General features: G+C 43.8%; 2 protein-coding genes across 7 annotated transcripts; one reads left to right on the top strand and one right to left on the bottom strand.

The window, feature by feature from the left end:
• Positions 1–22297: 22297 nt before the first annotated feature.
• On the top strand, positions 22298–74471 carry LOC132566504 (glutathione S-transferase Mu 1-like). Of its 6 annotated transcripts, none has more exons than XM_060231610.1 (8): positions 22298–22512; positions 33094–33169; positions 34501–34565; positions 35236–35317; positions 35427–35527; positions 35800–35895; positions 36005–36115; positions 43788–44033. In XM_060231610.1, exons 1-8 carry the CDS (start codon positions 22477–22479, stop codon positions 43881–43883), a joined length of 663 nt encoding a protein of 220 aa, XP_060087593.1. In that variant the 5' UTR covers positions 22298–22476; the 3' UTR covers positions 43884–44033. The 6 variants fall into 6 exon arrangements, with proteins under 6 accessions (XP_060087593.1, XP_060087589.1, XP_060087590.1 ...); XM_060231606.1 differs by having other exon boundaries at positions 22314–22512; positions 33094–33220; XM_060231609.1 differs by lacking the exons at positions 33094–33169; positions 34501–34565; positions 35236–35317; ... (2 more) ...; positions 36005–36115; positions 43788–44033 and adding exons at positions 55764–55839; positions 68732–68796; positions 72022–72103; ... (2 more) ...; positions 72988–73098; positions 73907–74471 and having other exon boundaries at positions 22442–22512.
• A 4404-nt stretch (positions 74472–78875) lies between these two features.
• Positions 78876–103542, bottom strand: EPS8L3 (EPS8 like 3). The gene is made up of 15 exons (XM_060233293.1): positions 103388–103542; positions 102489–102638; positions 101900–101976; positions 100346–100524; positions 98465–98547; positions 97282–97396; positions 95901–95965; positions 94676–94750; positions 93426–93574; positions 92363–92471; positions 91237–91271; positions 90248–90341; positions 88385–88507; positions 87378–87463; positions 78876–79302 (listed from the first exon to the last, which is right to left on the bottom strand). Exons 1-15 carry the CDS (start codon positions 103526–103528, stop codon positions 79143–79145), a joined length of 1641 nt encoding a protein of 546 aa, XP_060089276.1. The 5' UTR covers positions 103529–103542; the 3' UTR covers positions 78876–79142.
• Between the last annotated feature and the right edge of the window lie 40637 nt (positions 103543–144179).

Consider the following 144179-nt stretch of genomic DNA (forward strand, 5'->3'; position numbering starts at 1 on the left):
TGAAGTTGCAAAGCACCCGGAACCGGGCCTTCTCCTCTATAGCTCCGAGCCTATGGAACCAACTTCCAGAGGAAATGCGGGCCCTGCGGGACCTTGAACAGTTCTGCAGGGCCTGCAAAATCATCCTCTTCCGATCGGCTTTCGCTGAAGAAGAAGGAAACTGTTAAGAAAAACCGCCATCATAAAAGCAAACATAGCATTAGCACTTTTACTAATTTAATTTTAAAACTTAATCAGAATTTTAATTAAATTGTTTAAATGTAATTTTATTCATCTTTGTATAATTAAGGTTTGAATTATGCTGTTAGCTGCCCTGAGCCTGCTCCGGCGGGGAGGGCGGGATACAAATAAAATTTTGTTGTATTACAGTAGTCTAACATCAAGGTAACCATAGCATGGATTCACATTGCCAAATTAGCCAAATCAAGGTAAGGGGCCATCTTCAAAGTTATAGCTGATAGAATGCCATTTTTGCATTAGCTTGCTTCTTCAGCAATAATTCTAGACCCTGTATCACAATTAAGCTCTTAACTAAGTCACTGGGTGTCAACTACATGGTATATCCCTTTACAAATGTACGGCTGCCAATCCCCAGATAGGGGTAGGGGATCCCCTAGTTTGGATGCCCTCCCCCACTTCAGAGTCATCAGAAAATGGGGGGGGGAGGGAAATTTCCTGCTGGACACTCCATTAATCCCTATGGAGACCGATTCTCATAGGGCACAATGGAGAATTGATTTGCAGAAATCTGGGGCTCTGGGGAGGCTGTTTTTTTGAGGTAGAAGCACCACATTTGCAGCATAGCAAAAAACATCCTCCACATTTCAAAGGGATTGGATCAGGGGGTCCAATTCTATGAGCCCCCAAAGAAGGTGCCCCTATCCTTCATTATTTCCAATAGAGGGAAGGTATTTAAAAGTTGTGTGGTCCCTTTAAATGTGGTGGCCAGAACTGCCTTCGGAGTTCAATTGTGCTTGTCACATCTTTGCTCCTGGCTCCAGCCCCAAAGTCTCCTGGCTGCATCTCCAAAGTCCCCAGATATTTCTTGAATTGGACTTGGCAACCCTACACAAGTGGGAAGCACAATGTCTTTCATTCTTTCCACCCAGTATTGCCCCCATCTTGTCAAAATTCAGGTTCGCCTTCTTCATCCTTAGCCATTTAGCCACAGGAGTCAGGCATTGAGTTTAGGATTTCTACAGCGTTACTAGGTGATTTAGATAAAGAAATGTAAAGTTGAGTGATGACAATCTATTCATAAATGATTTCTGTCCTAAAGGCTACACATGTGGATTGAATAGAATGGGAGACTGAACCTGTGAAAACCCCCTTCCCCAGGCAGGTCCCACACCAAAGACAACTAGTCCCCAGCAGCAACCATATGAGTTCTGGCAATAAGGAATGACTGAAACCAGTAATATTCTTTCGCTTATGGAGAGCCATATTTACAATTACCATCAAACAAAAAAACCACACAACTACTGTGTGCCATCCTGCCAAACACACACATACAATAATTTAAGATACATCAATTAATATTCAATTTATTGTTGTTTACATTTCCAGCATGTAAAACTGTCTCTCCCCACCTTGTGTATCTGGACTGAGGAGAAGGACTTCACTCTTGGCCTTCTCAGGTGAGATATAGCACCTCAGAAAAGAAACTTAGATTGCCAAAGTGCCCAAAGGAAAGCCAAGTGGATGAGGAGAAGGGAGGAGTATCTGTAGCCAACTTGTATTTTTCTCAGGTGGTTGTCATAATGGTGGTTTTACTCTCTCTTCTCTGTGACCAGCTTGTTTCTCCTAATAGCTGTCCAGATGCTGGGATGGCTGGGATGAGAGTGTGGAGGCTGCAGAGAATGAGGATGATGGAGATAATGGCCTCTTCCATCTCTGGCACAAGTCACACAGTTTGGGGAGGCTTGCAGTTTACCCATCATTCAGTCCCTCCAATATTTCAAGGTGGCAACCACTTACCAGCCACAAGCCCTACTGGGAAATTGCTTTGTCCACTTTTCTGGATCATGGGGCAGGTGCTACATTTTAAACAGTTTTTAAATGGCATTTTAGATGCATGCCATCATTCTAGTTTAGCCCTGAGCACCGCTGATTTAAACCAATTTAAAACACATTCTGCAATCTCTAGTTCTACCTACTTAGATCTTTAGTCACATGCCCTAATCATTCTTAAGAGTTAAATTCGTAAGATCCTGGGCACTGTTTTCCTGGAAATTATTGATCCATACTTTCATATATCAAGGATAGAAACTGTTAAAATTGTTGATTTAAATAGATCTGATCTACAGTAGCAATGAAGGGTCTGGGATTATAAATTGTGTCTATTCCCATAACATAGCAGTTTAGTGATGAATGGAAATAATTATCCCCTGCACCTCATAAATGTTTTTCACACTACATATTTGTAGTATGGGAAAATGGAGAGCACCAGCAAGAGCAAATCCTCAGCTGATGATAGCAATGCACTGTTCTTGGTCATGCCACCAGTGATGATTAACTCCTGATGAGTAAACATTTTTGAGGCCCAGTATTAGCTAATAAATTACTATTGCTAACAACTACCTTGGTCTTGCAAGTAGGTTAATACTTTACTTTACTTTTGTTTTGTTTGGTTTTTTACATTTACACATTGAAATATTATCCCAATCAAGTAAATTGCAAAATATTTTTGTTTGCTTCTGAGATTCCATGAATTTATAAACTGCATCCATGTATAACTGAAAACCCCTTCGCAAAAGGAGCTGGATGTCAGAGGAAGAAGGAACAAATCTATATTGCCTAGGCAACCAGGTTGATGTTCCCTTTCCCTGATCAAATTGTGCATTGCATAGATAACTTGTTGGGACAGGATTTGAAAGCAGGATTCAAAAGCACATACTAGTCAACTGCCCACAACATAAGTGGGGCAACTTTGAAAATTATGCTGGGTAGTAGTAGCAGGCAATGAAGCAACTTTGGTACAATGGGAAGATAATGTTGGTCCATTTGCCTGAGTCACAGGGATGTTTTCCTATTTTTATAACTACCCTCCCCCCCATTCAGAGTGAAAACATTGTGAACAAACGTTGTTGTTCTCAGTGATACAGTCCCACAGCCAAATCTGATTGGTTGACTGGTGCCATGTTGTCATCATATTCACCACGTGATCTCAGTAACCAGTGAATAAGCCACTTCAGATATGCTTAAAAGGTCACACCAAGGCAACAGCAGGGAAATGATGGATTCAAATTCAAAAAGGTTTTCCATTGATAACTTTTTGTATTCCTTTGATAACTTTTTGCATTCCCTGTAGGTAAAAAGACAGACTCATCTGTCTTTTTACCTACAGGAGTTATAGCAGCCTCGAGGTGTGGGATAATTATATTGGGAAAACAATGTGGGGGAAAGGGTCAACTGCCTCCCTGTGCCACGGTTTTGATCCAAATCCCTCCCTTACAGCTTTTTAACATGAAAAAAAATACACTGGAAAATCCAGGCCTAGATCTCCCATGTATAGTTTGTTCTTCAGTGGAGAAAAATGCTGAAGATTACAACAGGTGACCTAATAACACATGGAACAAGTTAGCTGGGATCAGGGGCCATTTCAAAGAAAAAGAGATGCGAGAGCTCATTAGCACAACTCATTTGCACATGCCACACACCCTTGGCATCTCCGGAAGGTGTACTAAATTATATCAGCTCAGCCTCTACCTTAAAATGCTTCTTGAATTATAATTGTCAATAAAACCTGATTATCCATATCTGCTGAAAGCCTTTTATCCACCAAAAGGAAAGATGCTCATCGTGAAAAGATTCTCTGCCAGGGATGTAGGAATGATCACTCGAAACGTGTACCGGGAGAAAAAGCTTGCCCTTTGAGCAAGGTTCCTTTATTTTATACATGCTGAAATTAAACCGAAGTTACCCAAATTTAAGAACATAAGAACATAAGAGAAGCCATGTTGGATCAGGCCAACGGCCCATCCAGTCCAACACTCTGTGTCACACAGTGGCAAAAATTTTTATATATACACACACACTGTGGCTAATAGCCACTGATGGACCTGTGCTCCATATTTTTATCTAAACCCCTCTTGAAGGTGGCTATACTTGTGGCCGCCACCACCTCCTGTGGCAGTGAATTCCACATGTTAATCACCCTTTGGGTGAAGAAGTACTTCCTTTTATCCGTTTTAACCTGTCTGCTCAGCAATTTCATCGAATGCCCACGATTTCATCGAATGCCCACGATTTCATCGAATGCATAACAGGAAACAACTGCTCAGTTCAATGAAGCCACGTTTGCAAAGTCTACAAGAATTAAAACAAGCTAGCATTCCCCAGAGATATATTTGTCCAGGGAACAGGGATGTGGTTAAACACGAGTGTGAGAAGCCTGTGCTCTTTTGTGTCATCAGAATTTGTAGAATATGGGGAATCAGGTCGGTGTGCCGAGCGCATGATCCTCCCACACAGGGAAAAAAAAAGTCCTGGGCATTGTATTCTTTTAAAAGTTGTATTGAAATACTGCAATTAAGATGACAGGCATGGGAAATGCTTAAAGGAAGTCCAAGTTCTCTTAACATCAGTTTTTGTTTTCTCCTTTTTTTAGGAAAAGCAAATAATTTCAAATAACATGGCAACATTGCTTTGACTCAAATTGCTTAGATTCTATCCTGCCCAATGTTTTGGAGTTTTTTAAAATTGATTTTGTATGTAGTTTAGCTCTGGCTTTAATGTTTCTTGTTGGTGTGATTTTATTATGTACATGCTGATCTGTTAGCTGCCTTGGTGGTCTTTATGAGGGCAGAATGGCGAGGTATAAATTTTGTAAAATAAAATAACTTCTTCCACTGAAGAATACAGTTCCTGTTAGTAGACTTTGATTTTAGGGCAGAGCCAGCCCTTGTCTTGTATGTCATTCAATATCCTAGTTTCTGCCACAAAGATTATACTTTGACCTGAAATGTATTTTGGATGACTGTACCAAGAAAATCAATCAAAGTTCACAACAGAAAAATCTAGTTGTGGCCTATCCATCACAACATGCAAAACAGCAATCAGGGGTAACAGAAAGTTGTGGGTAGAACTCTGTATAAAAAAGAACAGCTAGATTCAAGTCCAGTAGCCTCTTAGAAACAAAAAAAAGATTTTGGGATATGAGCTTTTAAAAGCCAAAGCTCCCTTTATCACATTCCTAAAATATCTTATTGGTTTCTAAAGTACCACTGGACTCTTAATCTAGCTGTTCTATGGCAGAACAACACAGGTATCCTATGAAATGATATAGAGCAGAATTACAAAGGTTAGGGTGAGAGACAATAATGTGAAGAAATATGAGAGAAGCGTATCAAATGATGACCAGCCCATACATGCATCTTCTAAAATTCCCTCACTGCAGATCTTGCAATTGCCCTGTTAAACAGAACACTTCACACAAACAATACTCTTTTTATTCAGTAGAGGACTTTATTATGATGAAAGCAGTATTTGATGGAAAGTTTCTTCACCTGTTTTTCCAGGCATCAGCTCACATATAGTAGTTTCTTAATGCATGGCACCCTATATATCAGCTGTGCATTTGAACTTCCTGAATTGACACTAAATGATTTTCACAGATTATGTAAATGGGACTTTGCTATGCTGCTCCTTCATGACCATTTGGTTTGATTCCAAGATTGTCCTGAAAGTTGCAATGCAGCTTTTCTGATTGCAGTTCCTGAGGATGGCTACCTCTCGACATTGCACTTCTAAAATCACTGAGGGAAAACAAAATTTAGGTCTTACTTTTACCACTGAGAACCTGCTGTGTAGTGTACTGGACTCAGAGGCATTTTTTGAATGTTTAAATGTATTCCACACACATACCACCTTGAAGCAGTTCTTACAACAACCCTGTAAAGTATATCTTCACCTATATATTACAGAAGTGGCTGTAATATGTGGTAGTGCTGCCGCTATGAGAACAAAGGCATGCCTTAAACCTCATGGCAGAGACAAGATTTGATCCAAGGCTTTCCCAGTTTGTACTACCTGTCTCCCTCATCTACAGAGCTTAACTGCAACTTAGATATTAGGGTGCATGGGGGTAAGTTGTTGCAACTTGGGTGTGTGGGGTATGTATGGGGGATAAATTGTTGATTAAGCATGGATGCAAGTGTTCAAAAGTCCTTCTCCCAGTGACCCCAGCTGTATGGAGCTGCTAATTAGCCAGTTTAAAGAAATGCAGAAGATTGTAATCCCAGGTCACTCAAATCATTTCTGATTTGGCCCTAGGAGGTTCATGAAATATTCTTGCTCATCCTAACAGGAATTCTACAGAACAGTCATTCTTATTCAGGCTTTTACTGAGGACAGGATCTGAGCTACAGATGATATCTCCAAGGAACATCTCAAGCATTCAACCAACTCTTCAAAACCCAGATTGCAACACTCTTGTCTGTCTCTGACTGTATCCTGTCACTTGAAGTATCTTCCATCTTGATTTATTGGGTGAAGCAGTTTCCTGGAAATTTCTGAAGACTGAAGTAATAGAGATGCCCTGAAGTAGGTGAGGCAGAGTTGACAGAATCCATCTACATATACAAACTCTTCTACACACTCTGAATTTTAAGGTTTAGGTTTTATTAAATTTATACCCACCCTCCCCTCAAGGCAGGCTCAGGGAGGTTTATAGGGATGGGCACAGACTAGAAAATGCTGGTTCAGTTCACGAACAGAACTGGACTGGTTCCCGGACCAGTTCGCAAACCAAACCACGGCCTGGTTTGTGAACCAGGCTAAATGCCCCGAACTGGTCCATTTTTTAAAAAGCCCCCCACAGGATTTAGGAGCTCTAAAATGGCAGGTTGTCTCCAGATCACTTTTGTCAATGTATCCACCAAATTTGGTCCACATTGGTCTTTGGGGGGGTTGAGTTACAGACCCCTTAAAAATGGTCATTCAGTGCAATGCTTTTCAATGGGATGTCACCTCTGTTGGTTCAGGAGTGACAAAAACTGACCTGGGTGAGCTAGAGGCCTTCAACACACACAGTTCCTCCCTGGGGTGACCCTCCACATGCCCCACATGTTATATGCATGTCAGATTTGGGGGAATCCAAGTAGCAGACCACCAAGCAAGGTGCCTCCAGGAAACTGTTTTTTTTTGGGGGGGGGGGGGAGTTGTTCAGTGCCAGTTTGAGACACTACAGTGTGGACCTAGTTAAGCTACAGGCATCAGACTCCCAGAGTACTTCTCCAGGGACCACCCACATGGCTTCAGGTGGCTGTATCTTCCTGGGACCAGCCACCCAGCCCTGGTGACATGATGACTGATTGGGGCCAAGCCTTCCATCCTACCTGGGAAGGTGACAGGGACAACCAAGCCTGGCAACTGGGACTCACTACACAGCTGTGGGAGGGCACACTGGTGGACTAGTTAAGGGAATGTTTGGGAATATGTGGCAAAGGAGAAAGGATGCTTTTTTGGAGGAGCAGAAAGGGTACCCCTCTGCTGGAGAAGAGGGCAGTTAGCCAAGCCCCCCAGAAATCTGTAGGTGGTTTGGGTGCTTGAGCAGGAGAGGAGAGAGGAAACCTCGCAGTCAGAGACTCAGGCAACATAGGAAGAAATAGAGTGCTTTTTGGAGGAGCAGAAAGGGAACCCTACAGCCAAGGAAGAGGGCATTTAGCCAGGCCCCTGGAAATCTGTAGGTAGTTTGGATGCCTGAGTTGGAGAGGAGAGAGGATACCCCTCAGGCAAAGACTCAAGAAATGCAGGAAAAAAGGGGGTGGGTGGGTTTGGAGGAGCAGAAAGGGGACCCCACAGCCAGCATGCAGACAAAAGGGCAGTTTTCAGAACCCACAAAAGTGATCAATCCTCCCCCAAATCAAATCAAAAACATGTTTTGAATGAAAAAAATCTATCCATGTTTCCCACTCCTCACAGCAAAGAAAAAGACAGGGGGGGGGGGGGGGAGAAATGTAGCTCTGAATGCAAGGAAAGGAGAAAAGAGAGAGAGGTGATGCTTTTACTCTGGCAGTTTGTATAAAGGCCAGGAGTACGACAGGTTTCTCCACCCACCCCAGTAATTCCCACCCCCCTCAGTCCACCAAAAGATATTCTTTCACGTGCAAGAAGAACAAGACTTGCAAAAAACAGATGCAAAAAGAGGACAGGAATGCCCCTCCAGTGATTATATACATCCCTCCCCCCCCCCCCCCCCCGGAAAAGGGTAAAAGTCAGATCTCCACAGATCTTCATGAATTCATATGATTTTTAAATTGAAATGAAATCAAACCACTGTAATTCCATAGGTTCTGTCTTAGACTATAGGCAGGACCATAAAAATCATGCTTCCACAGATTAATGGCGCTTCACCAGTGCAAAAACAGAGTTCCAAAGCACGAATCCTCATGAATTCATATGATTTTTATGGTGAAATGAAATAAAACCAATATCTTGTTGTAGATCCTCTCTTAGACTATAAGCAGCACCAGAGAAATCATGCCTCCACTAATTTGTGGCACCACGGCACTGAAAAAACATGTTTCCAAACCACGGATCCTCATGGATCCTCATGATTTTTGCTTTGGGCCAACCCAAGATCACCAGCCAATCACATATCATGTCCATGGGCAGATTTTGCACCACATAAATCATGGATCCATGGCATCGTGACAGTGCCAGGGACCAAAAACTTGGTTTTGGACCATGGATCCTCATGGATCCACATGATTTTTGCTTTGGATCCCCCCAGCCTCACCATCTATTCTTATATCATGTCCATGGGCAGAGTTTGCACCACAGAAATTGTGGATCCACAGCATTGCGGAAGCGCCAGGGACCAAAAACTTGGTTTTGGACCACGGATCCTCTTGGCTCCACATGATTTTTGCCTTGGATTCCCCCAAGATCACCATCCAGTCACATATCATGTCCATGGGCAGAGTTTGCACCACAGAAATCGTGGATCCACGGCTTTGTGGCAGTACCAAGGACCAAAAACATTTTTGGACCATGGATCCTGCTGGTTCCTCATGATTTCTGCTTTAGGTCCAGCCAAATTCACAATCAGATCAGATATAATGTCCATGGGCAGAGCTCACACAACAGAAATCATGGATTCATGTGGCAAAACCACAGAGCAAAAACAAGGCTCTGAACCATGGATCCTCATGATATTTGCTTTGAGTCACCCAAGCATCACCATCAAATCACAGATCCTGTTTATGGGCAGAGTTTGTACCACAGAGATCATGGATCCACAACTTCATGGCAGCACCATGACCCAAAAAAATGGTTTCAGACCATGGATCCTAATGATTTTTGCTTTGGACCACCGCACAGCTTGCACCATAGAAATCATGGATGGATGGACACCAGTGAGCCAAACCATGGTTTTGAAGCATGTTTTCTCATGGATCCTCATGAGTTTTGCTTTGCATCACCCCAAACTCACCATCCTGTCACATATTATTTCCATGGGCAGGGTTTGCACCATAGAATTCATGGATCCACAACTTCTTGTCAACATCATGGAGCCAAAATATGGTTTTGAAACATGGATCCCCATGGATCCTCTGGGGTTTTACTTGGAGTCACCACAACATCACCATCAAATATAGTATCATATCCATGGCACAACTTGCGCCACAGAAATCATACATCCACACTTTCTTTGAGAAGCCATGCTGTAAAAACATGTTTTACCATGGATTCTCATTGATCTTCGGAGTTTTTGTGTTGGATGACCCCAATGCCCCCATCATATCACATATGACGATGGTCATGGTTTACATCAGAAATGTCTTGGATCCATGAGTTCATGATGACACCATTCTGCCAAAAGATCGTACTGAAGCACAGATCCTCTTGGGTCCTCAAAGTCTTTGCATTCAGTCACCCAAACATACCATAAAACACACCATAAGATATGATGTCCATGGGCATAGCTTGCTCTACGGCTTAGCGACAACACCATGGAACACATGCATGGTTCCAGACTATGAATCCTCATGGATCCTTATGATGTTTGCACTGGTTCAGAAGAAATACACCATTAAATCACATAGTGGCCCCCCAAATTGTATTTTAATTCTGTATAGGAGATAGTGAATTAATTAATTAAATACCTCTTGATTACATTGTGGATTTGGATTGATTGATTGGATTACCTTTATATTATTCTTTTATTAATTAAATTGGGTTATTAGAATAATAGAATCATAGAGCTGAAAGGGACCTCCAGGGTCATCTATCGGGAGATGGTTTGCATGTTACAACGGTAGGGAAAAGGGTGTTTGGTAACAGCCTTGCTAACCTAATAAGGAGGGCTTTAAACTAAATTGTATGGGGAAGTGAGACAATAATTCAAAGCCTCATATGATGCCAGAAACTGGGGATAAGAACATTAAAGATTTTCAGAGAGTGGCGCATACGCTAGATGATGCAGGTTTATATGGAAAATAAACCCTCGGGATGCATAAAACATGGATTCCGATGTCTCTACACTAATGCACAGAGTATGGGAAACAAACAGGATGAACTGGAAGACCTAATACAGGAAGGAGACTTTGACATAATAGGCCTTACTGAATCTTGGTGGGATGACACTCACAACTGGAATATTAGGATTCAGGGGTACAACTTATTTAAAAGGGACAGACAAATGAGAAAGGGCAGAGGCGTAGCGTTATATGTGAAGGAGGTATATACTTGTGAGGAAATATGTGAATCTGAACATGGCAGCTCAGTTGAGAGTCTCTGCGTAAAAATAAAAGGAGTAAGAAAAAAACAGTGATATTATGGTGGGGGTCTGCTATAGACCACCAAGCCAGGCAGAGGACTTGAATGAGATACTCCTACAACAGATTGCAAAGTTCTCCAAGAGAAGGGACATAGTGATCATGGGAGATTTCAGTTACCCAGACATCTGTTGGAAGTCCAACTCTGCTAAAAATGAAAAGTCAAATAGATTCCTGACTTGTAGTGCTGACAACTTCCTTTTCTGGAAAGTGAAGAAAGAAACAAGGGGATCTGCTATCTTGGACTTGATTCTCACCAACAAGGAAGAATGGATTGAAGAAGTGGAAATAGTGGACATCCTGGGCAGTAGTGACCATGTGATTTTGGAATTTACAGTCTTAAAGAAGGGAAAAGCTATACGTAGTCAGACTTACAGGTTGGACTTCAGAAAGGCAAACTTATTTTATCAAATTTATATCCAGGCCTTCCCCTAGCCTACTTCCCAAGAAAGCCTGTTCCACTGAGGAATCGCTCTAACGGTCAGGAAGTTCTTCCTAATGTTGAGCCAGAATTCTTTTAATTTCAACCCATTGGTTCTGGTCCTACCTTCCGGGGCCATAGAAAACAATTCGAACACAGGGGGCAGGTGGCTTTGCTCATCCATGAGGTTTTTTCCTTCCAACCACTCCCCATCCTGAAAATCACTGGAACTGAATGTGCTGGCCTGGTGTGGGAGTCAGAGGTGATTCTGGTCATCTGTGTGGTGTACCAATTGCCTAGCTCACCACCACCAGTTCTGAGCCTGCTGGAGACGGTGGCCGGGTGGGCCTTGGAGTTCCCACGGCTATTGATCTTGGGAGACTTCAATGTCCATGCAGACAAGCCTGCCATTTCTGTTCAGGCTACAGAACTAATGTCTTCCATGGCAGCACTGGGACTCAAAAAAATCATCTTGGGCCACACACGTCAGGCATGCCACACATTGGATGTGATCTTTAGTACGGGGTTGAAGATGTGCCATGGTCAGACTATTTGGTTTTGAAGGCCTGGCTGGACGTTTCCGTTCTTCCCTGTCTGGGTAACAAGCTGGTTTTTGCTTGCCTGCGGAGACTTATGGACCCTATTGGTTCCAGAACACTCTGCAGGATCCACAGCCTCCTGTAGCTGGTAGGGGACTGGAATTCCCATCTTACTGAAGCCATCAAAGAGATTGCATCCCGATGTTCTCTGTGCTCCTGTGCAAAATCATCCTCCTGGTATACAGAGGAAATCCAGGGATGAAACAGGAGCACCGACAACTACAGCGTACTTGTGACGAGATGGCTTGAACAACTCAGGATGTTGGTGAAGTCCTATTAGATGGCAGTTAAGGCTGTGAAGAGGAGTTCTATTCAGCCTCCATCGCATCTACTCCGCCACTGGCAGTGACATCATTGCGCCGGGGGCGTTGCTCTGGGGCCGCTCTAGGAGTTGTGGTAAAACTCTATGGTACGATAGAGCAAGTTGAAAGAGTCACAGCCAGAAACCAGAAGAGTCACACTGGAAACGCTCTAGAATTTGCAGTAAAATACTATGCTACTATAGTTTTTGCTGCGACTCCTAAAGCGTTCCTAGCGCAATGTCTTCGGCGTGATGACATAACTTCTGGGTGATGATATCATGCCAGGGACAGCACATGATGACAGGGCTCTTTGGGTGCAGGATCCCTCCAGCAACCTGCTTCCTGTGGCCGAGTAGGGCCTTCCAGGCTGGGGGATCTCCCACTCCCCATGGGAGCTTGGCAGGCCTACTCACACCAAGCTCAAATGTTTAAAATAATTTGGTCACTAAGATCCCTCACAACTAGAGGCTCAAACAGAGGAAATAATTTGGCTATTAGTTCTGAGGCGTTCATCAGCTTTTTCACGGATAAAGTCTTGTTGCTCCGCAATGATCTACCTGCCAATTTCGATACAGTGAATGAACTGGAGGCCCCTTGGCCATCTTTGGGTTCAGTATGTGACTCTTTCAACTTGCTCTCTTCTGCCAATGTTGACAGGGTCCTGGGAGCTGTTAGACCTACCACTTGCTTACTAGACCCATGTCCCTTGTGGCTGGTTAGGGCTGGTGATATGAGGATCCAGGGCCATGAAGGAAATTATCAACCTGTCTCTAGAAACTGGGATGTTTCCAGAGGGCCTAAAGGAAGCAGTGGTTATGCCACTCTTAAAGAAGCCATCGTTAGATCCTGTGGATCTGGCCAGTTACCGCTCAGTATCAAATCTATCATTTCTGGGAAAGGTAATTGAGAGAGCAGTAGCTGAGCAGCTCCAGGGCTTCCTAGCATCGGTGCTAGATCCATTCCAGTTGGGTTTCCGCCCTGGTCACAGGACTGAGATGGTTCTGGTTGCTCTAATCAGATGACCTCTGAATGCAGCTGGATCAAGGCGGGTTGGCACTGCTGTTATTATTGGATCTCACAGCAGCGTTTGATACAGCCGACTATGATCTGTTGACTCACCGCCTTGATGACATGGGAATATGTGGCTTGGCCTTACAATGGCTCTCCTCTTTTCTCCACAGACGAGGACAAAGAGTGGCGCAAGGAGAGGATGTGTCCTCATGACACCCCCTGGTTTGTTGGGTTCCTCAAGGGGCACTCCTCTCCCCTTGCCCAGCTGGTATGGAGTTTTGGGCTAGGGTGTCATCACTATGCAGATGACACTCAGCTGTATTTGCTCTTCGGTGACCAATCGGCCTCAATCCTGTCATCCTTGGCTGTGGGTTTGGAGGCCATGGTGGGCTCACTGAAGCAGAGTAGGTTGAAACTGAACCACTCAAAGATAGAGGTTCTGTGGCTGGGGGGACCGGGGTTGGAGCTGGAGTGTAGGTTTCCTGCTCTTGATGGGGCACCCTCAACACCGGCACCAACAGTCAAGAATTTGGGAGTGACCTTGGATGCCTCTCTTCCAGTGGAGGCCCAGGTCACACATATTGCTAAAATTGTATTCTTCCACCTACGCCAAGTCAGGCAACTAGCTCGCCTCCTGCCTCGTTCAGACCTAGCCACGGTAATCCATGCAGTGGTCACCTCCAGGCTAGATTACTGTAATCCACTCTACGCTGGCCTACCCTTTAACCTGGAAACTAGGGTAGCCAATCCTGAGGTAGGGGCAGAGGATCCCCCTGTTTGGAGGTCCTTCCCCCACTTCAGGGTCATCAGAAAGCGGGGGGGGGGGGGGAGGGTAGTGTCTGCTAGACACTCCATTATTCCTTAAGGAGACCGATTCCCATAGGGTAAAATGGAAAATTCATCCACGGCTATCTGGGGCTCCGCGGGGGCTGTGTTTTGGGGTAGAGACATCCAGTGCCTCTCCCCAAAATACCCACCAAGTTTCAAAAGGATTAGACTAGGGGTTCCAATTCTATGAGCCTCAAAAGAAGGTGCCCCAATCCTTTTCTATTTCTAATGAATGGAGGGCATTTGAAACACGTGCAGTCCCTTTAAATGTGATGGCCAGAACTCCCTTTGAAGTTCAATCATGCTTGTCACACCCTTGGTCCTGGCTCCACCCCCAATGTCTTCTGACTCTACCCCCAAAGTCCCCAGATATTTCTTGAATTCGACTTGGCAACCTTAATAAATGCTGTTATAAGGCGACTAAGGAAAACCTGTATTCTAGCATCGCAAAAGAAAGGGTGAAAGAAGACCGTGAAACACAAGATTGCTGCAGAGATTTTCAGCAGAATGGGAGCTGTGGGCTCCGTGCTGAGAAATCACCATAGGGGCCAACTTTGGATTGGAAACACCATGAAAAGGGAGAATGAGCTTCATCCTTCTCCCTTACCCCTTTTTTGAGCCCAAAGAGCCAGAGCCAGCAGAACTCGCAGAACTGGGTGGGTTGAGCATTCACTGACATGCTACATGATGATCCATGTTTCTACCAAAGTTTCTTTATAAAGTTGGGTGTCACAAAATGGTGTTTTTTTGTGCCATAGTTTGTGGACCCTGCTGTGAAATGTGATTCGATGTTGCGTTTCAGAGGGTCCAATCATAAGTATGAATCTATGAGAGATCTGTACTTTAGATATCCGATTTCGTAACATTGTGGTGTGGAAATGATTGAGTAAATTTCTGTGCCATAAACAGTGGCCAGCAATGTGATAAGCGAGTAGATGTTGAGTTTGTGGTGCTCACACACAAAGTTTCGAAAATTCATTCTTTGACATTCTGAGGATCCATAAGGATCTATGGTCTGGAACTCTGATCTTGCTCCATGGGGTTGCCACGAAACCATGGACCCACAACTTCTGTGGTGCAGACTCTACCCATGGACATGATATGTGGTTTGATGTTGATGTTCAGGTGACCCTGAGCAAAAACCATGGGGATCCATGTGGTTCCATGGTGCAGGGCCAGTTTTATCTCCATGGTGTCACCACAAAACTGTGGGTCCATGGTAATGGGATATAAGTTGTGGTATTTGACATGATCTATTACTTGAGGGGGAGCTTGGGATGATATGAAGCAAGAACAGAAAAATCTGTTAGGATCCATGGTGCAGGACGAGTTTTTGCTCCAAGGTGTCACAAAAAACTGTGGATCCATGGTTTTAGGATATAAGTTGTGGTCATTGACATAATATATGACTCTAGGGGGAGCTTGGGGTGATCTGAAGCAAGAACAGAAATATCGATTAAGATCCGTGGTCTGAAACCAGGTTTTTGGTCCCTGGCACTGCCACGAAGCCGTGGATCCATGATTTCTGTGGTGCAAACTCTGCCCATGGACATGATATAAGAATAGATGGTGAGGCTGGGGGGGATCAAATGCAAAAATCATGTGGATTCATGAGGATCTGTGGTCCAAAACCAAGTTTTTGGTCCCTGGCGCTGCCACGAAGCCGTGGATCCATGATTTCTGTGGTGCAAACTCTGCCCATGGACATGATATGTGACTGGATGGAGGGCTTGGGGGGATCCAAAGCAAAAATCATGTGGATCCATGGTCCAAACCCAAGTTTTTGGTCCCTGGCGCTGCCGCGAAGCTGTGGAGCCATGATTTCTGTGGTGCAAACTCTGCCTGTGGACATGATATAAGAAAAGATGATGAGTCTGGGGGGATCCAATGCAAAAATCATGTGGATCCTTGAGGATCCGTGGTTCAAAACCAAGTTTTTGGTTTCTAGCACTGCCACGAAGCCGTGGAGGCACGATTTCTATGGTGCAAACTCTGCCCATGGATATGATATGTGACTAGATGGAGGGCTTGGGGGGGTTCAAAGCAAAAATCATGAGAATCCATGAGAATTTGTGGTTTGGAAACATGTTTTTTCAGTGCTGTGGCGTCACAAATTAGTGGAGGCATGATTTTTCTGGTGCTGCCTATAGTCTAAGAGAGGATCTACAACAATATGTTGGTTTTATTTCATTTCACCATAAAAATCATATGAATTCATGAGGATCCGTGCTTTGGAACCCTGTTTTTGCACTGCTGAGGCGCCACGAATTCGTGGAGGCATGATTTTTGTAGTCCTGCCTATAGTCTAAGATAGGATCTACTGAATAATACTGGTTTTATTTCATTTCAATGTAAAAATCATATGAATTCATGAAGATCCGTGTAGATCCGACTTTTACCCAGACTCACATCCCTCCCCCCATCCTGAGGAAGTCAGGTCCATGCCTGTAATTGGAAATCAGTCTTGCCTGTCAGTTTCAGACTGTCACTATTGGTCCCTCGATAGCTGGAAATATCCCACCCATACTCACTTTTCAGCGTGAAACTCCATGGATGGAGTTTCTTTGCCGAAAGTGCACAAGAGGTTCCGAACTGGGCAGAAAGTTCGGAGGCTTCCTGGTCTGAACATGTGACTTTTGAAGGGAGCTTTCCGAGCCTCGAACAAGGTAAAGTCCAGGCCAGATATTAGTTCGGGTTTGGGTCTGTGCCCATCCCTAGCGGCTTACAACAATCATCATAAGACAATAGGAGACTAACACATTAGTACATCATATTAATAAAATCACTTAAATTTAAAACAATTTAAGAACATAAGAGAAGCCATGTTAGATCAGGCCAATGGCCCATCCAGTCCAACATTCTGTGTCACACAGCGGCCAAATATATATATATATATACACACACATACACACTGTGGCTAATAGCCACTGATGGACCTCTGCTCCATATTTTTATCTAACCCCCTCTTGAAGGTGGCCATGCTTGTGGCCACCACCACCTCCTGTGGCAGTGAATTCCACATGTTAATCACCCTTTGGGTGAAGAAGTACTTCCTTTTATCCGTTTTAACCTGTCTGCTCAGCAATTTCATCGAATGCCCATGAGTTCTCGTATTGTGAGAAAGGGAGAAAAGTACTTCTTTCTCTACTTTCTCCATCCCATGCATTATCTTGTAAACCTCTATCATGTCACCCCTCAGTCGACGTTTCTCCAAGCTAAAGAGCCCTAAGCGTTTCAACCTTTCTTCATAAGGAAGGTGTTTCAGCCCTTTAATCATTCTAGTTGCCCTTTTCTGAACTTTCTCCAATGCTATAATATCCTTTTTGAGGTGCGGCGACCAGAACGGCACACAGTACTCCAAATGAGACCGCACCATCGATTTATACAGGGGCATTATGATACTGGCTGATTTGTTTTCAATTCCCTTCCTAATAGTTCCCAGCATGGCGTTGGCCTTTTTTATTGCAAACGCACACTGCCTTGACATTTTCAGTGAATTATCTACCACGACCCCAAGATCTCTCTCTTGGTCAGTCTCTGCCAGTTCACACCCCATCAACTTGTATTTGTAGCTGGGATTCTTGGCCCCAATGTGCATTACTTTGCACTTGGCCACATTGAACCGCATCTGCCACGTTGACGCCCACTCACCCAGCCTCAACAGATCCCTTTGGAGTTCCTCACAATCCTCTCTGGTTCTCACCACCCTGAACAATTTAGTGTCATCCGCAAACTTGGCCACTTCACTGCTCACTCCCAACTCTAAATCATTTATGAACAAGTTAAAGAGCATGGGACCCAGTACCGAGCCCTGCGGCACCCCACTGCTTACTGTCCTCCACTGCGAAGACTGCCCATTTATACTCACTCTCTGCTTCCTATTACTCAGCCAGTTTTTGATCCACAAGAGGACCTGTCCTTTTACTCCATGACTCTCAAGCTTTCTAAGGAGCCTTTGATGAGGAACTTTATCAAAAGCTTTCTGGAAGTCAAGGTAAACAACATCTATCGGGTCTCCTTAAAACTGTTGGTGCTAATAACATTGTGATGTTATTCAAGTTCGATTAGGGTTGCAAATCCCCAGATGGGGGCAGGGGATCCCCTGGTTTGGAGGCCCTTCCCCCGCTTCAGGGTTGTCAGAAAGCAGGGGGAGGGGAGGGAAATGTCTGCTGGGAACTCTATTGTTCCCTATGGAGATTTATTCCCATAGAAAATAATGGAGAATTTATCCGTGGGTATCTAGGGCTCTGGGGGGGCTGTTTTTTAAGGTAGAGGCACCAAATTTTCAGCACAGCATCTACTACCTCTCCCCAAAATATCCCCCAAGTTTCAAAACGATTGGACCAGGGGGTCCAATTCTATGAGCCCCAAAAGAAGGTGCTCCTATCCATTATTTCCTATGGAAGGCAGGCATTGAAAAGGTGTGCGGTCCCTTTAAATGTGATGGCCAGAACTCCCTTTGGAGTTCAATTATGCTTGTCACAGCCTTGATCTTGGCTCCACCCCTAATGTCTCCTGGCTCCACCCCCAAAGTCCCCAGATATTTCTTAAATTGGAATTGGCAACCCTAAGTTCGATTCTGTTGTTATTCAAGTTTGATGTCAGTATTAAGAATTCTATGCCTCCAGGGCTGCTGCCGCTCAGTGGGGGGTGGCGGTTGTATTGAGGGCTCCTCACGAGCAGTCCTCAGTGCAAACAGGGCCGTCTGACTCCACTGGCCTTTCCCGCATTGCAGGAAAGGCCAGTGGGATGGCATTTGCACTGAGGGCTCCTCAAGAGCAGCCTTCAGTGCAAACGGGACCGTCTGGCTCTGCTGGCCTTTCCTGCACTTTCCCGCACTGCAGGAAAGCCCAGGGGGGTGGCGTTTGCACTGAAGGCTCCTCACAAGCAACCCTCAGTGCAAATGGGGCCATCTGGCCCACGGCCCCCCACCAAATTTCTAACCTCGGGGGCCCCTCTACCCAGAATTTTCTGGCTACGGGTCTGTGCTTAAGGGAAGTACCAGCACTAGGTAGAATTTCCCACCTTGTGCAATTTAGATTGCAACCCCTTTCTGTCCTTGTGTAATAATCACTTTTACCAGGTTTGACTTCCTCCCTTTCCTGTAACTTAGGCTAAGCTATGTTTCAACTCAGAGATCTTATCTCTGGCCTCATTACTTCCAGTCTTCACAAAGAAAATCGTCCACCCAGATTTCTGGAGCGACTTCCTCTTCACTTTCAAGATTTCTCTGTTGCCTATTTAAATCATTAGGGATTTTCCAAAATAATTTAGAGTGTTTTGATTGGGCAAAGTTATCCAGTTTTAGTCACATCAATCTTGTGTGTCTTTACTTTTTCACACTCAATAGCCTCCTATAGATTCACCTCTGAGAAATATAACCTGCAATATGATTGTGTGCACAGCAAGTTTTCATTCTTTGATAGTTCCTCTTGAGTTTTGATTTAACCTTCTGATATTCACTATCAAACCATTCCATCTTTCCCACCCTTCTGATAGCTGCAATGTTTCAAAAGGAAGGTTTGAAATGCATCCAATAATTTCGCCAGTAACTCACCTAAGTTTTGCCCTGTTGCATGATTGATAATTTCTCTTTTGATGCTATTTGTGCTTTCCTGATTCATCAGCTTCCTATCATATCAGCAATCCTATCAATTTCCTATCATATTAACAATATAGGGGTTCTGCTTGTTACACCTGCAATATAATGGCCTACCACTTTGATAAGAATTGGAACACACTTTTAATTCAAATGTTATGAGAAGATGATTACTATAAAAGATTTCCATCAAGGTGAATTTAGCTATTCTTGGAAGTAATTAACCTGCTACAAGAATATAGTCTAAAACTGGCTTCTTGGGTGGAGATATACGTAAGTAAAGTTAGCTATCTGATCAGATGACATTAATTCCATTTAAAATTTCCAGATTAAATTTGATGTAACCTGCCCTGAGCCTGCTTGTGTGAAGGGCGGGAAACAAATCTAATAAAATAAATAATACATTTTGCTGTTAAATTCAACAAATAGGTGCCAGCATTGTTGATGCTCCTGTGCATCAAGCCCTCTCCAAACCAAGCTAGGTTTCAGAAAATGTGCATTGTTAGCACCATGTCTTGCATTTATATCACCAAGCCTTGCATAGTCATCACCCATGAGAATAATCTGTGCTATGGGATATCTGATAACCAAATTTTCAACATTTATCAAAACCTAACCAGAATTTTGTAATAAGAACTAAGGCTTTAAAACAATGAACATTAATTATCAAAAAAGTTTTGCCTAATATCTTAACTAAGAGAATTATTACATTATCATTTAAAGAATCTGAATTATTTTTCATATTATTTCATTTATTCAATTTATACCCCATCCTACCCCATATATGGGCTCAGGGTGACTTACATCATAAAACAAATTATTCTAAAGAATGTTTTTTAACGTTTGAATTGTTTTAATGTTTGCCACCTTGGGGACTCTGAGCTGGGTGCAAAAGCAGCATAGAAACATCTTTTAAAGGAAGCAAGTAAAAACTGGAGCTACATGGATCCTCTGGTTTTTTTCAATGAACTCCCCCAAATCCAGTATCAAATTACATTTCAAAGTCAGGACACTGGTCTGAACCTTAAAAAAACATGACTCCAATAATTTGCAGCGCATCAATGGCATAAAAACATGAATCTGAGACATGGTTCCTCATGAATTTTACACTGAAAATTAAACCACCCAAACCACTGTTACATTGTAAAATCATGTTTTATAATCTAGTCAGCACAACACACACACACACACACACAAATAAATATTTATGTTTGAATGTAAATCCTTTCTCACCCAGTTTACAAGGCTGCCCTCCTCTATGTCACACTAAAAGTGGCTTGTGGATTAAAAGTTTCAAAGCTATCTAGTATAACTGGGTTTACCTCAAGTCTTTTGTAAACAAATGATGTGGAAATCATTCAACATTTCTATCAGCTCCTAATCCCCTTGTTTACTATGCCAACTGTGAATATTTCATGACAAAAATTTAATCATATTGTTCTGTAGGGGGATGTGTCGTTGTTCCCATGCAAGTAATCTTATTTGCATCTGGATCGATAACAGCAACATTGGATCCATGAATGGTAGGTTTAGGCAAAATAACATCCCCTTCTGAAGGTGTGGGAATCAATCAATGACAACTTTCCCACATTTGGTTGCTTATGTATTATTAGAGCAGATCCCTCTGTGATCGTGATTAATTATCAGCACAGCTGCTACAGGAACAACTAGTTTGGTACTTTGCTCTTCTTGTATTGCTGTATTTTGTGAGTGATCTCTGAGAACAATCACTTCTTGAGATCCTGAGTTCAGAGCAACTGTGTTATGTTCCACAGATGTAGTAAGATCTATTCATCAGCTGAAACACGAGTAAATATTTTTTTAATGTTTCAAATCTTACAAGCATGCCTTTCTGCTCTGCACCAGGAAGAAGTCTAAAGGAGTCACATAACATTATTGGAGTGAGCTCTCTTAAATGTGCAGTTTTCTGGGCTTTAGCTGGCTTCTAAGAGTGTAATGTTACAGAAAAGTGCCTTCTGACCTTGTGAGTTTAGGCTCAGTCCAGGCTTTCAGATTCCTGAGGTTAACCTGTGGACAGCAGCCCACACTCTTTCACCCTCTTGGAAAAACAGCACAGTGTGCAAAAGGGACATTTCAACTGGAGAAGAAAGCTAATGCTGCCACAGTTCAGGCTCTATTGACTCTTTCCTCACTGCACCAACTGAAATTATCCTCCACTATCGTTAATATAAGGATCGCTATGTTCTTCCTTTGTTAAGAGACCTGTGCATTCTGTTCGGTGTCTGAGACATTTGATCGACTACTGTATTTTTTACAGGATGGCTTCCACTTTTGCTTCTTTTCCCCAGGATGCCACATCTTCCTGCAGCTAGCCATATCTTTTCAAACGTCACACACGTTGTGAGTTTTTTTATAACCCCGGGCAAAAAGTTTGGCTGCCTCTAAGATATTGCTCCCTAGCTCCTTTTTAAATGATAGCTAGAAATTCGGGCCAGCTGATAGATACCGTGCGTGAATTTAAGGCGGGGGGGGGGGTCTCCCTCCGCTTTGCATAGGGAGGCAGAGCCTGCTTTTGTAACAGGGGGTAACAGTTCTCTCCCCCCACCCTCCCCCGAAAAGGAACTTTTGGCTGGTCTCTTCCTTCTCAGAAGTCCAAAAGCACATCGCGGGGCGGGGAGTGAGGAACGACTTTTGAAAGCTAAGGTCTACATTACAGAGTCCCCTACTAATCAGGATTTTCGTCACAGGGAAATCTCTATTGGTTCGTTTTGGCTAAGGATCTTCAAAGAGGCGGAGAGTTTTGAGTGAAGCGCGGAAGAGGGGGGCGGATGACGAGTCCCAGCTGGGCGGTCTCGCAGGTTTCAGAGGGGCCAGGCTTCTTTAAAGGATTCACAAGAGAATCCTCCCCGCCACTGCCTTTTTTTCTGGGCAGCTAAACGCCTCTTCTTCAGCCAGCCAAGCGCGCCGAAGGAATATGGGAATCATTCTGGGCTACTGGGACATCCGTGGGGTAAGGCCTTGCCCTCGGGGGAGTAGGCCGGGTACCAGCTCGGGAGAGCTTTCGCTGCGGCGAGCCTTCTGTGTAAGGCTGAGAATTCACTTTTCTGTAGGAGCTGGGTCGTGGCTCGTTACTCTCATGAGCAAGTATCGACAAATGAAACTTCCTGGTACAAAAACAGGGGAGGACTTGGTCTCTTAACCTTTTAAAGCTGGACCTGGGAAATTTGATCAAGTCCATGAAAACTTGTCGACAAGAGTGTCTTCCACTAGAGGATGGGATTTTGTGGTTTTTCTTTTTCTGATGTGGCTGCAGACAGAGAATAGTAGCAAGAGAGCTTCCACAGGGCAGGTGTCCTTGTCCTAAGGTAGCCCACCTCCAGGTGGAGCCAGGAGCAATCGAGGAATGACAGCTGATTTCCAGATGACAGAGAAAATGGCTGCTTTGCAGGGCATTATACTCTTCTGAGGTCCTTTCGATTACCTTCACTAGGCTCCACCTCCAGATCTGCAGGAATTTCTCAGCCTGGAGCTGGCAACCCTATTAAAGCTGACCAATCTCCTGGAAGTGGTCAGACCCCTGACCCTGGGTTGCCAGAGCTTTTGCACCGGTCAGTACTAGATGACTGTATTGCTATAAAGATAGGTATAGCAGGTTCTCTGAATTTTTTGCTTTCATTGTTTGTTTTTTTAAAACTAAGTCTCTAGCCCCTTTGGTTGCAAAAATGAGCCTTTCCTCTTAGATCTCCCCAAGGGTAGGGGATTAAAATGACCTTTTAAATGAAAGCAGAGAATTCAGAAAGCACACCACACCTATTGTTATAACAGCAATATTTTTTTAAAAAAGGCCCAGGGATGAAGAGGGGAAATGGCTGCCATGCAGACAGGGTCAGGAGAAATGGCTGCCTTGTGAGCAGGGAAATTTGGATTTTCCCACCCACAAAGCAGCTACTCAGGTTTTGAGAAAGATCAGAGAAAAGTCTGGGGAAGGCTCCCAGGAAGTGAACAAAACAGAGTGTTTTTTACCAGCTTCAAAAAATCCTGCTTTCCAAAAAGTATTGAACTCAGGGAAGATAGACCACAGGTGAGTGGTCTACTGCAAAGTTCCCCCATTGTTTTCTGGAACAGATTACAGAAGCCTCCTGGTAGGACTGGAACCCTAGATCATGTGAATTGAACCGGCCATATATCCTACAGGCCATTTTATTGTGTACACCCATTTCTCTTTGTAAACCTCCTTGAGAATACTTGCTTGAGATAGCTTGGTGGAAATACACAGCTTGCTGTTTCAATGGCATTTTGGTGAGGTGGTTGCCACAAGTGATGACAGGGCCCCCTCAGGTGGGACATGTGCCAGGGCTTCTGGCAGGGCCCACTGCCACCAGCTCCTGCCCACACACCTCTCCTGCCTTACCCTCTTGCTTGCAAGCACTCCATCTCCTGGGCTGACCAGAGCTTGCAGTTCCTGCAGATGGTGATCATCACAGTAGTAGCACTCCCTGCTGCACACACCTCTCATATCCATTGAGGAAATGGCATACAGGTGGCTTTGGGAAGGGTGATGAACAGCCAGGAGAAAGATGCACAGACAGATGTGATACATGGGTGGGGGGCAGAAGCAGACAGGCAGATGTGAATGGGGATCTTCAAGGTGGGAATAGGAGGGAGGAGCCCCTGAACATACTCTGTCCAGGGGTCATCAAAACCTGAAACTGGGCCCAAGTGGAACAGCCAATCAAAATGCTGCAGATGGGGGGCGTGGCGTCGCACGCATAGGGAATGGACGCCTGAAAACAGAGCTCCTTACTTACCCCTGCCAAATCCACTTAAGCAAGCGCCCAGCGTTGTTGTTTGTTTTCTTTTTTTTCTTTAATTAGTATGGGAACAGTAGATGGTCAAAAATCCAGATCAAAAAGAAACTCAAGGAACTCTGTTAAAGACTATTTTCCCAAAAAGCCTAAGGCTAAGGCCTCAGGAAAAGCAAGCAGCCCTGCAAGCAAGATGGCGTCGGGAGAAGGGGAAAACACAGCAGCAGACCTAGCTTCATTTCGTTCTGAGGTAATGGAGGCTTTTCAAAAACTGGAAAAAAATATGACTGACAAAATATCTGCCATGATCCAGCCCCTTTCTGCTCAGTTGGAGGGTTTCAAAACGTCCTTAGAGAAGGTGGCAGAGACTGCAGATTCTGCTTTTAACATGGCATGTGCTGTGCAGGAGGACACTCAGTATTTTTATAAAAGAGATGAATGGGCCACTGATAAAATTATTGCACTTGAGAACCAACTGAAAATGGGGAATGTTAAAATTCGCGGGCTCCCCGAGAACTCTGCCTCTCCCTCTGACCTAAAATCTCTTATAGCCTCCTGGCTATCAAAGGCATTGGGTTTTTCTGAATCTGATCTTTGTGCCCTGGAGGCTGCATATAGAATTGGCCCTTTGCGCAGACAGAAAACTTCGTTGCCTAGGGACATTTTAGTCCGTTTCTCTTCTGCCTCAGTTAAATCCAAGCTGCTGCAAAAAGCCCGGGCTATAAATCCACTTCTGCTAGGAGATTACAACATCCAAATTCTACAGGATTTGTCTTCTGAAACCTTGCAAAGGCGGAAAATTTTGAAGCCAATTATTGAAATCCTGAACAGGGAAAACATCAGATATCGATGGGTTGCTTCGTACAAGCTGCAAGTTACTGTACAGGATCGGTCGTTTGTCGCTGGAGGCCTTGACTCAGGCCTAAGTATGCTGAGAGATTTGAATCTTCCTGTTCCCATCGGCCTTATAGAAGCAGTTTCACATGTTCACTCAATAACTTCAGACACTAGATGGCGTCGTGTGCCTATGAACCGTCCTGATCGGCCTGTTTCTCCTAGAAGCTAAACGCTGGAACTGTTGCTATGCAGAAATCTTCCCTTTTTTGTGTGGATTCTTGACGTCCCCCCCCCTTTTTTTTTTTTTTCCTGACATATAAGCTTTGCCTACTGAACTGCTGACTTATAAGCTTTGCCTACGTGTAACTCTGTCACGGCTTAGAAATATGCTGATGATTGTTTCGTGCCTATGAAGCAATGTTTATATACGAAATTGGGGGGTCCCCCCCCTTTTTTTTTGGTTATTTATATCTTTTGAACACAATGTTATGAATGTGAGGGAGTTATTAATTCAAATCAACTCATTAAAGGAAATCTTCTTGGTTGATTGGGTATGCATGATTGGAAGAATGGGGTGACTTGGAATATATGGTTTGAGTAGGAGCTGGAATGGGGAGGCTGGGTGTTGAGTGAGGGAGTGGGAGAGAGGGAGGGAGAGAGAGTGAGTGAGGGGGGGTAGATCAGAGTGAGAAACTTGAATAGTATGATTAGGGTTTTATATCAATATATTTCTTTCTACTATGAGTTAATGAATTGTCAGGACCTTTTCCCTTCCTGTGTGAATTGTTGAATGGAAATGAATCTGTGAGACAGAGGGTGGGTAGGGAATGTATGTGTGTGTCAGTTTGTGCCTTATGCTACTATGAAGGTTTGGAAACTTGTTTCCCTCACCATCATATCTCCCTACATAGGCTTATAAGTGGCTGAAGGATAGTTGGTGGGGAGTGTTTGGGGAGACCAGTATTTAATAGCGTTCATAGTTCTGTTTAAAGTTTCATTGTATTTTTATCATAGTGTCTTAAGTCTTACAATAACTTTGTGATCGAGATCTGATGCTGTTACACATGGTATATTAGTTTGCCTGTAATTATCTTTAATTCACTAACCTGAGTTGGTAAAAGGCACAGGTTTTATTATATGTGGCTTTCTAGGCATTTTAGCCTTGACTCGATCAGCTTTGTTTGGCCTTTCATTATAAACTTTCTATACATTCGGCTCTGTTATTCTGTTTATAAATTTTATTTTTGCTGGGTTGATAATGTTAAATATAAGCATTTTTGGCAGAGAGGGAGAATGGAGAACTTCAGTTTTTTTTAATTAGCTCCATTTGGTAGTTGTTGCTAGTTGTGTGGTGTCTTCAGTAACGAAGACTTCCGCTTCAAATTTATCCTTTTAAGTAAATAGTTGTTGTTTTCCCAAGTTTGGGTTAACAGAGTTGGAGGGTGAGTTAGTGGCTAGTGTCTGTTAATGCTAGACCACTGGTGTTGGTTATGGTTTTTTGTTTGTGTTACGGGCAGCATAACTGTATTGAATTATTATGGATTTAGTTGGAAGTTTTTTAAAGCCTTTGATCTGAAATCTGTCCTCATACCTTTGAAATTTGATCTACAGGATTCGCCTCTAGCTATCCTGGTGGCACCTGGGTTCAAAGCTATGAATTGCAATAATTTTGATAACCTTGGTTATTTCCTCTTTCAATTATGGCAGAGTGCCACTTGAAATTTCTATCTCTAAACTGTAATGGGCTAAATAATTTAATTAAGAAAAAACGGGTTGCCTCTGCCATCTCTCATCAGAAACCAGATATAGTTTTTTTGCAAGAAACTCACCTTAAGGGTAACCAGCCCAAGGTCTTCCAGTCAAAATTTTTTGCTCATCAATTTCAAGCTTACGGGTCCTCCAAAGCAAGAGGTGTGGCCATCTTAATAGGTAAATCAGTCCAATTCACTTTTGAAAATTCCTCAATTGACCCTAGGGGTCGGTATATTTTTATCAATGGGGTCTTTAATGGTAGCCCTTATACTCTGGCATCGGTGTATACTCCAAATGGTGGACAAATTGCATTTATTAAAGATACGTTGTCACAACTTCAAACTTTTCATAAAGGGCCCATTATTTTGGGAGGAGATCTCAACTATGTTGTCAATCCTTCTTTAGATAGATCTCAAAAAAGCCTGCTACCTCTATCTGCCAATAAATGGTCTCAATCAAAAGATTCGAATGGCCAAAATGATTTAGCTCAAATCTTTCAATCCTATAATCTGTCAGACATTTGGAGAAGCAGGCATCCAAAAGAAAGAGACTATACCTTCTTTTCTTCTCGTCATCAAACTTATTCCAGAATAGATTTTCTTTTAGTTTCGGATTCTATTTCTAACCTTTTTTTTAAAGTAGACATTGGCCCAATGATTTGGTCTGATCATGCATGGTTGGAAGGTTATATGTCAGGAATCACTGAAAGATCTTTTTCTTTTAATTGGAGATTGGATAGTAAACTTCTGTCTATGAAATCGGTTACAGATTCCATTGAAAAAGACATTAAAGAATTTTTTCAATTCAATACTGAGTGTGGAGTACCTCAGCATATAGTTTGGGACTCGTTTAAAGCTGTAATTCGTGGCAGATTTTTGGCTATTGCCTCTTCGTATAAAAAAGAAAAAGACAAAATTAGATCAGATTTGGTTGCCAACATTACCAAATTGGAAGAGAAATTTAAAAAATTTGGTAGCAAAAAAACTTATTCAAAACTTCTTATAGAAAGGAAAAAATTAGAATCTTTTGACGTCTCCAAGATTCAAAAACAAATGGCTTATATAAAACAAAAATATTGGTTTCGAACTCCTCAATCCCTTAAACTCCTATCATGGAAGGTTAAAAAGAGAATATCCTCAATGGCTATTTCTTCCATTCGTTCTAAATCCGGTACCTTGAAACATTCCACTAAGGATATTGTAGGAGTTTTTAAAAAATACTATTCATCTCTATATTCCTCCCAGCATCCAGCATCAGACCTTATTTCATCTTTTTTAGACACTCACTCAGTTATTAAGCCTGTTTCTCCTGAGGTTAAATCCCTTTTGGACAAACCTTTTACTGCACTTGAAATACAGGAGACTATCAAGTCTATGAAATCCAATAAATCTCCAGGCCGAGATGGCTTTATACCAGAATTTTATAAATTTTTTAATACTTTGTTGGCTCCCATCTTGGCGGACGCCTGTAATCAGTTTGTACAGTCTGGTTCTTTTCCAGTTACTTGGTCACAGGCAAAAATCATTCTTCTTCCAAAGAAAGACAAAGACTTGCTAGACCCTAGTTCATACAGGCCGATATCGCTCCTTAATTGCGATTACAAGATTTTTACAGCAGCCCTGGTGGCTAGGCTTAATACTTTTATAGGGAACTACATTCATCCTGACCAATCGGGCTTTATCCCACACCGTGAGTTAACGGACAATACTAGAATGGTCCTTGATGTTATTCAATACTGCCGGAAATTTAATATTGAGTCTTCCTTTATCTTGTCTATTGATTTTGAAAAAGCCTTTGATTCCGTTGAAGTTCCTTATCTTACAACCTTACTGCAGAAAATGAATTTTGGCCCGAATTTTCTGAAGATAATCCATTCTTTATATAAGTCGCCTTCTGCTATTCTTTCTATTAATAATTTGGATTCTGAAGAATTTAATCTTTTCAGAGGGACGAGGCAAGGTTGCCCCTTGTCTCCTCTGCTTTTTGCAATCGCAATTGAACCTCTTGCTAATGCTATCCGTAATACCAATATTATTGCTGGTATCCCTATTAGAAAGAAACAAATTAAGGTGTCTTTGTTTGCAGATGACCTAGTGCTTTTTGTTACAAAACCTAAGACTTCTTTACCAGCTGTCTTTGATTTATTATCTGTATTTTCTTCTATATCGGGTCTTCGAGTAAACCCATCTAAAACCATTCTTTATCCCATCACAATTTCAGATGCTCTCCAAGATTCCATCTACTCAAATTATCACTTCAAAAAAATGGATAGATATTGGACATATTTGGGGATCAATATACCTTTAAAATTGGGAGATATTTTTAAAGTCAATCATCATTTATTGATTAAGGACATTCTTACTATGCAAAAGAATAAAAATTCTTCACTCATTCCCTGGAATGAAAAAATTCAGATTATTAAATCTTTTATTTTTCCCAAATTTCTGTTTTTATTTCGAGCCATTCCTATTCTTATTCCTGAGGACTTATTTGTGGGTTGGCGTCGTTCGTTCTTAAGATACATTTGGAACAAGGGCTTATCTAGAATAGGGTATGCAACTCTTATTCGTTCTAAATCCTCAGGTGGTCTGGCTCTTCCGGATCTGCATAAATTTTATGAAGCTGCCATTTTAGGAGGCCTTGTCAGATACCATGATGCTGATTTAAATTCAGGCTGGAAGGTCCTAGAAGATACCTATCTAAATAACAAATCGTTTCAATCTACATTATGGGAATTTCCAAAGAAGAGACCTCCTAATATCTCCTCCAACCTTTTCCTTAAAGCCATTTTTCAGATTTGGGACAAACGCCGCCTCTTTTTAGCCCCTCCTATGTCTCCACTATCTCATTTTATGGATGTTTCTTGGTTTCAACCGGGGGTTTTTTACAAGTCTTTTCCAATTTGGAAAAAATATAATCTTTATAGGTTTGTGGATATTTTGTCCAATGGAAAAGTGCTCGACAAAAAATCTTTAGAAGAGAAAACTGGTGGGACAAAAATCCCATGGTTTGAATACTTGCAAATTAACAACTTGGTGACATCACTCTCAAAGAAATACAATTTCAATCGACCTCTTACTTTCTTTGAATCCTTGCTACAATCTCCTTTTTTAAAGCGGAAGGGACTGATTTCATTTATCTATAAGGGTTTGCTAGACATTGATGCTGTTGATTTGTTATCCTATCAAGAAATTTGGCAAAGGAATAGTTCAATTAATTTTCAGGAGGATGTTTGGCAACAAATCTGGTCATCTCCTTCGTTTGTTTCAAAATCATTGAATATACAATTACAAACTCAAAAAATTTTGTTCCGGTGGTATTTAACACCTCAGAGATTAAGCCATATGGCGATAAATCAATCCTCCAAATGTTGGAAAAATTGTGGAGAGGTGGGCACATTTATACACTGCTGGTGGTCTTGCCCGAGGGTGCAGTCGTTTTGGGCAGTAATTGTGGCAAAAATCAAGGATATCACGGGCTATAGTTTACCCTTAAGATTGGAACTCATTTTGCTTGACTGTTGGAAAGGTATTTCTATTACTTCTCTCAATAAATCCCTGATATCCCTTTTACTAGCTGCTGCTAAAATGGTGTTAGCCCAATTTTGGAAATCTCCCAATATTCCTCCAGTTAAAGCCTGGTATGCTAAAATCTGGGAGGTCTATGCTATGGACAAGATAGCAGATAGTTTATGCAATATAAATAATTCAGAAGGTAACGATTCTCTGATGTACAAGTGGCTTCCATTTCTTAAATTTTCTTTTAGTCCTGTAGATCAGATGCGTACATGTATTCCTGGTAGATATTATGACATTATTAATTTGATGTAATTAACATATGGACAGAGTACTTATTTTTTAATTCAGCTGCCAAGTATGTATGTATGTGTGAATGTATGTATGTGTTGTTTTGTTTGTATTTTGTGTATATATATATATTCTGTTTTCTGCTGGTATGCTATGCTTATACACAAAGAATGATTGCAGATACAGTCATTGATTGCTTTATTTGTATGTTTACTAAATTCAATAAAAAAGTTTTTGGACATTAAAAAAAAAAAAAAAAAAAATGCTGCAGATGTCTTCACTCACTGCTTTGCTATGCTACATGTGATTAGAAACTTTGAAATAAGGGCAGTTTGACAGCTTAATTAATGGGTATTAAATAGAGAGTTAAAAGCGGGAGGGAGAAGCAGCAGAAGTGTTTAGTCTGCTTGCCTTCTAAACTCACATTCCTAATCCAATTCTGAGATTTTACAGGCTTCCCACAGCATTTCCATTATTCCTCTCTGTGCAGGTGCACTGCACCTGCTCCTAGGCTAAATCCCCTGATGGTGGATCTTTACACAAGGCACAAAGTGCTCATTTTGTTGTTAAGGGCTCTTGAGTGAGAAGCTTGGAGGCAAGTGTAAGAAGTCTAGTATCCTGAAAGAAATATAGAGCTGGTGTTGTGAGAATGATCCAGGAAGTCCCTTATTCAAATCACGTCCCTGCCATAAAGGCAAATGTTATGTGTTTCTTCATATATTATTAAAGTGCTTTTAGTCTATTAGCATTAATAGTATTTATAAACTATTTTGGGAAACTGCATTATAAATATTAGTGCGGGGGGGCACTAATTTGCATTAGAACTATGGTGTCAGCCAAGTCAGATGTTACGGCCTCCTTGGCTGTTTTGACACTTGAAAAGGCACAGGGGAGAACAAGATTGTCTGGTCCTCCTGTACCCTCACAGCATTTTTAATGGACAAATTCTTCTCTAAAATGGCATTGGTGACTAGGGGTCAAACCTGTGACTACTGCAATGTCTGGTTTGGTCCAGAGAAAAGGTGCTTTGAGGGTGTGTTCACACTACACAAAATAATGAGTTTTGCAACTGGATTGACACAGTAAAAATCCAGTTGCAAAATGCATTATTTAGTGTAGTGTGAAGGCATCCTAAGTTTTCTTATTGAGGAATAAACCCTGGGTAGAACAAAAATACATGCATAATCTGGGTATCTGTTTGGTGTAGTGGTTAAGTGTGTGGATTCTTATCTGGGAGAACCAGGTTTGATTCTCCACTCCTCCACATGCAACTGGGGAATGACCTTGGGTCAGTCATAACTCTCTCAGAGCTGTTCTGTTCAAAAGCAGCTCTTGGAGAGCTCTCAGCCCTCACCTACCTCACAGGCAACGTTCACTCTAAGCTACAGAGTCTTGTGAGCAAAAATTTTATTTTGTGAGCTACTGGCATTAGCCAGTAGTTGTGAGCTACTGCATAAATTAGTGTGCTCTGGGGTCATCCTTCCCGAGCTAAGACAGAAATGTGTGAACTGGAGACTAAAAATCTGTGAGCTGCTTACACTAACTCAGTTTAGAGGAAACACTGCTCACAGGGTGTTTGTTGTGGGGAGGGGAAAGGAGATTGTAAGCCACTCTGACACTCTTTCGAGTAGTGAAGGGCAGGGTATAAATTTAGTCACCTTCTCCTCCTCCATTATCTGAGTTTAAAGCCCATCAGGGCAAAATATATGTTAAAATATATTTACAACATGAGCATAATACACTTTGTCCCTCCTCTCTCCAGTCCCCTTTGCTGTATTTCTCATTCCTTCAATTCATACTTCACTTTTTAGCAAATAAAACACTAACCTAAGTGGTAACAAGAAATAGTTTTATGATGATATATTTTCAGATATGCAGAGTAGTTCTTTTTAAGTAGTGCAAAGCAGTGTATCTTCTGTACAAATGCTCCTATTTGAAGTACCACCCTTATCTCTCTCCCTTTGTTGTTTTTTTTTTAAGTTCTTCTTTGAAGGGTGGACTGTCCCTTGTGCCAGCTGTGGGCTGCTTTTAAACAAGAACATCCAGCATATTTCTCCTGCAGCAAGGAGCCTCAAATCCCAATTATACCTATAATGTTTTTATAACACCACCAGCCCAAGGTGGAGGGGAGGACCTTGGAAAAAAAAGATAATGAATTTGAGCCATCACCAAGAGAGGCTTCCCACATCCTTCTTCCAAAGCCATGAGAGCACAGTTTGGTGTAGAATACCCCCTGTGAGCATATATTAATGGACATATTTCTCCCTCAGTCTCCATATGTATTCTGTCCTTAGCTGTTGTGTTGCAAGTCTTGGCTAGACCTGGTGTAATGTGCTGTTGGTTCTGCCACTAATGTTCTTCCACTGCCTCTTCCTCTACCCCTGCCTGCAGCTTTGCCATGCAATCCGATTGCTGTTGGAACACACAGGAACCTCCTATGAGGACAAGCAGTATGGTTGTGGAGAAGGTAAGGAATCTTACCTGTGGAGTGTAGTTTTGCCATCTCAACCTTTTAAAGGTAAGAAAGCACTAGCTGAACTTCTGCCCTTTTGTGATACAATGGGGAAGAAATGAGAGTTGCCAAGGCCCCTCTGGTCACTGGCAGGGCATGGGAGGTAGAGTTGCCAACTTGCCAGACCTAGAATGGGAAACTCTTGGAGATTTGTGGATGGAGCCTGAGGAGGACAAGGACTCAGTGGGGTATAATGCCATACCGTTCACCCTCCAGAGCATCCATTTTCTCTGTGGAACTGATCTCTCAGGAGATAAGCTGTAATTCTGGGGGATCCCTTGGTGCCACATGGAGGCTGGCATCCCTAGAAGAAGCTGAGGTATGAACCAGGAAGCCTTGTGTCTAAGACTGGTCTTTGCCTTGTATTTTCAAGAAAGCTGTAGGTTAGCTAAGTTCCCTTGACTCAGCCCTTAGATGCATTATGGGAATAATAATGCTAGTTTGCCATTACAAGACTGTTGTATGCTAAAAGCTCTGAACATTCTTCATAGTTCTATAAACAATTATTTTAACAATTTCTGTCTTCATTTTCTGCCATCAACCTCTCAAATAGTGGTATCAATTAGAACAATATGCTCCTTAAAGGATAAAAAGTGGTGAAAGAGCCATATTCATGGTGGAGGCTATTAGTTAATACTTCAAAACTGTATTGCTGTGTTAAGATATATTCCTGATATTTTGAGTTTGTAGTCAGCAGAACTCTTGTACTTAAGAGTGGTGGAAAATGCCACTGTAACTGGGGGAAAATTATTTTCTAGGGTGCAATTATAAATGTGAATAACTCCTTAAGAATGAGCCTAAGGCAGGGGTTCCCAACATTTTTGAGCCTGTGGATACCTTTGGGATTCTGACAGAAGTTGGTGGGTGCAACACAAAATGGCTGCCACTGGAGGAAGAGTAAGCCCCAAAAAGGTCACTGCAGGAGGCAGCCCCACCACACAGAGGAAGCCCAAGTGCAGAGGACAAGAGAAGTAAAACAAAAAAATAACTGGGAATGAAGAGTGTGTGAAAGAATAAACTAATATTGCAGTAGCAGCTGCTGCTGACACAATGTTTTTTTTTAAATCTGCATCCACAATAAGAAGCCCTATTGGGTAGGATTTTTCCCTGACTGCATCCACTTTTTTTAAAAAAGTGGGTGGTATGATGTCCATGGGCACCAGGTTGGGGGCCCTTGTCTTAAGGTACAGGGGAAGTTGGATGAGAAGGGGCAAGTAAGCCTCTGCAGATACAGAAGTGGGTGTGGAATGTGGATTTATATTGACTATGCAAATCTATACTTACAGCTCCTGATTTTGACAGAAGTGCATGGACAGATGTGAAGGAAAATCTGGGCTTGGACTTTCCAAATGTATGTTATCATAACTGCAGTATCTCAACACCACTGTTTCTATTGGTTGATGGGAGGGATCATTTGCTACTGCTCACTTTGGGATGGATGAGGGTAACTGGGGAAGGACCCCATACTCTTGAAAAGGCATTTATGAGCATATCCAATTGTGCTCAGCCTCAAAAAGAAATTGCCACCCCCCAAAAGAGGACCATGTGTGAGTGGAATGTAAAGCTGATGCAGCAATGAGCATGGCAACCTCAGTGCTCACTTCTAGATGGAGGGCAGGCTGGGAGAGCTGCTAGGGAACGAGAACCTTCAGGGGCATAGGTAGTGGGAGAAAGTGCTGCCAAGTGACAGTCAACTTCTGGCAATTCCTAATGGGGTTTTCAATTAGAGGTAGCTTTCCATTGCTTGCCTCTGCATAGTAACTCTCAACTTCCTTTGGGGTCTCCCATCTAAATAATAACCAAGGCTGACCCTGCTTGGTTTCCAAGATCTGACAAGATCCCACTAGCGTGGGCCATCCAAGTTCAGATCAGGTTCTGGGACAAAAATCTGTCATACTCCTGATAGTTCACAGCATTTTCCTTTGTGCCTACTACTTGCCTTAGTAAGATGGAAGATGAAAGGGTGGTGGCATCACTGAAACATTAATTGGCATTATTAATCCCCCTTCATCTTGCCCTAGCTCCCCTATCTGATTGATGGTGAGACAAAAATCACACAGAGCAATGCCATCCTTCGGTACATTGCCCGCAAACACAATATGTGTGAGTATTCTTGTTTCTTGGATGTTGGCTTAAAACATTAAAAAGGTGGATGGGGGAATGGTTGATCAGAATTAGGTTTTCACAATCTGTGTGTTTTCTGTTGTCATAGGTGGTGAGAGTGAAGAAGAAATTATCAGAATGGATATGCTTGAGAATCATGTCATGGATTTCCGCATTGCTTTTGCAAGAATGTGCTACAGCCCAGATTTTGTGAGTTGGATCAGATCTGGAATTCAACACATGAACTGGGAATCAGTCAAGCTTAATGTGAAATGAGGGTATAGAAAGGCAGCAAGTCTGTAAGAGTTAATAAAGAATCCTTTATACTGCCCTGGGATTGAGGAGGAGGAGAAGAAACATTCTGTGTTTAGATTTAGCAAAAACAGGTGGCTCAGAAATGGGGAGTTAAGTCAATTCAAAGTTGCATACAAGCTTAGCTAGAAGAAAGCCTATCCATGACTCAACAGTCTTTCTTTTTGCAGGAAAAACTGAAGCCTGAGTATTTGGAGCAGCTACCAGCAAAACTGAAGCTGTTCTCACAATTTTTGGGAGACAGGAAATGGTTTGCAGGAAAGAAGGTACATGAGCTCTATGTGAATTGAGTGACCAAGACCTCTCCAGTTTGGTGGTTCAATACCAACCCCTGCCCACCCCCCCACCCCAAATTTTTTTTGTTTTGTTTTCCAGCTCACCTATGTGGATTTTCTGACATATGATGTCTTGGATCAGCAACGAATGTTTGAACCAAAATGCTTGGATCAGTTCACAAATCTGAAGGGCTTTCTTGACCGCTTTGAGGTGAAATTTACTGTATTAATGCATGGATCTCTAGTAATGGTCACTGTGGGACTGATCAGAGAAAGAGGGGGCCACACCAATATAGATTCAAAGCAGTGAAGCAAACCCAGTGGTGCAGTGGAAAAAAATATTATATTCCATGCAGAATCCGTAAGCATTCCGCATGCTGCTTTGTTGGGGGATCTAAAATATACATATAGACATATTAATATAAATAAAGTTACAGAGAATAAAAATGAAAGACAGAGTTCAGTGCTGAGCATGTTTAAATATTTCCCAAAAGCTATACAATGTTCTGATCCATACAAAGATGAAAAAGTTGGGACTTTTCCACATAACAAGTCCACAAACAAACTAAAACATTTATATGTATTTCATAACTTTCAAATTAACATAAAGTTCCCTAGATTTAAAGAACAGAGATGGTGATCAACTTGTAAAATACCCTTTTCTTAGGATGTTCCCACCATAATAAGCTGTAAACCAGTTGGCCACTGTGCCCCAATTACAAAAAACTACAGTCTCATTTAACTCCCATGGAGCTATAGTTTGAATCCATTTTGCATCCTTTTTTAGTAATACCTTGTCATGCTCTGACAAAAGAAGCTTTGATTCTTGGAAGCATATACCCTGAAAATCTTGTTGGTCTCTTAAGGTGCTACTGGACTTGAATCTAGCTGTTCTACTGCAAACCAAGATGACAACCCTCTAAATCAACCTTATCATGATGACTCAGCACTTTTTGAATAGCCCAACAAAATATTTTGGTGGAGGCAGGACCATTTTCAACAAAGTGTTTAACCAAAGAAGCACCTGCTGCCTTAAGGAAAATACTGCTTTTGTGTTCAACTATATGTATTTACTTTCAAAATAGAACCTCCCCCCTTTTCCTGAAGAGAGAAAAACTTGACCTTGAGATCTACTGGTTGTGGGCACTGCACATACTGTAAATTCACGTGTGGTATTAAGGAATTTTAAAATGCAGTAGATGGGGAAACAATGGGTGCTTTCATGCAGCAACTGGTTGCAAGTAGATTTTGCTATTTTTGCACAGTAAAAATCCAGTTGCAAAGTGCATTCTTTAGTATGTGAATGCACCTAGTATGTACTCAAAGATATTGCCACATGTAGTTCCAAGCACTTTGTTTACATCATCAAGTGCCCTTGTAATAAGGAAAAAAATCTAAATATCTTAAAATGTGTACTGTTGCACACAAAAGCAACATTTCTCTTAGGAAAACAGGTACTCCTTTGATTCAGTCCTTTCTTGAAAATGCTTGTGCCCCCTCATGTTCAAAGGAAATGTGCCTCGGTTACACTTTCCCAATAGAGTGACTTTTCTTTCGATCACTTTGTTTCATAATCTCTAATTTATGCAAGTGGCATTCTACCACTTGGTCTTCTGAGACCACTCTCTGTGAGAATTTAGCCCCTGCTTGAGTGTCTGTATCATATGAAGTAACACTACAAATCTTCAACAACTCAAGTTCTGTTTCTATAATATCTTCTGTTTGGATGTCTGTATGTTCCACAGACATCTTCTGCCTCAAGAATGTTCACCGCCAAACTGCATGCCATAGAGTTAAGATCAGTCACTCACACCATATGACATCTCAACAGCTACCACTTAAACTTCTCACTTTAAAATGATGAGCTAAGAGGTCTCTTTACAGTTACAGTTGTCAACAACCTGAAGAAAAAAGTGTCCTGTCCCTTTAATGTGTGGAAATAGGCAGGTGAAGCTGTTTGTGGCATAGAAGTAAGTAACATTACCTGGTAAATAACATCTCTTTAAACCTCTAGTAAAGGGACAGAAGATTTCCCTTCAAGTTGTTGGCAGTCTTATATAGAGGAGATCTATTGTTTGTGCAGTAGATGTACAGCAGTTTTCTCATACATAGCCCACAGTTAACAGATTTTTTTTTAAGCCAAACCCTCTGCAATATGGAGAAGAAATGACTACTGTGGTAGAAATGGCTGCTGTGTGGGCAGGACCAGGAAAATCCAAACTTTTCCATTTACATGGCAGTCACCCAGGCTTTTCTGCAATCTTTCCAAAACTTCACAGAAAAGCTGGTTTGAGAAAGATCAGATAAAAGCTGGAAAGATTCGAGATGCACAAAAGCACCACAATGCTGTTGGGAAGCAGGAAAAAAAATCCACTTTCCAACATCTAGGTCATGGACTCAATGTTCCTGTCTAGCAGTGGTTCCCAAATATGAGACTCTCCTGTTTTTATTCTATTTCCACGGACCTTCCAAGCCTGAACTCCCTTTCAAAGCAAACATGGCACACTGAACATACCCTATGGCAGTGATGGCGAACCTTTTAGAGACCGAGTGCCCAAACTGCAACCCAAAACCCGCATTTATCGCAAAGTGACAACAGGGCAATTTAACCTGAATACTGTTTTAGTTTGAAAAAAACAACTCATAGTGAAATTAACAAACTGAAAGAACATTTGGTCTGGATAGCATTTGCTCAGGAAACCAACAAAGTAGTAACATGTCGGAACGGGAGAATGATGTTGAGAGTGTCATAAGGCAATAAATGGAGGCTGTTCGTTGCTCTGTTGCTTGCAGGTCTGGGTTAAACTGAGAACATGCCTTTCCCAGAGGTGCTCCTGTCCCCCTAATTTACTTTTGAACATGTAACATGCATTATAAACATCATTCTAGTTTGCCATTAGGAAAAAAGGATACATTAAAATATAGTGTGTTTAGTAGGAGCTGGTGGTTAGGGTGTCCAAATCTGATCTGGGAGGTCCTGGTTCATATGCCCACTCTCCCCTGGCAGCTTGCTGGGAAACCTTGGACCAATAATATACTCTGAGTTAACCCGCCTCATAGGTTTGTTGTGAGGATAAAAGAGAAGGAGAGTGTGTCAAACCACTTCAGTGTCCTTTTGGGGGAGGAAGGCAGGGGATACATGATGTTAGTTAATAAATTAAGTTGATGAAAGGAGTCAACTGATTTATATGGCTAAATCTGAGTCCAATAGCACCTTAGAGAACAAGATTTTTGAGAGGCAAAGCTCCTTTTATCTAATCGAGGGAGCTCTAATGCTGGAAAGCTTGTTCCCCCTCCCCCAACTCTTGTTAGTCTCTAAGGTGCTCCTGGGCTTGAATCTAGTTGTTCTACTATGGACCAGCACAGCTACCCTTGGAAACTTCAGGGATAGTCTGAATTGTATTAACTAGAAAGTCTGATGTGAGAAAGGAGGGCCAGTTTGGTGTAGAGGTTAAGTGCGTGGACTCTTATCTAGGAGAACCGAGTTTGATTCCCCACTCCTCCACTTTCAGCTGCTGGGATGGCCTTGGGTCAGCCATAGCTATCACAAAGCTGTCCTTGAAAGGGCAACTTCTGGGAGAGCTTCTCTCAGCCCCACCAACCTCACAGGGTGTCTGTTGTGGGGGAGGAAGATAAAGAAGATTGTGAGCTGCTCTGAGACCCTGAGATTCAGAGTGAAGGGTGGGATATAAATCCAATATCATCTTCTTTCTTTAAACTAAAACTGCAATCCTGTGCATGTGTAGAGAGAAGGTGCCACAGTGCTCACTGTAGATTACTTCTGAGAAACCATGGAGAGCAAGCCCAATGAGGAAAGGCTAAGGGACTTGGGGATATTCAGTCTGGAGAAGGAGGTTGAGGAGGGAGACATGATTGCTCTTTTGAAGTGTTAGAAGGGCTGCCACTTAGAGAAGGGCAGGGAGCTGTTCCTGCTGGCAGCAGAGGAGAGGACTGGCATAGGAAAAACTTTTTAACAGTAAGCGTTGTTCAACAGTGCAGTCGACGCCGTCACTGGCAGTCGTTAAGCAGTGGCTGGACAAACACTTCTCAGGGATGCTCTGGGAAACCAGAACAGCTTATCAACAAGCTTGAAAGAGCTCTGCTCAGATACTGCTATCAGAAGCATCATATTTGAAAACAAGGAAGCCTGCAGTTCCTCCCTTTCTACTCCTATAGCAGAGGCAATCCTGGCCACTGTTTCTGCCAGATTAGTGAGATCCAACATTTCCTGTAATAAGCCCACATCTCTTAAAAAAAACGTGCTTGATTCAAGGTCCTGATCTCTCCTCCCCCCCCTCATCCCCCGCCCTCATCCCCCTCCCCCCCATGCTCTATTCTTTGCTTCGGCTTGGACCATGCCACAACAGTTTTGAAATATGAAATACAACCACGTCTTGGCCACATGAAAACGTGAAGCTGCCTTATACCCATCTCTCTAGTGCAGGGGTGGCCAAACTGCGACTTGGGAACCACATGTGGCTCTTTCACACACATCATGTGGCTCATGAAGCCCCCACCAGAAAAGGCATTTGTCTCTTTAAACCACTTCTTCAAGTCATGCCAACCAGTGGCTTGGAGAATGCATTTAAAGTTCAAGTTGATTTCTTTCCACTTCCCTCCCTCCCCACCTATTTTCCTTCCTTCCTTCCCTCTCTCCCTCCCTCAGACATCTGATGTTCATGTCTGGTGGCTCTCACACATCTGACATTTATTCTATGTGGCTCTTATGTTAAGCAAGTTTCGCAACCCCTGCCCTAGTGGGTCCCATCTAACCTCCTCCCTAAAACTGCAGGAACACCTGCAAAGAATTTTCCTCTGTGTGTTGTGCTTGGGGGCTGCATTGTGGTTGCACCCCCCCCCCACGTCAGAATTCCAAAGGTGCCCACGAGCTCAAAAAGGTTGGAGTGCCCTGTTGTGTCTCTGAAGGAGGCCCAGTTAGGGTTGCCAGGTTTGGGTTAGGAAATACCCGGAGATTTGGAGGAAGAAGCCTGAGTTTGGGGAGAGGAGGAGCTTCAGTGAGATATAACTCCAGAGCCTTGTGCATTTGGGGGTGGGGGGAGCGCGTGTGCCCACAGAGAGGGCTCCGAGTGCTGCCTCTGTGCCATAAGTTCACCACCACTGCCCTATTGAATCCCTACATCCTTTAAAAGAATACAGTAAAGCTGTCTGTATGGGGCCTACAAGGTCAGGAGAGTGACATTCTATAGAACTAGAACCCCAAATCCCTGCCTGCTCTAGGTTATAATTAGTCTCTTTTCCTTGAGTGGATGGGACTTTGCAAGAAACTTCCTTTGGTTAATGACTTCTTGCCAGGGGACAGTTCAGGCCCGTAGCAATGAGGGGTCCTCACGGGGCACAGCCCCCTGACTTATTTGCAAGGCCCCCTAACTTTCCAGCCCTGCCTGGCCCCCCCAACTTGCCCTCTGACTTGGCACAATTCTAATCAGGCGTGGGAAGGGCGGCAGAAGCAGTCGCCCCCTTCCAGCGCCATTGAAGGGCACTGCTGATCAGCTGTTCCGTGGGCTCTTTAAATCCTGACAGAGGCTGCCTTAGCCACCCTTCCAGCACAATTTGAGTGGCGGGGGGGAAGGGAGGGAAGACACAGCACATAGGGAAGGGAACGGAAGGCAAGCCTGGATCTGGGGAAGGCAGAAGAGGCATTAAAAGACCCTACCAGCCAGCTCAGCTCCTTCCCTGGTTGGCTTGCTCCAGGCGGCTGGGCTGGCTCCCTCCCTTTGGCCTTGGGACCAGCTCGGACTCGGCTTCCCCTCCCCCTCGGCTGCTTTGCTCTGTGCGGCTTGGGATGGGGAGGAGGTGCCTGAATAAAACCTGTATGCGAGTCACTTGTCAAAGAAAACAGATGCACAAACTTCCCCCTTCCCCACCAGCAGCAGTTCCTGCTAAGAGGTTCCATACCAGTGGAGTACAAAGCAAATACACACACACACACACACACACACACATGACATTGCCACCAAGAGTTTCCCCATCTGGTTCAGAATGGAGGCTAAACATTTCAAACATCTCTAAAAGAGAGGGAAGGAGAAATCCAGTCCCAACCATTCTGTCTCTCACTGAAGACACCACTGATCATTAAAGCAGCAGGTGCTTCAGCACAGCCAGTCCCATCCTCTCAGTAAGATCCACAACTGCAGCTACTGGACACAGGAAGCAAAAAAAACCCAACCCCCCCTTTTCAAGCTGTGCTCCTTACAAACTTCCAGACCATGGCTCTTTTCATATTCGCAAGGGCAACAGTCTATTTTCTTCCCCACGGTTGTGTCATCTGAATCTCATCCTTCCCAATTATGTAAGTTTGTTTGTGACTTTTTATTCTGTAATCTTGTTTGGGGAAATTCTTCACAATAAAATCTGCTTCGGCTTGTATTGGGTGCCATACTGAGAAATGATGCATTCAGCCCATTTGTTTCTGAATGCAAAAATAAGAATATGGCCTTAATTCCCCCGCCCCCCCCCCCCCCACTTTCTCGTGCATTCAAAAGCAAGACATCTGACATCAGGGAAGAAACGCCATTTTTGTATATATTTGAGTGCACGAGAAGGGAAGGGATCTTCAAAATACTGTAATGCACAAAGAGGAAGGTAGGGCTGTTTCCTGAGATTTGTCTCTGGTAGTATTCTTGCTCTCCCCCTCTTTGGTCAGTTCTGCTGCAGGAAAAAATAGCTGGAACTTAGATGAGATCACAGCAGCTGTCCCCTTAGTGCCCCCCCCCCCCCATTTCTCTGATTTCTGTAGATCCAGCCATGACTGAAGGTTGTGATGCTGGCAGTGTGATTGTGGGCTGGAAGGCTAAGGTGGGGAGGCCACTGAGTGCCCCCTGAAAAAATGTGAGCCCCCCCAACTTCCCAAATCCTGGCTACGGGGCTGGGACAGTTGAACAGGAGGGGTGAAAGCTTGGAAAGACTTTCAGGGCTGCTCATAATAACAGAAGAGATCAGCATTGATTTTTCAAATGAAAAACTGGCATTGGCTATTATTGTCTGTGGATACCAAATAGCATCTATATATCTCTGTGCAGAAAATTATTTCCATTGGAAAATAATCCAGTTCAATGTTTTATCTGAATTAATGGTGGTGACTGTACTAAGATTGTACCTTGTTGGTGCCACTGATCCATGTAAAGGTCTTAGGGCTGAGCTGCTTGATCCCAGCTTGCTTTCTGGCTAATGCTCTGAGGTGATCTGGACACTAGAAGACTATATGAGTAGCAGCAAGCAATTCTTTGAACTCCCACCCTTTGAAAGAAGGGGAGTGTTAATTCTGTCCTCTTCCCCTGAGGTGGAGAATCCATTTCCCCATTTCTAGAAAACTGTTTTTATATTAATCAGATGGGGGAGAGGGGGATTAATCCTTTGTCCTTAAAAAGAATTAATAGTGGACTCCTTGAAGTACCCATAAGGATCCCCAGAGTCCTTTGGACTCCAGTTTGAGAAACACTGCTCTGTAGAGGTTGTCTAACCAGCAATTGCTGTGATTGCTTTCTAAAGAGACTCTTGTGGTACACAGTAGAAAACTTCCTATCCTAGGATAGAATGGTGGTAGCTAAAGACTGAATACCATGGTACTTCATAAAATCATGAAACCAAGTACCCTAAGCCCTGTGCAAACTTGTAACATACACTAGATATAATTTATAGTCACATGAGTCATGGTGACAGCTTTGTGCCCACTGGACCTTGGATCCAACCCCTCCCCCCCGGTCTTCATTTTGGTCCTCTGATCCCACATAACAGCTAGTTAAAACTTTTTCAAAGCATTCGTGATTGTTTAACTGCCACTCTGTGTTGTCCTCCACCAGTCAAGACTATTTCTGTGTTAAATAATTTGCTAATAAAGATCCTTCTGATGGTTTTCTCTGCAGGCTTTGGAGAACATTTCTGCCTACATGAAATCCAGCCGTTTCATGAAATCACCCATTTTCTGGAGAATTGCCAAGTGGTGCAATGAAAAAGAGTAGAGGTGATCATGAGCTTTCCACAACTGGCAGTGGATGATGATATCTGCTATAATAACAAAAAGGACAATTGTATTATGCAGCTCCTATAATAGCTAAAATGCATAAGATTCTAACATACCAGCTAATAAAAGCCTTTAGTTGCCAACAAAATTGTCTGGGCTTCATAGTTTCTCAGCTGTAAAACCTCCTCCTAGGGACTAAAATGGGTGTTTCAGTCTGAGTCAAGCAAAATCTTCAGCACATCTGCCTAGAAGATTACCTCATTATAAGAAGAAAAGATATTGTTTTGGCAATAGTGACCATTTAGAAATAAGATCCAGTAAAGTGAAAAACCGTCTACCTGTTTACCCGACACTCCAGGACATTTATTGTGGGAAGGCAGTCAAGTATATTGCCTACTTTGTGCCAATAAGCATTTGCCATATAGAGTGGAAGAGGGAATTTGTGGAATATGAGGAATTGCTAGCTTAGTTTGTATAGCTTGGAAGTACTGAAATTCCCCTCCTGGCCTTTCAAGTGGAAGTGGTTTTCACACTGGGACAGGGCTGTGTGGTTGCCCCATTGCTGATGTGGTACCAGTGCAATGCAGGGGCTGTGGGGCTTTCACACTGCAGGGTTCCACAGCCTTCTTCCCCAGTCCCCAGCAGCTGCCATCTGGCTCAAGCCACTGGGATGTTCACAATTTAAAAAAAAAAATCTACCTGAACATTGTTATAACAATATGTGTGCAAACACTTCTCTGAATGCCCAGCTTTCATTTAAAAAAAAGTCTCTAGTGCTTTCTGTTGCAGAGGTGTGCCTTCCCCAGGGCTGGATTAACAATTAGGTCAAGTATGCACTGGCCTGTGGGCCCCCATACCTTTAGGGGCCCCAGGTTGGCTTCCCCCCCCCATTTCCCCCCACTTGCAGCCCTCCCAAGCCTGTACACACAGCCAACAACTGAGCTGCTCTTTGCCCGACTTTCCTGGTGTGGCTGCTGCTGGTGTCACTGCCAAGTTTGCCTCTCTCTGCCTCTCCCTCACAGCTCAGTAAAAGGGGCTTTTAAGAAGGTGCCTGCAGGTGCAGCAGTAGCCATGGATGGTGGCCAGCACTCTGACTCTAAGATAAATTTGTGAGGGGGCATCCAAGATTTCGAATACCTAGGGGCCTCCACAGGGTAAACCAGGGTTGCCAAGTCTGACTCAAGAAATATCTGGGGACTTTTGGGATGGAGCCAGGAGACTTTGGGGGTGAAACCAGGAGCAAAGGTGTGTCAAGCACAATTGAACTCTGAAGGGAGTTCTGGCCATCACATTTAAAAGGACCATACTCCTTTTGAATGCCTTCCCTCCATTTGGAATAATGAAGGATACGGGCACCTTCTTTAGGGGCTCATAGAATTGGATCCCCCAGTCCAATCTTTTTTGAAATTTGGGGGATATTTTGAGGAGAGGCACCATATGCTATGCTAAAATTTGGTGTCTCTACCTCAAAAAACAGGCTCCCCCCAGCCCCAGATGCCCACAGATCAATTTTCCATTATACCCTATGGCTATGGGAACTGATCTCCATAGGGAATAATAGAGTGCCCAGCAGACATCCCCCACCTGCTTTCTGATGAAGCGGGGGGAAGGCCTCCAAACCGGGGGGATCCCCTGCCCCCACCTGAGGATTGGCAACCCTAGTTTAATCTGGCATTGGCCTTTCCCCTTATATCCATGCAACAGATGCTTGCTAGAGACTTTTTCTTTCTAAGAACAAAGAACCGCCATCTATAATACGATCATGGAACTATTTAAACTGGCAGAACCAGCGCCAGAACAGTTATTGCTGCCAGACACATTTAATGTGATTTGAACTATGTATTTTAACTTAACTAACTGGTTTTTATATGTTTAATTTTTTAATTGTTAAATTTAAAGTTTTATCCATTTATGTTAATGTAAGAATTGTTGTTAGCCGCCCTGAGCCGTCTAGGCGGGAGGGCGGGATATAAATAAAATTTATTATTATTATTATTATTATTATTATTATTATTATTATTATTATTATTATTATTAAATGAAAGCTAGTAATTGAGAGAACCTGTTACACATATTGTTATAATGTTATATCAATATAACAATGTTTAATTGCCAATTTATTTAAAAATCCAAAAGCCTCCCAGGGGCAGGGGGAGAAAGTGATTGCCATGTGAGAGGGGAATCTCAGCTTTTATATTCACATCACATGGCAATCATCCAGGCTTTACAGTGATCCTTCCCAAACGTTTGCAGCAGAGCAGGTTTGAGAAAGGTCAGAGAAAAGCTGGGCAAAACTCCAGGAGATACACAAATGCTCCACAGTTCCCTGCTGCAAATGTATCTTCTCCAGAATGCCTGAACCTGGGACAGATAAACTCATCTGAAAATGGTTAGGGTCTTTCTATACAATTGGTGAAAGTGTGCCTCAACAACTTTTTAGCTGTTCTGTGATACTCTAGCAAATCTTTTCATTGGATCTGTTTTACACTTCCCTCTCATCGTAGCGGCCCCTTGGCACAGAGTGGTAAAGCAGCAGTACTGCAGTACTGTGGTCTGAACTCTCTGCTCACAACCTAAGTTCGATTCCAGCAGAAGCTGGATTCAGGTAGCCGGCCCAAGGTTGACTTAGCCTTCCATCCTTTTGAAGTTGGTAAAATGAGTACCCAGCTTGCTGGGGGGAAAGTGTAGATGACTGGGGAAGGCAATGGCAAACCACCCCATAAAAAGTCTGCTGTGAAAATGTTGTGAAAGCAACATCACCCCAGAGTCAGAAAGCAACATCACCCCAGAGTCGGAAACGACTGGTGCTTGCACAGGGGACCTTACCTTTTCCTCATCGTAACATCTCCCCCCTTCTGTTGTGAATACATGGGCGTCTGTGTGGGTGTGTGTCTTGCTTCCCCATAGAAAACTAACTTAAAGAAAAAAAGTGTACCATGGCACTTATGTATTTCTATGTAGGAAGCAAGAGGTCTACATCAGGTGTGCCCAACATGTTACCTCTGTGAAACCGTAGTATCCATTTACACTCTTCCTGGTTCCACCCAATTTTTTTAGGAAGTGGGTGGTGCCAGGTGGAGCTATTGTCCAGAAGAGCTACCGATTGGCCATTGGAGATCTGATTGCCTGTGCAAATTAAAATAACAGTACCCCTGATCTAGAATGATCTCTGAGAAGGCAGACCACTCCTAAATTAGAGTCCTAATGAGGGAATAGCAGGCTCAGGCAGACAGACCTGGGCTCTCTGCACTGTTTTGGAAGAAGAGCCTCCTAGTCCTGAAGCTCAGATGAATATTACTTGTTCTGTTCTAATGATGTGTAGCATGTGGAAATTTTCCAAGGTACAGATACTCTGCAAAGCGATACACATTGAGTTCCATGTGCAGAGAAGTGCCTAGGCAAAACTGGAGGAAGGAGGAAAAGATTTGAAAGAGTGAGTATAATTGAGAAAGGTAAAGCTTCCTGTTAAATACTGAAGACTCATATCTAGCTTAGGGAAACTGTGGTCCCAATTGTGTTTACTGTGAAGGAAGTGTTGTCATGGCATCCAGAACAACATGAAAAGATGGTAGAAAACATGGCATATGGAGGAGAAAGAAACACACCAATAATCAGGCCTTTTTTTTTCTTTAGTAGGAACGCAGTTCCGGCTGGCTTGGTGTCAGGGAGTGTGGCCTAATATGCAAATGAGTTCCTGCTGGGCATTTTCTACCAAAAAAGCCCTGCCAATAGGTGATGTGCATCTCAGCCCTCCCAATTATTTCTGTGGATGCCTGAATATATAAGCACTGAGCTAATGGAGAACATTCACTTCAGTGTTAGTCTCTAAGGTTTCTGTCTCAGCTCTTCCCTTTCCATGGTATACCATGAAGTTACATTTGAAAGATTAATGGTGGAATTCACATCCAATGGCCCTTCCCTTTCCCCCTCACACAGAAAACCTATACCTGGAATTGGAAAGATGGATGAATTTACACCAAACATCCCTGTTTCACCCCCCCCCCCATACCCACCTTCCTCATAAAAAGAATTCCCAGTACAATCTTGCTTTCACATATCTGAAGACATGAGCTGTGACTCACAAAATCTCATGCTGAGATAAACGTTATTCCTCTTTAAGGTGGACTTCTGCTGTATTTTGTCATACACAGCTACCCCTTTGCAGTTTCAAAGTGCTACTGGTCTCCTGTTTTATTTTGCAGCTATATTTAACAGAGCTACCTAACTGGAATTGTTAAAAGAACGATATCCCTTCCATAGGACTTTTTAAATGCCTGCCTTCATTGGAAATAATGGATGATGGTGACATCTCCCCTCCATAAACCCTGCCAACCGCAAGCTCTACCCACAAATCCCCAGGAATTCCCTAACCCAGTATTGGCAACTTGAGCACTGGGAAATGGGATTTCACACCGCGGAAACTCTCAAATCAAGCCCTGCCTGATTCAGAAAAGGGCGGGGGGGGGGGGAGATCAGGGAAAAGCAGAGAAGCTGTTGCTAAGGAAGTTGTGTGAAAATGTGAAGGAAAAACAGCAACAAAAGGGAAATGACAACATTAAGACGCCTTCCTTCTCGAAAGAAAGTCTCTTTATAAAGCAATTTCCTAAACGTTGCTTCTACCCCCGCTTCTTTTAACCGAAGCTACGCCTTTAAGAATTAAATTGCGACCCACGCCCCTTTAAGAATTAAATTGAAACCCCGCCCCTTCCTTCTTGTTAGTTTGCTGCTGAAGCTGGTGCGGAAAGCGGTGCAGGAGTGCAATGGCGATGATTTTGGGCTACTGGGATATTCGAGGGGTGAGTAGTTAGTCCGGGAACTGGCTGGGCAGGCTGGTGTCTACCTTTATTACGTTATTGCAAATCGGTTCAGTCCAGCGTTTGCTAGGGCGCGAATTGTGTCTGCGGGTCCCTTTCGAAGGCAGTCTGGTCAAGATTCCTGCATCGACGGTTTTAAAAGACGGGGCAGCCTCCGGCTTTGTCGTCTGCACGGGCTGTGTGGCGAGGCTTTCGCGCTTAAGACAAGATAGATTGGAAGGTACGGTAAAAGTTCTTAAGCTGATCCATGATCACTCCCCCGATACGCTCCTAACTCCTCCCTGTGGCTGCAGCGGGTTTCTCTCTGTGGTAGGGAGGGAAGCCAGTCGCAGGGTGTATTTGGAATTTTTTTTTTTGTTTTAAGTCTGTAAGCTAACTGTTCTTGTGTGCAAAGGAGAGGAGGACAAGTCGGCCTCTAAATATATTTCCTGAGGCCTCTTGGTGAGGTTGTACGCTTGGTTTTTCTGGAAGTCCTTGTAGAGTTTGCCTAGAGAGTGGGAGATCGTGTTTATTCCCTGAGAAGTGCAGTATTTCAGTGAAGTGATGGTACATCCCAATGCATGCATGCACAGACAAGAATGAAAAAAAAAACCCATTCGATATTAATGTACTGTAAACAGTGTGTAAACAACCAGTGGCAGTATCTTCCCAAACAAAAAGCAAGATAATTCTGGCTGTAATGTAAAACTTGTCTAGCATCAGAGAGGTGCCAGTATTGATTTATCACTGTTGTAGACTTTGTAGGGACTGTCTCTCAAGGTAAGATGGGCCCTCCAAAGCCTACAACAGGGATAAATCCAATTTTCATATGGAAAATGAAGTAGCCCTGGAAGGTACAGCAGGCCAGAAGCTGGAAGTGTAGACTTTATGCCTTCCCTGACCTTCTCGTAGTCAGCTGGATTTTATAATAAAGTAAATAAACTGGATGGGCTCCTTAGTTACATAGCACATGTGCATTAATGTTAAATTTGTATGTAAAATATAAAATATTTCTCCATCTGTTGTGTGTTTTGCAGGCAACTTCATTTACATCTAAAACTGGCAAAATGTGTGCCTGAACTTTAAACTGAGAATTAATTGGTTAGGAGCTGACAAGATACACAAGTGGCAGGCCAGGTGGTTTAGGAAATCCATTTAAAGTAATAGATTGTAGAGCAGGGATGGTCAAACTGCAGCTCAGGAGCCACATGTGGCTTTTTCACACATTGCAGCCCCCACCACCCCGTTGGACAGCTTGGAAAAGGCATTTCTCTCTGTTTAAATTAGTTCTCCAAGCCAGCTGGTGGCTTGGAGAATGCAGTTAAAGTTAAAGTTGCTCTCTCTTTAATCATCATCTCCCTCCTTCCCTCTGACATTCATGTCTTGTGGCTCTCAAACATCTGCTGTTTATTCTTAGTGACTCTTATGTTATGCAAGTTTGGCCACCTCTGTTCTAGAGTGTAGATCTAGGTGGGGTAGCTGTGTTGGTCTGAAGCAATAGAACAAAGTTAGAATCCAGTCGCACCTTTAAGACCAACAAAGTTTTATTCAAGGCATGAGCTTTCGCCTGAATCTGAAGTAGCTGAAAGTGTGTGTGCACGCAAAGATCATACCTTGATTAAAACCTTTGTTAGTCTTAAAGGGTGCCCCTGGACTCTAACTAGATTCTAGAGTGTTGGGCATGTTAGTGTGTTGTAGCGGTGGTATTTTTAGATTACCACATTTCTGTGTGGCATAAGCTTTTTTAAATATACCTGGGGCATATAAATCTGTGTTAACATCTCCTGTTAAATTACAATACAAAATTCATCTTTTGCAATCAGAGACTTGTTTTGGTACAACCCATTGCTGCCTCTTGTTATGTAAGAATTTGAGAGAGAGACGTTGGCAGGATTGCTCCAGGCAAAGACATGTTGTAAACTTAGTGTGATCAAAAGGCAATTGCTGCACATCTTATAAAGATCTGTTAAGTAAACCATTTTGAGGCTGCAATCACACGCACTAAGTAATGCACTTTCAACCCACTTTCAGTGCACTTTCCAACAGTTCACAAAGTAAAATTCAGTTGCAAAGTGGATTAAAAGTACATTATTTAGTGTGTGTGATTGCAGCCTGAATTTTGTGATATTGTGGTGTATATATACATATGTAAGAATTGTTTGCTTTATTTTTGTTCCTCAAAAAGTCTTGTGAATGAAGACAGCCAAGCTTTATTTATTTCTGATGTCTTAGTGTTTTGATCTTCCACAAGGAAGGCATTTGAGGCTGTATCAGATAGATTGACGAACGCTCATGAGAGAATGTTCTCCATATGTGATCATATAGAGAAAAAAAACAATAAACATTGAGGTTAAAAGCCAATGAAATGCAAGAGGTACAGCCTGAGATTCATTTATGTCCTATACAGTTGTATATAGAATAAGGCAAAGAATTGATGATTGATTTATTTAGCACATTTTAAAAATCCTACCCTTATTCTAAGGCGCTCAGGGCAGCTTATGATGTTCTGTGCTCATCTGTTTTACCCTGAGGCTGTAAGAGAATTTCTGACTTAAAGTCATCCAACAAGCTTCATGGTAGAGTGCAGATTTGAACCTGGGTCCCCAGATCTTAGTCCAGCACTCTAACCACTATACTGCACTTGAGTTTTAAGTAGTTATGTGATAACATAACCTTATTTTGTCTTGAGGTGTGGGATTCAGTTTAATGTACAGAAAAGGGGTGCATCTAGGCATGGAGAGAGAAGTTGGGGCATGCAAAGACTACAGATAGCAACATTCGTTTTTCAGTGTACTGGGAAAATGAGGGTAAGTGTGGGAGAAGATACAGGGCAAGAAGGATAGTTTTAAAAGAATGATCGGAGGTTCAGAGTGGAAGAGGACTTTGTGCCATGCAAAAGGGTTTCTGAAGGGGTGTTACATAATCATAGCAATAGGGAGGAATTTTACTAGAATCATTTTGAATTGGTGGATGAAATGTCAGGAGGGAAAACCAGCAAAGAGGTTACTGTAATTAGGAACTGTGGAGAACAGAAGGCTTTGGCAGCAGTTAATAAAGAAACAATGGATCTTGGTGATAATGCTGGGGAAATTTACTTTACAACTGGAGACTGCTGAGAGTAAATCCAGAACTACTGTGGAATCTGTATCCAGTTAATTTGACGGGTTAGCAGTTGTTGCTGGAAAGTTGTTGTGCAGAGGTGACCTAAATTGATTGGTAGTACTAAGGGAATGAAGTCTGGGAGACACCTGAAATATGTACATTGGTTTTGAAATAAATCAAGGGATTTGGCAAATTTCCTGTGTTCATGGTTGCCCACTTAAGTTAGGATTTTAAAGGTATAAAAGTTTTGCCATGAGATTTCTGAGAGTGGAAGCAGGACCTTCTAACCAGAAAGATTTATTCTAAATTTCACCGCAGATGCTTGTGCTGGGTTTCATTGTTTCCTTCTCTTAATTCACACTGCAACTTTCTCTTCTGCAAGGGGAGCCATTTCAGGGAAGTCCTGAAAAAGGGGTCATTTGAAGGTTAGCTTTTTGTTTGTCTTTCTCCATTGTGCTTATTAGTTGATAATGTAGCCTCCTTGTTTCTCTTCACCTTTGTTGTTTCTGGTGTTAGATTATAAGCAGTAAGTAGGGCCTTGTATAGTCTTTTCCAGAATGTATAGTTCCTAGCTTAGTCACAGAAAGGAGCTGGAGCTGTTTGTCTTAAAATATTTTTACCCTTCCACTCAGTTATAGATTTCCAAGGTGGCTAACAAATATATTTCCAGAATTTTTGGTGGAGATACATACACACTCAAATCAATGTTAAATAATTGATAAAAGAATATGTTAATAGCATCCAATAAACAGCAGATTGAATAGAATAAAAGACATTAGTTCATTCAGGATCAGCAAAAAAAAAGCAAAAAAAAAGGACCCACCAAAAATTCTGGAGATACAGTAGGGAGAGAATTATGGAGTAAAGGTGTCTCTACTGAAAAGACCTTCTTCCTAGTAACAGCCTGTGTTACCTCAGAAGACAGAGTGCCCAGAGAAGGGCATCAGTAGAATATTCTGATAGACAGGCAGATTGAGATGGAAGCAAGCAGGGCCATAGCCAGGATTTCATGTTTGGTGGGGCCCACAGCAGGATTTGTTGGGGGTTTTTTTTGGGGGGGGGGGCACCCAGTTCGGCAGCCCAGGGCTCTCGGCACTGTAAGCTGCCTTGAGTTCCTCAAGTTAACCCCCCTTCACCTGGGCAGTCACAGCAGCTGCGTTCCCCCACCCCTTATGTGCCCCCCTCTCAGAGAGACAGAGACTTCTTGACTCTCCCATCCACTTTGCTATGCGAAGTGTGTTAGGGAAGGGAAGAAAAAAAAGTGAAAAGACCATCAGTAATGCTACTACTTGTTCAGAGTGGTGGTGAGCAAAGGGGGGCCCTCCAATGGAGGGGCCATATAGTTGGAAGGGGGGTTGAAAGGATGGGCCTGTCCCTCCCAGGCCGCACTGTAGCTACCGGCCTGGAAGCAAGTAGACCTTCAGGTTTCCTAGCTCTAAACTGTTAAGAGCTTATTCATAGGTTATAAACAGCACTTTGAAATGAACGCAGAGTAGCCACCTTTTAAAGCTGAAAAGATGTTCTCTACTGGTCCAGAATCTTTAATTGGTTAGGTTTCCTTTATGGGCCTAATTAATAGTATTGTTTTACGGCAATTTTAAACTGGATTAAGTATGTGAGGAAATGGGATCTAAAAAATAGTTACTATGTGTGAGACAATGTTGTGCCTGAGAGGACCAAGAATAGATCAGAATTGACCAATGTTGCAAAACAGGGGTGGGGAACCTTTTTTCTGCCAAGAGCCATTTGGATATTTATAACATCATTTGTGGGCCATACAAAACTATCAACTTAAAAAACAGTGCTCTGCCGAGGAAGAATGATTCAGGCTAGCAAAATTAATGCAAATAATTATTTTTCTATTTGAAGTCACATGGGGAGAGCCTAATTCAGCACACACACACAGAGCCCGGCCTGCTACCCTAGGCAAATGCCTAGGTCCAGACATATTAGACTACATCCCCTAATAGTAACATATTAGGTCACACTTATTAGCATATTAGGCCACACCATCTGGGATAATCAAGTGCAAATTGAACTGGAGGTAGCTGGCACCCACCCCCCACCCCTGCCACCCCTCCCTCCCTCCATGTGGAAACTGCAACTTCTCCCAGCAGACCTTTAAAAGCACCAACATACCCCAGTGGCAATCCTTCACAATGCCCACTACTCAGGTTCCATGGGGGGGGAGAAAGGAAGGGAAAGGAAAGGAAAAGAAAGAAATGGGGGGGGGGAGGAAAATGAAATGGAAGGAGGAAAGGGTAATAAAGGCTAAGACAAATAGATTTAAGGGCAGCTTCTATCCAAGTGCTGTGGTTAGGTTAAATGCAGGGTTATGAGTGGTTATTTGTTTTAGATGTAGGCTAAATGTAGGGTCATGAATGGTTATTTGTTTTAGATGTATTTAAATGGTTTATGTATATGTCCTTTTTTTAGTGTTGATGTGTTGGTATGTTTGTGGAAGAGCACCTCATTTCGTTGCTCTCATTTTCCTTTTTTGAGAACAATGACAATAAATTTATCATATTATAGCAGCGCCCACCTCATGGCCTCACTGGATCTCTATATTTTCGTCTCTTCGGGGTATTTTTACTTGTTCTGTTGATGGGACCCCAGCAGCTTTGTTTATTCTTCCCACAAAATATATAGGCTCACGAGAACTTTAACTTAAACCACAGATTTATTGTAACAAAAAGTCTTAACTAGGGATATGGGAGATATTTACACAGGCTTATTCTTTGTTCAGTTGTTTCAAGCTTACAGTCACTTTTACTTTCTTGGATCTCTCACAGTTACACAGTTCACCATTCCCTTTAACTCACTCTCCACCTCTAGCCAAGGTCTGGCCTCTTGGGATTGATGTGTCTAGTCTCACCCCTCGACTGGAGTCTCTCCTCTCAGCCCTTCTTGGTGTCTCAGACCCACATCCACTCCCTCAGCCTCCTCACTAGATCTTTAGAGTAGTTTCCCGGTGTCTGTGACCATTCTGGTCTTAACTGACTCACACACACACAGCCCTCTTGGCTGGTTTTGTCCAGCTGGCAGTCTCTGGAAGACTTCCCCGTCTCCGTCTCCAGCTTCTTCACAGGATCAACTGCCCTCTTAGCCCTTCTGGCCGGCACTAACTGACCCTCTCAGTCTCTGTCAGGTCCCCACTGACAGACTTCTCTGACAGGCCTCCACTCTGTCAGACTCCAACTGACTGAACTCCTGCCTCAGCAGTTTCTCTCACTAAACTAACTTTTTTCCCTCCCTGAGAGCTCAGAGCACTTTGCCCCCACCCTCAGGTCACCTGACGCAGCCCTGTGCGTCTTCAGCTTATGCTTAACCCATTGCTTTCCGTCACACATATCATAAAGGGAAAAAAAGAAATGGGGGGAAGAAAGGGAAATAAAGAAATGGGGAAGAAAAGTGGACGAAAAGAAAATGAAGAAATAGGGATAAAGGGAAAGAAAGAAAGAAAGAAAGAAAGAAAGATAAAGGGGAAGAGAAGGAAATAAAGAAAGGGGGAATTAAAGGAAACAGAATGGAGGGAAGAAATAGAAATAAAGAAATGAGAGGAAAACTTACCTGAACTGTGACGGTGACTTTTCCAGGCCTTGCAGTGATCCTGGCCAGCCGGCCAGGCCCCAGGGAGACTGCAGCATGGCGAACCCCGTGCTCTCTGCCTGCCAGCTGGGCCATGGGGAGGCTACTGCACAGTGCAGCTGGGCTGCATAATCCTCACTAGGCAGCTGGGCCCCAGGGAGGCCACTATGTGGCTTGGCTCAGTCCAGCAGTCCCCGAGGGCCAGACCAAGTGATCTCACCTGATGTTCCCCACCCCTGTTCTAAAATCTTTTATGGCATAATTCCTATGCATATCTACATCGAGGCAAATCTATGGAAGTGACTTCCATGTAAACTTGAGCTGCATGAGTAACTTCTGTTTATGAGGATACTGGCTTCTCATAATGTGTTGGCCTTTTTTCCTTTTATTAACAGCTTGCTCATGCCATCAGGTTACTACTGGAGTACACAGAAACACCCTATGAAGATAAATTATACAGCTGTGGAGAAGGTGAGTACTGCTGGTATATGGAACACACAAAGCCCTTTCTTGTGTTTGATGCTAATGAAGACCTGTTTCTTGTAGGGTTGCCAAATCTAGGTTGAGGATGGAGGCTGGGGAAAACAGGCACCACAGTGGGGTATATTGACATGGAGTCCACCCTCCAAAGCATCCATTTTCTCTAGGGAAACTGATCTTTAGTCTGAAGATTATCTTTAATTTCAGGGGATCCCCATGTCCCACCTGGAGGCTAGCATCCCTGGTTTCTGATGCAGTCTGCACTTCCTAGGAGGAGAGAAGCAGTTCTCCAGTGGTCCCAGTAGTGGGTCAGTCCTGACCTCTGGGAATGTAGCTCCTCCTCTCTGTAGACAGGGCCAGTAAAACAAGTTCCTTCCAGGAGGGGGTGCTATTCCCCTTAACTTTCAGTTTTGTTTGGCCCTGCTTCCAGAGCAGGTGCCAGCTGAGCTTCAGCTCAACTTTGCAAAAAAAAAAAAAAAAAGACCACAGCAGAAGCGATGAGGAAAGGGACGGAGCAGCTTAATCTCCCCCCTTCCCTCGGCATCTGAAGCTTCCTGGAGTCTGGCAGAAGCCGGGAGACCCAGGAATGTGGCTGCAGTTTCCCCACGCCTCTCTGAGTGAGGCGGCAAAGCCACGCTGGCTCCAGTCCATTTCCAGACAGCACAGCTGAGCCGCGGGTACATGAAGCACACGGGAGCAAAGAATGCGGCGGCGAGCAGTGGAGACTGCAGATGACCAGGGCGGAGACAGCACACGCATCAGCAGCCCCGCGGACATCCAGAGCCTCTGTCCGGACCCAGCAGCGCGAACAGGACGGCGACGGACTCCTCCTCCCTCCTGAGGAACAGGTAGGGTCCCAGAGGCCCACGGATGGGGGTATTAGTGGAGGAGGAAGTTTAGCAATGGGGAAAAGATACTGGTGACTCTAGTGGCAGCCTTGCATCTCAAGGGAGTATCATTGTTTCCATACCTGGACGACAACTTAATCAAGGCACCATTATTTGCGCAGACGAAGGCAGCCCTGAAGGAGACAATGGATGTTCTATCCTCCCACGGGTTTGTCATAAATTGGGAGAAGAGTTCCCTCACACCGACTCAATCCATCCTTCACCTGGGGGTACAGACCGATACCAGGCAAGACAGAGTCTTCCTCACCCAGGAAAGACAAGCGAAACTGACACAACTGATCCATTCAGTGTTACAGGCCAAAACCACGCAAGTGATGACTCTAGCCAAATTGGTGGGACTCAGTCTCGTGCCAGGACCTTGTGCAATGGGCACGTTCCCATACATGACCCATCCAGTCCTTCCTACGCCCCTTCCAGACAGCCATTGCTCAGAGGAAGCCGCTCCAGGTTGGAGTGCAAAATGGGTGAAAGTGGCCTTGCAATGGTGGTTGTCGCCATGGCAGTTCCAAGCCAGACAGGCTCTGCGAGAACCAATTCAAACAGTTGTGATGACGGATGCCAGCTTGTTTGGCTGGGGGGCACATGCGAAAGGACAGATGGTTCAAGGGTGCTGGTCCTGTCAGGAGACTTCCAACAGTATAAATATCCTGGAAGTGAGGGCGATCAGACTAGCTCTGCTCCACCTTCCGGACATAGTGAAAGGCCAACATGTTCTTGTCCAAATGGACAATATGACAGCGAAAGTCTTCGTGAACAAGCAAGGAGGGACACGATTGAAACTCTTGCAGTGAGAGGCAACTCTGCTGATGGACTGGGTGGAGACAAATCTTCTGTCCCTGAAGGTGACACACATTGCAGGGAAGGACAACGTGTTAGCGGACTGGCTGCTGAACGAGATGGTCTTCCGTCAAGTTTGCCAGAGGTTTGGGTTTCCAAAGGTGGACTTGTTCACTTCGGAACTAAACCATCAAGTTCCAAACTTCCTGTGATGAACAAGAACTCAAAAGGCCACAGGCACAGATGCGTTGGACGCAGAGTGGCCCAGGACTCTTCTTTATGCCTTTCCCCCAGTGCAGGTGCTGCAGAGGTTCTTGCTCAGGGTACAGGACTTGGGGGCGGAGGTAATAGTAATAGCACCTTTTTGGCCAAGAAGGGTCTGGTTCTAGGAGTTGATGCATCTCAGGGTAGCCGAACCCTGGATACTTCCGCTAAGGAAGGATCTCCTGCTACAGGGAGAGGTGCTGTGTCCACGACTGGAGATGCTAAGACTCACAGTGTGGAAGTTGAACGGAGGCAACTGACTGAGTTGGGGTACCAAAAAGGGGTTGTAGAGACCATGCTGGCTGCTAGACGAATGTCTACTAATAGAGTGTACAGTGCCACTTGGCAGACCTTTGTGTCCTGGTGTCAGGAGAACAGTGCAGACCCAATGTCTGCTAAGATAGCAGACATGCTAGCCTTTCTTCAGGGGGGTTTGGAGAAGGAACTTAGTACCAATACCCTCCAAAGGCAGGTAGCGGCCATTTCAGCAGTGAGAGGTGATAGGAAGGGCAAGTTATTGTCAAAACATTCACATATCAAACGCTTTTTAAGAGGGGTGTCTCTTCTTAATCCACCGCAGGGACACAAGTTCCCTTCTTGGAATTTGAATGTAGTGCTTGAGGCCTAAAGTCACAAGCCTTTTGAGCCTATGGCTTCATGCAGTTTAAAAATGCTTACTTTTACGATTTTCCTGGTGGGAATTACTTTGGCACGCAGGGTGTCTGAGATTAAGGCATTGTCTATCCACAAAGATCTTTGTGTTTTCCACCGAGATAAGGTGGTCTTGAGACCTGACCCGGCCTTTGTCCCAAAAGTTAACTCACTGTTTCATAGATCGGAAGAGCTTATTCTTCCTTCCTTTTGTCTTAATTCACAGTACGAAAAGGAGAGGCTATGGCACTGTCTGGATGTTCGCAGAGCCTTAAGCTTTGACCTGGACAGAACTAAGCCTCTACGGTCTTCTGATTCCTTATTTGTTTCTTTTAGTGCTAGAGCCCTGGGTAAAGCCATTTCTAAATCTACACTTAGTAGATGGTTGTGAGGCTGCATCATCGAGGCGTATAAGGCCAGGGGATTGGAGCCTCCATCAGGCATCACAGCTCACTCCTAAAGGGGAGCGGCCACTTCTGCAGCTTACAGAGCTTTCCCTTCTATGGAGGTGGTGTGCGAAGAGGCCACTTGGCGCTCTGTTCATTCCTTTATGAAGCAATACCATATTGATAACTCGCTTCAGCTGAGGCGGCATTCTGTAGGAGGGTGTTGCAGGCTGTTATTTGATCCAAAGGACTGAGTGGGCCCACCCTTGGGAACTGCTGTTATAAGTCCCATAGGTCAGAACTGACCCTCTACTGGGACCACTGGAGAATGGAAAATTCTGTTCACTTACTGTGAAGTCTTCCTTCTCGGTGGTCCCAGAGTGGGTCAGTCCTCCCCGCCCAGTTTGGGATTTACTCAGGTCTTTGCATCAATACACTGGGAGTCCCGGGAGTTTGGGGATTTGTCTTTTTGCTGAGTTTGCTGTGGACCATGTAATTGCACATGGGGAGTTATTGGTTAAAGGCGTTCTGGTTTGGTTGTACCAAACTGTCCAGTTCCACCATTATGAATAAAGGCAGTTGGATGATTCTGTACATGCTTCCTTGATTCCGGGTCTGGGAGGGTAAGACAGGTATTACTGTGGTGTTTCTTCCCTCGGTTGCAGTTTGTTTTCTAGTTTGTAGTCGGGAGTCGACTGGCTTGTAGACGAACTGAAAGTTAAGGGGAATAGCACCCCCTCCTGGAAGGAACTTGTTTTGCTGGCCCTGCCTATGGAGAGGAGGAGCTACATTCCCATAGGTCAGGATTGACCCACTCTGGGACCACTGAGAAGGAAGACTTCACGGTAAGTGAACAGAATCTTCCGATTTGCCTGTATGGCATGAAGGGCTTCAAACATGCTAAGCCAATCTGGGTATTTTTCACCTGTGCTGTGGTCTGTTCTTCTCCTACCACCCTTGTTTAGAATGTCCAAAATTGCCCTAGGGGTCCATGTTATATGCTTGTGAACTTCACAACTATGTTAATCTGTGTACTAAATTTTGAAAAAGTACAAAATTGCTGGGAGGAAGTGGAATGTTGTTGAAATACTGTAATCTGTGCAATGCATACATGTCTTTTTGTTATCTGGAACTGTCTGATAGAATCAAAGATTTCAGGTTTTCACGGCTGGTAACATCATTAGGGTTTGTAGAATCTTTCGGGATCAAGTGCCGTGTTCTACTGGAGAAAGTTTTCCTTCCAGACGTTTCGTTCTCAGCTGCGGAGAACATCCTCAGTGGCGTTGCAGCCGGAGCAGGCGCTCAGACCTTCTTGGCTGCTGTGCATTGAGTCTGTGCTCAATGCACAGCAGCCAAGAAGGTCTGAGCGCCTGCTCTGGCTGCAACGCCACTGAGGATGTTCTCCGCAGCTGAGAACGAAACGTCTGGAAGGAAAACTTTCTCCAGTAGAACACGGCACTTGATCCCGAAAGATTCTACAAACCCTAATGTCTGATAGAAGTTTATTAGCATGAAATGTTATCGGGGTGGGCTGGAGGCATACCGTTAGATGCAAGAGGAAGGGTACTCCTTCACCCAAAGGATGATTAACATGTGGAATTCACTGCCACAGGAGGTGGTGGCGGCTACAAGCATAGACAGCTTCAAGAGGGGGTTAGATAAAAATATGGAGCAGAGGTCCATCAGTGGCTATTAGCCACAGTGTGTGTGTGCGTTTGTGTGTGTGTGTGTGTGTGTGTGTGTGTGTGTATATATATATATATATAAAATACCTTTTATTTATATCCCGCCCTCCCCTCCGAGGCAGGCTCAGGGCGGCTCACAACATATAAATACAATGTATAATAAAACCATAATTCACAATAATTGCAATTATATAAAACCATCATTAAATCAACTTGTATTAAAAGTAACGTTATGGTGCTATGACTCAGATCTTCTATAAAATTCAGTGGCTAAAACATATCCAGCGAATCTTTCTTGGCTCGGTATTAAGTGAAGGCTATTTTAAAGAGGTAGGTCTTGCAGGCCCTGCGGAATTGGTCTAGACACCGCAGGGCCCGCACCTCCTCCGGGAGTTGGTTCCACAATAGCTGTAATGGAGAAGGCCCGATCCTGAGTAGTCTTCAATCTGGCCTCCCTTGGCCCAGAGATATTCAGCTGGTTCTTTCCAGCTGACCTCAGCGCTCTCTGGGGTTCGTATGGGGAGAGACGGTCCCTCAAGTAGGCAGGTCCTCGGCCATATAGGGCTTTAAAGGTAATAACCAGCACTTTGTAATGAACTCGGTACACCACTGGCAGCCAGTGCAGCCCGCGCAGCCCCGGCCGTATATGCTCCCATCTTGGGAGTCCCAACAACAGCCTAGCCGCCGCGTTCTGCACTAGCTTCAGCCGCCGGGTTCGGCACAAGGGCAGCCCCATGTAGAGGGCGTTACAGTAGTCCAGTCTCGAGGTGACCGTTGCATGGATCACAGTTGCTAGGTCCCGGCGCCCAAGGAAGGGGGCCAACTGCTTCGCCCGTCGAAGATGGAAAAAAACGCAGACTTGGCAGTGGCCACTATCTGTGCCTCCATTGATAATGAAGGCTCCGGAAGAACCCCCAAGCTCTTGACCCTATGGGCCGCTTTCAGCGGCACACCGTCAAAAACCAGGAGAGGAATTTCCCTTCCCGGGGCACTGCGGCCCAAGCAAAGGACCTCTGTCTTCGTTGGATTCAACTTCAACCCACTCAGCCTGAGCCAACCTGCCACGGCCTGCAATGCTAGGTCCAGGTTTTCCGGGATGCAGTCAGGCCGGCCGTCCATTAGTAGATAGAGCTGGGTGTCATCTGCATATTGGTGGCACCCAAGCCCAAACCTCTGAGCAATCTGGGCAAGGGGGCGCATGTAGATGTTAAATAACATCGGAGAGAGAACTGCATCTTGTGGCACCCCACACACTAATGAGTGCCTCTGGGACAGCTCTCCCTCAATTGCCACCCTTTGTCCCCGTCCGTCAAGGAAGGAGGAAAGCCACTGTAAGGCCGACCCCCTAATCCCTGTGTCGGCGAGCCGGTGGGTCAGTAGCCGATGGTTGACCGCATTGAACGCAGCCGACAGATCTAACAATATCAGCACCGCCACGCCGCCTCGATCCAGATGCCGCTGGAGGTCATCTACCAAGGCGACCAGCACTGTCTCTGTCCCATGACCCAGCCGAAAGCCGGACTGGTGGGAATCTAAGGTGGAAGTGTCATCCAGAAAACTCTGCAACTGTAACGCCACTGCCCTCTCCATAACTTTACCTAAGAATGCTAAGTTCGAGACCGGTCGGTAATTCGCCAATTCGGCCGGATCTGCTGTACTTTTTTTCAAGAGAGGGCGAACCATAGCCTCTTTCAAGGATGTTGGAAATTGCCCTTCCAAGAGGGATCTATTTATGATATCCTGTACAGGATATCTAAGCTCCTTCTGGCAAGATTTAATTAGCCAGGAGGGGCATGGGTCAAGATCGCAAGTTGTAGGGCACACAGTAGAGAGAATTCCGTTGACTTCCCCCAGGCTAAGTGCGTTGAAGTGGTCCAAGACAAAATCAGAAGACGGACACGGAGCCTCGAGTTCTTGTACTGTATCCAACGTGGCGGGAAAGTCCTGGCGGAGCAACAAGATTTTGTCTGCAAAAATTTTCGCAAAAGCCTCACAGCCTATTTCTAATTCCCTCACATTTGGTCTGCCTTGAGGCAGAGTTGTCAAATTCTCAATTATCTTTAATAATTGTGCCGGGCGTGAATTTGCAGATGCAGTCCTAGCCGCAAAGTAGTCTTTCTTTGCGGCCTTGACTGCCATCTCATAAGACTTCATAAATGTTCTGTAGGATGTTCTCGTCGCTTCATCACGAGTATGCCGCCACCGCCTCTCTAGTCGTCTGAGTCCCTGTTTCAGCTGCCGTAACGCCGAGGTGTACCATGGAGCCAGCCTATTACGGGGACACAGAGGTGCAATCTCGTTGATGGCCCTGGACAGCCTGTCATGCAAAGCCTCTACCAGGTCATCAAGGGAATCGCTAGGGGGCCACGGATCCCGCAGAGCCATTTGGAACTGTTCAGGGTCCATCAGACTCTGCGGGCGAGCCAAAATAGGCTTGCTGCCCATACAGGGTTGGGGCGGTGCACCCACACGGGCCTTGAGGGCTAGATGATCCGACCATGGGACCGCTTCCACAGCGATGTCGTCCACCAAAATCCCGGATGCAAAGATCAAATCTAACATGTGCCCGGCTTGGTGTGTGGGAGTGGTAACAAATTGGGAGAGTCCCAGTGTCGCCATGGAAGACACTAGATCCATCGCCCGGTTGGAGGCCATGTCATCCGCATGGACATTGAAATCACCCAAGACCATAAGCCTTGGGAACTACAACGCCCAGCTTGCCACGGCCTCCATCAGGGATGGTAAGGCGTTGGCCGGTGCGTTAGGCGGACGGTACACCAGCCAAATCGCCAACCCCTCCCCCACATCCCACGCCAAACCAGCACATTCTAAACCATTGATCGTTGGGGCCGGGAGAGCACTGAAGGAGTAATCCTCCTGTATGAGTAGCACCACCCCTCCCCCCCCCGCCTGTTTGTCCGTGATTGGTGAAAGACCAAATAACCCGGGGGTGTCATCTGGGAGAGAGCTACTGTCTCCCCATCTTGCACCCAGGTCTCGGTCACGCAAGCCAGGTCCATATCCTGCTTAAGCAGGAATTCCCTAAGGATCGAGGTCTTATTGTTTATGGACCTGGCGTTACATAACACCAATGACGGAGACGGGCTATTCCTCTTGGCCCCACTACCTGTCACTGTCAGGATGGGACGCAGGCTGGAAGGGGGCTGAGCACTGTTTTGTCTCCGCCTCCTTCCCTTATCATTCCGTCTGCTCCCACCGTCGTACCTTCCCCTCCCCATGAGCACTGGGATCCCCAGGTCAGACATCCACCTGTGCTCGGTATGTCCTCCACCAATACCGAGTTGTCTTCTCCCCCCACCTATATTATCCTAATCTTAACCTCCCTCCCCTTCTACTTCATCCCTGAAATTGCCGGTCCACTATTAATTTAATCCATAGTTAATTAATTTTAAAACCCCCAACCCTAAACCACCTCCAATTGATTAGCTAACTTTAAAACATCAATAGCACATTAATAAATACCCCCCCAATTTTACCCCTCAAAATTAATCTGCTAATAATTAAATAACCCTCAGCGCTAAACAATTAATAATATCACTAATTAATTAACTAATTTCAGTCTCTATAGTTGCCTGCAATATAAACTGCTTGTCTCAGTGGAGAGTGGAAGTCAAAGCTACCAATTAGATGGTAATCTTTCAGATGCAGTTCTTAAAGTGCTAGTGCTCATGAGTATTCTTAACCTGTGGCCAGAGTTTCTGCCGATGCAGATTGTTGTCCAAGGATCCAATTCACCCCAATAGCTCAGACGACCCAGGAAGAGATGGAACTTCCCCTGTGTCCTCCTAGCAGTCCGGGTTGAGCCCTTGTGAGTCCCAATCAAGAGGGGATTCTAGTTCCGCCGTCGCCACCTCAGGATGTAATGCAGCCCCCTACACCCGGCACACCAGGCCTCCGCACGCTGTTTGCCCCGTACAGGGCTTCCTGGTCATGGGGCTCCTGGCAGTCGGGTTTGGCTGAGCTCTTGTAGCAACCGTGACCTCATCACCCCCCGCAATCCTGTCGGCTCCGTCATAAGAACATAAGAGAAGCAATGTTAGATCAGGCCAATGGCCCATCCAGTCCAACATTCTGTGTCACACAGCGGCCAAATATATATACACACACACACACTGTGGCTAATAGCCACTGATGGACCTCTGCTCCATATTTTTATCTAACCCCCTCTTGAAGGTGGCCATGCTTGTGGCCGCCACCACCTCCTGTGGCAGTGAATTCCACATGTTAATCACCCTTTGGGTGAAGAAGTACTTCCTTTTATCCGTTTTAACCTGTCTGCTCAGCAATTTCATCAAATGCCCACGAGTGCTTGTATTGTGAGAAAGGGAGAAAAGTACTTCTTTCTTGATGTTTCTCCAAGCTAAAGAGCCCTAAGCATTTCAGCCTTTCTTCATAGGGAAGGTGTTCCAGCCCTTTAATCATTTTAGTTGCCCTTTTCTGAACTTTCTCCAATGCTATAATATCCTTTTTGAGGTGCGGCGACCAGAACTGCACATAGTACTCCAAATGAGACCGCACCATCGATTTATACAGGGGCATTATGATACTGGCTGATTTGTTTTCAATTCCCTTCCTAATAATTCCCAGCATGGCGTTGGCCTTTTTTATTGCAAACGTACACTGTCTTGACATTTTCAGTGAATTATCTACCACGACCCCAAGATCTCTCTCATGGTCAGTCTCTGCCAGTTCACACCCCATTAACTTGTATTTGTAGCTGGGATTCTTGGCCCCAATGTGCATTACTTTGCACTTGGCCACATTGAACCGCATCTGCCACGTTGACGCCCACTCACCCAGCCTCACTGTCCGCAACGGCTACCAGTCGCACCGCGCTGTACTCTCGTTGTCTCGAGCGCGTTGTCGTCCGCACTCTCGCAGCCATGCATGGCACTCTCCCTTTGGCCTCCCCTGCTCTCTCCGGCCACTCCGTGCACTTCAGCCCGCGCCCCACCTCCATGTCGACCCGGCCAGCGGCTAGTCGCAGCCAGCAGCAGCGCTCCCAGTTCGCCTCTCACGCAACGGGAAGACCACCGCAGTCTCGGTGCGACCCAGCGTAAGTTGATTTCTTCCCCTTCTCTATCTACTCCAGGCACTATCGCTGTGATGTAATGTTTAGTAGTAGCTTGTTATTCCTGAGTTGTTACTGAGTTAACCGGAGCCCTAGCACCTGTTCTCGCCGCCATCTTGTGTGTGTGCCTGGAGTGCCTGGAGTAGATAGAGAAGGGGAAGAAATATTTGGCCACTGGGTGACACAGAATGTTGGACTGGATGGGCCATTGGTCTGATCCAACATGACTTCTCTTATGTTCTTAAATGGATTTGTGTCCCAACTCTGTGAGACAGGGCTCCATAGCTTGGTCTCTTGTTGTTATTGTCAGTTGTCTGGATGAGTAAGGGATAACGTTAAAACCTCTGTGGATTGTGCAGCTTTTGCCCTGGGCTTCCTGGTGGTAATGAAGGATACCCTGGGGAAAAGGTCCATGCTTTTTTCAGAGACTTTCTGCATTCTATTATAGTACCCAGTGAAGGAGCAGAGGCAGCTGCTTTGGAGACATGCCCAGTAGCAACAGCCCCATCCCATTGTGCAGAATTTTGCCTTGTTGTACAGAGCTGGTGGTTCAGTTTTGCAGAAGCAATGAGGTGCAATGGCAAATTCTATCTTTGACCTAACTTATTAACAGCTGTTGTTCCATGACCATTGCTGCTAGATATGTAAGTAAAACCCATAGTAAAATCTAGAAATGAGGCATGAATTGTAATAAGGGCAGTAATATCATGGCAGGCTGTATTTTAATCTCTGATGTTTGTTTTCTCAAGTACTGCTGACAAACTTTGCTCATGTTCCAGTGGGCTGAGCAAAGAGCAATGATGTTAGCTTCACTATGTAGTATAGAATGGAGTATCTTATCCCCATGTATTTAAGGTGTGTGGTTTTATGGAGGGGATCTCATCGCCTTGTGACGTTAGTTAGTAGTGCATTGTTTTATTTGAAAATTTCCCTACTTCTCCCAGAACCTCTTGCCCCAAGTCTAGGAGCTTTAAGGAGGGTCAGAAATGTAGCACATGGTCAGGCCAACTTTCCAAAATGTACCATATTCTCTGCAGTTTGTGGGTAGGTAGAGTGCTATTAAGAGCCCCGTGGCGCAGAGTGGTAAAGCTGCAGTACTGCAGTCCTAAGCTCTGCTCAAGACCTGAGCGATCCTTGCAGAAGCTGGGTTCAGGTAGCCAGCTCGTGGTTGACTCAGTCTTCCATCCTTCCGAAGCCAGTAAAATGAGTACCCAGCTTGCTGGGGGAAAAGTGTAGATGACTGGGGAAGGCAATGGCAAACCACCCTGTAAAATGTCTGCTGTGAAAACGTTGTGAAAGCAATGTCACTCCGGAGTCGGAAACGACTGGTGCTTGCACAGGGGACTACCTTTACCTTTTTAGAGTGCAATTAAATGCATAGACCTCATAAGGGCTAGTAAGAGACAGTGAAGGTATGCCAAACAGAACAAAACCATCTTCACGCACTGGCTGAGAAGGCAACAGATTAATTTCCCTAGGGAAGGAGTTCCAGAGTTTTGGTGCCATGACTGATAAGGCCATTTCTCAGGATGCCACCTTTTTAGCCTCAGATGGTGAGGGACTCTGAAGATGACTTGAATGATTGGGTAGGTTCATCTGGAAACAGGTGAGCATTCAGCTCTGCTGACCTCAAATTATACAGGGTTTTAAAGGTCAATACCAGCGCCTTGAATTAGGCCTGAAAGTAAATTTGGAGCCAGTATAGGTGCAATGAGACTTGAGTGATGGGGTCGCTATGACACATTACAGTCACCATTCTGATTGCAATATTCTGCAACAGCTGTAGCTGCCTGGCATGCTTCAAGATGGCGGCAGCAGCCATAGACCTCTTTCACCAGCTTTGACAATTCCTGGGCAGAAAAAATCTTGACCTTCTGTTGTATGCCTCAGTAATATCTAGATTGGACTACTGCAATGTGCTCTATGTGGGGCATGCTTCAAGGGCAGCCCCACATAGAGCACATTGTAGTAGTCCAATCTAGATATTACTGAGGCATACAACAGAAGGCCAAGATTTTTTCTGCCCAGGAATGGTCACAGCTGGCTCACCAGTCAAAGCTGGTGAAAGGGGTGTATTGCTGCCGCCACCATCTTTTTTTTTATGTGACAAGGAGGCCTGGGTTCAGCAACATCCCCAAGCTGTTGCAAGGCCCTCCTTCAGGGTAAATGCATCCCCATCCAGAACAGATGTCCCAGTGTCTGAGTCAAACTCCCCCACCCATAGTACCTCAGTTTTGTCAGGATTATGCTTCAGTTTTGTAGCCCTCATCCATCCTCAAACTGCCTCCAGGCACTGGTTCAGTTTCCACAACTTTCCTGGGATTTGCTAGAAGCCCAAGATAGAGCTAAGTGTCATCTGCATATTGGTGACAGCTCAGCTCAAATCTCCAGGTGACCTCTCCCAGTGGCTTTATGCAGATATTGTATAATAATTGCAAAAACAATGGCTTCTCTCTCACACACACACGTACACTGAAGTGCTAGGAGAATTCAGTACCCCTATAGTAGAGATCCAAAAATGAGTAGCAGTTTTACAGTTACTGTGTTAAAAAGTGACTGTCCAGAAAAGGCACAAGTGCCTCAGTACAACAGCACAATGGAGGCTTTTTCATTTAGGTTCAGGACTCCAGTTTGGCTGTTTGTTTCTTAGTGTGTCTTAATCTTGCTATGCAGACTCTCTAAAGCTGTAGAATGCCTCTGGTGTTCTTCATAGAACAAGTAGATCTCTCCACATACTCTCAGGGATGCTCCTCTGAGATAAATACCCCAAGACAACATTTAGGTGAGGAGGAATTGCTTTACCAGCTTTCTGAAAGGTTAGCTTGAACTTCTGACTTGCACTTGAAGAGTATTTTTGTTACAACACATCAAGACCTAGTTATCAAGTCTTCCCTCAGAAAATTCGGCTTGACCTAACCAATTCATTCAGAAGTAAATCTCACTGAATTCAGTGAGCCTCTGTCCTTAACAGATGTCCCTAGGATTGTAGCCTTGATTGCACAATTAACATGGCTTTTTAGCCTATCAGAATTATGGTTTCTTGGCAATGGGATGAAAGTAGAATTGGTTAAGCATATTTCTTACATATGCAGCTAAGCCTCTCCTTTTTCTCATTTCTAGCGCCTGACTATGAAAAGAGTCAGTGGATCAATGAAAAGGAAAAGCTGGGCCTGGACTTTCCAAATGTATGTAGGAGTCTTTCTCTTTGGGGAATGGTGGGTGGGAACAATGAAGTAATGCTGGAATTCACTTTGGGTGCCTTTGATATAGATTTTCCATTTTTCAAAGTGCTCTGTGCCTTACATTTTGCCTGCTCTAAATATGAGTTAGCACTTGGATGGGAGATCACCAAGGAATTCCAGGGTCACTACACAGAGGCACGCAATGGAAAACCATCTCTTAGCGTTTCTTGTCTTCAAAACCCTACAGGACCAGCAAAAGTCATCTGTGACTTCATGGCACTTAACACCCACACACAAATATGACCTGTCAGCAGAAAGTTAAAAATGGAGTACCCCCAGACAGAAATATGTGAAGCATTTACACTCTGAAGGTTAAATACAAATACAGTTTCTCATCAATTCTACAGCAAGACCTTTTTGGGGATTTGCTACCCAGTTCTGTCTGAACCCAGCTGCCTCAGTCAGACCTGCACCAGACATGGATGTTCTTCTGAACTGCCAGACCTTTAAACTCTGCCAGTCATTTGTTGAAATGCTGATTTACAGCTATGCAACTGGCCAGAAGTTCTCTATTTTTGACCCTTATATTATCTTCAGACTCTCACCAATAGTCCAGAATACACCTCACTTTTCTCTTGCATCCAATAGATACCAAGGATTCTGCAGAAGACAGACTTAGAGGCTGCAATCCTAAGAACAAGTGCTTAAGTTAGGAGTAAAGTCTGGTCTTACTTCTGAACAGATCTGCTTCCTAGTTAGACTTTTAGCTTGATCCTAGGTCACTCTTCCACCACTCCCAGTTTAAACTGAAAAAAGCAAGAGAGAGGCTCAGAATGGCTGTTAACAAAAATACAAAACCAGGAGCAAAGCCCAGGAGGATCCAGAGTGCTGGATTTGGGTGTGGAAACAGAGGTGTAAAAATGGAGGGAAGGAAATCTCAGCCCCTTGGCAACATGAGAGTGAAGCCCCTTCCAAGGCAGTCCTGCCTGCTCCCCACCACTTCCTTACTGTTTGCTGACAGTTCTGCAGGGATTCCTGCCCTGACTTGTAAATGAGAATGTGGCCCTCCCCATTCATCTGCCAGAGAACTGTGCTGCCCTTTGATTCCAGGGCTGTCGAGCCATCATGGGTCCCAGACAAAAATTCTGTCTAGGCCCCCCGTATGACCCTGATCCAAACCCAATATGACAGATCACTTACCTGTTATCATGAATCCATAGTAATAAAATAATCAGCTCTCTCTCTATCTGTTTGTTTATTTTTTATTTATTTTACTTATGTCCTGCCTTTCTCCCCAGTGGGGACCCAAAGCAGCTTACAGCATTCTCCTCTCCTCTATTTCATCCTCACAATGACCCTGTGAGGTAGGTTAGACTGAGTGTGTGACTGGCCCGGGATCACCCTGCAAGCTTCCCTTGCAGAGTGGGAATTTGAACCTGGGTCTCCCAAATTCTACTCCTGCACTTTAACTACTATACCATGCTGGCAGGGATAACTCATCAGAGAATAAAGCTAGAAGACTCAAAACTGGTACCAGCTTTAGGATTACTGTGGCAGTTCCAGGTTAAAACTAAAAGACTTGGGAATATCCTAGCTGAGATGAGACAGTCCTTCCCTCCATGGTATTTACTAGGGGGTCTCTGTAGCAGGCATAGCTCATCAGAAAATAATGCTACTTATTTGAAAACTGACCACTGACCCCAGAATGATGATGGAAGTGGCAGTGCCAAAAGTGAAGGGAATTAGAACATCCTGAACCAGGTTATCTTCACAATAGGTGACATGTAATAAGAGAGCTTTTAAGCAACCTATCATACCTCTCTAATACTCGGATCCTCAATTCGCCATAGAAGGTTGCTGGGTGACACACACTCAATCATGCCTACCTCAGAGTTGTTGTGAGGAGAAAATGGAGGACAGGAGAACAATGCAACTTTGGGCCTCCATTGGGGAGAAAGACTGGGAATGGCATTCATTATTAATCTAATTTTAATTATATTAAAAAGATCACATCATTTGTCATATGGCAAAGTAGTCTTTACAAAGGGCTATCAGATCTTCCACCCACATAATAGTAATGATAACAGCCCTGTGCCTGAACTGGGACTTCTGACTTCTGTTCCATATGGATAGCCACTGAAACACTGTTCTATTACCATGCATGTAAAGGGTGGAGGAGGAGGAAGCATCCTTATGCGATTTGTTTAGGCCATGGGGAAATGCAACTCCCTCCTTTCTGTCCAAAATATTAACGAAAGTTTGTTACTCTGCTACTACAGACAGGATAGGGATGAAAAGAACTTGAAATGAAGAATTGTTTAAAAAAAACAAAGGGTGGGGGGGAGACACAGAAAAATGATAGGGGGAGAGAGAAACTGAATGCAAAGAGTGTGGAGGAGAGAAATTAAGGAAAAGAGTGGGAAAGGTTCTATCTTGCTTCAGTGCAGTTACTACTGCTTTGCAAGATCTGGCTGACCTGGGGGCAAGGAAAGGAAGAGAAAGGCTTGAATATTGGGGGAAATGACCTGCCACACTGTAGCAGCTGTCAGTATGCTATCTGGTTGTGCACCAGTGCTGGCTTTGTTTGATTATCATGTTGGTATGATCTGTTAAGTAAGTTGCTTCATTCTTGGAGAAAGGCAAGAATAGCTGATAATAGAGTGCCTTCACTGTGCTCAGGCTTCCATGCGCTGCTAGTGGCTGCATTTTTAAAATAAATGGAAAGCAATTTAGCTGGATGCAGCATGACTCTGGCTTCAAGGGCCCTCTGGCTGACTTGGGCTCCCTGAATGTTGGAACCCCCCCCCCCCCAAAGTCGTCCTCTGTCAGCAGCCCTGCTTGATTCTTATTAAGCCTTTCACTTTGATAGTGTGGGGCAATAAGGGCTGAGCTGCAGCTCACTGCTCAGAAGCTGCAGCCAGGGCCACCTGTTCTTCCCCCTTCCAAGAGGCACTGACGGTGGCAAATAGATCTTTTCCCTCCCATTGATTTTTTTTATTTATTTATTTAGAATTTATATCCCGCCCTTCCCATGGGTGGCTCAGGGCGATTATGGGTTATGACAGTGCTTCCCCCTTATTTCCATAATCTTCTCTGGAGTATTCACTAGTGGGGGAAAATGAGATTTGCTCAGAGGCAATTATGAGAAGAGTGAATAGGGCATTGTGAGTTTGGAATGCAAGACCAGCATTTGTCCTGATGCTGATTATTCTTGGTTCACTTTCCCAGCTTCCCTACCTAATTGATGGCAAGACCAAGCTTACACAGAGTAATGCCATCCTCCGGTACATTGCACGCAAGCATAAGATGTGTGAGTATTTCTTGAGCTCCTTTGGGGTCTGGGCTGGCTAATCAGAATTTAGTTTTGTCTGTCTTAATTTCTGATCTCTTCTGTTGGCTCCAGGTGGAGAAACTGAGGAGGAGATTCATAGAATGGACATGCTGGAGAACCAGGTGATGGATTTCCGCATGAGTCTCGTGATGGTCTGCTACAATCCTGATTTTGTGAGTTCACTTGCCTCTATGAAACCGGGAATGAAATAGCTGAGAGTAAAGCAAGGAGACTGGGTGATGGAGGCTGAAGGTGGGCTCTCTAAGACCCCAAAAAGGAGCATGGCTCCATGCTTGAGTGGCAGGCAGAACTGAGGGGTGTGTGCAGTAGTTTGGTTTCTGCAGCATACATGTGAAGCATGAATGATATGTATTCACCTTTAAATGCTTTTTGTATGTCACATGTATATGAACTCTGATTGGACTAAAGCATGTGCCTATGTGTCCTGTGTTTGGTTGGCTGATCTGAAACTGTCCTCCTAGGCCAGCCTACCAACTTCTTTTAAATATCTGTTTCCTAGAAGGGAAGGTATTTTGTATCATTGCTTTATTAGCAGTGCTTGGAGGTAGGGTGTCAACATAGTGTGAATAGATTTACATCTAGTGGTTCTGTTCTTGTCTTGGACAGAGGAAAGTTTTGGTTAAATTTTACTGATATTTATGGTCTTTTTTCTCCCCTCCCCTGTTTGTAGGAGAAACTGAAGCCTGGGTATTTGGAGCAACTTCCAGGGAAGCTGAAATTGTTCTCCCAGTTCCTGGGAGACAGAAAATGGTTTGCTGGGGAGAAGGTATGGGTGTATCCCAATATAGGCCTCTAAAGACAGACTTTATTTCTGCAGGCTCTCATTGTTGATCTCTTTATAGATCACGTTTGTGGACTTCCTCATGTATGATGTACTTGATCAAAACCGCATGTTTGAACCCAAGTGCCTGGATCAGTTCAAGAATCTTCAGGATTTTCTCACTCGTTTTGAGGTGAGCTTTGTCTTCCTGAGATGTGATCGCTTGCAGGTCTTCCTGTGTCTGTTGTAACTTTGTTCATTAGTTACTGGTGAGAAGCCACTAACTGTTACATTGAATACAAGGTTCCAAACTGGCTAATCCATGCTGGCATTAACAAGGATACATGAGCGACACTGTTGTTTCCTTTTGAAATGCAAAAGGTTTCAGATGTGGCCTTGGAGCTGAAATTCTCTCTCATTCCTTGTTTAACATGTCACTTCTGTGTTAGTATGGCTATAGGCATGCAAAGGTTTACTAGCTCTGTTCCCTTGTTCTTCTATTGCTATGCTGCACAATTTTGGAGCTTTTAAAATCAAAAGCCTAACTTTAATCTCTATAATTTTATGCTATGTCTGCCAGTTCATAAGTGATGCTTACTTAGCATTTGCTTATCATAAGCCATCTCAAAGATTTGTAGAGAGGAGGAGGCATATTAACAAACCTGGGAAAAGGACAAGCAGCTAAAAGGCAGAGGTGCCAACAGTAGACATAACTTTAGTAGGGGGTGTTGTCAGACCTTCTTACAACTCCTTGTGGGATTTGGTCTGTCAAGCACTGTTCCCTCTACACTCTGCATGAGTGGCCGCTCATTAACACAGGAAGCCCCACTCAGCAGCAGTCTGGAGCTGCGCAGGGTCTTGCACTGCCCATTTTAAGATGGCAGCAGTTATACTCTGCTCAGGATGTAAACTGATTCACTCAGTAGGGGGAGAAATTAGAAACATTGCTGTCAAGGCTCACTTCCCCCTCTTCCTAAGTATGTGGTGTTCTCTCTTCCCAGGCCCTGGAGAAGATTGCTGCCTATATGCGCTCCAGCCGCTTCATGAAGACTCCTATTAACAACAAGATGGCTAAGTGGGGCAACAAGAAAGAGTAGTATATGGAAGAACAGCTCTTTAGTGCCACTGGAATGCAGATTCTCCTTTTTGGGGGGCCTTAGCTGGAATTGGATGGGTAGACAGACAGCAACGTTCCAGTGTCATTACTCCCCACCCCCACCCCCCCTTTGTAGGATGATGAATAAAGTTTTTTCTTTGGCTTAAAGGCTATAGTGTCCCATACAGAATGCTGGAATTGTGGTAATTTTGAATCACATGCCTTGTTGGCAGACTGATCTCATGAGTGCTGCCTGACTGAGTGGTATTGTGAACATGTCTTATCCACTTGTGCAAGACAAGAATCTTCATGTTGGATGCTGGTCTCTTGTTAATTTGAGAGCTGATTTAGTAGTCTAATGAAGAGCGTTTTCTTAAAGTTTCCTTGACAGCTAACAAATGACATTAAGTGTTTTATTCTTCTGAATACACAGTTCAGCAATAAAAACTAATTTTTTGTTGAGTGTTAAATACTAAAGTTCTCTTCAATTTTCTTACTCATATTCATCAAAATGCCCCTATCATTCTGTCATCTGTATCCCATGTTTTTACAAGCTATAAATATATTGAGTGATTGAGTTTGTTTCTAGTAGACTGGCAATTAACATTTTGGTTGCTGCTGACTTCTACAGGAGTTTTTATATATTTTAACTAAAGCTAATACAGACATAATAATTCTGGATCAAATGCTAATATCAAACCACCTCTTAATTCACTTAAATACTTATTGCCAAAAGCTCATTATAAGAAGAGTAATTTTATATTGACTTTCTGTTATACTTTACTACAATTGCCTTCCTGTTTATTACATTTAAACCTGTTTCCAACTTCATTTCAAATATCCTCTTCCATTTATTTGCTAAGAGTGTTGTCTCTATTTGCACACAATAGAATTACACTCTAAATTTACATTTCAAACTGTTTTATTTTAGAAGACAGGTTTTTCATTTCCAGACCATGAGGTTTTTATGTGGTTTAAAACAAATAAAGGAAAACAAATATATATATGATACATTACTACAATTACACATAGACAATTGTCTTATGTAGACACAGACATTAGCATATACATAAATAGCTCATTGTGTGTTCTTCTGATATTACTTCATAAAATATTTAATAGCATATTTTTGGTTTATCACAAACTTTGATTTTGATTTCTTTTGTATCTCTTCATTGATCTTTATCCAATATTGGCTTGCTTTCTTACATGTTCACTACATATGATAAAATGTTGCATTTGTATGTTGACATTTCCAACATTTTTTGTTATATTTCTTACTTGGTTTTGAAATTTCTTTGGGCATAAAGTACCATTGAAAAAACATTTTATACCAATTCACCCTTAACATTTGGGACTCAGTAAATTTAATTTCTTTAGTGCATTAGTTTTCCCATTGGCTCATAGAAATATTATCTCCAATTTTTTTTATCCATTTAATCCTAGTCGTCCACTTGTTCTGTTTCGTATTGCAATAGTTTGTATTGCCAATAGCATTTTATATATTTTTCCTACTAAATGTTTTAAGTCTTTAACTAGTTGTTCATAGGCTGCTTTCTTAAGCAGCTTCTTCCTTTTGCTACTTGTTCTTTATTTTAGATACCATTTGGTAGTTTGTCAGCCACTGGATGTTCTTTCCTTCAGGACCATGAAGTTTCTGAAATAGTTACTTTACGCCCAGATTTGTGGGAAGTCTCTGGATTGACATACTTGAGTGGCAGAAAAAACATTTTAGATAGGGAGGGGGAGTTAATGAGGAGAAAGAAGAATAAGTTTCTAATGCTAGCTCAGACTTTCCTAGCCCGTAAAGTATATTGTAGAGAACTGTCAGATCTGTAGGTATCCCAAACAAGTGTAGAATAAGCACATAATAGGAATATTCATTTTCTCCTGCCTTTCCAAGTTGATTCACAGGCATATACCTGAGTGAACGGAATGCTGTGCGTCTTGCCTTTCTTCTGTTCTTTAAAGTGCTGTATATATAGTTTCCCTTTCATTTGTTGTAAGGACAAATGTGTTCTAGGGAGTTTTCTTAGAGTTGTCATAAGGCACCAGCCAATCAGTGCTGCATTAGCTAGCTTCAGCTGCAACGGTAGGCAGCTGTTATCCCCTTCTCCCAATTGAATTTGGGGGGAAAGATGTATTTGGAGCAAGTGGTGCTTTTAGATTGGGTTTGGTGCTTGAAGACTGGCTTCCTCTCCTTTTGTCATCCTTGTCTTTATGCTAGTGGGGTCTGAAGGGTTCTTGGGAATTCCTAGGTCACACCTGCTTTTCTGAACAGTAATCCCTAACTGGGGGGAGAAAGCATTTGGTGCTGGATTGAGATTCAATGCACAGGTGAATTTCACCTGTAGATTTTGCACATGCCTCCCTGAAGCAGAAACTAAGAAAAGAGCCATTTTAAATTTCAATGATGAAGGAGACAACTAGCTGGGCTTGTTGAATGTGTCTATTTTGTAGCAGATGGCAGCACTGGGGCGTATCTCAAATTGTTCCACTGAAGCAAACAGCTAACTTCTGAAAGGTCAGTTTATATTCAGAGATATGTACAAAGTAGTCTGTGAATGTGCAAGGGAGGCACTGCTTCATTCTGAACTGAACAAGTCTTAATGATCAAATAGTTAAGAGAGGGTGGAAATGGAAAGTACCTGTAACCCAGCAGTCACTTGTTGCCTTGGAAAGGGGGTAGGCACAGATTGTGGAGCTGCTGATAGTAAAGCAAGGGGAAGCTATGAGCAGGGTTGCCATAAGGATATTTAGCTAGAAGAGGGGCCTGCCCTTTGGACATTGATGACTAAAGGAAGCAAGGAGAACAGTTTCTGAGACGCAGCAGTTGAGTTCTCCAGATGCCCTCTGTCTCTTGACTAGTGAAACTGCTTGATTGGGCAGCCTCTTGCAGCTGCATAAAAAGGAAGGGAACAAGCAGAAGAGATAGTGACAAACTGCTTCATCTGCTGACTTCCTGTCTTAGATAACTTTAAAACACAATATTTCTGTCCCTGAAAGAATGGCACTTTACTGAGAAATGTACCAGTATGAAACAGATATTGTTGCTTGACCAACTGAGTATTGCTCAGTTAAATCACCCAGATATTCTTGCTTTGCAAATAAGCATCCTGTGCCATATAAAAGAGCCTACTAGTACCATATTTTGCATGCTGTTGCTTGTCCTGGTTATGCTCCATAATATGGTAGGTGCTATGAGAAAGCATGGAGACTCCGTGGATGGCACATGTTCAACCTGTGCTCCTTGAGCTGCACTGGCTTCTGGTGGAGTATTGGATCAGGTTCAAGATTATGGTATTGACAGTATCCATGACCTGCAGGACTTAATGCCATTCCTCAGGACATGTAAGGCGAAGATGTTCCACCAGGTGTTTGGTTGAGGATAGCGACAGCATTCCAGTTCTTCCAGTTTTTCCCCTGCCTCCCCTCCTCCCTTCAACCACGAGGCAGTGGCATAGTCTGGTAGTTTATCACCATCTTATTGTTTATTGTTTCTGGGTGATCTGTTTTAATATATTAAGAATGTTATTATTTAAACATATTTATGTGAATGCTTTTATGTACACTGCCCTGAGCTCTCTATTCAGAATGAGGGTGGTATAAAACTTAAATTTTTAAAAAATGAAAGTGTGGCAGTTCCTGCCCAGAGGCCTTCAAAGCCACATCAGATAGTGGGGTGAAGAGAGATGGTAGGGCTATACACAAAAGGATTATGTCTGATGCATATTTAATAAGCAGAGTCTGAAATAATTTAGAAGAAATCTTAGGTGTGGTAACAAATCAAAGATTGCATATGACTTGAAATCTCTGGTTTTATTGGGGTTTTTTTTGGGGGGGGGGCCTGGGGGATCTTGGAACTGGTTCAAAGCTTCTCCCTAATAAGCACTAGAACAAGCATCAGCTAAAATAGAAGCTACTTTGAAGAAGCTACTATATAGACAGAGCATCACTAGCACGGAAAGGAAGAAAGAAAGAAGGGGTGGAAGCCTTCCTCACCATCAGATGACCGTAGCCAGCAAAAGCTCTGCCCAGGGGTTGTATGGTAAAAAAAAAAAAAAAAAAGCTACTGGAATGCCCACTCCCCGCCCCTCCTGGCTAAAAAAAACACACACACCCTTCTTTGCCGCCCAGGCCTCTCGGGGAAATCTCCCCAAAAGAACATACTGCAAGGCACATGAAAGCTCATACCCTGAAGAATACTTCGTGGGTCTAAAGTGCCAGTGGATGCTAGCTTTTCTCTCATACACTGGGAGTGGGGGAGAAGGAAGGAGAGGCAGCCCAGCTCCTCTCTGCACAACACAGAGATGGGACAGGGCTAGCTTTGGCTTTTCTTGTGACCTGGTAGTGAAGCTTCTGTGGCCTGGTACTGGGTCATGACCCTGCAAATGGGAAACACTGGCCTAGAGTATTGCAGTTACATTACACCAAAGTGTATACTTCTGAAATCTGTATTAACATTTGGAACCCCAGTCTGTTCCTGAACTTCTATACATGGTACGATTTTTTCTTAATCATAGCTGGGCAGAGTGGGGAGGATATGTGTGCAGGCAGGTGTTCTTGAGAAGCAGTTGGATTGGGCAAGACGATAACTAGTAGCTGTTGCCATGATAATCTCTTGGATGGAGGATAAAGGGACTGAAGAAAGTTGCAGAAGGATGCTCACGGGGATGTTACTGTAAAGAAAGGAGGGGAAAGAAGTATAAAAGCAGAGTAAGAGATAATTACAGAAACCATGCATATAAACTGAATCTCCCCATTATCTAAAGGTTACTTGCAAGAGTGCTCAATAAAAGGGTCCCTGGTGTTTCATTTGTATATAAATGGTATTAAAAGGGGGAGAGTAGAGAAGGGTAAATAGTATACCATCCTTTCTCTGGGAATGGGCCTTTAATGCCTGTATTAAAACTGCCCAAGTTACAGTTAAGGTGGTAAATCTTGCCCGCAGTCTCCACAGACTTAGACCAGCATAATTCTCATGCATATTTGATTATTTGCTGCTTCCTGCATTCCTTCATACAACTGAGAACTGGAATCAGAGTGAGTGGGTGGCTTATGGGAGATTACACAGGTGGTACAGGACCTTTAAATAGTCCGTGCAAATATCTTAGTAACTGGAGAGAGAAAAGGAATTGGGTTTAAGGTACAGATTTTTTTAGCTTTACCTCCAGTGTTAATTTAACTGCTGAAAGCATGAAAAAAACTCTCTTTCCTTCTTCTGGGCAGACTGTGCTTAAATCTTTTTGGCTCATTGATAGAAGCTGTTTTCCATTCAAGACACCAAGTGATTTCACTGTCCTGTTGAAAAAGAAAGTTAATAGAGTTGTGCATTTGAATTCAAGAAGTGGTATGAATTTGGCACACAGTCAAAGAAAACCCTCTTTCAGCTCTGATTAAGTGTGGCGGTGTCTTCTCTCACCTTGCCTGTTATATAGGCAATATAATTGTCAAATTGTTTATAAGGGAGAGAGGCATGCATTTGTGTACACTTACTTGTGTGCATTTTTAGTTACCATATTTGAACTTAAGAATGAACATATGAAGAACTCTGCTGGATCAGACCAGTGGTCTACCTAGTCCAGCATCCTATCTCATGCAGCCAACCAGTTCCTCTGGAGGGCCAGCAACAGAGAATAGAAATCAAGGTTTCCCTCTGATTTGCCTCCTGGCTCTAGCATTCAATGTAGAGGTTCCCCTCAGTCACCATGGCTAGTAACCAAGGCTTTTTTTTTTAGCAGGATATAACAGCGTGCCTCGCGGTCTCACTGGATCGCTTCTATATGCGGCTTATGGCTACTCCAGCCCCTCTTCAGCCTCAGTTCTTCCTTTAAAATTTTACCTCATGACTATAGAACTTGAGGGGTGGGTATACTATGGATTTCTCAATACTCATCTCTTCGGGGTTTTTGTTTTGCTTTCAGATGGATATAAACTCAGCCTGTAGGGGACCACAGCAGCTTTGATAGCTTTCCCAGTATACTGGCACCAGAGAACTTTAAAGTAAACCACAGAAATTTATTAACATACACACACCGTCTTCAACTGGGGAATGAGAAATATATACATGGGCTATATTGTATCTCAAGCAGTTAACAGTTTCTTCATATTCAGGCTTTATAATATCAAGTTCACTTAGGTCTCTCAGGTTTCACAGATCATATAAATTCACTCTCCCAACACTATTCTAGGTTGGCCTCTTGGGTATAATGTGCGAAGTCCCTTAAGTCGACTGGTGTCTCTTCTCCCAGCCCTTCAGACTTCCAGACCCACATCTTTCCCTCAACCATCTCTTTAGCTCTTAAGAGAAGTGTCTCTGTATCTGTGACCTCTCAGGTCTTTTACTGTGACTCTTCTCTAGTCACACACAGCCCCGTGGCTGTCTAAACAGAGTGAACAGTGAGCTTTGCTTCTCTCGAAGACTCTCCTCAGCTCCTGTCTCAGCTCCTTTTCAGACCAACTGCTCTCTTCAGCAGTCTCCCTCAGACTCCGTCTGACACTAACTGCCCTCAGCCATTAGCTGTCAATCACCTCTGAGAGTTCGAGCACTCTGGCCCCCACCCTCAGATCATCTGACGCAGGCTCTATGTGTCCTTAGTTTTCTTGTTAACCCCTTCATTACCGTCACACAGGAACACAGTGGAATGCAGTTCTGGCTGACTGGGCATCAGGGGTGTGGCCTAATATATAGATAATCAGACGTGCATCTTTTTTTATTATTGGATTTATATCCCGCCCTCCACTCTGAAGAGTCTCAGAGCAGCTCACAATCTCCTTTACCTTCTTTCCCCACAACAGACACCATGTGAGGTGGGTGGGGCTGAGAGGGCTCTCACAGCAGCTGCCCTTTCAAGTATAACCTCTGCCAGAGCTATGGCTGACCCAAGGCCATGCTAGCAGGTGCAAGCAGAGGAGTGGGGAATCAAACCCGGTTCTTCCACATAAGAGTCCGCACACTTAACCACTACACCAAACTGCATCTTGGATTTTTATGGCTGGAAAATGTATGGAATTGTTTTTAATGTATATTCTGTTTTTTAATATTCGATGTGGCTTTTAACTCTTGTTAGCTGCCTTGAGCCTGCTAGGGGAGGGTGGGATAGAAATTTGATTAAAGTAAATAATATGCAAATGAGTTCCTGCTGTTTTTTTCTTAATAATATGCAAAAAAGCCCTGCTAGTAGCCACTTATAGACATATCCTTCATGAATCTATCTAGTACCCTTTTAAAGCTTCTTTTCCTGTGGCCATCGCTACATTCTCCAGTAGTGAATTCCACATTTTAATCACTCTGTGTGTAAAGTAGCATTTCCTTTTGTCTGTCCTGAATCTACTGCCCATCAGCTTCACTGGATACCTTCAAGTTCCTGTACTTTGGGAGAGAAAGAAAAAGCTCTGTCAACTTTCTCTACCCCATGCATAATTATAGAAACCTTTTATCATGTCCTCCCTTAGTTGTTTCTTTTCTAAACTGAAAAGTCTTAGACTTGTTCAGTTTTTCCTCATAGGAAAGGTGCTCCAATCCTCTAATCTTTTTCGCTCTACTTTTTCCAGCTCTGCAATGTCCTTTTTGAGATATGGTGATCAGAACTGTACACTATTCCAAATGACACTGCACTGTAGATCTATACCAAGGGTTTTACAACATGGGCTGTTTTATTCTCAGTCCATTTCCTAATAGTCCGTAATGTAGAGTTTGCCTTAAGAACATAAGAGAAGCCATGTTGGATCAGACCAATGGCCCATCCAGTCCAACACTCTGTGTCACACAGTGGCCAAAAAATCAGGCACCATCAGGAGGTCCACCAGTGGGGCCAGGACACTAGAAGCTCTCCCATTGTCGCCCCCCCCCCAGCGCCAAGAATACTAAGCGTCACTGACCCAGACAAAGACTTTCATCAATATGGCTAATAGCCACTGATGGACCTCTGGCTCCATAAGTTTATTCAATCCCCTCTTGAAGCTGTCTATGCTGGCAGCCATCACCAGCTGCTGTGGCAGTGAATTCCATGTGTTTATCACCCTTTGGGTGAAGAAATACTTCCTTTTATTCATTCTAATCTGACTGCTCAGCAATTTCATTAAATGTCCATGACTTCTCATATTGTGAGAAAGGGAGAAAAATACTTATTTCTCTACCTTCTCTATCCCATGCACAATCTTGTAAACTGTCGTGTCACCCCTCAGTCGATGTTTCTTCAAGCTAAAAAGCCCCAAGTATTTTAACCTTTCTTCATAGGGAAAGTGTTCCAGCCCTTCAATCATTCTAGTTGCCCTTTTCTGCACTTTTTCCAATGCTATATCTTTTTCGAGGTGTGGTGACCAGAACTGTACACAGTACTGCAAATGAGGCTGCACTATCGATTTATACAGGGGCATTATGGTACTGGCTGATTTGTTTTCAATTCCCTTCCAAATAATTCCCAGTATGGCGCTGACCTTTTTTATTGCAATTGCACACTGACTCAACATTTTCAGTGATTTATTTATCACAATCCCAAGATCTCTCTCTTGGTCAGTCTCCGCCAGTTTACACCCCATCAACATGTATTTATAGTTAGAATTTTTTGCCCCAATGCGCATTACTTTGCACTTGGCCATGTTGAACCTCATTTGCCATGCTGACGCCCACTTGCTCAGCCTCAGCAGATCCTTTGTAGTGCCTCACAATCCTCTCTGGTTCTCACCACCCTGAACAATTTAGTGTCATCCGCAAACAGCCACTTCACTGCTTACTCCCAACTCCAAATCATTTATGAATAAGTTAAAAAGCATCAGACCCAGTACTGAGCCCTGCAGTACCCCACTGCTTGCCACTCTCCACTACGAAAATTGCTCATTTATACTCACTCTGTTTCCTAATTAGCCAGTTTTTGATCTACAAGAGGACTTGTCCTTTTACTTCATGACTCTCGAGCTTACTAAGGAGCCTTTGATGAGGAACCTTATCAAAAGGTTTCTGAAAGTCAAGGTAAACAACATCTATTGGGTCCCCTTTGTCCACATGTTTGTTCATTCCCTCAAAAAACTCTTAACAGGTTAGTGAGTCAAGATCTTCCCTTACACAACCCATGCCTTTTCCACTGCTATGTAAGTAACCTCAAAACTATGCAAGAAATCAAACAATTTAAAGTAGAGAAAACTGAACTGAACTTCATAAGCCATATTGTCACCCACTCACCCAGTTTGTGGAAGTCCTCGTGGAGCTCCTCACAGTTAGCTTTGATTTTCACCATCCTGAATAATTTTGTGTCATCTGCAAACCTAGCCACTACACTAGTCATTCCTTGTTCCAGATTACTGAAGAATAAATAAAATTGTAATGGTTCCAAAACTGATCCTTGTCAGACCCCACTGCTTACTTTCCTCCACTATGAGAACTGTCTGTTGATTCCTACTCTTTGCTTCTTGTTAATCAGTTTTTAATCCATAAGAGAACCCATCATCTTATCCCATGACTGCTAAGTTTTCTCAGGAGTCTTTGGTGAGTACTTTGTCAAAAGCCTTTTGAAAGTCCAGGTATGTAATGTCTATTGGGACACCATTGTCTACATGCTTGTTTGCTTTCTCAAAGAACTCCAAAAGGGTGGTGAAGCAGGGCTTCCAATCTGCAGAAGTCATGCTGATTTTCCTTCAGCAGGCTTTGTTCGTCTATGTGCCTATCAAGTCTATCTTTGATTACAGTTCCTACTAATTTGCCTGGGAAAGATGTTAGATCGACTGGACTGTAATTTCCTGGTTCCCCTCTGGATCCCTTTTTAAAAACTGGTGTAACATTTGTAACCAGGGGTGTAGACTTTTCAATTTCCCCTGGGGGGGGGGCTGGGGCCCAGCCGGAAACATTTGATCCAGTGACATCATAGGGAGGAGCTAGTGACATCAGAGAGGGGCTTCCATTATCACTACCTATGAATTTATGGAGAAGCTCCATCCCCATAAATTTAGGGAGCACCCCCCCCCCCTAAAAATGCCCATGGACCGAGCCAAACCCAGAAAAAGGTGGGAGTAGGCCAGTGGTTATAGTGGTACCTTAGAGGTCTCTTGCTGTGTCCTGTTTTTGAAATTCACTTTTAGAATAGTCACTTTAAGATCTGCAAATATACATATCATGTGCATAGGACAAACTAATGGTCAAATATTTGACAGTAAAAGGCAATACAGAAAGTAATTTTTTTTTATTTATACCCCACCCTCCCCGCCAAGGCAGGCTCAGGGCGGCTAGAAAGCTTTAGGGGAACATTTCCCTTCTCCCCGCTGTTTTCTGATAACCCTGAAGTACAATCTCCTTTACCTTCCCCCCCCCCCCCCCATCCACAACAGACACCCTGTGAGGTAGGCTGGGCTAAGAGAGCTCTTACAGCAGCTGCCCTTTCAAGGACAACTCCTACAAAAGTGGTGATTGACCGAAGGCCATTCCAGCAGCTGCAAGTGGAGGAGTGGGGACTCAAACCTGGTTCTCCCAGATAAAATTCCGCACACTTAACTACTGAACCAAACTGGCTGTCACCAACTATATGTTGGGTTCAGTATATGCTACAGTTTACAGCTGCTGCTGATACCAGGGCTTGACACCTAAATCATTCAGTTTTCACTTATACTCAGAAATCAAACTTTCATTTCATGTATTCAACATATTCTGCCCTACACACAAAATGGGCTCAGGATGGCTCACATAATAAAACCAACAGCAGCAAAACAATAAATAAGATCAATGATTAATAGCAAAAAAAAAAGCTCATGTCAGATAAAATAAGTGTGTGTGTAATCTAAATGAAACAGTGTACATGCACACAAAAGCTGATGCCCAGAATAAAACTTGGTTGGTTCTTAAAGGTGCCACTGGCCTCAAATTTTGTTCTCAAAGGCCTCTGATCTTCATGGCCACACTCAATCTCACTTTCCCCCAAAATGTAAATTAGAACCAAGCAAGTATTTTGAATCCACCAACAATGTTCCCTCAAAGCTGCAGTGTCTTGTAATCAAAAACTCTTTGAGTTACTGGCATTAAAGTTGTGAGCTACTGCATAAATTATTGTGCTCTAGGGCCATTTTTACTGAGCGAAGACAAAAATGTGTGAGCTGGAGGCTAAAAATCTGAGCTAGCTCACGCTAACTCAGAGGGAACAGAGAGCCTGCAGTCTGTTGGTGCATTAAAAGTGGAGGGGGAAGGAATGTCACTATAATCTTGACAATTGCTGCCCTATCCAAGGCTGATTGGTTCATCGTCTTTTCCACCTCATGAGACTTTCAAGGCAAGAGAAGCAGAAGCTCAATTAGCATTTCTAAGGCGCTGAGCTTGGGTTGTAAAGTCATTCATAGTCATTCACTGACTTTGAAGCTAAGAGGGAAAATCACACACAGCCGTTATTGCCCCATTCATGCCTTTGAAGCCCCAGGTCTTGTGTTGATTGCCCATCGGGGGCTTAGCCCCAGGTGGGAAAATCTCGGGGGGGGGGGGGGGGCTGGAGCCCCCCAGCCCCTGCGTACTTTATGCTTATGTTTGTAACCAGTCTTCTGCTACAGCAACTGAATTTAGTTGTATTACGCTTCTATCATTATTACCCTGAGTATTTATGGAATCATCTCTTTGTACTGACTTTTCCTGAATCAGGGGCTCCCCAGCTCCTGTTCGCTTTTCTCCAGGACTAGTTTAAAAGCTGCTATGCCACCTTTTTGATATTAATCACCAGCAGCATGTTTTCCTTTTGGTTCAAGTGAAGCCCATCTCTTGTACATTTCAGCTTAGCCCATAAAGTTCCCCAGTATATACGCTTTCTCTCAGCACAACTTTCTCATCCATGCATTGAGACCCCTGATCTGTGCCTGTCTAGCTGGCCCTGTGTGTGGAACTTGCAGCCTTTGGGATCCTGACCTTTAACTTTCTGCCTACTAACCTAATTTTTTTTTCCCAGGACCACCCAACTACATTTTCAATGTCACTGGTGCCCACATGCATCATGACTGCTGACTCCTCCCCAGCACTACCTATCTAGTATTCTTTTGTATTCCACACAGAATTTGGCATTATGATAACTTTCTCCTTTATTTCCTTAAATAACAAGTTTTCCGTTCACATTGCTCTGGCGATTAACATGATGACATGTCAGGACAATTTGGAGCTGGGGAAGGCTGGCAGTTAGATAGGACTTCACTGCTATGTATTTATTTTATTATGGGCTCAGGGCAGCTAACAATAATAAAAAAAACATAATGCTAAAATAAAATCACAATAAAATCATTAAACATTTCATATTATTTTGTACAATTTAAAACAATTCTATCAGTTTGAGTTTCATTCCCTAAAGTTCAAGATGGCATGGTTAGTTCTTATTGAGCACTACATGTAATCATGATGTTAGGTGTTGTTTAGCGCTCTACATTTATAATGGGATGGGTTCAAATACCAGTGCTGTGGAATAGTGGTCACCTTCCCCTTTAGATGTTAAATGCCAACCTAAATAAACTCTCTTGCAGGCCCTGTGGAATTGTGGCAAATCCCTGATGTTTTGGGGGAGGGCTTTCCACAGAGCAGGGGCTGTTGAAATCACCTGCAGATACTATCTGTCTCCCTTCTCCAAACATTCCCTCTATTCTCCTTGCCATTATCCAAAACTGTCATATTCTTTGGAAACTTTTATTTTGGCTGCAAAATTAATTGCAAGTCAAGCGTCACATAATATTGGTTACCTCTTTAGAGTTTTTATTTGTTTTCTATATTGTACAGTGGTTCTTAACTTTTAATCTGCTGCTATCCTCTAAGAATGCGACATTATAATTAAATACCCCTAAGTCACAAAAAAGCATTCCACAGTGTAGCTCAATTAATATATGCATGCTGATGATATATGTGTATGCCTAGATCTCAATGAAACCCTTGTGTCCGGCGGCTGTTCATGTTAGGTTTCATGGCTATTTGCTATAGACCTCTTATTTAAGGGCCCAGGAGAGAAATCTAGAATTTGGGATTTTATTCCCATGCTGGGATGAGCAGTAAAAACAACTCTCTTCCTCTTAGCTATTAGAAAACGAGCCAGCCCCAAATCCTAAATGCCCCCCCCAAGTGCTGAATGTCCAGCCGCATTAGCAGAATGCCTCCTTACCATTCAAACTAACATATAGGAATAAAACTTGTGAAAAAGTCTATACTATTTTTCCCAATGGGCTTAGTTTGGAAGAGTCTCAAGTTGCTAATAGCCTATAGAAAACAGTCTTAATGGGTCATGCCATTGCTTCTTCCCATCCTAAACACAGATGAGAAAAATCAATTCTTTGCACAAAATCTACAAAATCGTTAATTGGATAATAGCAAATCTGTATAAGTGCTGGGTGAAGACTAGAGTGAGATTTCTTGAGTCTCTTGTTAATGTGATACTTACATATTGGAGAAACCTTTTAATTTGAGCCAAGCTGTAACCTCTGCTGGTGTGGAAGTTGGCTGGAGATCAGGAATACTCTTTGGGGCCTGAAGGCAGGGAAACCAGAAGGAAAATTTCATAGTAAATTAGAAAAACAACCCGTCATTTTCTGCATTAGGTAACTATAGCCTTTATTCCTGAGCAAATGATCAGAGGTGAACTTTGGTACTTGGGTTTTTACCTTGCAGTTATCAGCTCTGGGGAGGGGAGATGAGGACAATAAATTTTTACTCAAAAGTCAGTGCAGAGCAAAATGTCATCTAACCAGCTAGGTGCCCACTGGATCCAGGCTTAGGGGACTCAGTATGGTCTTTCAGCATTTCTGACTGCTCCAGTCAGGGCTGTGAGTATTGACTGGTCTGCCAGTCAAGGGCACTGCCTCACCTTGCCTTGTAAACCCAGAGATCTGTGAAGGAAAGGAGATGGAGGAAATGGTATCTTATCTTTCCCCAGGACATTTAACCTGCAGTCCTAAGGATATTGCATAACATGGGACATTCTTCTGAGTTGACCTTGCTTAGGATTTCCCCCAAACTCTACTTTTGGTTGTGCCTTAGATTTCCTGTCTTGGGCAGTTTTCTGGATATGCAGTAATGTTGTACAGTCTATTAGAACTCTCAAAGAAGAAGAAGAAGATGATGATGATATTGGATTTATACCCCGCCCTATACTCTGAATCTCCATCTCAGAGCAGTCATAGTCTCCCTTACCTTCTCTTCCCCCCTCTGCCCACAACAGACACCCTGGAGGTAGGTGGGGCTGAAAGAACAGCTGCCCTTTCAAGGACAACTCCCACAAGAGCTATAGCTGACCCACGGCCATTCTAGCAGCTGCAAGTGGAGGAGTGGAGAATCAAACCTGGTTCTCCCAGATAAGAGTCTGCACACTTAACCACTACACCAAACTGGCAGGATTCCACATTGGTGCCCCTGCATCATTGCCTGTTCCCAGGAAATAATTGCACCTACTTGCTCCATGCTGTTCCCTTTGAGTGCCTTCTGATCCATGGGCTCCAGGATGTTGTTAGGGATGTAGCCAGTCTCTCCTGCAGTATTTCTAGCAAGCCACCATTTTTTTTGTTGGTCCAAAACCTATATAAAGGGGAGTACATGATTTGTGACTGCCTTCTGATACCAAAACTCTGAGCTCTATTAAAAAGGGCAATATCCCAGTAATCAAACCTAGAGATGTCACTTGAGTATCCCCTTCTGATTTCTTTTCATTAAGAGCATTTTAAAATATTTTGGATATCTGAATCAGCACTCCTGAAGCTGGTGTGCTTGCCTTTTTTAAAATTTGAAGATACACGATAGCAAAGTAGTTGAACATTGGGATGGAGTGGGGGATCCTCTGACCTTTATGAGCAGTTCAGCAATGGAGTTAATTTCCTTGCAGAATGTGCCTATGGAGACTTCAATAAAATGTTGGCTAGACTCCCACCTCTTTTTTTTTTTTGGATGCTCTGGATCCACAAATGGTTGATGAATTCACTCAATAGAAATGCATTCATCTGCAGGAATGATTTCATAACAACTGTATGTAGACTCCTTAATTCTCAGTTGTCCTTGCTGGTCTTATTGTGCTAAGGAAAAAGCTGAAAGCCACGCTCCTAAAGTAAGAATGATGAAGTAGGGCTTCTCTTCCTGTTTCTCTTAATCTTTCAGTCACCACCTTCCTGCCCATGTCTTTTCCTCTGTGCTGGCTTTCAACTTCTGTTGTCAAAAAGTCTTTAAGTTGTCATTCATGCCCCGTCCTGCTCCTGACTGAATTGGCATTGCTCAAGTGTGTGTGTGTCTATCTGTAAGTAAATAAATGAACAGTAGCAACAAAATGGCAGGATAGTAGGGCAAGGAGCTGTGCTCCAAAATGCCTTCTTTTGATCTTTCTATTGACCAGTCATGTAATCCACCTTGCTAACCCTTACATCTGAAAGCTTCAGAAAGGCTTTTGTACACACTCTGCAGGCAATGGGCAGTAATATCAGAGCCATATAATCACACTGCAACTGAAAAATGGCTGTACCCTTGGGGCATGGGAAAAGTGGAAGATCATACCCATTCTCTTTTGAGAGATGCACTGCAAGTCTATGGTCTGCAAAATGTAAACTTTAAAAAAAAATTAAGTGACACTTAAGCATGTGACTTGCAGTGGTTACATTGAAGATTCAGCAAGCATGGTGTAGTGCTTAAGAGTGGTGGATTCTAATCTGGAGAACTGAGTTTGATGCCCCACTCCTCCACATAAAGCCAGCTGAGTGACCGTGGGCTAGTCACGGTTCTCTCAGAACTCTCTCAGCCTCACCTACCTCAAGTCACAACAAGGAGTGATTGTAAGCACTTTGAGACTCCTTAGAGTTGAGAAAAGCAGGTGTGAAAACCAACTCCTCTTCTTTTAAAATCAGAATGATATAGCTGCTAACCTGAAGAGGTGACAAACTATCTAGTAAATTTTTATTCTGCCCTTTTCTAAGGAGCTTAAATCAACCTTGTGGTTCTTCCACCCTCATTTTATCTTCACAGCAAGCTTATGAGGTAAATTAAGCTGAGAAAGGATAAGTGGCCAAGGTTCGTGGTTGAGTAGGTCCAACACTAATCACTCTGCACTTGCTCTCTAAAAGTGACATATTTTATATGAACTGCAGTTATCTGAAGATGTGGTTAGGTTATAAGGCACATTTCCTGCTGTACAATAAAGAAAGGTTGACTGGTTGACACTGACAATGAACATTAATAGAGGGTTTACTAACCCTGTACAAAAGTAACTTCACATTTGAACAGAGCAGCCTTCTGACCAGAAGTTATTCTATAAAGGGTAAGGAGGTTCTGCCTTACCTCTAGCAGATCTCCCTTCATGACAGTGAGCTCTCGGGGGTTCCTTGCATGAAACTCAATTATGGCTTTCATGAGCTGGGGAGAATAAGGTGCCCTGAAACAGAGATGAAACGAAAGCAGGAGAATAGGGGAAATTGGCTTTTTTGAGATCTCTAGCAAATATGCATTAGGGAAGATTAACAACACAACTTACTATGCTTCCAAGGGCTTCTTGAGATAGACTGAAATACCCTTGTCTGGATGGCCCAAGCTAGCCTGATATTGTCGGATCTCAGAAGCTAAGCAGGGTCAGCTCTGGTTAATACTTGAATGGAAGACCACCAAGTAAGGCAAAGCTTTTCTGAAATTTTGAGGGGAAAAAGTGGCACCACCTCAAAATGGCTGCCATGGCATCGAGCCAATCACAGAATGTTGGCCTGGGAGGCTCCAAGAAAAGCATCCTTCTACAACAGAGGCAGCTGTTTCTGAATGGTGCTTCCTTGGGCACAAGTATTCCTGAAAGTACCCTCTGTTCCAAGAAGCAGAGGAAAGCCAGGACTAGCTTTTCACTTAGAAGAAGATATGCTATTTGGTTTCAGTTTCTTAGTAAAGGGGATGGCTTACTCCCTACACAGCTCCAGAGAGGATACCAAGTCTGGAGACATAAAGAAATCTGTCTGTGGCTAAGCTGGGGTTGTATGGTTGTAAAACACATGCCCAAGATCAACTCAGCAGTTTGTTGTCAAAACAGATGGGAGGGAGTGATTTGAAGTGCCCTGTTTCCCCTCTATTACATTCAATACCCTTTGGATTTTTTAAAATCACCAAGACTCAAGAGGCAAACAGGCTCCCGGAAATATGTTAGTGAGCATGATGGTGCCTCTGGGTGCACACTGTGGATGTACAAAGTGTGATGACCTGACATTGCTGTCACTACTACAAGCTCTGTTTCCAGGAATATCTTCTTTCACTTTAGTAATATGCTTGCCAAGTTTGATAAGAGGACATACCTGTCTGAGAAAGTAGTTTGTCTTCTACTGTGGGCCTGTAGTGGGGAAAATACAAGTACTGAATGGGCAAAATATATATGTGTGTGTATATGCATGTATGTATATGTGTGTGTGTCTATGTATGTATATACCGTATATATACACACACACACACATATTGGCCACTGTGTGACACAGAGAGCTTTTTCCCACACAGCTTACCGCGGAGTGAAGTCCCTCCTCACCACGCAGCATCTGCTTGGATTTCCCACCAACTGCTCCGCAGAAGCAGGAAGATCCGCGGCTTTTGCGTTGCTAACGTAAACTGGGTTTTAGCGATTTACATTTGCGATGCAAAAGGCCCGGCACTTCCTGCTTCCATGGAGCAGTTGGTGGGAAATCCGAGCAGATGCTGCGCGGTGAGGAGGGACTTCGCTCCGTGGTAAACTGTGTGGGAAAAAGCTGAGTGTTGGACTGGATGGGCCATTGGCCTGATCCAACATGGCTTCTCTTATGTTCTTATTGTTGTGAAAGTAAAACTGCTAATGTTCATTAAACAGATCTACATGTTTGAGGGCTCACTGTATTTGCATGATTACGCCATGCCCGTGATCTTGGATATGCAATACTCTGAAACCATATAACAGAAATCTATCTGAAATGAATGGAGCTGTAAAGGTTTTCTACTGTACACATACCCTGCATTATTTTCTGTGATGTGCTGTTATCATGTGCAAATAGATTCCTAGTTTTTCAAAAAGCCCATTTTTTTCTTTAAATTATGGGAATAACAGCTTCTCTCCTCTAAAAGAGCTGTGGAGCAGAATCCTGTAAGCCTTTTTATGTGAGGCAATTTGTCATTCTCATAGTAGTCCTATGAGTATTTTCAGGGGAATCAATCAATCTTTTCCTGGAACAATTTAATAGACTGGGCAAGATGTAAATTGGTAGCTTCTGTTCTTTCCATAGTAGAATATATTAGGTGTTGATTGCATTTCAGAAGCTGTTGGCTCTGTAGTTGCCAAGATCAGTACATAAGTTCACCAATAGAGGGTGGCTAGCTACCACTACATGAGCTATTCATAGTGGTTGCATTCTACAGGCAGCAATGTCTGGTTCTGCTGTCTACTTTTTGGGAGAAACTCACCTTACTGAGATCAAGAGACTCCTGCCTTTGGGTGGATGAGGGAGGTACCCATCCATCAGAGAATACAGGGTTGTATGGAGGGATAGATTCTCCATTGAGGTATTCTGACCTGTGTGGAAAGAATTTATAGTGCAGGTCATTAAAAAGTGGATCCAGCTACAATGGTGAAACCAAGGATAGTTCTAATCATATGGACTATAGTACCCATCACCTCAAGACTTTCTAGAGCCAGCATTGTATAATAGAGAATTGGACAAGGATCTGGGAAACCCATATATCTCCACTACATCATGGAAGCTTCCTGAGTGATCCTGGACCAGTCACACACATTGCCAGCCTAACCTACCTCACAGGTTTGCTGTGAGGATAAAACAGAGGAGAGGAGAACCATAAGCTGTTTTGGGTCCCCACCAGAGGAACAAAGTCAGGGTATAAATGAAGTAAAATAATCACATACATTCTGCTTCATGTTAATTTCAGTCACACAATTTCAAAGCACAGATGCCTGAACTGAAAGTTTGAAAGGAAGGCAGTCTTGATTTTGATAAGGAATAGGATGCAACTTTAGATTAAGAACATTAGCTTGATCAGAGCAGAGGCTTGTTGTGGCCAGCTATATAAAAAAACTGACAAAAACCAACACCTGACTTTTCAAAAGTTTAGGGTTGCTCATGAGCCCCAGCCCAGGATACATGTGAACATGAAGCTGACGGCAGCAACCCTCTACAGGGGTCTGGCTCCAGCATTTGGTGTTCAGAGTTTAGTTCATAACCAAGAGCCTAACTGCCCCAAATGGGGATTTGCTGAAACTGCTCCCTAATTTGAATGTAAACCTATATTGGTCAGTGTTACAGCCAATACATAAAGAAGGCTCAGGTGCACTCTTTCTACCTGGACAGTTCTTTCCTAAATCCTGCATGCGATCTTCAAAGGCAATCTTGCAAAATTAAGTCCTTCCTGCTGCACTGAGACATATATAATCTGTATATATATATTTCCTCTCCACTATAAAATCATTTACCATGTGTTGCTTTCTCATTTCCCTGCTTAGCAGAATCCTTACCTACTGAGACCCCAAGCATGTCCCAAGCTCTTCCATGTAGCCTGTTCATCTGAATTCAAGGAATGCTTCAGCAGATTAATAGCTGCTGGAATCAGCAATGGTGAGTCTACCATAGGGGCCAGTTCAGGCCATGGACAATTGGACAAAATCTGGAGATCGATAGTAAAGAAGTGTTACAAAGCATCATTCAACCCACCAATCTTTTTGTATCAGCCTGCAGAGGCTATTGCCCTGTTAGGACCTGTTTTTCATTGGCAGGCAGCAGAGGGAGACTTCAGTACAGTTCACCTTATGGCAAACATTCATCTTTGATGATCTTTGTGCTTACCTCAGTGCTTAAAAGATGTCAAGCAATGACTAAAAGGAACCATTCATCTCTTGCTTGTTTTTTCTAGGACAGGGGTCCTCAACATCATGCCTACGGATACTTTTCCTGATGCCCAGCAAGTGTTTTTAGAAAGTGCCCAGTAAGCTTCTGATTGGACACTGAAGACTTGATTGATTGGGAAGGTTTTTTCTTTAAATGTTGCTTTGGCAGCAGCTGCCACCACAGCACAAGCTCTGCTCATGACCTGAATTCAATCCCAGTGGAAGTTGGGTTTAGGTAGCTGGCACCAGGTTGACTCAGCCTTCTATCCTTCCAAGGTTGGTAAAATGAGTACCCAGCTTGCTGGGGGTAAAGTGTAGATGACTGGGGAAGGCAATGGCAAACCACCCCATAAAAAGTCTGCTGTGAAAACATTGTGAAAGCAGCGTCACCCCAGAGTCGGAAATGACTGGTGCACAGCATACCTTTTCCTTTTTGCCACAGAACAAGGATCTTCATTGTGTGTTTGGGGTAAGCTGCAGCAGCCATTGTATGGCTGGCTCAACCTCCTATGTCAGACTTTTTTTAGCTGCACGTACCATGCAATGTCAGGATTCCAAAGGTGTCTGCAGGCTCAAAAAGGTTGGGGAACCCTGTTCTAGGAGTTGCCTTCATGGAGTCTCCCTTTGGTGATTGTTTCTTCCCATCCTACACTTGGGGAGGTGGGATATGCCATCATACTAGGCACTGTCAAGGTCACCTACAAACCAGGAGTGAAACCTGAAAGCTCACAACTGCAGGACTGAAGCTCTGGGAAATCCAATGATTAGGGATTTTACTATGCTACATCAGAATCTCAAAAACCCACAGTTATATGGGAAGTGATAACTAAGGAAACACTAAAAGCAAGAAGCATGACACTTTTAATTGGCACAATACTTGCAGTGGACAAAGCAGAAAAGATGAGATGAACCAGATCCTGAGCACTTGGTTGTTGCAGTTTATGTTCAACCATTGCCTGGAAAATAGAAGAGTTTACTGTAAGGTCTGTTTCTCAGTATCCTTCCTGGGCATAAAGAAAAGAATGCACAGATGCAGGGGAGCAAACAACCCATGTTTCTGAGTCTCAGCCAGAGCTGGCACTAGGCCTTTGCCAGCCCCTGAACAAGGGATCTACAGTTCCCTCGCCCTGCACTGCCAGAAACTTGGCACTCCTATAACAAATACTCAGAGCTCATTTAATTATACTAAACACTTAACTCACTGTCTCCAGCACTACCAGTGGGTGGAGGAGTCTTGGTGTGGTGGACCCTTCAGACACCTTAACCTTGCCAGCTGCTTGGCATCAGCCATGTGGCTGATGGTCACAGCATAATTAAAAGAGTTCAGTCTCATCCAAACATTAAAATGAGCAGCTGCAGAGAAATTGCTTCCTTCTTTTGCAGCAAGATCATTGTGCTAAAGGGCAGTGGCCCTATGCCAGCCAAAGAAAGAAGCCCTGACCCATCTCAAAAGTCAGGACCATCTCTGTTTCAGTAAGGCAAAGTCAACGTGGCTACAACTAGATGTATATGTTAACAACTCACCTCTTTTTCCCCCTGACACCGTGAAACTAGTCTCCCTCCCCTAGCTATTCCTTCACCTTACCTTCCCCAGCTTATCTTTAAGATTTAACCTACAAGAGATGTTGATGATCAGAACTTCTGAGTATCCCTGGTCTTAAAAGCAACACAGCTGCTGGTGGTGGTGGCGACTGTAGACATGATGCTGGGGAAAGGAGGGAACGCTGCTCCTTTCTACACCAGTTCCCAGCTTGCAAATGGTCCTCCAGGTGGGAGTAATAGTGTGATTTTTGGTTCCTTTCACTCAAGCTAAAAGCAGTCATGGAAGCCATTTTCAATTTGGGAAACTGACTTAAGGTGGGAAGATAAACGCTATTGTGCTCACAGTTCTTTAGTGGCCCAAAATGTTTGCAAAGAAATTTGCTATTGGTCTTTCCATCTGAAATAAGTGTCTGCATTTGGACACAATGGAGGTCTGTGTACCACTGTCCTAGATATTCTGGGCTACAGAGTTAGGGGGGAACAGTATTTTCCTTCATAACTGTAGCCAGCTCAACTGCTGAGCTGGGAAAACGTCTGCCAAGGTCACACAGACTGTAGACTTACCAGCAAATTGAAGCTGTATTTAATCTTCTGGAAACAGTCCTTGAACTCAGGCTCTGGGGGCAGTGCTGCAGAACCAGATAAAAGATCAGATTGTCAGTCAGTTTTCTTATTTCAGACTGAGGCAGTTTCTGCATGGGTTATTGGCTCCAGGTTCAATGCTTTGGGGAGTGATCCCCCCCCCGTTTCCCCGCAGCGTCATCATAATACATTTCTGTACCTCCCTGGGTTTTCTCAGGTTTTTTTCTAGACTGCTGGGGAACTGAGGCAAGGAAATTGCAGGGAAGCTGCCATATGGAAGCCCCATCACTGGTGTGCTGTATTGGTAGCTGCACCAGCAGCAAGAAAACCACTAAACATAAGAAATGCAGATTGGTTAGCTACATCCTTGCAAGAGACTTGAAGCAGTCCTAAGGAGGTATACTCAGAAGTAAGTCCCATTTCATTCAATGGGGCTTACTCCCAGGAAAATGTTCTAAGGATTGCAGCCTCTGATTCTCAGGCTTCTTAACTTAAAATGCAATCCTATTGTGAGTTACTCTAGTCTAAGTCCGGTGAAATGCTAGACTAGAGTAACTGTGCAGGGGATTGCACTTCCAGTTTCAAATGGTAGTCTGAGATTCAATGCATTTACACAGCTTATTTCCTGATTTACAAGCCAGTTAAGTGCCAGTAATATGAATATAGTGTGACTGGGTGGGGTCCTGAAGCTTCTCACTGGTAAAAAAGGAGAAATGGGTTCCCTTTTTTTGATCACTGGAAAGAAAGGCTGTGCCAGGATTATGGAAGCCACATGGACAAAGCCAAAAGTGAGAAAGGGAACTGGGCAAGATGAAATGGAAAAACTGGTAGAATTCAACCAACTAGGCACTCATATTGTCCACAAGTATGTTCAGATCCAAAGTCTTAAGGAGTTGTGTGGATAAGACCACTATAACAGGTCACAATTGTTGCTTTCACCAATATTCCACATAAAAAGCAAATGATTTGCAAAACCCTCCCCCATTTTCTTCCTTTCTGATATTAATTTTAGGTCTGTGCACAGACTTGTGTTCCCTATTCCAAATGTTCATTGAAAATACATGGGTGTGGAATTTATTGCAAAAGTGTATGGTACAAAGTGGCTATACTTGAGTGCAATATCTGTTCAGGTTGTAAAGTGTATTTAGATAAGGCAGAGTGTAACCAAGCAACTAGCATTACATGAGCCAAAGGCTGATCCTCCCCTTCCCAGATGAACTGCAGCAGCTGCCAACACTTTACAGATTAAAAGCACTTCACAGTCCTTATACAGTGAACAACCTCCATAGTTGAATTGGTCCTTCATCCCCATTAAATATGCCACCTCCTGTTTCTGGGTAGTCCTCCCCTTCTTTTTACTTACTCTCCTGATTTTTCTTTGACTTCTTTTTTTTCTTTTTGTCATTGAGTGGTTTATTGGCATCCTGTAGCTTCTCTACAAAGATTTCAATGTCACTCAGGATATGGTTCAGGATCTCCTGCACCCAGGGGAGAAACAAAAATCGAGTCAGTTTCTATCTACAGCAGTGGTGTCTCATTCAAAGCGGTTCTTCAGCAATGCTCCCTCTAAGCTATGGAGTCTTGTGAGCAAAAATTGTGAGCTATTGGCATTAAAATTGTGAGTGAGTGATTGGGCTTACTGCATAAATTAGTTTGCTCTGAGGCCATTTTTCCTGAGCTAAGACAAAAGTGTGTGAGCCAGAGGCTAAAGAACTGTGAGATAGCTCACACTAACTCAGCTTAGAGGGAACTGGGAAATCTGGACTGGAGTGTAAGTTCCCCAAGGCAGCATATAAGGATGTAACATGGGAGGTTATGGTTTGTATTGTCTCCTTTACTCTCTAGGTATAGGCTTGGAAGGGAGGAGGCAGGTAAATCATCATCATAGAGCTCTGCCTGGCACACTGGACATCATCACTCATGTTTCAGAAATAGCCTGTAGAACAAAGGATTAGAGCTTTGTACATTTCAGTCTTCCATGTTAGCGAGCCTGGCTCCTAACTGCCCATTTTCCTGGTTATCTTGAACCAGTTTTTGAATTATCTTCTGATAGGAACTGGTGATCATTTGTCCTCAAATGACACTTCTTGATTGCAGCCTGCTCTTCAAAGAAGCCCAATTCATGGCTGTGTGTATTGTGTGTGAAGAGTATCAAGTCATAGCTGACTTATGGTGACTCCAGAAAGCAAGAAGCTGTCAAGGCAAGTGAGAAGCAGAGGTGGTTTGCCATTGCCTTTCTCTGCAGTCTTCCTTGGTGGTCTCCCTTCTAAGTACTGAACCTGTTTCAGTTCCAAGATCTGATTAAATTGAGCTGTACCATGCTACCTTCCCTCCTATCTATAACTGTACCCAACAGATATTTTTTTTCTCTTTATTTGTCTAACCAACCTCCCAGGCCATGCTGATTTCTTGCCTTGCATGTGCAAATGAGGATCAAATTTTCTACAATCCAGGCTCACAAGGTCTAGAAGTATCTCAGGAAAAGGGGTCCCAGTTTGGCATAAGTCAAAGTTAACATTCCAGGAAAAAAGGCCCAAAGAACTTACAGTAACTCTGTCTGTGTCCTGTGTTGTCTGAAACCCAGAATCCTCCCATGCAAACTCATCCTGTTGCTGTGCCGGTTCAACTTCTGCAAAAATGAGAGCCTCCAAGATCAGTAACAGTAATGCTGCACTATGTTCTAATTCCCTTTCCTGTTGAAACATACCCCAGTTGGTTTTGATTCAAATGCCTCTATAGCAGAGATGTATGTGAGAGCCCAATAACACTAGCTGGTCACAACTGCTGAATGGGGGGCAGAGTTGGGAGAAATAATGGCCATGTATTTAACAGCAGACACCTTTTGGTGGTCAAAGAAGTTGGAGGGTGAACCTGCATCATATAGCTTGGTGCAGTTTTGGTCCTGCCCTTCCTTTGTACAACCAAGCAATAACAGTAGTGCCCCTCCCCCATCTTAGGTGCTATTTTTTGTAGATAAAGAAAATATTAGACAAATGCCATAAGGCTTAGATCTAACTGAACCTTTCTGCGGGCAGAAAGATTTCTGCCTACAAAGTATGACTTTCTTGCCTCCCACTTCCTGCTGTAGCCCAAAATGCTGTTCCAAACAGCATTTTAGGGATATTTTAGGCTGCAGTGGGAAGAAGGAAATAGCTCGGTCCAAACCACAGTCTCTAGTGTTCTCTCCTTCAATGAAAACCAGTCCAGGTAAGACCACTGCCACTGGAACTTGTCATCACTCAGAGAACTGAGGACTTCATAACAATATAATAACTCCTATGTAGGGTTGCCAAGTCCAATTCAAGAAATATCTGGGGACTTTGGGGGTGGAGCCAGGATACATTGGAGTGGAGCCAGGAACAAGGGTGTGACAAGCATAATTGAACTCTAAGGGAGTTCTGGCCATCATATTTAAAGGGACAGCACATCTTTTTAAATGCCCTCCTTCCATAGGAAATAATGGATAGGGGTACCTTCTTTTGGGGCTCATAAAATTGGACCCCCTGGTCCAATCACTTCAAAACTTGGGGGGTATTTTGGGGAGAGGTACTAGATGCTATACTGAAAATTTGGTGCTTCTACCTCAAAAACAGCCCCCCCAGAGCCCCCGATACCCGTGGATCAATTCCCTATTATTCCCTACGGGAATCATTCTCCATAGGGAATAATAGATGGGGGTGGGGCTTCCCCCGCTGGCCAGCTGGCTGGGGGCGGGGGGAAGCCTGTAAAACCAGGAGATCCCCCGCTGGGACCTGGGGATTGGGAAGCCTACTCCTATGTTTTTAATAAAGTTAGGCCTCAATCAATAGCCATACTTCTGCCTTCCACTTTCCTTCCTTCTGAAATACATTCAAAAACATGTCCACAATTCTGGTTTACCACAGAAGTGCAAACCAGGACAGAAATACCACAGAAAAAGCAGACATTTCCCATCTCCTATGATGAGCAAAGGAAGTCAGCCTTACAAACTCAATCACTGGTCCTGCAGCATTCTGTAGCAGAGTGCATTGACAATGAACCTGCTAAAGCTGAAGCATCTCAGGCTAAGTGATGATTGAGTCAGTCAAGGCCTGGGGTGAGCACAACTGTCCTAAAGCCACACACAATGCCAAACAGCACTTTCCCAACTCTTCAGACACAACTGCTGCTAGAAGAGCTGTGTAACAGCTCCCTACTGGCTTGTAGCTTTCTGATAGTATCTATGACAGTTGCTGCAGGATTCAAGTTGCAGGTCGATGTGATAAATGGAGGGGCATTTGCAGAGTGTCCTAAGCAGTGCTGATACTGGATTTGTCCTGTTTTCATGCATGTACCTTGGTTCTCTATTTCAACCTCCTGCCTTTCTGATTCATCAGAATAGGAGTAGTGGAAGGTGCAAATGCTGCCTTATTTTACAAAGAGGAATTAGAAGGTAAACATTTAGTCACCTCTCTTATAGCCTGGAGGGACTGAGCTGACTTCCCAAGGATGCTGCTGCCGCCTCTGCCCTGGTGTTATGGATACAGAAGCATGGTCTGATTCCATCAGCAGTGCTGCCCGTTTGTTCTGGGGGTTGTCATTAAGACGTGCCTGGCTGCGCTGATGTAGCATGTTCTCCAGACTGTTTCTGGAGGTGAAATTACAAATAGGCATTTTAGTTCACAAGAAAAAAACCCTTGAGATAACTCAGTACCAAATGTCAAGAACATAAGAGAAGCCATGTTGGATCAGGCCAAAAAAATTATATATATATACACACACTGTGGCTAAAAGCCATTGATGGCTCTCTGCTCCATATTTTTATCTAACCCCTCTTGAAGCTGGCTATTCTTGTAGCCGCCACCACCTCCTGTGGCAGTGAATTTCACATGTTAATCACCCTTTGGGTGAAGAAGTACTTCCTTTTATCGGTTTTAAAGTAAATGTTAATCCAGAAGGATTGGAAAAGCACAGTTCTGGCATAATTATTTAAGGATGTCAGCCTCTAGGTGAGATCTGAGGATCCCCTGGAATTACAGCTCATCTGCAGACTACAGTGATCACTTCCCCTTGGCAAAAGGGTTCCAGGAGCTTCCCAGCCTTGATGGCAACCCTTTCCTTCTCCCTTGCCAGTGGCTGGGTGTGTGTGTGGACTGGTAACCCTATAATTGTCTTGATTAGGGTTGCCCACTCTGGGCATTTGGGGATCCAACCTGGAGAAGGCAGGGTTTGGGGAGAGGAAGGACCTCACTATAATGCCATAACACCCACTCTCTCTAGTCAGGAAATCAGTTGTAATTCCAGGATATCTCCAGGCTGCATCTGGAGGTTGGCAACCCTAGCTAGTCCGGTTTTTGGAGATGGCAGTGAGATGCTGTATTAGACAATAGAGAAGGGGAAATCTCACAAGACATTACTTGATGAATGGCAGTTAGGCAGGGCCAGCTCAACCATGTAGGTAAACTAGGCAGTCACCTACGGCTCCAAATCAGACAAAAGTGAATTTCTATGTTTATTTTTACTGTATTCATTTTTAATGTCAAGTAAATAAAGATAAAAATTCATCCTCATTTTTCTCTGTATTGAAGATGGCAGGGAGAACTCCAAACTCATTGTTCATCTGTGGCTCCAACAATCCTTTGGCTGGCCCTGGAAGCTTCAGTGCTTCTTCGTGGTGGGATTCTGATTTGCATCTGCTTTAGAACTTCAAGGCTGGAAAAGTCAATATCCAGGAACTATGTCTGTCTGTAAAGTACTGTCAAGTCACAGATGACTTAGGGCGATCCCACAGGGTTTGCAAGGCAAGTGATTAATCAGAGTTAGTTAGCTATTGCCTTCCTTCACGAAATCTTTCTTGGTGGTCTCCCATCCAAGTACTGATCCTGCTTAGTTTTCAAGATCTGATGAGACTGGGCTAAATCTCATCCAGGAATGATACATTGGGAATTATTAAATCTGAGTTAAAATCTGATTCTGTAAGAGACAGGTGTCGGTGTAAGTGGTGTCCCTAATTGCCCTGTTACCTGAGCAAGTCCTGACTTTGTCGTTCACCTTTCCATTCTTCAATTGCCTTCTCCAATTTGGTTTTCATCAGCTGTGCCTAATGGAGAATAAAGCACTACAGATTACGCCTCTGACCAGCAAGATCTACCAAAGCTCCCCTGCACTGGTCTTCCTGGATGTCTAACATCATATATGCTTCTGGCAGGACTGGCCCTGACTGTCTTGCACCCTAGACAAGGCTAACTTCTGGCACCCCCCCCCCCGCCTTGCACTGATAACATCACTGAGTCATGAGAGGGGCACCCAATTCGGTGCCCCCAAAAGGCCAGCGCCCTAAGCAATCACCTAGTTTGCCTTGTGGCAGGGCCAACCCTGGCTCCAGGAGGCAACAGCCAAGAGTCACTGGTACCATGATGAACAAAGATCATTTTCAGTTCCTTTGAAAAGATTAGCATTTCGTCCTGCAAAATCTTCTCATCTCTTTGGGAAAGAAGCTGCTGCTGAACTTGGAAACAGTGTGGCCTATAGGAACAATCCAGATTGTGGTGGGTGCAGGAGGTCAAAATTATGCAGAGAGAGAGAGAGAGAGAGAGCCTAGATTTTGCTCACCTCAATTTCCTCACACTGAAACAGCATGATACTGGTCCTATGTAATTTCATTTCTTTCATGGTGATAGCCAAAATGGAGTTGTAGATGCAGCTATCAAGAACACAGATACATTCCTGGATGCATTCCAGAGGGTAAGACTCCAGCTCTACCTGCAGGTAGGGGGTGAGAAGTTAGTCATTAGCAAATTCCACCTCTCGGAGTTTTCCACAGCTGGTAGCTGAAGGATGAGATGGGAAGCTTTCCCATCCAACCCATGAGAGAATGAGAAAGCAAGAAGATAGTCAATGTTTTGCTGGACTACTTCATCCTGTATTTGACACCAGGGATGCAGGGTTGTTTGTTTGTTGTTATAGCAGTCCTTAGATCAGTAAGTATCCAAGGTCAGATCTCCATTTATGAATTTTTTATTTTGAAAATCTTCACACTGCCTCTCCAGGGAAAAGACCTGGATAACATGCTTGAGCTGCAAAGAGCAACTGTAGGAAGTGGGCAGAATAAAAGAGAGATGTGATGCTGAGGGAAAGGGGTAACCCTCTCCCACTCCATTTCCCCAACCCAAAATTACCCTTCTTCTACAAACAGGGACCCACATTATGCCTGTCTTCTTTCCTACTGCAGCTTAAAGCAACTGAGGGATGAGAATTCTGACCAGGGAAATGGCACAGAGGTGCAAACACTGCAGTCCTAACTAAGGCATATTGCCTTCTCCTTTCACATTTGTTTTTTACCACTAAAATACACATCTGAGAATCCATTCATGAATTCTAGCATCATGTATGGTTTGGTCTTTGGAATTAGGGGTCTTGGGTTCTAAGATGCACACCTAGCTCCTTTTGACATCTTGCTGCTCCTGCTGGTATAAATGGTGTACAAAAGAAAAGAAGGCAGTTCTGCTTACCTCTGCTTCAATGTCAGTCAACAGCAACTTCTGATCCTTCACCTGAAGAAACATGTCTTGTCCCCACACCTGGCCTTGTGCATTCATCAACTTCAGACGACCAATACAATTATCTACATTGCAAATGTCCTTTCCATCCATGTAGCAAGTAAGAAGGTGCTGTAGACAGAAGTCAGTAGTCAGAGCAGGCAGATTTCCTGAAGGCAGAAACAGCCGCTAGGCCTGGGGACAGAATATTCTGTTACGGTTTACTGGGCTGTGGGGTGTTCCACTACAGCTTTCCCCTGAAATTCCCATGGGTCTTCTATATAAGGGCTGACAATCAGCAGATTAGTCAACAAACACATGAGCTGATTAATCAGATGTTATGCTAGAGCAACTTCTAATAAATGGGGCTATGAGCTGAGGGCATGTGTTGTTAAAAGGACATTTTGGGAGGGCCCTCTGCCTCTCAAAAGTTCAAACCTGAGAAATTTTGTTGGTCTTTAAGGTGCTACTGAGCTGAAATCTTGCACTTCTACTGCAGAACAACACAGCTACCCACCTGAAATGCTGGTTCTAGACTTCTTTGTATATATGAAAGAAAATATTAAATAAAATATTTTTCTTCTACAAATAAGTTAAACTGAATAAACAATAGGCAGGTAATTAATCAACAAAACATTCTTTAATCAGTTGACAGATGTACAGTAAAATTCTGTGCAGAGTTACACCACTCTAAACCCATTGAAACCAATGGTTTTAGACTGAAGGAACTCTGCCCAGGATTGTACTGCTTGTCTCCTAATGCTGGACCTCAAAAGGGCTCTTCAGATTTGAGCATTAAGTGGCCCAGCTGTGGGAATCTGCACTCTGCATGACTACCAACAGGCAGGACCAGATCTTCATGTTTTTTGAGGGGGGGGGGGCAAAATTTAAAAAATGATGCTCCCTTATGGGCCTTTCTATCTTATGGTCCCATAGGATACAATGGACTCCATACCCAATTTGGCTGGGGCAAGCCCCCCCCCTGCCCCCCCCCCCACCCCAATCCAGCCCTGCCAACAGGCTAGCAGACTGGTAGAGACTGTTTAAGTTAGTACTGCTAAATGGGTGCTGCAGCTAGATGGAATGGAGTTTTCTGTGCTTCCTGAGTCTTCTCCTACCTCAACCAGGTGTTTAAATTCATGTTGCTTATTTATCATCGATTCAAGATATTCTTTCCGCTGGCCTGTGGAACCAGAGAGAGAGAGAGCGCAAACAGATTGAAGGAAGCAACCTGATGATGTGTCCCATGTTGCCAGGCCTGTGAGAATCCTCTAATGCATGCAAGAACCAAAGGCATAAGACCTTTTACATTCTTGTAGGCAAGAATACAAGAATTCAGATTGGATGAGTACTACTCTAATTTTAGCTTTAGTTAGGTTGGAAGGGCACCTGGCAGCAGTTTTTAGCAAGGCCAGAGAGCCTCAATAAACAGCAGGAAAGAAAATTTGTTGGAAGACTGGGGAGTTTACTCAGTGTAGCTTCCTATGTAAATGAAAGAGAATTCCTAAAACAAGGAAGAAGGAAGAACAAAGATCCCTTTAGACTCATTTATGTATGAGGTTGTCACTGCATGATGTGGGAAAGAGATGTGGCAACCATAGGCCTCTGAGGCACTTTCTTGAGGTAAAGTGACTTTGTGATGTTACATGAGGCAGTTACAGTTGGGGTTTTCTTCCTGCATTTCAATATTATTTATTTATTTACTTTATTTATACCTGACTTTTTCAAGGTGAGAATTTTTAGACCAAGAGCTGAGGATTCCCAATAGATTATCTGGCAATACTGGACAAGACTTAAGGAGGAAGAGTAGAATAATCTTAGAGGCCTTACGGTAAATGGCCATGCCACTTGGTCGGGTCATGCTGGAAGTTCCGTTAAAGCTGGTCTCACTTTCACTGTAGAGAAAGCAAATAGATAAATCAAGTTGAAATGCCTCTCAGTTTTTGAAATTTCTTGCTATGTTCCCCTTACCCTAGTTTTCCTCATCCTCTCACTAGCACTCCCCACAGCTAAACTGGGTATAAATCATGACCTCTGTCAGGTACAGCTGCCTTAACTATATGAACAGAGCTCCATAAATAATCAAAGAAACAACAGCGGGGTCTTTGATAGGAGGGACTCATTACTTAAGAAAATGTTAATCAGCAATAGGGCTGAAAAGGTAAAACATTCCAGAAATGCCTTGGGAAATATGGAATACATTGTATTCACAGATATGGGCTGCAGCCACATGGCAGAGATTCTCAAGTTCCCTGTCATCTCTGCCATGGCACACTGGCTGCACAACATCCATTAAGGTGTGTGCTTTCTGCCATCAGCTGCTATTCTTCCAACTTTAAAAAAAAATTGCTATTCTGCTAAATCATAATAATATAAGACTCTACTGCCATGATTGAAAATTTTTCTGAATTCACATCTTTCATTTTTAGAAATTTATTCTGGAGTTCTGCAATTAAAAGGAGGTATCTAGGAAATCAGAACTAGGTGACTGTAGTGATAAATTACTATAATGTGACTGTGCTGTGGCACAATAAAAATTCCCACAGAAAGGGAAACAGCAGCTGTGGGGAATCTGATGCAAGGAAAATGGCACTAGTGTAAGCAGGAAATTCATAAATGCACTCATTCCGATACATGTAATATACAAATGTATATTGACTACAATCTTTCCATGTGAGTTATCTGTCCTGGGTTCAGTTCTGTTGGAATGTTTGTTTCCCTGCTTCTCTACAGAATTATGGTGCATTCAAGTACCTCCCAGGGTTCCCTCAGCTTTTAAAAAAATTACTTAAATCTGGTTTGCTCTGAAGTTTTTGGGAGGATTACAGCAAAGCCTGGTCTGGAGTGGCTGCTGGGGGGGCTGGGACAGGGACACTGTGGGGGAAGTCCTGTTCCAATGGGAAGTCCTGTTGCGGCTGCATTGTACTGTTAGCCATAGCAATGGGAAAACTACAAAAACCTGTTTCCATGTGGAAACCACCAAGATCAGAATAAAGCAGGGGAAACCTGGAAAGCGGATAATTAGAGAACAACAGTGTATGGAGGAAAGGAAGGAAGGAAAGAAAGAAAGGTCTAGCTTGAAAGCAAAGGTGAATTAAAAACTGCTGTGTGGAAGCAACTGTGTATTCAAAAAGTAAAGCATAACCTGATTATGTATCTGTACATTCAAAAGCAGAATTTAGAAGGTTATGGTAAAATGCAGACAAACAAATACATCCTTATAAATGCAGAAGAAACTTCTGCTGTGATAACTCAGATTTTCTGCAATTTGTTTATACGGCTTTTCTGTAACAGGAAATTCATTTTAAATGGCACCAATCATTATTAAAATATACCTATGTTTGAAATTTCCAAATGCTGATAGGTTAGGTTTCCTTTTTCTGGGAATTTATTGCCACCAGAAGAAAGTTACTGCATTTGAGAACTTCAAACCAAGCTTTCCATTAAAATGAGACCCCTTGTGCAGTTTTTTAGTATCTGGACAAAATATAGGATGAATTTATAGAATCCAAACCTTCATAACAAAGAAAAGCTACATGCTGGAGTACACATGCAAGGAAAAACCCAACTTTTAAAAAGTGGTATGCAGAGTCCTCTGAAGATGGATGCCAAGAGATCTAAGGACCTACCTGTGATAAATGTTATCCCTGTAGCCATAGAGATCTGCCATCTTCTTGTGTCCAGATCCTACAGATTACATAGTCATCAGAATTTCTCCCACATATACAGCCCTAATGCTCTTCAGCTAGGCAGTTCAGGTTTCATAACAGCACAAAAGCACAAAGTTTGAGTCCATTGGCATCTCTAAGACCAATAAAGTTTAATTCTGGGTATAAGTTTTCAAAAGTCCGTATAGTCAGAGTGATGGTATTCCAGGTAGTAATGTATGGCTGTGAGAGTTGGATCGTAAGGAAGGCCGAGAGCAGAATAGATGCTTTTGAGATATGGTGCTGGAAAAGACTCTTGAGAGTCCTTTGGACTGTAAGAAGATCAAATCAGTCAGTCCTAAGGGAAATCAACCCTGATTGTTCCCTGTAAGATCAGATGCTGAAGCTGAAGCTCAAATAATTTGGCCATTGAATGAGAAGGGAGCACTCACTGGAGAAGACCCTGATGCTGGGAAAGACAGAAGGCAAAAGAAGAAGGGGATGGCAAAAGATGAGATGGCTGGACAGCATTACTGATATAACTAACATGAATTTGAGCAGACTTTGGAGGATGATGGAAGACCTGGCGTGACTTGGTCCATGAGGTCACAAAGAGTTGGAGTTGACTGTGTGACTGAACAACAACATAAGTTTTCATGTACATGCACACTTCATCAGATACATGATGAAGTTTATACTCAGAACAAAACTTTGTTCATCTTAAAGGTGCCACTGGACTCAAACTTTGTTCTATTGCTTCAGACCAACACAGTTACCCACCTGAATCTGTTTTCATGGAAGTGCAAAATCAGTTAAAAAAAAAAAAAGGAGGAGGCCTTAGAACAACCTGCATTATTGCTTTGGATTAAGGAAGTAAAGAACCATTGGATTTTGTTCTACAGAGGGAGTTCACAGGAGTGGCTGTTGCTTCTGCTCTTTCAGCCTGTCGCTGCTGTCCACTCATCCTGACAGACAGCCAAAAATCAGGTGAGCAGGTGGTTGCTCCTCCTCCTCTTTCTTCCATCACCACAATGGCTGCTCACTTATCCACCCACCCCAAACAGTGGGCAGGTGAATGTGTGAGTGATAACAGCAGCAATGAGAAGAAACAGCAACTATTACCAGCTTACTCACCTTCTCTCTGTGGGCAATGGTGAAGACTAGACACAGGCTGAGTTCAGTCCCATCATTACTGAGAGGAGGTTGTCAAATATAAGCAGTATAGCCTCCTTGTTCTTTCCCTCCCTACTGTCATTGTTGCTGGCTATCCCACTGCTCCCCTCTTTGCCAGCAGGAGATGGTGGGAGAGCAAGTGACTAGGCAGTGATGCTGATGAGGAACAACAGCAGTGGCCAGTGGGCTCTGTCCTGTGGGGGGGTCTCTGTCAGGATATTGGATTTGCTAATAACAAGCTTGCTTCTTTCTAACTTCAGTTCCCTACAGTTCTAACTATGTCAACCTTCTGTAAAGGTTCCTCCATATTAAACATTTTTGGATCTCATTATGGATCTTTCATATATTCAGCTACCATTCATACCTCTGTACACATAGTTAAAGATAAAATTCAAATAAGCAGAAAAGCATGACAACAGAAAAGAAAGGAGGAGGGAGGGGAAACAGGGAGGAGAAACAATGACCACCAGAGGATCCTCAATATGGCTTCCTTTTTACATTGTGGATATCTCCAGAAAATGTCACCATATTTTCTTCTATGCCTCTTCCTTCCTTGGCTTTTGTACACCTCATCTCCCTTAATCAGTTAGACCCCCTAATGTAAGTATCCATGTATCTAAGTCAGATTTTGTCTTATCTCTTCATTTATGGAATATCTACTTTTTAGCAACCAATGCTGCTCTCCTGATCCAAGCCTCTTGTTCCCTATTCTATATTTCAAATAGCTAGGATGTATAGCACCAGGAAATGACCAGGGTATCTCCAGCCAAAGAAGCTTTGCATCAGGGATGAATTATGAAAAAGGCGACAATTCCCCTTGTCTGAGAGATGAGAGCATGAAGAGGGCTCTTTATTATGGGATTATCATGCTAAATCACATTTTCTTGAGGTATTGAAGTGGAGGCAAGTCCATTTCCTTCAATGCAAAGTTCTTTTCTTTCTCTCTCCTGCCCCTCTCCCTGAAGAGACAGCTGATATAGAAAGATATCCATTGACAAGCCTAAATTCCCTGGATCTGGGGTTGGCTGCTCTGTGAACTAATCAACTTGGGAGAGAAGAGCTGAGTATCCATCAATTGGGGGCTAAGAGATGGGTAAAGCCACTTACCTCCTGAGTTGTGATCACTCCTACAGCTGGACAATCTCAGACCAAACCGCTGCTGAACAAACACAGTGCTGGAAAGAAGACAAGCAAACGTACTATGACTGGATCCAGTCCATGGTTCCACAGTCAGACTTTGTCCTGTCCATGTAGGAAAGCTGTAATAAATACAGTTTAGGGAGGTGGTCTGAAAGGAATTAATTTTCGTCAGGCAACTCCTTTTGCCCTTTGGTCTCTAGAAATCACCAACCCATTTATTGCTGCTCCAGGATCCTCATGCTTATTCTAATCTGCAAAGTAGCAAACCTCCTGTTGGCAGATCCCTCAGACTGCTGCAATCCCACACCTAGGACAGACCCCTGCTTAAGCCAGAATCACACTGTTTATAATGATTTGTACTACATTAGCTACTGTTCGTTCCTCAAGGTTCCATGTGGGGCACATAACTGGTAGGTCTGGGGGATTTGTATCACAAAAACAGTAAGGAAACAGTGTCTAATATATGGTCATGTCTGCTGTTAAAGAAAACGTCTGTTGTTACCTAGCAGCCAAACTACAGATGCTGTTTTAGAAGGCATACTATACATTCTCCTTTATGTTGTATGTTGTTGGTCATTCCAGTATGGCTGACTGGCTGGCTGGCAGGGGCATTATAAAATGCAGGGCTTTTTTTGTAGCAGGAACTCCTTTGCATATTAGGCCACACACCCCTGATGTAGCCAATCCTCCAAGACCTTACAGGGCTCTTAGTACGGAGCCTACTGTAAGCTTCAGGAGAATTGGCTACATCAGGGGTATGTGGCCTAATATGCAAAGGAGTTCCTGCTACAAAAAAGCCCTGATAAAATGTGACACAAAAGAGTTATGTCTTCAGGGGCGTAGATTTTTCAATTTCCCGGGGGGGGGGGGGGGAGCTGGGGCCCAGCCAGAGACATTTGATTGAGTGACATCATAGGGAGGAGCCAGTGACATCACAGGGAGGGGCCTCCATTATCACTACCTATGGATTTATGGAGAAGCTCCCTTCCCATAAATTTAGAGAGCACCCCCCCCCCCAACAATGCCCATGGACTGGGCCAAACCCAGAAAAAGGTGGGAGTTGGCCAGTGGTTATAGTGGTATCTCAGAGGTCTCTTGCTGTGTCCTGTTTTTGAAATTCACTTTTAGAATAGTCACTTTAAGATCTGAAATATACAAACTAGTTTGTTCTGAAATAGAACAAACTAAAGGTCACAAATTTGACAAAAAAAAGGCAATACAGAAAAGCTTTAGGGGAACATTTCCATTCCCTCCGCTGTTTTCTGATGACCCTGAAGCATGGGGAGGGCCTCCAAACTGGGGGATCCCCTGCCCTCAACTGGGAATTGAGCAACCAAGAAAGAGCTACATGGATAATAGAGCAGGGAAATAGGGAAAAACCCTCCGTGAAAACATAGGTCTCCTTGAAAGACTGCCTTTCTCAAATATTACTCTTCGGAGCGTGGGTCTCCTCACAGAATTTTTTCAATTGGAATTTTTGTCAACACCCTGTCTTGGAAAAATATCGGACAGTTATTGCCTTTTGAGTGACTTTGGGGGATGGCCTTTGTTCCTTATGCACTGTTCTTATTATGTTTGTAAATTTGTGAATTTGTATTTTCAGAAATATTAATGAAACACAGAATTTGTTTACTTTTGTGAGGCTGGTTTTCACGGAGGGTTTCCCCCCCCCCCCACACCCGGGGATTGGCAACCCTATGCCTAGGTGGTGAACAATTGTCAATACACACCTACTTGACCAAGTCTTTAAGAGAATAGTCATTTTGAGATGAAGAAAAAAGGCTTGCTGGGACCATTAATTTTCAAAAGGATCTGGTTCAGCATCCACTTAAATGAATGTAAACAATCACACACACAGAAATATTTCTCTGACATGAGGCATGGGTAGGGTTGCCAAGTCCAATTCAAGAAATATCTGGGGACTTTGGGGGCGGAGCCAGGAGCAAGGGTGTGACAAGCATAACTGAACTTCAAGGGAGTTCTTGCCATCACATTTAAAGGGACTGCACATCTTTTTAATCCCTTCCCTCTATAGGAAATAATGAAGGATAGGGGCACCTTCTTTTGGGGCTCATAGAATTGGACCCCCTGGTCCAATCTTTTTGAAACTTGGCGAGTATTTTGGGGAGAGATACTGGATGCTGTGCTGCAAATTTGGTGCCTCTACTTCAAAGAACAGCCCCTCCAGAGCTCCAGATACCCGCAGATCAATTCCCCATTATTTCCTATGAGAGTAAGTCTCCATAGGGAATAAGAATTCCCTCCCCTCCCCCTGCTTTCTCTCTCACACTCACACATACGCTTAACTGTCTCTGGTGCCTCCACAATGTGGTCTGGAAAGTACAGGGGCTATGCTGCTATCTTTTACACATACATTCACTTGTCTGAAACGAAAGCAAAACAAATGGAGGGGCTGCACTCTGAGGAGGTTTGCTGTTGCTAACCCTTCCCCATGCAGTACTTCCTGCTCCAGTTTAAAGGCACACACACACACATTTTAAAACCGGACCTGTTTGCAGGTTCTGCCGGAGATCTAGAGGTACATGGTGGCTGTGGGGGAGGGGCTTCCCCCACTGGCCAGCTGGCTGTGGGCGGGGGGAAGCCTGTAAAATGGGGATCCCCTGCTGGGACCTGGGGATTGGGAAGCCTAGGCACGGGTGTGTGTGGTTTTTTTTTGCTAGGGGGTAGGATGGGATATAAATTGAGATGAGGAAGAAGAAGAAGGATGTTATTATTGGATTTATATCCCACCCTATACTCTGAATCAGAATGGCTCACAATCTCCTTTACCTCCCCCCCCCCCAACAGACACCTTGTGAGGTAGGTTGGGCTAAGAGAGCTCTTACAGCAGCTGCCCTTTCAAGGACAACTCCTACAAAAGTGATGATTGACCCAAGGCCATTCCAGCAGCTGCAAGTGGAGGAGTGGGGAATCAAACCCGGTTCTCCCAGATAAGAGTCCATGCACTTAACTACTGCACCAAATTGGCTGTCACCAACTACATGTTGGGTTCAGTATATGCTACAGTTTACAGCTGCTGTTGATACCTAAATCATTCAGTTTTCACTTATACTCAGAAATCAAACTTTCATTTCATTTCATGTACTCAACATATCCTGCCCTATCCACAAAATGGGCTCAGGATGGCTCACATCATAAAACCAACAGCAGCAAAACAATAAATAAGATCAATGGTTAATAGCAAAAAAAAGGCTCAAATTTTGTTCTTAAAGGCCTCTGATCTTCATGTCCACCCACACTCCATTTCACTTCCCCCCAAATGGTTGCTATGCATATTGACACCTAGCCTCTGGCGGGAGAAGCTCAATTAGCATTTCTAAAGAGCTGAGGTTGTAAAGTCAGTCACTGACTTTGCAGCTCAGAGGGAAAATTACACATAGCTTTTATCACCCATTCATGCCTTTGAAGCCCCAAGTCCTGTGTTGGTTGCCCGGCAGGGGCTTAGCCCCTGCCGGGAAAATCCAGGGGAGCTCTAGCCCCCCAGCCCCCGTGTAGTTTACACCTATGTAAGTCTTTACTTTGTTGTCATGGCTTCCATACAATACAGTTAATCTTCAGCTCTAGGGCCACAGTACAAATATGATCTGCTGCCTGCCCCATTCTCTAAGATGTTTTCTAAAAATGGGCAAAAGATGGCTTTCAAATATCTTCTATACTTTGGTCCTTGGAATTTTATCCCTTCTTTGGACTATTGTGTCCAGTTGAGGTCACTTATATTTTAAAGGAATTCAGTGTGGAATCCAGGTGAAGAGCATCTAGAATGACAAAACGGAGAAGCTACCCAGTAACAGAATACAGAAACCAATGGGCCTTTTTAGTTTAGCAAAAGGATACTCTCTAATTTTTGTAATGTCCTTAGAGTCAAAAAAGAGAATCTTTCTAAGTAAAGTGTACGGAGCATAGGATTACCAGGCACCTGGAGAGCTCCCAGAATTACAACTGATCTCCTGGCAACAGAGATCAGTTCCCTTGGCAAAAATGTTGCTTTGAAAGGTGGGCTCTGTGGCATCATACGTCACTGAAGTCCTCCACTTCTCAAACTCCACCCTCCCCACCCTTCACCTCCAAAATCTCCAGGTATATCCAAACCCTGAACTGGCAGCCCTAATCCAGCACCAAGAAAAGACATTAATGTAAATATATTTTTTTCTGCCTTCTTCTCTTTCTCCTTTCCTTGTGAGCCTCACAAAGGCAATGATGAAGGCTAAGGACTCCTGATGATGAAGACAACGATGAAGGCCATACAATGTGAGTGGCTGCACTAAGGAGGAGAAAGCAGGCAAAATGCCCTCTCTCTACCTGTTCTGTCAGATGAACCCTCTGCTGCCACAATGGAAGTGCAGTTGGTGGAATAAACAGGAGGTACTATTTCATTCATTTTCTTTTCCTTGTGGTGCAGCTACCTGTGTTGTGTGGCCTTCCCTCTGAGTAGACCCCCCAGGCCCTGTTATTAGCATGTTGAGGCTGACAGGCAGCTGACGGAAGGCTGCTGTCAGTGCCTTAGTGGGTGGTACTCTGGATCAGTCCACCGTGTTTGTAAGAACAGCATGAGTAAGGAAATGTAAAGGCAAGATATCCAACCATGCAATTCCACTTATGGAAGAGCATTTCAGTCTGCAAAACAGCGGGTAGTGATTTCTCCTTGTTCTCCTTTCTCACTGTAGATCCCTGCCCTCTCCCTCTGCACAATGCTGTTCCTGAGAGTCAGCTAACCTGCTGAAACAAACCGGAGGAGGGGAATCCATGCCCTGCAGCTGGAGGCAGAAGTGGATAAGTATACTTTCATAAAAACCAGAGATGGCTGAATAAGTACCAAAATTTTTATTAATCAAAGGCACCAAAACATAAAGAAAACAAACATGCAACTAGATCTACCTTGATTTGGGGGCTAGCATTCTACTCCCAAATAGTGCAAAGAATGGTAATAAACTGGTTGAAATTAAACATTACCTGCCTCTGTTGACTTGTAATGTTACAAACTGCTGCAATGCTGTTATAAAGCAAATGCTCGTGCAATAAGTTGCAAAACACAAGTTTCAATGCCATCCTGTGAAATGTTCCATGGACACAGATGTTACCCAAATAGGCAGCCTTTTTTCCCAGGCCTGTCTCTGGCTAGTCTCTTTCTAGCGTCCATTTTGTGTTACATTTCAGGCAAAGCAGTGCCTTATTTATGATTTTTGGAGGTGATATTAATAGGATGGGTATTTACATTATCTCTTTGCCCACAAACTGTTCCTTCTGTGGAAGGAGTCTGATTCACAGAAGCTCCTAAAACTGAAATTAAAAAATTTAATGTAACCCATGTCATTTTCACTTTAATGTTTTATTTTTTATTAAAAGGTTTAGAATTTAGGGCCCAGGTGGCAAAAGGTCCAAGAATATGGGCTGTATTTAACAGCCTGGAAATTGAGAGGTCAGATATAGAGGCCCAGTGGTATTCCAGAGAGGTAGTGGACATTATGTTATAGTTCAGGAGATCAGTTACAAGATGCATTTACAACCACAGATAGCTGACATTCAAGAAATGGGCCCACAAGAAGAACTTGAATTCTCTACTTCCTTCATACAAGGACATAATCATGTTTCTGTGCAAAAATGGAAGCAAGGCTTGAAGCCCAACACTTTACACAGACAGATCACAGCCCTCAATTTTATCTTGGGATATCATGGACTGCACAACTTGTCAACAAATAAACATATAAAATGTTTCCTAATGGAAATTAAACAGTTAGCTCCATCAGAAATACACAGATTTCCCATTTGGAATTTTTCAACAGTTCTGTGAGTTATTATGAAACCTCCTTTCAAACCATTGAAATGAGCAGAACTCAAGTTCATGGCCTGGAAGATGGCATTCCGGGTAGTGGTGACCTTGGCAAGGAGGGTGTCAGAGATTGTGGCACTGACCTCCAGGAAAGAATTCTGTGTTTTCCATAAGGACTCTGTGTCTTCCACATTAATCAGCCAGTGATACTACCTTCCTTCTGTCCTAATCCAAAACATCTGAAGGAAAGGATATGGCACAAGTTGGATGTATGCAGGACACTTTGTGTTTACCTACGAAGAACTGTTGCCTTTAGAATCTCAGGCTTTTTGTTTGTGTCACATAGGAGCCATAGTTTGGGGAGAAAAGTCTCAAAGTCTTAAATAACCTTCTGGGTCATACAATGCATATTTAAGGCATATGAGGCACAAGGTCTAGCTCCACCCAGCAGGGTGATGGCACATTCCATCACAGCATCAGCGGCATCAGCAGCATTCTCCATTTGAGCATCTGTAGCCAAAATTTGCCGAGTAGCCACTTGGGCTTCATTCTCGGCATTTGTTAGACATTATAGAATTGATCAAACAAACTCAGCACTCAGGACGGTTGCTACAGCAGGTGGTAGAACACTTCAGTCAACCCACCCAAAATTCCAGCTTGGGCAAGGATAACCAACTTGGATGACTTTCCCCACTGAACCTGATTGAAGATTTCTTCTCTTCAGTGGGGAGAAGTCATCCACTTCCCACCCATCCCACCAAGAAAAACCAGGGTGGAAGAGAAAGTTACAAGGGGAAAATGACTGTGGAGGACATACAGAGCAGGGCTTGGACACAACTGTAGAAGGTCAGCCGAGAGATCTCTGATAGGAGTCCTCACAAAATTTGCATAGTCCTATCAGGAGTGAGTGGAGATGTGACCTAACCAGCTTGGATGACTTCTCCCCAGTAAAGAGAAAAAGAGTTCTCCTGAAATTACAACTGGTGTCCAGCTTGTAAAGATCAATTCCTCTGCAGGAAGTGGTAGCTTCAGAATGTGGGACTGCATGGCTTTACATCCCTGCTGAGCTGGCTCGCCCTAAACTCTGTCCTTTCCAGGCACGGCCCCACAAATCTCCAGGAATTTCCCAACCTGGAGTTAGCAACCTTAACTAGTGACTTTGTATAGCTGCAGGCAGGGACAGGCACTCAGGCTTTTCTTACACACCTTCAGAAGAGATTCTCCACCCCTTTGGTTGAAGTCAATCACCAAGCCCATTTTTCCATCTCTTCACAGACATCTGTTGGCAAACTCTGCAAAAACAAAAAAAACAAAACAACCCCCCCCCCCAAACTTGTAGAACTGGGCAGCAGAGCTGGATTATTTTTTTAACCCTTTCATCCCCAGTCACTTATCCGCTTAAAATCACCCTTTCTCATCTACTTTTCTTTTCAGAGGGTTTCATTTCCCTTGCAACTGGAAAACCTGCTGGGGTGGGTGTATGATTTCGAATAGAGAAATGGCTGGGGAGGAACGGGTTTCTGTTACTGTTCCATTCTTTCTTCTACTCACAGCTGCTTTATGAGGCTTTTTTTAAGTCTCAAAAGAATAATGGAATTACACATAATTCTGTCCTCACACTTCGCTGCCTGTTAGGATAGGATATGAACATATTATGTCACCCCGACAACGTCATCTGGTGGGGAATGCTGGTAATGCAAGTGTTTCACCAAGTTCAAAATACCATTGCTTGCTAGGGGTGTACATTAGGACACCTCCTACTATCCCTTTAGTTCCTCTGAGTTTATGGAAGTAAAGAAAACCTTCATTCTGTTTCTAGTTCCTAGAAGCCAGTTTATTTGGGGCTTTTCTTGCTGTTGAGTATGTTAATGAGAAGAAAACTGTAGAGAATCTTCTGGTAGAAAATAATAGTTCAAACAAGAATGTGCTTACAAATACCTGTCATCAATGTGGCAGTACCTGGTGTTCCAAAAGAAGGAGGGGAAATAAAATACTATATGAGGGGAGAGACCCCTTTCTGACCTGAACAGGCTACAGGTAGGACTCCAGAAGCGTATGGCACGCTCAGATTTATACAACAGTTTTACCGCATGCCAGGTATGAGTATGTGGCACATGGGAAGTTAGAAAATAATTTTTTCTTGGCTAGTCTAGATGGTGACTTTGGTATGTGGCTCACTTACACAAGTCCTCTCATGATGTTTGCTCAGCAGTTATGTGTCACGAAGTGCATTTGCTTTTGACACATTGTGGGCTGACCTGTGGGAAGTGAGAGTGAGGGTTCTTGACTTTGTGTATAATGTGGGATTAGATGATCTTTTAGTCCCCCCCACAATGTTAATTCTGTGACTGACCCCATGTCTGATCCCCATTGCTTTCTGATTCTTTTCTTCTTTGGATCTCCTCTGTAAGCAGGCCACAAGAGAGGGCTCCTGCCATTAATCTTGTTGTTGCTTCATAGTCAAAGGCAGAGTTGCTATGGTACCCAAGGAACAGAAGAATGCCTACAAAGTAACTATGGTGACTCATTCCTGTAGTCCCAATGGCTGCTTTAACAATGCTGAATATGGCACATTTTCTCATGTATCTTATTTTGCCAGTGTCATTTTGGTATAAGATTTAGAAAGAGGTATCAGACTACTGTGTAACTCTTGGGCAAAGCATCAACATGTTTATCTCAAGTCCCTCCATTAAATTCAGTTGAAGATCAATTCCTGCAAAGAAACAAAACATGCACACCCCTTTAACTTTGACTCATTCGAGAGGCATAGCTGTATTAATCTGCTGAATCAAAGCAGAAAAGTGGCTTGTGGCATCTTCAAGTACATAACCAGTTGATTGTGGCAGAAGATTTCATGATGAGCCAGAACTCACTTTGTTAGGAATTGGATGCATGTTTGTACATCTGGTGTATTTCTATTTCTCCTCCTTTGACAAAGCAGACTCTAGTTTATGAAAGCTTCTTCTGCAATAGAAGTGTTAGTCCTTAAGGTGCCATGAGACTCTGGGCGTTTTTGCACTGACCTACAAGTGGCGCGACCACCCTCTTCACACCGGAGGATCTGCCCGGATTTCGCACAAGAAGCGCCGGCGCACCCAAAAGAGCCGGCTACTTCCGACGCGAAACCCGCTCAAACGTTTTCCTGCTTCTTGGCGGTTTCCGTTTGAGCGGGTTTCGCGACGGAAGTAGCTGGCTCTTTTGGGTGCGCCGGCGCTTCTTGTGCGAAATCCGGGCAGATCCTCCGGTGTGAAGAGGGTGGTCGCGCCACTTGAAGGTCAGTGCGAAAACGCCCCATGTTTTGACAAATTATTTAGACTTAACATTACAATTAAAATTCTTTCCATGCTCCAGTTCCTTGGTTCACAGAATCCTGTTTATCCTGGGAAGGTCCTGTATGTTTATTCCCTTGCTTTGTGATACGACTTCCTGTCCTTTTTTTGGCCTTTGCATTTTATAAATTAAATGAGAGAGTCTATTGGGGTAAAAGACAGCTTGTAACCTGTGTTCTGAAGAAATTTAGCAATTTTTTTAGAAATTTACCATCCTATAACCATGAAAAATCCAATGCATGGTTGTAGGATGGGGGAGACATGTCTTAGCAATAGTATGTGCAAAAAGGATCTAGGGGTCTTAGTGGATCTTACACTGAACATGAGTCAACAGTGTGATGTGGTGGCTAAAAAGGCAAATGCAATTTTGGGCTGAATCAACAGAAGTATAGTGTCCACATTATGTGAAGTGATGGTATTGCTTTACTCTGCTCTGCTAAGACCTCACCTGGAGTACTGTGTTCAGTTTTGGGCACCACATTTTAAAAAGGATATAGACAAGCTGGAACAGGTCCAGAGAAGGGCGACGAAAATGATGAGGGGTCTGGAGACCAAGTCCTATGAGGAAAGGTTGAAGGAGCTGGAGATGTTTAGCCTGGAGAGGAGGCAGCTGAGAGGTGATATGATCACCATCTTCAAGTACTTGAAGGGCTGTCATATAGAGGATGGTGTAGAATTGTTTTCTGTGGCCCCAGAAGGTAGGACCAGAACCAATGAGTTGAAATTAAATCAGAAGTTTCTGGCTCAACATTAGGAAGAACTTCCTGACCATTAGAGCAGTTCCTCAGAGGAACAGGCTTCCTCAGGAGGTGGTGGGCTTTCCTTCCTTGGAGGTTTTTTAGCAGAAGCTAGATGGCCATCTGACAGCAATGAGGATCCTGTGAATTTAGGGGGAGGTATTTGTGAGTTTCCTGCATTGTGCAGGGGGTTGGACTAGATGACCCTGGAGGTACCTCCCAACTCTATGATTCTATGAAAACACAGTTATTATTACTATACTACCTGGTTGGTCTATACTCTTCCTTGTAGTGAAGCATTTTTTTTCTTGTGTTTTGTCATTTTACAGACAAGCTTTCCAGGTGAGTATCTTGGAGGCACTGAACAGCCTTTTATGGAGAATCACTCCACCTGAAGTGATTTTAAAAGTGCACAGTTGATTAATGGCTGGGCAGACAAATCCCACTGCTATGCCATTGCTAACATTGCTGTGACGTTTTCACGATCCTTTGCAAAGTGGAAAACACAACACAGATAGATGCTGCTAGTGGTCCAGCCAATGCCATGATCACCTATCAGTCCCAACATGCACTGCTGATGCCCACGTTAGCCATGCAGAAAAGGCACCGATCATTATATAGCAATAGCATGAGCCTCACAATGTTGCCACCTGAGCCGCTACCTACTGACTGTCCACACACAATGCATGTTAAGAACTCTTCTAGAAAAAACCCACAGCACCTTCATGGAAAAGGGCCCTCCCCCCTTCCTTGATGGAAATAGTAATTACTCATTTTGTGCTAAGTAAAGAATTTTTTCCCCCTCAACACCGTATAACTTCAGTCTAAACATCAGAAGAGATCACATTCTATACCAGCAAATCATTTCCTGGAAAATTCATTAAGAATATGAGATAAGCTAAGGAAGTGGATTGTACCAGGTATTTCCCTAGCAGGTATTTTTCAACCAAGATTGGTTCCCTTCCCACAATTCATTAAGGCTAACTCCAGCCATCCATGGGGGATTAAGGGGTTGGATAGAATTGGGGAGTGGATTCAAAGAAATAATATTATTTCTAAGGAACAAGCAGAAGAGAAATTAGGAGCTAATATCAATTGGTAATACCTTTAAGTTCAGAATATGGTCCACTCTTTTCAGAGGAAAGAAACTATATGAATTGACGTCATTTGAGGGCCTTCTTAAAGAGGAGGGCAATGGCAAAAAAGGTTTGCTTTCTAAAATATATCATTATTTAATTCTCTCTTCACTCAAATCCACCTTTTTATATTAAATGTTGGAATTTAATGCTACCTCAAAGGCTAGATGAAAGTGATTGGAAAATGATCTGGAACTCCCCTTCCATTAAAGCTAAAAGCACTGGTATCCAACTCCAATTTTTAAAAATGCATTCATTTTGGTATTTAAACCTCTAGGGTCTCTAGGTAAAATCTCTAGGGTCTCAAGTCCAGATTGTTGGAGGAATTATAAAATAAAAGGCTCCCCGTATCATATTTATTTTTATTTGTTTTATTACATTTGTATCTCGCCCTCCCCTGACAGGTTTAGGGCATGGTGGGAATAGGGTTGCCAAGTCCAACCCCAGAAATATCTGGGGACTTTGGGGGTGGAGCCAGGAGACTTTGGGGGTGGAGCCAGGAGACACTGGGGTGGAGCTAGGAGGGAGGGGGGGAAACGGCGAGCCGCCCCGTCTCGGAGCGGGCGACGCCACTGCCGCCTCTTCTCTGCTCGCCGTGGCTGCTCCTCCAAGATGAGGCTGAGCCTGTTGGAGCAAGAATCTACATAAACCCAGTCTGACAGCCACAGTATGACAGCTGGTGATCTAGCTGCCAGGCTAGGTCACAGTGACCTGATCAGCAGACCGGCTTGAGCCGGCAGAAGCCAAGTGATGCAATCTGCTGAGTCAGCACGGCCAGGATTGGCTGCTTGGACTATATATGATCTGTGTGTGCATCACACAGGTCTCTCCCTGTGAGATGGTGGTTAGGCGAAGCACTTTGTCCGTGGAGGTGATATTGTATAGACTGCACAAGAGAGCACTTGTTGTGTATATATGTTAATACACCTTTTGGCACTAGTTGCACGTGTCTGCCTGATTTTCTTTCCTGAAGCCCTGTGTCGGGCAAGTCATCTCCCTCACTCTGCTACTCCCGCTCCGACAGGGTTATGGGCCCAGGGCGGTTCCGCTGCGCGGAGGAGAGAGTTGAGAGTTGAGCTGACTGTGAGTTTGGAAAGAGCCGGAGGCGAGGAACGCCGGTGAAGGACACAGAAGCACCACCGTTCTCTGTTTGAGAGCCAGAGGGACGTCGGCAGCCAGCTGTGAGGAGGAGTCGGCACGATGGCTCAGCAACAGCTTGGAGTAGCCGTTGAGAAGCTCACCTCAGCCAACTACGCGGTGTGGAGCCTGAGAATGCAACACTACCTCAAGCGTGAAGGGCAATGGCTGTTCGTGAGTAACCCCCCTGCTGACTTATCTCCTGCCGAGACTGTGTTATCGGATAAGGCACTGGCCAACATAGTGCTATCTATAGGAGATGACCAGCTGGTTTATGTGCGAGGGAAGGACACTCCCAAGGCTGCCTGGGACGCGTTGAGTGCGGTGCATGTTAGCACCACTGCTGGTTCCCTCATGGCCTTGACAAGGAGGATGTTCCGCACCGTTATGCCGGCTGGAGGGTGTGTGAAAGATCACATCAAACGGCTAACGGACTGTTTCGTTGAGCTGGAGGCAAGAGGCAAGACTGTAGCTCCAGACGACAGAGTGTACATTTTGCTGTCGTCGTTGCCACCTGAGTACACTCCCCTGATAACTTCTCTGGAGACGGTGGACGTAGCGACCCTGACCATGGAATACGTCTGTGCCCACCTGCTTGACTTCCAAGAGAGAATTGCGGCCGTGAGCTGTCCGGGGGTGTCGGCCGGGCAGCGTGCTGTTATCGGTGTGTCCGGGAAGACAGCCAAGAATGAGCCAGCTTCTGCTGCTGGCAGGCGTCCGAAGGTGGAGGAAGTGGAGCCGACTGCGTTTGCAGTCCGTCGCTGCTATGGATGCGGGTCGTCGCAGCACCTGCTCCGAGCTTGCCCTGAGAGGGAGAAGAGGCGGGGGCGTGTGCGGCGAGAGCGGAGGACCGCCAGCCCGTGTGAGGAAGCAACCCGGCTGGTCACGTCTGCAGTAGAGAGCACAGGGTCTGCTTGGATTTTAGACTCCGGGGCAACGAGCCATCTCTGCTGCGAGAAGGAGTTGTTGAAAAACATTGACAGTCCTGAGCATAAGTATGTGAGATTGGCTGATGGGACCACTGCCAATTCTGTTTGCTCAGGCAATGTGGAATTTCCTGCACTGAAATGTATGTTGCAAAATGTGTTGTATGTACCCTCACTGCAGTCTAACCTGTTGAGTGTTAGCACACTGTTTGACCAGGGATACCAGGTGAGATTTGAGAAAACCTGCTGCAAAATCCTGGGAGGTGGGGGAAAGTTGCTTGTGACAGGAAAGAGGGAAGGTAAACTGTATGTGGTCCAGAGTGATTGTGCCCAGGTGGCTCAGGTGTCGAATGAGCCTGTGCACAATAATTGTATACATTTGCTCCATAGGAGACTTGGGCACTGCGGATTTAGGGCGTTAAAGAAAACCCTGGAGCTTGTGCCTAGTTTGAAAGTAAATCCTTGCAAATGTTACTTGGATTGCCAGGTCTGCAAGAAGACCAAAAGCAAGGCGTGTGCTGTTGCTAAAGAAAGCTCAAGGGAAAGCACACGAGCCCTGGAACTAGTCCATTTAGACGTTATTGGCCCATTGCCAAAGAGTCTGTCGGGGAGGAGATACTGCTTGGTGGCCACCGACGACCACACGAGGTACGCGTGGGTTTTCACCATGGTGCATAAGTCTGAGGTGTATAAGACATTCACCAAGTGGGTCAAAACAGTGGAGAGACAATTAGGGGTTAATCTCCTAGCTGTACAAACCGACAGAGGGGGGGAATTCTTATCTAACCAGATGAAACGTTGGCTGGAGAACAAGGGCATTGCCCACCGTCTGACGAACCCGGCAACGCCCCGAGAAAATGGGCATGGGGCTGTATTGCAGAATGTGATGTATTGCATGTTAGAGGATGCACAACTGCCAATGACCTATTGGGCAGAAACCATACATGCAGCTGTTTTTTTGCAAAATAGGGTTTGGTGTAATACTGTGAAAAATGTGCCTTACAGGTTACTGTTGAACAAGACCCCAGATTTGAGTTCTTTAAAAGTCTTTGGGTCACGGGCTCGGGTTGGCATCCACTCCACGAGTAGCGGGGAGGGGGATGTCCGGGCAGAGAGCCTAATTTTTCTGGGCTACAAGCCAAGGGCCAGGTGTTATCGTTTCTGCAATAGCAAAAGCAAGATAACACTTAATAAGAGTGCCCAGTTCAATGAAAAAAGCAGCTGGCCAAGGTTGCACTCCTTGCAGAAACAATTTGTCCTGCTGCCAAGTAGCGATAACGATGTTGGAGCGCAGCCCAGAACTCCAGCCCAGGAGGTGGCACCCAGTGGGGCTGGAGAAGGTGAGCCGAATGCTGGCACAGAGCCTGACGAGCAGAGTCAGGAGGCAGAGCCTCAAATGCAGGAACTGGAGGTAAAGTGTGAGAGTCAGGAGGTTCAACACCCAATTACAGGGGCAGAGCAACCAGCCCAGGAGGTGGGAACAGAGCAACCCGAAGAAGACAAAGCTGGTCCAAGCACAGGGCCACGGGTGTCTGCCAGGTCCACCAAAGGCCAACGTCCCGCTAGGTACAAGTGCCCCTATGTCACTCTGACTGTCAATCCAGACCCACCCGGATTTGAGGAAATGTTAAAAGAAAAGGCTAAGAAATGGAAAGCCTGGGTGGCAGAGTGCGAGGCAAGGGAGAAGGAGGCTGAAGCCAAGCGTCTGAAAGAGCTGGCTGAACAGGAACACGATGATGTGTTTTACAATCATGATGAGTTCCTGAACGAATTCCGGAAAGGGTTCCGAGCTACGTAAATATGAACTGTAATGTTGCTGGTGGACATGTATGTAAACTGTGTAAAGTGTTTTGGTGCACTGGGTTTAAATAGATTAGGAGGTGTGTTGGAGCAAGAATCTACATAAACCCAGTCTGACAGCCACAGTATGACAGCTGGTGATCTAGCTGCCAGGCTAGGTCACAGTGACCTGATCAGCAGACCGGCTTGAGCCGGCAGAAGCCAAGTGATGCAATCTGCTGAGTCAGCACGGCCAGGATTGGCTGCTTGGACTATATATGATCTGTGTGTGCATCACACAGGTCTCTCCCTGTGAGATGGTGGTTAGGCGAAGCACTTTGTCCGTGGAGGTGATATTGTATAGACTGCACAAGAGAGCACTTGTTGTGTATATATGTTAATACACCTTTTGGCACTAGTTGCACGTGTCTGCCTGATTTTCTTTCCTGAAGCCCTGTGTCGGGCAAGTCATCTCCCTCACTCTGCTACTCCCGCTCCGACAGAGCCCATCTCGGAGGAGCAGCCACGGCGAGCTGAGAAGAGGCGGCGCGGCGGCCTTGCCTGTTCCGCCTCTGGGGTGGAATCGGAGGGGGGGTGGAGGCGGGCCGGGGGCATGGCGAGCTGCGAGTTCGGGTCCTAGAAGGGCTCGGATTCGCGGCTCGCCATGCTCCTGGCCTGCCTCGCCCTCCCCTTCTCTGGTTTTGCCTGCGCTGCTCTTGGCTGCTCCTCCAAGATGGGCTCAGCCTGGGCCCATCTCGGAGGAGCAGCTGTGGTGGGCGGGGAGGGGCGGCAGCGGCGGCCTTGCCCGCTCCAGGATTGGGCGGTTCGCCATGCTCCCTGGCGCCGTTTCCCCTCCCCCCGCTTCTGTTTTTTTGGGGAGCGGGGGAAGAGGGTGGAAATCCTGGGGTCCCCCACCAGGGCGGGAGGGTTGGGAAGCCTAGGTGGGAATGTCCAACAGTGTCAAATTTTTGGAATAAAGTGGTAGAGCAAATAAAACTTATATTTGATCTAACCATTCCAGTAGATTTTAAACTTCTTTTATTTGATATCTGGCCTGATAAATTGGTGAGCAAAGATCAGAAATCTTTAATCTCAACAATGTTGGCAATAGCTCACATGACGATTGCTAAAAACTGGAAACCCCCACATACCCTCACAACTGAAATGTGGAATGATATGTTATGGGACCAGTATGTAATGGGAAAGACAATGGATAACCCTTACTTTGATAATGATACTGATTTGGCTATAGATTATGATTTGCTTTGGGCCCTGGTTTTGGAATTCTTTGGGGAAATTTCTTTTTTGCTCAATAAAATGAATTATATGCTATTTCTCAATTCTTAATACCTAGCATATTATGTACTGTTTTTGTAAATTGTTATCTGCATTCAGTGGTCTAAACTGGATTCCTGTATGTTAGATTTATATTTTTATTATTTATTTTCCCTATGCACCCTTTGTATTGGGTAAAATAAAATAAAATGTATTTAAAAAAACCTCCACAGTATAACTGCTGTGTCTTGCCCCCCACCCGCCCTTATTAATTGAAGCTCAGGCACAGAAGAGATGCAAAGAAGGAGAGGGAGCCTGGCAGAGGAGAAAGCACACTAACACCAAATGAGGCATTTCTCTTTTCTTCAGTGAGGCTGCCCTGGGCTGCACATTGCTCCCTACCCAGGCTGTTGCACACTTGCCCTGCAGCCCCTGAGCAGGCTGAACCAAGGGGGCCCGGGGGTGCAGGCAGTGCTTCAGCACTGTGACAACATGACCAACAGGGGTTCAGGCTCCCTAGGGGTCCTTGAGAGCAGCATCCCACCAGGGAATGGCCCAGAGTTTGATAATCAGCCTTGCTCTGAACAGCTTTTTCAGTGACAGAGAGGGTTCCAAACTCTGGGTAGGACTGAGAATTCTCCTTGAATTACAACTGATCTATGGATGACTGAGATCAGTTCCCCTGGAGAAAATGCCAGCTTCTGAGGGTGGACATCATGGCATCACATCCCTACTAGGATTCCTTCCCCCAGGATCCACCCCATAATCTCCAGGAATATCCCAACTTGGAACTGGCAGCCTTAGTGGTAGCACCAACCCCTGGGTTGTGGGGAGGGAATGGAGATCTCCCGGAGTTACAACTGACTGTCAGACTACATAAATTATTTATTCAAAACATTTATTCTACTTCTCCTGGAGAAAATGGGTGCTTTGGAAGGTGGACTGTTTGACATTATACCCTATCAAGACCCTATCCTCCTAAACCCCTCCCTCCAAAAAGGAAGACCCAGCATGAGATAGATTGACTCTATAAAGGAAGCCAAGGCCCTCAGTTTGCGAGATCTGAGAATGCCTGTCAACAATAGGACATTAATTCAGAGTCAGCCCTGACCCTCTCTCATCAAATCTTGGAAGCTAAGCAGGCTTGGCCCTGGCTAATATTTGGATGAGAGACCACCAAGGAATACCAGGGTCATGATGCAGAGGGAGGCAATGGTAAACCACTTCTGAACATCTCTTGCCTTGAAAACCCTAAATCAGCTCTGACTTGATGGCACTTTCCACCGCCAATTCATAGAGTCACATAAGTTGCGTAAGCAACTTGATGGAACTTAAGAAATGGAACAGAAAGGAAGTTCCTATTCTCTAATTAAATTGAGAATAGGAACAAAATTAGGAATATCTCTTTAACAGCACTTTGGAAAAGCCTTTTTTTTTTTTTGAGTAAAACAGGGAGACTAACCAATAGCTATTTAACAGGCATCCAGCAGAGGGTTCTGCTCTCCAAACTGGTTCACTGAAGTTTGCATATTGTTGTGGAATTGCAGCTACTCGTAAATGTTGCATGCTTGCAGTGCCTTCGTATTCTTCTTAAAAAGTGTTCCTAGCTGGAGGGGAAGAGAATAGAGAGAAACCTTTAGCTGTCATCACCGTATCATTGTGCAGCAGCAATGAAAAAATAAAACCCCAAAATTTCATATGAGCATTTATTAGGAAAATGATTGAAAATGAAACTGCCAGTTTCATAATGCCTTAATATGCACATAATGCTGTCTGTGGTTGTGGATGCCCAGTCTTCAAATGGCTGTCATCTGGAGAAAGTTGACAGCTGTAAGGAAGGCTATACGGCTTGTTAGTTTAGAAAAAATGTCCAGAGGGGGATATTTTTTCAACCAATCACTTGGTTGAGTGGGCATAGAGCTTATAGATGCAATGCCTGCCTGTTTCCACATCATTAGCTGCTGTTGAAACAATGATAAACACAAATAGTGTACTTTTACTAGAAACAAGCAATGTTGCAGGGCCGTTGTTTCTTTGTCCTGTATATGAGCTTCCCAGAGACACTTGGCTGGCTGTTGTTAGAAGCAGAATGATGGATGATGGACCCTGGGTCCAGTCTATTGGGACAGTTCTGCTGTTCTTACAAACACTGCAGTACTACACAGACATGTCAACACATATATTCTTGGAAGTAGTTCTGCTCTTTATAGGGCTTCCATTTTTTCCTGACAGGAAGGAATTCAGCTGGGAACACTTTTTCCCTCATCACATCTCCATGACAGGAAATGCAGCATCTGCTGAATTTTCTGCCTGTCATGTAACTGTTTAAAGCACAGGAGATCTGCCAGACAGAAGTGGCACTGGCGCCCATACTGAAGTAAAGAGCTCAGAGGCACTTGACACTGTTTCTTTAGCCTATCTATGCTACATGACATGAGATGGGAAGGGTTACTTCCTTTGGAAAGATTAACCAAGTAGGAGGTGCCAGGGCTGCTGTATTGTGATGCTATTCAGGCAGGATGTTCCATCTCTAGATTGCAGGGATGATGTGACTCCTCTGAGCTATTCATAGCAAGCTGATGCCTTCTGCTCAGCTTTGGGGAGCCATTTCCTTGATTGGTGTCTTATAAATTCATTTCCCACAACTCAGTGCCAAACACAGGAGCATCTCATTTCATATCCCCATTAACATAAATGGAATCTCCACTGTCATCTGGTCCTGGCCTCCCCCTCAATGTTAGCAGGGATGCAGAACTAGTTGTTGAACTGTGCAAGTCACTTCCAGTTCTGTATTAAATTATTTTAAAGGAGGTATTTGACAGATCCGGCAAAAAGCAGAGAATCTGAAACCGATTCTCTTTTCCTATTTCTTAATGCCTGCCTTATCCAGAGGCAAGGGGCTGGGATAAAACATGCAGTCTCGGTGAGCATTGTTATAGGAGTGGAAGGGGGTTGCTATGTTTTTAGGAAAGAGTTGTGACATACTAACTCCATCACTAGAGTGGTCTACATCAGATCTTATATGCTCAGATGGTAGAATTTAGCTCAGCCCCAAAATAATAGTGGTAGTCACCATATCGAACATTAATTCAAATAAAAATGTGATGACTGGCCCCAAGTCAGAGAGAGTCATGCCTGTTGCTGTTCAATGCCACAAATAATATATGTTCTGCTGATTTAAGTATGACTTGCGTATCAGTGTCATTATTGTAATTACTCTGCGTTAGTAATTTTCAGTTTTCCTAATCTTAAGGAACACTTTCCACATTGATTTGTCTGCTGAGGAATTCTTGTGTCTTTGGCACAGAACATCTGTGTCTTGCATAGGAGTCTAGGATACAGTTATGTATATGGGAGCACCAGCTGGGTCTCTTGGGCCTTGCTGTTACCCACACTCATGCTGAGAGGACATCTTACAACATTCGAGAATTACTCCCTCTGTGTGTGTGTGTGGGGGGGGGTGCAAATGGGAATATTAATAATGGATTGTAAGCTGTTTCCCTGCCCCTCCCCCCCGAAAGTTTGTTTGCTATTTCTGATTTTCATGCTAAGGAACTTTTTATAAGCTTTGAAGGTTATTTCCAGGGTTTTAGAGATACAGTTTGAAAACCTCTGCTCTCAAGCATTTCTAATTTGTCTGCATCTTTCCTTGATTATAGCAGTTCACTGAATATAACTGAATAAAACACTGTACACAAGCTTTCCAGTGCTGACTAGTTGTACCATTTTATTCCTATTTCCCCCCACCCTCATTAAAGACATGCTTCACAAAATAAGAAACAGGCTCTGCAATCAGGGAGCTCAAGGTTAGTTACTTCTTGAAGAAACTATGAAAAGGGTGGAACATTAGGAACTTCCAGAGACATTTTGTTGCCTGAGGCAGAAAATCTATGACAGGAAATGGTGTTATCCTCTGCCACTCTGGCATCACCACCACCACAACAACCATCATCATCTCTGGAAATACCTTTAAAATCAATTATATTTTGTTAACCCTAAAACTCTATAATCTCTGTTAAAATTATTCACTTATGTGGCATAAATTATTACTTTAAGTGGCATTCTTTCTCATGGAAAATGACCAGCCAGACACTGAGTGGTCCCTAAGGTTTTATGTGCAGGTCTGGGTACCACACACAGGGGGAGTAATAAGCGGCCCCGTGGCACAGAGTGGTAAAGCAGCAGTACTGCAGTACTGTGGTCTGAACTCTCTGCTCACGAGTCACGACCTGAGTTCGATTCTGGCGGAAGCTGGGTTCAGGTAGCTGGCCCAAGGTTGACTCAGCCTTCCATCCTTTCGAGGTCGGTAAAATGAGTACCCAGCTTGCTGGGGAGAAAGTGTAGATGACTGTGGAAGGCAATGACAAACCACCCCATAAAAAGTCCTCCGTGAAAACGTTGTGAAAGCAACGTCACCCCAGAGTTGGAAACGACTGGTGCTTGCACAGGGGACCTTTCCTTTCCTTTCCCTTTGCTGGGTACCATGACTAATTACCATTGTTCTATTGGCCATCTCCATGCCAGTGTGTGGCCTCCCACTAACCTAAGAAATAGAAGCTAAATAGAAGAAAATAATGTGCAATTCTGGTCTTCCTATGAAGGCAGGTATAGCTTAACCTTCCAGCATTCACAGGGTGCTAATTAAATATCAATCAAAGTATTTTTATCCAGCAATAAGTTTGGTGCAATGGCAGTGAATTGTTTTCTCCATACCAATGGTAACATGACAATTGACATTTTAATTAATTTCCTGTTGGGGGGAGCATTACTATTCATTCATTTTTCTTTCCTGTTGCACCCAAGATGGTCCTCACATGTGCTGAGAGAGGTGTACACAACTATAATCCCTGCCAACAACTCCCTCCCTCTCCACAGCAGTACGAGCTCCAGGCTTCTCACCACATGATCTAGGGCTGCAGGTGCAACACTGGAAGCCAGTTGGAATAAGCAAGCATCATGTTGTTGAGGTGGGTGCTTTGCCTTCCCATCAGCCCAATTTCCTGACTATACAATAGTAGCCAATTTGCTGTGCCTGTTCTGCTCATCTACTCTGCACCCCATTGGATGGGAACTGACCCATTTCCAGAGTATCTTTTTCTCAGGGGATAATTTCATAACAATTAATGCTTAAAGTAATATTTACAATAATGAAGAAACATTACAGGTCTTTTTGTTGTGGTCTCTGATTTCCCTGAGGAATGCCATCTTAGGCCAAGCCTGTAGGATAAATTGACACACCCCCTTGGGAGGAAAGAATTGCTTTTATTTGGGTTAGTATTCCTTCTTGTTGGAAAGTCTGTGTTGCTGGTTATGCAAAAATTCCTTTTTTGAGAGAGAGAGAGAGAGAGTAAAGCACTGTCACACAAACATAAGACTCCTGCCTTTGAGTCAGAATTTGAGTGGGGAAGTTTAAAATATGGTGGGCATGATTCATATATTGCCTGGGTGGAGTGTGGATGCCCTCTATATTCTTTCTGGGAAAGGACTGAAAGCAGGAGGGAAACTTTGGGTTGCTCCTAGGTGGCAATTTTTCCCAACCTATCTGGGGAGGGAGCTAGCCCTATAAAATGCTGAATGAACACTAAACTAGGTGCCCAAGGACCACACTACGGTCAGTTACACAACTGGGACAATTTCCTGTGTCCTGTTCTGACACGGCAGGAAGTGGTAGGAATGGTTATGAGGTTTTTACTGAACATCACAATAGGAAATAGGAAAGGTATGATGTGGAAAGAAGCTTGTTGCATGATACTCTTATAAACTATGCAGACTGCAAGCAGTGAGACGAGTAATGGGATCCAAATGGTACAGTGGAGCCATGAGTCACCTGTCCATTGGCATGCAATTGGCAAAGAGCCCCCTGTGAGCTGGCTAGAAAGGTTGTAAAGAAATGCTATCTATTTTCAAGAACTTGAGAAAAAAAAAAGGGCAGTAAGGCATTTGATGGGCATGTTTCATGAAATCATTACAGGGCAGAAGTTTGGGCCAGATGAGTCACAGAATCCTTCAAAGTGTTCTTGTTTTGTGGGCCAACTGGAACATTCTGTTTTGGGTATGGTTCCTCAAAACAAACAAACAACAACAAAACCCCATGGTTTGGGCTTCATACTAGGGATACAAAGATAATTTTTTTTTGTTTGGGTTTTAGGTTTTTTTTAACTTGATTTGCAGCCTTTATTACTGGAATTTACTGTATTTGTTTTGTTATTGCAATTGGTATTAATTTCCATAGACTTTAGTGGGAAGCACATTTCATTCTATAACTTTGTCTCTTTTAAAACCAATTTGGATGAAATTGTACCCCTAACCTATGGGATCCTCCATGCCAGATTTCAAGCAGATAACAGGTAATTAGAGTTCTCAGCAGGCATACAGAGGAAAGACAGACAGTTTTTCTGTTTTACCCTTGGATCCTCGAGCAATAGAATAGGGAGTGAGAGGCCTATTTTTAAACAAAAACAGTCAAGTTTTAAGTCATTTAACAGCCTATAAGCCATATGCTATAAAAACATAATTTAACAATTAAAAATCACAGTATAGTAGAAGTTGGCTACATCCACAATATAGCTTTTCAGGAGTTATCTTAATCTTGGAATATCAGAAATGGTCATATATTTTAATAGCCATTTAAGAAGAAAATTTTCTCTGACTATTTCTAGGGTTGCCAAGTCCAATTTAAGAAATATCTGGGGACTTTGGGGGTGGAGTCAGGAGACTTTGGGGATGGAGCCAGGCGACATTAGGGGTGGAGCAAAGATCAAGGCTGCGACAAGCATAGTTGAACTCCAAAGGGAGTTCTGGCCATAACATTTAAAGGGACGGCACACCTTTTCAATGCCTTCCTTCCATAGGAAATAATGAAGGAAAGGGGCACCTTCTTTTGAGGCTCATAGAATTAGACCCCCTGGTCCAATCTTTTTGAAACTTGGGGGGTATTTTGGGGAGAGGCACTAGATGCTATACTGAAAATTTGGTGCCTCTACCTCAAAACACAGCCCCCCCAGAGCCCCAGATACCCGCGGATCAATTCTCCATTATTTTCTATGGGAATAAATCTCCCTAGGGAATAAGAGAGTTCCCAGCAGACATTTCCCTCCCCTCCCCCCGCTTTCTGATGACCCTGAAGCAGGTGGAGGGCCTCCAAACCGGGGGATCCCCTGCCCCCACCTGGGGATTGGCAACCCTAACTATTTCATACTTTGGACAGTAGAAAAAGGTATGGGACAATGAATCAACCCCTGCCAAAGGGCAGTCACAGAAACATTGATCTGGAGGTATCTTGAGGAAATGGCCTTTCATCACAGAGTATGTGGGTCATAGCCTGGTTCCAGTGTCAAGCTTTCATTTTTTAAAAAAGTCTCTCTACCCTTCCATTGTAGATATATGCCTCCCCCACCCCAATATCTCCATGATGGAAACAGTTAGAGACTTACTTAAAACAATGAAAGGTAGGAATTCAGAGAACCTGCTTAACCTAACATTACAACAATATAGTGATATATTTATACAAGCAAGTGCAAAAAAACAAAAAAAGGGTGGGGACTACTGTGATGCCACCAATGCCACCATTGACAATAGCACCCTCCCTTAAATCCAGATTATTTAAGGCACGGGCAGAAGAAAATAAACTGACTCCACAACTCTGAAGATACAGAGGGTGGACAGAATTATGAGACCATTGTGCCCAAACCCATTTCAGTGGCTGTGGATCAGCTGCCAGGAAAATCATGAGTAAGGCTGGTTCCATACCACCAGCTCAGGGTGCCGACCCAGAAGTAAGCCGGTGGAAACAGCACCCTGAAGTATCCAGACAATGCATGGTCTGTCTCAGAATAGGGGTGGGCTGCAGGTGCCCTAGAGGAGCTTCCAGAGTGCTCATTCACCCATCCCTCACTCCCTGGGTGCTTCCAGGCTGTCCAGACAACTGGGGAGGTGCCGCAGAAGCACCTCAGCAATTAGGTACCACTTTGGATTGCTGGCTGCAATTCAGGTAGGGATGGGTTGAGGGCGGGAGTTGGATGGCAGGCAGATGTGCTCATTTGGATGTGCTTTTTTTTGTCCACTTGCCTGCCATCCCTAGAGCAGTTTAAACCGCCCATCTGGAACCAGCCCAAGTTGTGCATGCAGAAAAACCTCTACTTTAGCACAGAGGCTTTTGAACTATTGCTGAAGACATGTAGCTAATCAATCAAAATGATTCTTAATACAAGGCTCTTATTTCCTCAAAATTCCTCTTTAAGTATAAGACTGGTTATATCAGTGCTTCAGCTAATAAGAGTTATCTGTATGTGACTCAAGACTAGACAGATATCTACTTCATATGCTTGATTTTTTAGTATGTAACCAAAGATTGCCTCTAACGTTTCTTCCCCTAATCCAAGACGTTCCTTTCCCCCCCTTATTTTGAGATACTCTAATGACATGGAAACCCCCTTTGCCACACCTCCTGCCTATTGGGAATTGCCCCTCTGAGAGTATCAAAATTATTATTTCCTTTCCAAACTCAGGAACAGAATTGCTCCTGTTCAAATCCAAGTCCTATAATGATGAATGTAGATGTGGACCATGCCTCCTTGTTGTATGCATTCTGCCTCTGACCCTGGCAAGTACCTCTCTTACTAGATTTATCAGCATACTGCGGACCATGCTATCTTTTTGAGATATTTGGAGACAAGTCCAAATCAAGGGATGCACTTTGGTGTGGTTTAAAGTGTTCTTTATGGATTGGACTCAGAGAGTTGCTGTTGGAGAGCAGTTGCTATCAATGTGGGATTTGTCCTGTTGGATTAAATGTGGTTCAGGAGGACATTTCTCTGTAAAAGGAACAGGACTGCAGTCCTCCAGTGTTTGTTTAATGTTTTAGTTAATTCAGTGGCAACAATTGCCTTATACCATCTTCATTTATCCTGGAAATTGCCTCCCTACCTCAGCTCTGGCCACATGTATTCATGCCTCACTTAGACCTCTGGCTGTTGAGTCTCTTAAATTGGGCTGGGGACTCAACTCTTGGCACTGATGGTTTGTGCAACAGCATGGTGTTATTGAGGTGCAATTCTGGCATATTTCCAGACACACAAGCATAACTCTGAATTACACCAGCATGGGGCTTAGTCACTGTCCTAAGCAGTTTTCCTAAAGGCCTTGGGATTGTGTTCTTATAGTCAATGAGTGGGAGCAATAAGATGGGGAAGGTGATCCGGGGTGGAGTGGAAGTCAGAATACAAGTGAAGTTGTCAGGGGTGGCAGTGACAGTAATGGCTCAAGAAATCAGGTGATGCTGGTGGGTTTCAGCACTTTTGTGTGGAAGAGGGGAAGCACCAAATATACAATGTATACCATATCCATAGACATCTAGGTATGCTGTGAGTTACAGAATATTTTTTTTTCTTACAGTGAGCATATGTGGTTGCTGATAAAAATATGTGAGAAGAAATGTGAAAAGGTTGAGTCCTGTCACTGGATAGCATTATCATGGAGGTTTTGTAGACTGTGAAGTAAAAGGTCCTCATCAGGATGAATATAGAGTAATAGTCCGAAAGCCAGGAGTCGTTCTGGATGCTTGTGGGTTTGAAAAAGGAGCCAGAGGTTTGCATCGGTTTCAAGATCTGACAGAAAATAATAAGTGATCTTTTCTATCTTGCTGCCTCATCGTTTATTTGTTCCTGGGAGTTATTTATTTAGCCACTGTATATGATGGAAGAGCACCTGCTCATACTTTCTGCATGGCAATTCCAGCTTTCAAGTAAAGCTGAAGTAATTCTTTTCTCAGTCTCTCTCTGTCTTATCTGCTGGCAAAAACCTAAATGGCTGTTTTAAAGTTTTAGGATATGAAGGCTTTTGGGAGTTGAAATGTGGCATTTCACTGGTCTGAATGGGAACAAGTGCTAGGAAATTACTAACACAGAGCTTAAAGGGAGGTAGAGCTTAGTTTCTGAACCTGTTTTAATGTGTGGATCATCTTTACAAAAGCAACAATCAAGAGACAAGTGCCTTTGCATATGTGCAGGATGTCTTTCACCAGTAAAGGACACTCTGTGACATCCATGCAGTCTTCAACCATGGTATATGCGAGGGGTGGCCAATGGTAGCTCTCCAGATGTTTTTTGCCTACAACTCCCATCAGCCCCAGCCATTGGCCATGTTGGCTGGGGCTGATGGGAGTTGTAGGCAAAAAACATCTGAAGAGCTACCGTTGGCCACCCCTGGTATATACCCTTTTCAAAATTAAGCACTTGGACACTGGATGACTCAATGTTGCCACTACAAGACACTTTACCAACATAACTCCTAAATGTTCCAGTTGACCTCAAAGATTCCCTGTACTCTGCACTGGATAGACACTCTGCCCACTACTTTAATTTGTAGTCTTTTACAGGTGGGGTGAATAATCAGTTTCAGTCACTTGCCCAAGGTCCTGAATCAGAGACAGCATCATTTCTCCAGTGCAGCCCAGTTCCTAAGGTCTGGCCTTTTGCCTGTCTGTCCACAACTCACACAGAGATGTTTAGTAAACACTTTGAGAAATGATTGCTGTGGAACTCTTTGGCATGCCTCATACTGCAATTAAAAGACTTGACTGATGTTGGAAGAGATTCAGTTCAGGGATTGTTTGACCAAAAGCCAACACACATCAAGGGACTGAGCTATAGCAGCCCTATCCTTCGGTCCTGCACTCTCCTATCCCTGTGTTTTCCAACCCCCTTCAGTCTCTACCCTACAATTCATTTTATGCTGTACTAAGCACTGGCATCCTCTAGTTCTCTGCTATCCTAGGCCTGAACTTGTTACATATTTCAACTGATCCTTTTATGCCCTTTAAATCAGGGGTTCACAACTCAAAAGTTAGGTGGGCCATAACCCAAACGTGATTATGACTGGAGCTATGTGATCTACTCTGTGTTGTTAGCTGACTCCATTATGTAGCTGTTGAGGAGGAGGTCCAAATGCTACCTCTCAGCTGTTCTCTGGGCTGAGAGGCAGCATTTTGACCACATGCATAGGAAGTGAGGATTTTCAAGGGAGGGTGCTCTCTTCATCAGTGGTATCAGAGACCCCCCCCCCATGTTTTTTTAAAAAGCCCTAAAATATCAGTATAATCAGGGCTTTTTGTAGGAAAAACCCAGCAGCTACTCATTTGCATATTAAGCCATACCCCCTGATGCCAGGTCAGCTGGAACTGCATTCCTGTGCATTCCTGCTCCCCCCCCCCCAAAAAAAAAAACCCAACAACCCTGCGTATAATGCTGTAGTGCAATAATGATAGTAGGGTTGCCAGGTCCAACTCAAGAAATATCTGGGGACTTTGGGGGTGGAGCCGGGAGCAAGTGTGTGACAAGCATGACTGAACTCTGAAGGGAGCTCTGGCAATCACATTTAAAGGACCACACACCTTTAAAATGCCTTCCTTCCATGAAATAATGAAGGATAGGGCAACTTCTTTTGGGGCTCACAGAATTGGACCCCCAGTCCAATCTCTTTGAAACTTGGGGGATGTTTTGAGGAGAGGAACTGAATGCTATGCTGAAAATTTGGTGCCTCTACCTCAAAAAACAGCCCCGCAGAGCCCCAGATACCCACAGATCAATTCTCCATTATACCCTATAGGAATCAGTTTCCATAGGGAATAATGTAATGCCCAGCAGACATTCCCCACCCCCTTGCTTTCTGATAACCCTGAAGCAGGGGGAAGGGCCTCCAAACTGGGGGATCCCCTGCTCCCAACTGGGGATTCAAACACAAGCACAACCCAAACGTTATAGTGACAAATGACTAACATTTAGGGGAGGGACAGTGGCTCAGTGGTAGAGCATCTGCTTGGTAAGCAGAAGGTCCCAGGTTCAATCCCTGGCATCTCCAAAAAAGGGTCCAGGCAAATAGGTGTGAAAAACCTCAGCTTGAGGCCCTGGAGAGCTGCTGCCAGTCTGAGTAAACAATACTGACTTTGATGGACCAAGGGTCTGATTCAGTATAAGGCAGCTTCATATGTCCATATGTCCAACATTTGTATAAAATTATAATACAATAAAGAGAAACAAGTCCCTTGAAAAAAACATCAAAAAGTGTCCATTTCTTGTACCCAAAACGGACATGGTGCCAATTCCAGTAGATGCAAAGGCATTCAATTTTCCATGTGTAGAAAGAAGTTGGAATTCCCTGGACAGGTCGTCAACTTCTGTCACACCTGTTTCAACCCTTTATCGAGGGATATTCCACAATATTTATACAATACACAATAGTGCAATCCTCGAACAAAATTCATAGGGACCCGAAGTCTCCACAAGATGCTCTCTCAGTTATGGCTCATGCTCACAAATGGCTCAAAGAAGATACCTTCCTGAGGGAAGGATCTAGAGAAAAGCTGTGAATTCAGAGAACCTGCTTAGACTATCATTACAACACTACAACATTATGTTGATATTTTAAGGCCTTTAAAAAAATTGAATCAGTTGTCTGTGGAGAAAGGAGGGAGCTTAATGACACTGACAGTCCAATCATTGAAAAGTGAACTGGAGGTGGACAAGACAAAGAAAAAAAAACATTATTGACAACAAAAAAGTAAAAAAAATGACTTCCAGAAAAACATGTGCGTAAAGTAGTCTCAAAACAGCTGGGGAAATGGGTGGGGGACAAAAAAGTAAAAATTAAAGGCACAAAAATGGATGTGAAAATCATGGGATAAACTAAAGCAGTACAGGGCCAGAACTGACAAAAAACTGCAGAAAAGCTCATGGTGAGAAATTTCCTGTCTCCTGGAATGAGGGGTCGGAATGTTCCAGCTGTTCTCTGAACTGATGGGCTGATTTCTGACTCTTGTCCCTGGGGCTGGGGATTCTTATTAATCCAGTCCTAGAGTACGCATACAGTGAGAGATTTTTTTGAGGGGGGGGGGGTGCGGGAGAAGGCATCATAGGTTCCAACCTACAATTTTCTAATAACAGATCTCAGGCAATGTGCACAAGAGATTCAGAGGTCAGTCACATCCCAGTATTGTCTTTACTCCAATCTCAACAGACATCTCATAGAGAAATTTGTATCACAAGTGGTCACACTGGTACATGCCTATAAAATGTAGCTGAAGTGATTTGCACTGACTCATAGTCAATAATGGCTTGTTCACTCAACCTCTGAGCAATCTTTTGAATATGCTGCTGTTCTAGAAACCACAATGATATGTGCCAGGCTTACTGGAGCACAAAAGAGAGTTTGATAGTCACAATTTTTCACTATGTTTATATTAACTATGATCTACATCAAGGTAAAAATTGTTTAAAGGTAGATAGTGGACATGATCCATCTAAAGTGAAGCACTTTGAAATGGCATTGTTTTCAGAGAGAGATTTAAGAACATATTTAACTTTCCTGTGGAAACCAATGGGAATTGAGAACTAAATTTTGGTTGGGTCATGCCCAAAGTTCCTGCACTTAATGGGATGAGTAATATATTTCCCAGCAACCAGAAAAGGCAAAACTTTAGGATGGGAAAGGGGTTTCCCCATGAATCTGAGAGATCAGAAAATATAAAAAAAGAACAAATTATTACCATTTAAGTGAATTTGGAAGTAAAATAAATTCCCAGGATATTATAGTTTTATAGCTCACATCAGACCTCAGATTCAGCAGCAGCTCACAGGAGCACAGCTCCCGAACCTTTCTGAGGGTTCCACCTCCCCACCTTGTCCACTGAACAGTAGGTGTAGCGGCATAACAATCCCTGGATGAGCTCCACCACCTATTTTTCTACAAAATGACCCCTGTCTCACATGATGCCCTGAAAACTTAGATCATTGGAAGTAGGCAATCAGTTTGTATTTAAAAAAAAAAAACTTCATGGAAGAATTCTTAAAACTAGTCAGAAGGGGTGGGGGGGAGGCTGGCTTGTGTTTTGAGTCCTTATTGCCAAAACTGACTGGAATGGATGTACTGCCTCCTTTGCTCCACCCTTTATAGCTGAAAATGACTGTTGCTGGACCACTGTGGGCTTTGCTATCTCCATGACTGACTTCAACATTTTAATGCAGGTTGTTCCTGAGATACATGGGCTATACAGATATAAAGATGCTTACTCTGGGGAGAGTTCCTAAATTCCTGGTTCTATTCTGATGCTGGGTTGGGTGTACTGTAAGCCACAATCTGCATACCCATGCCTAGTTTAAGGAATCAACCAATCTATAATTCATATCATTTTTATAAATGCAACCAGCACAACAAATGCTCTTAGAATACACTATTTTGTGATCTGACCATTAATTGAATTTTGTCCTCCTGTAAATCTTGCCCCACCTCAATAAAACTAGTGCTATCACTCCTGATATTATGTGCCAGCAGTCCTGTTTCACCTAATCCTTGATATATTTGGGGCAGGGGTACCCAAAATGGCACCCTCTGACACCGTTCCAAGTGGGTGTGGCCAGGTTGGGCATTTGCTTCTGGTTGGCCACTAGAGATCTGATTGGCTTTGCAGATTTTTAAAAACATTTGGCAGCAGCTTCCATCTCAGCATAAGAATCTTCACTGTGTAACTGAAGGTAAACCACAGCAGCCATTTTGTGGCTGGCTCTACCCCTGTGACCGCCATTGTGTGGTTGTCCCCATCACACAGTGTCAGAATTCCAAAGGTATCTGCAGGCTCAGAAAGTTGGGGACCCCTAGTTTAGGGCCATCTTAAGTTTTTTTCACAGCTGAGGTGGTCTGTGATTTTGGCGCTTCTCCCCTTTTCCTACTTCCTTCTCTCTTTTGTGCCCAACAGTCAGCCTCCCTTTATCTGCCTTCCTGCGTGTTCACCTTCTCTCCCCATAGTCTCTGTGTTGTGTCCTGCATTTTGGTCTCTGAATTTCCAACACAGCAATACTATGCGCACTGAGGTGAGCCGCGGGAAACCGCAGGTCACCTGACTGTAAGGGACTGAAGTTGACTGCCGATTAAGATCTGTGGCACGAACTTTAACCAGGCAGGATTGGACTGGGCAGGAGAGTGGGTTGTTCCAGGTGATTGCGTGGCCCCGCCATGTTGTCTTTGTAATACCATCATCACGGTCTCTGGTATTCCATGTGTGCAAAAGGCCCTGCGGAGGGCTCAGACCACAGCAAGGGTGGAAATGCAGGACACAACACTCTGCAGAGAAAAACTATGGTCCAGTTGCATGGTGCCAACCCACTTGCATAGCAGGTAATGCATAAGGATTTCCCCTGTATCCCCCCTCACCACATTTCATTTTCCCATCCTCCTGACAACCTCCATATCCTCTCCCCTTTCCCTGCCTCATTCCCTCCTTCTCAGTCGTTCACCAATGTGCCTTTTATCTGTGTCCCATCTTCAGCTATATCTATTATTTATTTACTTCATTTTGACCCACCTTTCTCCTCAGTGTGGACCAAAGCAGCTTACATCAGTCCCCTCTCTTTTTATCCTTATAAGAACCCTATGAGGTAGGTTAGACTGAAGTGTGTGATTGGCATCGCCTAGTGAGCTTCTGTTTCAGACTCATGATTTGATCCTGGGTCTCCCAGATCCTATTCTGAACCTCTAATGACTACCCCACATTGGCTTTCATAGGGTGTTTGCTGTTGAACAGTAGCAATCTACCAGTCCTAGGTGAATCTTGCAAATCAAGTGTATCAAGTCACCCAGTGGTTACTGCCACGCCTGGCCCCACAGTCCTTCCTCAAAAGCCAAAACAGCCCCGAAAGGGGTCCCGCCCTTTTCACCTGCCTTTTACTTACAGAAACCAAGCCTAGAAGCATCCACTGCAGGCTTCCATTTATTAAGAACATAAGAGAAGCCATGTTGGATCAGGCCAACGGCCCATCCAGTCCAACACTTTGTGTCACACAGTGGCAAAAAAATTTATATATACACACACACTGTGGCTAATAGCCACTGATGGACCTGTGCTCCATATTTTTATCTAAACCCCTCTTGAAGGTGGCTATACTTGTGGCCGCCACCACCTCCTGTGGCAGTGAATTCCACATGTTAATCACCCTTTATTAAAGCTGCAGGCCTTCCTTTAATCATCTTGGGTTTTAAAACAACCTCCCTGTGTACTTTTTTTAGATTTCACATTTTTCTGGAATCCTGGGATGTTTTTAAGGTTTGCAGAAAGATCTGTCTTGTCTGTTCATGGCTCCAATCACTGGATTTAAGTATTCTCAGATTTGGCCAATTTAGCTATAGAATATACAAGTAGGAGCCCACAATACTCACAGGCAAGAATCCCTTCCCCCTCTTAACCTTTATTTGCCTCCCCTCTGCAGCAAGGCCTGGCATGGCTCCCAGCTTTCATCACCATGCTGCTGAGGCTTCTCCCCTCCACCATCAAAGATGATGGCTGCAAGTCCAGTGTGGTTCTGGGCAGTTAGGCCTACTATTTCCACCCCCACCCCACCCCAATCCCAGAGAGCCCCATGTGGGTCCTGGCTCTCCTTATGATGGGACCACTGACCTCCCCCCCCCACCATCAAAAACCAAGGCAGCAAGTCCCATGCAGCTCTTGGAACGTTTGAAGCTTGTTACACCTCCCTGATTATCACTGATGCAAAGGAGCCCCATGTGGATGCTGGCTTCTGCTGCCAGCCCTGCCAGAGCTTCTCCACTGATCATTAATGAGCAAGCAGTCCAACAGAGGAGCAGGTAGGTTCTTTGTCTACACATGGCAGACAATGAATGCGTTTTTGAGGGGGATTTAACCTTCCTTCCATGTATTTTTAAAAGTTTTCAAAAATTTTTTATATTTTTTGCAAACCTGGAGGTACTCTTAAGTCTGCAGAACTATCTGTTTGGGGTCAGTGTGACCCTGATCCATAGATACAGATATCTGCAGAAGGGGGCCACACTTCAGAAACAGAAATGGAGCTGATTGATTTGAATTGTAATACCATCTGAATCCAACATCTGCTACAGAAGAACAAAGTCAACAGATAGGAGTATTCTGGAATCCAGTTAATACCAAGTTTCTCTTCAAGACACAGATTGACTGGAATCGGCATAGCCCATGGGTGATGGGACTTATCACTTTTTGGCACTCCTCAAAATCTGGCACCCTAGACTTTGGTAAATGCTTGGGCAAGCCTGGATGTGCTACTAAAAATAGTGGAGTCAGAGATTATTTTTAACTTCTTCAGAGGCTAGTTCTGGAAGTAAATTCAGTTGCCTTGCATAATCTACTTTAAAGTGGAGGTCCAGATAATGTAGTCTGCCTTGGAAGAGTTACTTGCAACCAGAATGCCCTTGTTTTTTATTGTGGTGAGAGAATTGTGTATGTTGCCTTTCAGTTGTAATTAGTGGCAGCAGGAAAGAGGAGCTGTATGGTGCTCCTCACTCAACATCATCTGGAATAGAATTACTTAACAGCAACTCAGTATTTTAAAAATAGACCATTAGCTTTTATGTATCTGCAGTATTAATGCCTGGCAGTAATCTTTAAGGAATTTACTAAAGTGAATTTTTTTTAATGGCGGAGAAAATACATGAGGCTACATAACTGAGTAATAAGACCAGCTATTTCCATGGGAATTTGATTAGGTATTAATTAATTTACTTAAAACATTTGTTAGCCACCTTTCTTTCTTACAGAGCTTAATGTGGCTTACAAAATAGATGTGAAGTCTCTGGTCTGCCCTCTCCCAGCAGCTTCATGTAGATATTAAATAGCATGTGGGATAAGATTGTATGCTACAGAAACCCACAGGTCAATAACCATGGTGCAGAACAGGACCTCCTAGCTTCACATTGTAAGACTGACCCCACAGAGAGGGAAGTGAGGACATTTGATTTTGTTGTGGGCAACATGCACAGTCAATGGACACTGTGTGTTAGTACAAATGTAGTTGCTGTGCTGGTGACCCTTAATCACAGTGTACAGAGGATCCTTCATTCATTTTTGGCTTTAGTTTCATTTTGCAATATCCTCCCAACTGACTTTCACAATCATTTGGCTAATTATATGAGTGGCAGACTCCCATTTGCCACCACACCCCTGAAACATTGTTCTGCATACCACTCTGTGGTTATTTGACCACCTGAAGAGGGCCATCCCTTATGCAGGCACTGCCAAAGAGATGGCATCTGATCAGAAACAGATGCAGCCACAGCCAAGTCCTTATATTGGAGAAAAGGCTGGGACATATCCCACTAAGACTAACCACTGGCATGTCCCATAGCATCCCGCAGACTCTCTGTCAGCAAAGCCAATATCCTTCCTCACGTCAATGAGGTGAAGTGTGAGGCAGCGGTTACCCAGACCTGTAGCCTAACTGCTGAGGCCCAGAAACCTCTAGTAAAAACACATTCACTCCCCATAAAAGCTATGACTTGGCCAGTTCCTGCCAATTCACCCTTTCCTAACCAGTAAGGGATGGGGGAAAGCTCTTCTGGCAACCCATTATCACCCACAAACAGCCTATGAACAAGTAACAAACTTCATGTCCTCTGCAGTCTTCTTTAGTTGGAGTATACACTTGTTTCTTAGGATGCATGCTAAAAACAGGAGCCAACAAGGTTTTTACCTTTGCAAGGTATGTCCAGCTTTCCTTTGATCTTTAGTTGACGCGCATACTTGCAGCCTTAGTGAATGCTGCTTTCCTGGTCAGCTTCTCTCCCCGCTAGGGTTGCAAATCCCCAGGTGGGGGCAGGGGATCCCCCCGGTTGGAGACCCTCCCCCCACTTCAGGGTCGTCAGAAAGCGGGGGGGGGGGGGGAGGA

This window comes from Heteronotia binoei, chromosome 2, assembly GCF_032191835.1.
Source record: "Heteronotia binoei isolate CCM8104 ecotype False Entrance Well chromosome 2, APGP_CSIRO_Hbin_v1, whole genome shotgun sequence".
NCBI lineage: Eukaryota > Metazoa > Chordata > Lepidosauria > Squamata > Gekkonidae > Heteronotia > Heteronotia binoei.

Bases quoted from the DNA above. Each gene is read 5' to 3' on its own strand.
- LOC132566504 (XM_060231605.1), top strand. From the start codon at position 22,477: ATGGGAATCATTCTGGGCTACTGGGACATCCGTGGG. The intron at 22,513-33,093 runs GTAAGGCCTTGC...CCCTGCCTGCAG, and splicing joins GCTACTGGGACATCCGTGGG to CTTTGCCATGCAATCCGATT. The intron at 33,221-34,500 runs GTAAGAAAGCAC...CTATACTTACAG, and splicing joins GCCATCTCAACCTTTTAAAG to CTCCTGATTTTGACAGAAGT.
- EPS8L3 (XM_060233293.1), bottom strand. From the start codon at position 103,528: ATGGATGGAAAGGACATTTGCAATGTAGATAATTGTATTGGTCGTCTG. The intron at 94,751-95,900 runs GTAAGTCTACAG...TCTATTTTCCAG, and splicing joins AATACAGCTTCAATTTGCTG to GCAATGGTTGAACATAAACT. The intron at 92,472-93,425 runs GTAAGGATTCTG...CTTTCCACACAG, and splicing joins CATGCTTGGGGTCTCAGTAG to GTCAGAATACCTCAATGGAG.